The sequence below is a fragment of the Uloborus diversus genome, chromosome 8, assembly GCF_026930045.1.
Source record: "Uloborus diversus isolate 005 chromosome 8, Udiv.v.3.1, whole genome shotgun sequence".
In the NCBI taxonomy this organism is placed as follows: domain Eukaryota; kingdom Metazoa; phylum Arthropoda; class Arachnida; order Araneae; family Uloboridae; genus Uloborus; species Uloborus diversus.
The window spans coordinates 140055245-140177865 of NC_072738.1; the positions used below are offsets into that span (position 1 = coordinate 140055245).

A 122621-nucleotide genomic window follows, 5' to 3' on the forward strand; every position below is an offset into this window, starting at 1 on the left:
AATTAGGTTAAGGAAAAGTGTCCAGTCAATGTTGTTAAGTTCGTTTTTTTTTCCATCGAATTGAAAAACTGATATTTATTCAAATTCACTCAGAACAAAATAAATAAAATGTGTACTCACAGTTTATATATGGTGGTAGTTTTCTTTTCAGTTGATTGACCATTATTTCTTTTTACTTATCGAATTCTGTAATCTTGCTATCATTTTATTCCACTCATGATAAAAATTAAAAATGGTTTAACTAAAAACGCGAAATCTCGCCAAGGCTACGTTGCTCGCACAATACAAAAACTATAACCCTAAACAAATTTGGCGAAACCTTTCAGCTGAGAATAAAAGGAATAAAGTAAATTCTTTCTCGGTTAAACATTTTTCATTTTGTTCTACGATAATAAATTCAAGAAAATATTTTGCATACTGTCCATTCCAACTAAATGCTGCTGTAAAATATGATTAGTTAAATTAATTTAAGATTAAAAAAAAACTCATATTCTTACAAATTCATACAAAACAATAAAATTTTTTTACCTGGTATAACGTTATCCAATTTTGTTAATCCAGAGTTTTCTTGTTTATGCTTCCACCATTTAATACTTTTTTGAAAGAAATAAGGAAAACTAACATTATTTTGAGAAGCTCGAGAATACTACTAAGGGACGAATTAATTTCTGTAGCTGAAAGCAAACTAAGACACATCGATTGAGTAAATAAATACTCAGAACAAACTGCCTGTGTTTACGTCAACAGACACACGTGGAGCGCAACGTGGCAATGTTTTAGTTGCATTCGCAGTTTTATAAATCACCGCAAGGTAGCGTATTCGAGCGCTGGAGTTCCGAATATGCAAATAAACATATTTTTAAACCTAAATGAAGAAATCATAGAGCATAGCTAGCAATTTTGTTTAGAGAGATAACAATTAAATACTTGAAAAAAGGGAGTAAGTGTAAATTAGGAACGGGTAATTGACATTTTTTCAAGAACATTTAATGCAAAAAAATAACTTAAACTGTTTTTGGTTAGCCTGCACATTTTATTCGAACTAAATACATAACTGGCCATTAGCAAAATAAAGGAAACGAAACATTACGCAACATTAAAATTAAATTAAAATTCAAATAATTTGCTAAATGAATTGAAATAACTGCAAAATAACGTTAAAGTTTTGTTAACATGTAAAATAATCTTTTTTAAATAAATGATTCAACATCTCCATTAAAATTTAAATTACCCTACCAAACCACATTAAAACATATTCTAAGGAACATTAAAATGTAACATAAATTTCTAACAAAATTTTAAAACATTAAAAGTTGGATCTAAAATAATTTTTAAATAATTCGTAAAGTAAACGGAAAACGCCATTAAGTACAGAAAAGTGATACAGTAAAACTTAAAATAATCTATTAGATAAATTAAACCACATTAAAAGATCTATTCAGAGAACGTTATCATAACTGCAAATTTTAATTCAACCATACTGAATAAATTATTACGATAGTTAATAAATTTTTAATTAAAGATAGAAAAATATATAAATCAAAGTACTTACGGCGAGCAAAATCTAAAAAAAAAAGAATCCAAATGACGAATTTTTACGTCTACGTAGGTACCTACAACTTAAAATAGTTAAGGGTGAAAAACATTCCACGATGTAAAATTTTATAAAATGTTTCGAGGATCTAAAAATTGAAAAGATATTGTTTATGTTGCCAATTTTTAGAAAAAAATCACCTTTCAGAAAATTAATAAAATAATTCTACGGAATAAAAAGAAAAAATATATTTTTCAGTCAAATCAATTACAATTTTTTGTATCGCCGATTGGCCAAGCGAATAGCAAATCAGCTTTGTTGTAGGGTTGCCGAAATAGCTCCGTCGCCAAGTTGAGGTAGCGGGTTGCCAGAATTAAATAGTTATCGCCGCGACCCGGTTACCGTAATTCTACCAAATTATTGAATGTCGCCAGCTACGAAATTTTTTGTTCACTACAACCAGCGACAAACATTTTAAAAATTCCAAAAATAAAAAAACATGTCAAGTGATGTACAAAACGGAGAAATACCATTTATTTATATTTATTTACTTGTTTTATTTTTATTTTGTTTTATTAATTTAGTGTAATTTCTTATTTTTGCAACGTTTGCTGTCTTGAAAAGATATTGCAATTCGCAACTTCAACCAACTATAGGGGTCGCTGCAGCCACTGTATAATGGCGGATGAAAAAGGTAAAACAAATGCACGCCGTAACATATAAATTGTTTCGAAGCTTAGTAAGTGACAGAATTTTTTTTTTTCGTATAGATTTTTTTGTTCTTCATTCTTTTGAAAGGATTTTTCGAAGCTTTTTGGTTATTCTGACTCATGTAGAAAGAGATGAGAAATCAAAATGGGAAAAAATATTAAAAAAAATGAAATTTATGATTTAACTGATAAGCGAAATCTTGTCAAGACACATTATTCTTTCATACAATACTAAAACCATAGCATTAATTTGGCGCACTATTTCAGCGATAAAAATTCCAAGCTTTTATTCTTTATTGCTCAAATTCTTAACGTCCTTCCTGGATTTTTCAATCCGTTCTGCAGTAAATATTTTCAAAAATATTTATTTGCATACTGTCCATTTCATTTAGATGCTTTAGTAACAAGGTTATTTAAATCAATTGTGTGGAATTAGGTTAAGGAACAGCAGTAATTTTTCAGCATAACCTAGTTTCCAGCCGATTCGGAGCTCCAGCGCTCGAATACGCTACCTTGCGGTGATTTACAAAACTGCAAATGAAACTAAAACATTGCCACGTTGCGTTCCACGTGTGTCTGTCGACGTAAACACAGGCAGTTTGTTCTGAGTATTTATTAACGCAATCGATGTGTCTTAGTTTGCTTTCAGCTACAGAAATTAATTCGTCCCTTAGTAGTATTCTCGAGCTTCTCAAAATAATGCTAGTTTTCATTATTTCCTTAATAATTGGTGAAAGCGAAAATTCTGGATTAACAAACATGGATAACGTTATACAAGGTAAAAAATTTTACTGTTTTGTATGAATTTGTAAGAATATGGGGTTTTTTTTAATCTTAAATTAATTAAACTTACCATATTTTACAGCAGCATTTAGTTGGAATGGACAGTATGCAAAATATTTTCTTGAATATATTATCGTAGAACAAAATGAATAACCGAGAAAGAATTTACTTTATTCCTTTTATTCTCAGCTGAAAGGTTCCGCCAAATTTGTTTAGGGTTATAGTTTTAGTATAGTGCGAGCAAAGTAGCCTTGGTGAGATTTCGCGTTTTTAGTTAAACCATTTTTAATTTTTATCATGAGTGGAATAAAATGGTAGTAAGATTACAGAATTCGATAAGTGAAAAGAAATAATGGTCAATCAACTGAAAAGAAAACTACCACCATATATCCGTGAGAATTTTGTTGATGATTTGCATAACATGACACAATTAAATCGTAACTCAGAAATTAGAAAAATCGAAACAGAAAATTTTTAAATTAACCGATTCGGGAATTCGAGAGAAATAACTCAGCTACAAATGGAAAACAATAAGCGCTAGCCAAGCAAGGCAAAAAAGTATCATCTTCTTTCGATAACAATTTGTAATGTCATATTGAATTTTCTAGCATTAATTGTTATTCTTGTCAGGCCACAATTATTATTTAGTTTTATCAAGAATTGATAAATATCGAATTCAACATCGTGGAAATAGCTGCTTAGAACTACGAACTACGTAGTTTGCATCAATCTTTGACGTTTATTAATGCTTCTTGAATTCTCATTTCTTTCTACGTGGGCCAGAATATCCACAAGACTTTGAAAATTAATTTAAAAAGAATAAAGCGAAAAAATCATGCGTACGAACAAAAATCACAACACTTTTAGCATTTTCTTCGTTACCATGTGCGTTTGTTTTAGTTTTTAAGTCCGCCATTAGACAGTGACTTCAGTGCCCCCTATAGTTCGTTGGAGTTGCGAATGTTATTAAGTCCTTTTTTTTTCCATCGAAATGAAGAACTAATATTTATTCAAATTCACTCAGAAAAAGATAAATAAAATGTGTACTTACAGCTTTTTAGCAGATATTTTTGATGTTACGCTGTTGCGAGTGACGATTTCAAATGATGAATTATGCAAATAAAAAAATACACGTAACAAACTGCTTGTTTTTTCCAAAATGGAACACGTGGAACGCAATGTTTTACCTTTTTCGGCAATTTTATAAATCACGGCAAGGTAGCGTATTCGAGCTCTGGAGTTGAGAATAGGCATGAAAACAGGGAACGCATAATAAATGCCTGGTTCTCCTGTGTTGATGAATTGGTTTACGAACAAGCCATTTTTTGAACTTTTGTGATTAAATTCTTTTAGGAGGTCACCGCTTCGTGTAATCTCTAGAGCTGGAATCAAACACCGTAACGGGGAATAGTTGTTTTCCTTGCATCGAGACTGTGCGGACAGAGAAAGCGGTTTTACATAAGTTATTTATTTACTTACCAGGATTGTGGCTTAATGATGAAATAATAACTAGTATGTTGTGGCCATCACGAAACTTTCTTCTATATTTTTCCTTTTTCTGATCCCTCCCCATGCTTGACGAGGAAGCAATATTCCTAACAAAAACAAAATGACACATGCAAAAACTTGACGACCATCCCAATGTCTGAATTATTGTAAAAGCAAAGCAAAGAGCGAAAATTGAAAGTTACTTTAAAAGCCTTAAGTGAATTAATTACAAATATTTTATTTATTAAAAAACATAAGATGGCAACAGTTAAAAATTTTAAATCATTGAGATAATATTTCCGATCATTTCCATACAATTAAAATCACGAGAAATACGCAGACGACAATCTATTACGATTTATCTTTCTTATTGTTGCATTAATAAAACTATTTTTATTCGCAAAAAAAAAAAAAAAAATCAACACCTCTTGGAGCAATTGGAGTCAAAATTGAACCAAAGCCTGTTTACGTATGGATTCACATATATTCCAAATTTCAAACAGAGCGTAGCATTACTTCTTGAGATAGGGCACTCACAATGGAAAAAAAAAGAACGGGCGATTGCGCTACCCCCTTTTTAGCTGTTGACACCAGAATAAAATCAGCTCTTATACCCACTAAGGGCTACTTGTCAAAAATTTTTTGTTTGATTCCGTTCGTTATTTCTTGAGATACAGCAGTCACAATTCACGACAAAAAACGTTCTATAACTCAACCCCCGTTTAAGCTATTGACACCAAAATTGAATCAGCACCTGCTCCAGTTAGGGGCAACATATGGACCAAATTTTGTTTGATTCCGCCAGTTACTTCCTGAGGAATAGCAATCACGCATAACTCAAAAAACGTCCCATTGCTCCACCCCCCTTGGAGGAATTCGCGCCAAAAACCAATGGGCACAAGTTCACATAGGGTCACATATGTGTACCAAATTTCGTTCAATTTTATGCGATAGTTTTTGCTGTAGAGCGGCCACAAAAAACTGGTCACACACAGACGTGACACACACACATACACACATACATACACACACATATACACACACACAGACAGACAGACATTTTCCAAAAATAGTCGAAATGGACTCAGCACACCTCAAAACGTTCGAATCCGTCAAAATTCGAAATTCGAAAATTTGCACGAATCCAATACTTTCTTCTATATATTAGATATAGAAGAAAGTAAAAAGAACGGGCGATTGCGCTACCCCCTTTTTACTTTCTTCTATATCTAATATATAGAAGAAAGTATTGGATTCGTGCAAATTTTCGAATTTCGAATTTTGACGGATTCGAACGTTTTGAGGTGTGCTGAGTTCATTTCGACCATTTTTGGAAAATGTCTGTCTGTCTGTGTGTGTGTATGTATGTGTGTGTGTGTGTGTGTGTGTGTGTGTGTATGTATGTGTGTCACGTCTGTGTGTGACCAGTTTTTTGTGGCCGCTCTACAACAAAAACTACCGCATGAAATCGAACGAAATTTAGTACACATATGTGCCCCTATGTGAACTTGTGCCCATTAGTTTTTGGCGCGAATTCCTCCAAGGGGGGTGGAGCAATGGGACGTTTTTCGAGTTACGCGTGCTTGCTATTCCTCAGGAAGTAACTGGCGGAATCAAACAAAATTTGGTCCATATGTTGGTATTAACAGGAACAGGTGCTGATTCAATTTTGGTGTCAATAACTCAAACGGGGGTTGAGCTATAGAACGTTTTTTGTCGTCAATTGTGACTGCTGTATCTCAAGAAATAATGAACGGAATGAAAGAAAAATTTATCGGCAAGTAGCCCTTAGTGGGTATAAGAACTGATTTTATTTTTGTGTCAACAGCTAAAAAGGGGGTAGCGCAATCACCCGTTCTTTTTTTCCATTTTGAGTGCCCTATCTCAAGAAGTAATGCTACGTTCTGGTTGAAATTTGGAATATATGTGAATCCATTTGTAAACAGGCTTTGGTTCAATTTTGACGCCGATCGTTCCAAGAGGTGTTGATTTTTTTTTTTTTTTTTTTTTTTTTTTTTTTTTGCGAATAAAAATATTTTTATTAATGCAACAATAAGAAAGATAAATCGTAATAGATTGTCTGCGTATTTCTCGTGATTTTAATTGTATGGAAATGATAGGAAATATTATCTCAATGATTTAAAATTTTTAACTGTTGCCATCTTATGTTTGTCAACAAATAAAATATTTGTAATTAATTCAAGCAAGGCTTTTAAAATAACTTTCAATTTTCGCTCTTTGCTTTGCTTTTGCAATAATTCAGACATTAGGATGGTCGTCAAGTTTTTGCATGTGTAATTTTGTTTTTGTTGGGAATATTGCTTCCTCGTCAAGCATGGGGAGGGATCAGAAAAAAAAGAAAAATATAGAAGAAAGTTTCGTGATGGCCACAACATACTAGTAATTGTATGGAAATGATCGGAAATATTATCTCAATGATTTAAAATTTTTAACTGTTGCCATCTTATGTTTGTTAACAAATGAAATATATGTAATTAATTCAAGCAAGGCTTTTAAAATAACTTTCAATTTTTCACTCTTTGCTTTGCTTTTGCAATAATTCAGACATTGGGATGGTCGTCAAGTTTTTGCATGTGTAATTTTGTTTTTGTTGGGAATATTTCTTCCTCGTCAAGCATGGGGAGGGATCAGAAAAAAAAAAAAAGAAAATTATAGAAGAAAGTTTCGTGATGGCCACAACATACTAGTTAGCTGTTGACACCAAAATAAAATCAGCTCTTATACCCACTAAGGGCTACTTGCCGATAAATTTTTCTTTCATTCCGTTCATTATTTCTTGAGATACAGCAGTCACAATTGACGACAAAAAAACGTTCTATAGCTCAACCCCCGTTTGAGTTATTGACACCAAAATTGAATCAGCACCTGTTCCTGTTAATGGCAACATATGGACCAAATTTTGTTTGATTCCGCCAGTTACTTCCTGAGGAATAGCAAGCACGCGTAACTCAAAAAACGTCCCATTGCTCCACCCCCCTTGGAGGAATTCGCGCCAAAAACCAATGGGCACAAGTTCACATACGGGCACATATGTGTACCAAATTTCGTTCGATTTCATGCGGTAGTTTTTGCTGTAGAGCGGCCACAAAAAACTGGTCACACACAGACGTGACACACATACTTACACACACACATACATACATACACACACACATACATACACACACACACACAGACAGACAGACATTTTCCAAAAATAGTCGAAATGGACTCAGCACACCTCAAAACGTTCGAATCCGTCAAAATTCGAAATTCGAAAATTTGCACGAATCCAATACTTTCTTCTATATATTAGATATAGAAGAAAGTAAAAATAATAAACAGCAATCGAAAGTGCATAGTAAGACGTGTTTTTGGACGCATAAATTTTTTACCCTTGTGTCTCCGTTATCGAAATGGGGAGTCTTAAAGTCAGCCGAAGTTTTTGGAAAAGTCAACGAATTTAGCGAGTTTCAACTAGAAATGGAACACACCTTCCACGCGCTTTGCAGGTGAATGTCTTGCCACATGCAAGGAGGGTGAATTTATGGTATCTATAATGGGGTCGTTTCCGAAATTTTAAAAGCATTTTGCGTCAAAAAAGTCTCATTATGCTCAATCGATTCTATTTAAACTTTTTTACTATTGCACTACTCCTGTGGTTCCCTGGTTAGTATGAGATTGTATTCTAAGGTGTTGAACTGAAATTTGCTCGACGTTTGATGCCTTGGCGATGTTTCGTAACAAAACCTAAATATCATTAGGCAAAAGAAGTCAATTGAAATTCTTTTAAATTTACACAATATGCATTGTTTTGAATTATTATCTAGTAAACGTCTCCGTTCAATGAATTAAAATCAGTATTTGTTTTTCTTTCTTTCAGGTGAAATGACGAAAGTGTATACCATTGACGATGCAGTCCGAAAAGTGGGATTTGGGAAATTTCAGCATTTCGTGTTGTTTCTGGCGGGAATGGGATGGGTAAGTTCAATGCTTCCTTGACATTTTTACAACCGAATAAAATTCAAGTGTTAACGCTGAAAAAATTCGTACACAAATACACATTATTTATATTGCCACTTTGAATGCTTTATGTTCTAACTGACGTGACTATTATAAACGCTTAATGTGCATGTGAAACAGGAAGAATATTTGCATTTTTAGAACTCTTAATTGATTCTAAAGTAAAAATACTATCCTCATAATATATATAATAGCCAATGAACGAGTAACGTTCCTGACGTCACCAACAATGAAACTCGCTCCACGGTATGATCATTTGATTATATGTTTTGGTAATGTTTTACGTGTAGGGAAATGCATTATTGTGACAAGGCTGAACTCGATCCGGTAACTTAACTGTTTTACTGGGAAGACTGTGTCATTTCAGGGGAATGATGAAACGAAAAAGTGGCCAACAATGAACTCTACCTACTGGAGTTTAGGGTTAATCCACTGGAGTTAGGGTTAAAATTTCAACTATGAAAATATCATCAAACAGGCAATGGTTTTATTCAAATGTAGAAGCAATTTTCACCCATCATATCTTGACGGACGATTTTCTAGTTTTAAAGAAGTCTGATCCTTGTGGGATGACACCTTTCTTTCTTTCCTAGTAAGTATTATGGTCGATTAAATAAGTGTTCCGATGTTTCCCCCCTTGACTCTATACATGAATTTTCTTTTCAGTTTGCCGATGCATGTGAAGTCCTCATACAGTCAGTGCTTGGAATGTACTTGGCGTGCGAATGGACTATGTATCACTGGAGTTCTTCACTTCTGACAACGGTAACGATAAAAATTTTACCATATTTTAAATTAATTTCAAAATTATTTTTAAAATAATTTTTCAGGGATGCCAATTTGCCGCAACAGATGTGAATTAGCCTCTAAACTAAGCAGAGTCACATTGAAATAAGCGAAAGACGTGCAGCAAATTTTTACTTTCTTCTATATCTAATATACTGATTATCATAAACTAAGGAAAAATCACAAAAATAGCGATAACTCTCTCAAAAATAAGTCAAACTGTGTAAAATTTGAATGTGTTGCCGAATAAGAATTGCTCAATAAAAGTGCAACATGCCAATTAATGGCGCTGAAATCGGAGTACGTCATCTTTGAGGAGAATAAACAGTCCTGTGCTTATGGCGAGTAGGGACCGCACAAAAACGTCTCACTTACAAAATAACCCAAAAACTTACACAAAATAACTAGGAATTGCCTATCTTGAAAACAAATCAAAGTAAACCAAGTAAGGATAATTTTGCTGAGCATTCGGACAAAATTTTCCGAATAAGGAGTTTTTTGGGAGGTCACAGCGACTTCCCATCGGGATAACTATGTCGTCACTTTAATATACTACCTCGTACTCGTTTTAAAAATAATTTCGTCAATTGAGTCCCAATCTAATTGAAATTTTCATGTACCGCACAAAAAAAAAAAAAATTATATTAATTTTAATTTTTGGCATCTTGAATTCAAATTATGTTTTTCGCAATCACGAGCGTGAGTGTGTATGAATGCGCGTGTGCGTTTGTGTAGACGCATGTGTGTGGGTGCGTGTGTGTGTGTGTATGTATGCATGTGTGTGCGTGTTGTGTATGCAGTGCTGTGGGTGTACGCGCGTGTGTGTAGGCGTTCGTGTGTGTGTGTGTACGTAGGCAATGTGTTTGTGTCTGTGTGCAGGCATGAGTGCGTGTATGTGTGTGTGTGTGCAGGAGTGTGTTTGTGTCTGTGCGAAGGCATGAGTGTGTATATGTGTGTGTGTAGGATATGGACGCAACCTGGAGACGGTTTTCGCAGGAGGAGCAGCATCGTGAGGCCGGTCGACGCGACGGTGGTGACTGCAGAGAGAGGCGGTGGGAAAATAAAATCATAGGATTTCAAAACAGTTAAATGAGAACAATAAGCAATCGTAATTGCTCAAAAAAAAAAAAAAAAAAAAATCGCAAAAAAAAAAAAAAAAAAGACCGCACAAAAACAGGTTTGGGTGTATTTATTGGTTTGGGGTCAAAATGTCGCCACCGAAATGTCGCGAGACAAAATGTCGCGGCCAAAATGTCCCGGCCAAAATGTCGCCGGTCCAAAATGTCGCCGGCCCAAAATGTCGCCAGTCCAAAATGTCGTCGGCCCAAAATGTCGCTGGTCCAAAATGTCGTCGAGTCAAAATGTCGCCGGTCCAAAATGTCGCCGGTCCAAAATGTCGTCGAGTCAAAATGTCGCCGGTCCAAAATGTCGCCGGTTCAAAATTCGCTCATTCAGACGGTAAGAAAAATGTAACTGTACAACAATTCTGTTAAACATCAAATTTGCGAATACATGGTAACTGCCTTAAATGAATGTCTCCGTTGAAAATGGGACTGAGAGAAATGAGTTTTTCTTGATAAATTCTAAAATCTTTCTCCCGTTTTGATTCGTAACTCTTGGCTGTTTTTCAGCAAATAAATATAGAGTACAAGCAAACGCACTTTTCATTTTTTACGTTATCTTATTTCTTGTGACTCGCTATCTATCAACTGTTAAAAAGTTCTGACGACGTTCAGTTCTGACGTTCGCTACATTGTTTTGAACTTTTCTTCATCGATTTGCATGACTGACAGTTCTCAAAAAATGATGACCGGAATCAAATAAAATGTTAGGATGCAGCAGGTGGACAGATGTCGATCCAATAACACCAGGGGGTGGAGCAATCCAGAATGTTTTTCCTTTCTTTTTCATTATTTGTGACTGATATATCTGAAGAAGTAATACAAGAACTCAAACAAAATTTGGTCTGCAGGTATATCTTAAATGGAGACTTGCTTATTTATTTTTGGGCCTTCGATCATCCCACAGGGATAACGCACAGAATAATTTTCCTCGTTTTATATGACTGTTATATCTCAAGAAGAAATGCAAGGATTCATAAAAAAAAGTTGGTGTGTAAGTGACACTAAACAAAAACAGGTTCCGTTCTAAGTTGATTTTTGTCATCGTTTGCGTAAGTCAGTGTAAATAAATACACGATGAAAAATAAACTAAATTTAAATATCTCACTCAAAAGAGAAAGAGAGAGAGGGGAGGACTATTTTATATATCAGTGCTACAGGGTTGGAGGGAAAATGATTGACTCTTGACCTGAGAGTTTTGGAGCCTTCGATTCCAACTCCTTCACCCCAAAATCAGATAGATATCTTTTCTAACACTGTAAAAAAAATTCAGCGCTGCTGGAAAATAATGAGCTTCTAATGTGTCGAATATCTGCAAGTAACATATCGTGCAAATAACAGGCTTGATTTTCGCTAAAACTCAGTAACCTTTATGAAAATATTCTGGCATCTTTCTGAAGAATTCAGTCATTCCCCCAATTAAAGCCATTCGTATCTTTGGAACCTTTAGAGAAAACTTTAATAAGTTTAATATAATAGTTTGACACCTTCCTGCTTTTCCAAGACAGTGCCTAAAGCATTATTGGAAACATGACCAAAGCTAAGATAGAATTGCAGACAAGTACCACGTATCTAACCGGAAAGTAGTTCTTGCAAAGTTACTGAATCCAGATACCTATTAGCTCTTATTGGGAGCTCTTTGTCAATCTGGACGAGCCGTAATCCAGCTGAAGCCAGTAAACTTATTAAATATGCTCAGTTAACCTTTAAACTGGTAGCTTTAAGTATTTTTCACAACAGTGAGTAGTCTGCACTTGTGCAAGTTTTAACAATTTAGGAAACTTTTTGACAAAGATACTTGATTTTCTCAGGAAGTGGATAAAAACCTGTGAAATCCCGAATTATTCCACGGAAATAATCAGTAACGTTTCGGATTTTTTTTTTTTTTACAGTGAGCTGCGCTAGAGCTGGCAAACCTGCACCCTTTGAAGGAAAATGATAAACTGACTCTTGGAATTTCAAACTTTTGACTCCCGACTCCGATGCTTTTACTCCACACTCAGTTCGACTCTGACTTTGAGCGCGTAGCCTTTTTCTATAAAATTGTTCTTGTTCTACCATTGGTTTTAAATTGTTATTGTCAGAATTTAGGAAAAAAAATTACTGCTAAAACTTTGTTTAAGGTTTCAAACTAAAATGATCCTAATATCAAGTTTCTATATTTTCATTTCACGTGTATTATTATTGTTTTTTCTTTATCACGTTTGTTGTAAATGACAAAAACAAAGGGTACCCAACATTCGATTCTTCTACCCTGCAGTTGAAAATTCCTTTAAAAGCTTTGCATATATGCTGAAATCAATTAAAAATGCTTTATTTGTTAACAAATACCAGTCGAAAATGGCAAGAGATGCTAATTTGAATTCGTTGTCTTTTTTCCGACCCAGTCAACAATGAAATCGCAAGAAACGTGAAAAAGAATTAGACTTCATATTAAAATGGGCTTCAAAAAGGTTATTATTCTAGCTCTATACATGGTTTTGTAGTTTAAAAGGAAAACTATATTAATGATAATAATCCTCATATAAATAATAGCCAATGATCGAGTAACCCGTGAGTTTCAGCAATGAAACTCGCGCCACGGCATGATAATTTGATATTATGTTTCTTTAATGTTTAACATTCAGGAAAAGGCTGAACTCGGTCCGGCAACTTCAGTTTTACTGGTAAGACTGTGTTATTTCAGGGGAATGAAGAAACGAACGAATGGTCAACAATGAACGCTACCTACTGAAGTTTAGGGTTAATCTATTGGAGTTAGGTTATCCATTTCAAAATATCACTAAAGAGGCAATGGCTTCGTTCAAATTTAGAAGCAAAAGTTCACCCGTCATACTTTGACGGGCGACTTTCTAGTAATAAATAAACGAATAAATTGTACTTGGAAGGAACGATCTTTCGAGTAGCAAATTTTTGCTACATAAATTGTGAAAGAATGCTAATTCAGTTTTTAATACCCATAGTAATGAAATTCTACAGAAAAAGAGTCAAATTTTACTAATTTAGATTTTTTTTTTTTTTTTTTTTTTTGATATCTTGCTCAATCGCTCTCTTTCTCTCTTGCCTGATCTTGAGACGATCTAAGGGAAATATTTAAATTTAATGTTTACTTAAGTACACTAACTATGACTCGCGCAAATAATTAAAAAAATCATTTTAAAACAAATAGTTCCTGTTTCCATTTAGTTTTACTTCCATACCAATTCTTTTGTCTGAATCCTTGCATTACATCTTGAAATATAGCGGTCATATTAAACAAGAAAGAGCATTCCGTTGGACCATCCTCACGTATGTTTACGCATACAATAATGGCCAGGCGACATTTCAGACCGGCGACATTTCGGACCGGCAACATTTTGGACTGGCGACATTATGTCCCGACGACATTTTGGCCCGGCGACATTTTGTCCCGGCGACATTTTGGGCCAGCGACATTTTGGATCGGCGACATTTTGGGCCAGCGACATTTTTGACCAGCGACATTTTGGGCGTATACCGTATTTATTAATCCGCGTTTGTTCTAACCATCGATGGCTTCAGTAACTGAACATTTATGTATGTATACTTAAATTTCAGATAGTGTTTGCAGGAATGATGATTGGATGCCCAATATTTGGAGCAGCGGCTGATATATATGGACGCAGAGTAGTAAGCATTTCATCTTATTGTTTTTTTTTTTTTTACGCACTTTCATTTTAGAGTTTTAAAAAAAAATCAATGCTGAGCCACTTTACTCCATATATGAGCAATCTCCCTTTGTGTTATTTTCAGTCTCTGCTGGCATCCATGATCATGCTGTTCGTCTTCGGAGCGGTGAGCGCTGCATCTCCGTCCTATACGTGGATGGTCATCTTCAGGGGAATGACGGGTTTCGCCATGGGAGGGATCGGCCAAGGGTGAGAATGGGTTCTATTTTACCTTCCTGCTTCATGTTAGGACAGCGTTTCTTAATTTTTTTAATGAATGGAACCCTTTTAAATAACCAGTTTTTTCGCAGAACCGCTGTTTTTTATGTATGGTCAAAGTGAAAACTATTTCAAATAATTTTTTTTTGACGTTAAAACATAATTCTAAAAATTAACAAAAGATAAAATTTGAAAACAAAATTTTTCAGACACAAGCAAACCATTAAAGTTTAAAGTTTTAAAATTCACTGTTTTGATGGATTTTTCAAGTTTTCTAAAAAGAAAGGGAAATAAAGAATGAGGGTTTCGTTGAATCCTTGATTGATCTCAACGGAATCCCTGAGTCCCACGGAACACAATTTAAGAAACGATGTAATTTTTTTTGAGTAATCAAGATATTTTTTACACCCTCACTTTGTCCTAACCCTGACGATAATATACGTTGAGAAAAATACCCTTTGACCCCTCTCCCCCCACCCCCCGCCCTTGGAAAAATTTCAAATCACTGGCTTGCTGACGCTTTTTTCCCCTAAAATCTATTGACGGCCTTTGCGATTGGCAGATAGAGATCACGTGGTCCATTTTGGCATGGCCAGTAAGATTTATTCTTTATCATTTTATATTATCATGTTTTTTTCCTGCCTATATGAATAGAGTGCTTATTTTTATTGCCCCCCTCCCCTATTTCTGTTTATTTCTTATTGGTGCTATATGCAGTCGATATCACCGTTGCTTCTATTCTTTTTTATTGTTCCCTTTTTTTGAGCAATCACAATTGCTTATTGTTCTCACTTGACGGTTTTGATGTGCTATCATTTTATTTTCCCACCAGCACCCTCTGCAGCACCACCGTCGACCGGCCGCCTCACGATGCTGCTCCTCTAGCGAAAACAGTCTCCTGAGTCAATATCCTACACTTACACGCATACATACACGCACCTACACACACATACACACACTCGTGCCTGCACACAGACACAAACACACACTCCTACACACACACATACACACACTCATGCCTGCACACAGACACAAACACATATGCCTACATACACACACGCGCGAACGCCTACACGCACATGCGCGTACTTACATAGCACTGCATACACAACACGCACGCACATGCATACATACATACACACACACGCACCCACACACATGCGCCTACACAAACACACACTCACATTCATACACACATACGCTCGTGATTGCGAAAAACATAATTTGAATTCAAGATGCCAAAAATTCAAATTAATATTTTTTTTTCAATTTCTTTTTGATCGGATGTTTTGTACATTGTTTTATTGTTTAATTTTAAACGAAAATAGATGTGAGAGATGGGATGGATATACAGTGGACTCTCTCTATTCTGAACACACTCATAGGACCGACCAAAAGTGCTCAAAGTAGAGGGATGCTCATTATACAGGGATACTGGAAATGCATGCGAATGTATTCTATTGTATTAATGCATATGTATTCTATTGCTAGTGCAATATCTGATTAAACTCAGTAGGACATGAACTGTTACATTTCTTTCTTTTTAATCAAGCAATATCCACAAATCTTTCTTCTTCCTCGATAAAATTAAATGGTGTTTCATGTTTCACAGTTTGATTCATAGGAATCCCCTAACACCGATTGTGAACATGCTCAGAATATAGAGAGGTAATAATTGAACGGGGTTAAAAACAGCGTTCATAGTACTGGGGTGTTCATATTATAGAGTGTTCAGAGTACAGACAGGTCAGCCTACGTTAAGTCTATGGAGTTTCGCCGGGATCATCAAAATATGTTCAGAATATCGGGGTGTTCACATTAGGCAGTGTTCAGATAGAGAGAGTCCGCTGTACCTCCGAATCATTTTTATTAACATGTTTACCTTTTTTTTTTTCAACTTCTTTCGGATTGCATGCTCTACGTACATTGTTATTTCGTCATTTAACTTTAAACGCTTAGTTACGGTAATTTTGCATGATCACTCTTTAACTCATACTTGATTAAAAGATTTCTCAAACTTAAGTCATTTAAGTGAATTCATTTGCCCCCTTAAAAATAAATAGGTTCTTTACTACTTTTAATATCACATTTTTTTAACAATATGACTTCGATTTGTTTTCAGACTAACACTGAGCGCAGAATATATGCCACCTAAATCTCGGGCATTTGGTGGATACTACTTGGCCGTAAGTAATGAATTTCTAGATATTCATAAATAGACGAAATTGAAATTTACATTGCTATCTTTACTAATAATAAAGCTGAAAGTCTATCTGTCTGGATGTCTGGATATCCGGAGGATGTCTGGATCTCTGTGACGCGCATAGCGCCTAGACCTTTCGGCCGATTTGCATGAAATTTGGCACAAAGTTAGTTTGTAGCATGGGGGTGTGCACCTCGAAGCGATATTTCGAAAATTCGATGTGGTTCTTTTTCTATTCCATTTTTAAGAACAAAACTATCATAAGATGGACGAGTAAATAACGAAATTATCATAACGTGGAACCGTAACATGAGCACAAGCCAATTGGCGAGATACGAAATTATCATAACGTGGAACCGTAACATGGGTAGAAGCCAGTTGGCGAGAAAATTCACCATACACTGTAAATATACAGGTGAACCAAAAGACCTTTTAATTTTTCTATTACGGGCAAAGCCGTGCGGGTACCACTAGTAAATAATAAATCGCTCACAAATTTGCAACACTTGCCTCACGTCGTTCAGCGTGGTTCGTGATAAAAACATTATTTAAGAACATGACGATGTTTCGCCTGTCCGAGAATAATTAAAATGCAGGTCATTAGATCGCTGATATATTTTTAAGTTTCTATGATTTTCAACTGGAAATGCTTTTATTTATTTTTAAAGTTATTAATTGCTATATTTTCGCATGTGCGGTGAGAAATTACTTTTATGAAATTTTCAAAACTTTCGCTTCAAATTTTAGTATAATGACTTTCTTGTACGCTGTCAAGTTTTCTGAAACTTTGGTACGCCAGGACGGAAAACTCTGTTTGGTATGAGCCGAAAACATACAAACAAGAAACAAAATTGATATTTTTGAAAGGAATGCTCTTATCATATACAAAATGTATACAAAATGTATGAAAATATTGTACATAGTAGTTTAATTAATTGCTGAAATTTACAGCTGATTCCCAGCTATTTACGATGAAGGATGATCAAAAATCATTTTTGTTTCATCACTTTGTTTCTCGTTCCAATAAGTAATTATTGGAACGCAAGGGTGCAATGGTTTAAATGCAAGGTTTATTCGGGCTTTTGTTAGCTTTCGTGGTTTATTTGAATTACAATTTTTTTTCGCTGAATTTTATCCTTTCACCTTCAATACACTAAAATTTTGCAAAATCATAAGTTCGAAAAGATGAAAATGTTACGACAAATTAAGAATTTGGGTTTTAAAACAGTTTTTTTTTTTAAATACTTTATTTTCCTTGTTTTTATTTTTTACAATGTATTTGAGAAAAACATAGTGAAAACATTTGAGAAAAAAAAAGGATGCAGCTCACGCATCTTCAAAATAAATAAACTCTTAATTTTTACGTAAAGTACTTCTCTTTTGCCTAAAATTTGAGCTTCTAAAAGTTGCATTGTATTATGTACTTTTAACAAAACGTTCTTCCGTACACTGTAAAAAAATTCGGAAACGTTACTGGTTATTTCCGTGGAACGTCTCAGGATTTCATCTATTTCCCCGTAAAAACAAGTATCTTCACAAAAAAGTTTCCTGAAGCGCTACAAGTTGCACGCGTGCAGACTTTTCACTGTTGTGGAAATTATTTTTAGCAACCAGTTTAAAGATTGAATGAGCGTGTTTATTAACTGTATCGGCCTAAGGTTGCTTATGGCCAGTCCAGGTTGACTAAGCTCCTAATGAGAGCGAAAAAGTCAATGGATAGTTACAGCTTTGCAAGGTAGAAATTGCAGGCAAGGGATATGGATGGTTCCCTCTTGCGCAGCTTTGGCCGTGGTCGCTCTGATTTTTATGGAGTCTGATTTTTATGGAGCTTTCTTGGTAAATCAGGAAGGTTCTAATCAATAACACTGAACCTACTTAATCTTTCTAGAAGGTTCTAGAGACATGACTGGCTTTAACAGGGGAGATTTCGCATTTCTTCAGAAAGTTTCAAGACTCATTTCAGAAAGGTTACTGACTTTTAGCGGAAAACGTTCCTGATTCTTCCGAGATATGTTACTGGAAGAAATTGGGCACATCAGCTGCCTATTATTTTCCAGGAACGTTTCTGAATCGTTTTTACAGTGTAGTAAAACAGAAGTTACTTTTTATAGTTTCTATGCTTGGAAATAAATATAAGTATTTTCTTTCCAATTGATTAACATTACTAGTCATTTATACAAAATAAAAATCAGTTAAACTTCCTGTCTTTTTTTTCCTTTCTTAATTTTAGTTTTACTGGTCTGTGGGTACTGTGGCGATAGCACTTGCTAATTGGGCCGTCATGGCCACTCTGAACGACTGGAGAGTATTGCTGTTAGTGACAGCCATACCAGCTTTCATAGTTCTCCTCTCTCTCAAGGTAAGGAAAACGTGACTTCACGAAATCTCACTTCACGAAATCTCACTTCACGAAATCTCACTTCACGAAATCTCACTTCACGAAATCTCACTCACGAAATCTCACTCACGAAATCTCACTTCACGAACTTCAAGAACCGCCACCTTTTCTAAAAACTCCGCAGACTTTCTCAAGCGGTCCATTTACAATTGTGCGGATGTCCCATAAACATGAAGATTGTCGCTCGCCACGTCAATAGCAAAAAATGGCAACTGGAGAGTATTGCTGTTAGTGACAACCATACAAGCTTTTATAGTTCTCCTCTCTCTCAAGGTAAGGAAAACGTGATTTCACGAAATCTCACTCACGAAATCTCACTTCACGAATTTCAAGAACCGTCACCTTTTCTAAAAATTCCGCAGACTTTCTCAAGTGGTCCATTTACAATGGTGCGGATGTCTCATAAACATGAAGATTGTCGCTCGCCACGTCAATGGCAAAAAATGGCGACTCAAAATATTGGTATCATTTGCCACCTAGTCGCCCCTAATCTAACACATCAGTTCTAGTCCACACCTTCGAGGACATAATTACATGGAAACGATAGCAAAAAGCTTTTATATTCTACTCCTGTGGTCCTCAATCTGGGGAGGAGCTCTCCCCCCTGGGGAAAGAGAATTTAGAAGGAGGCGTAGAGAGCAGAAATCTTTACCAAATACAAAGCTGAGAGTCTGTCTGTCAGGATCTCTGGATGTCTGTAACTCGCATATCGCCTAGACCCAGGCCTGGATTTACGTACAAGCTAAGCAAGCTATAGCTTAGGGTCCCCGCTTTATAAGGGGCTCCAACGTCCGGAAATTAGCATGATTCATTCAAAAAAAAAAAAAAAAAAAGAAAAGTACTTGAAAAAATAAATTTTTTTTTCTGTGTGCTTGAAAACCTTGAAAATAGGTAAAAATGTGGCTACAAATCACAAATGGGAGGGGGTAGGGAGAAAGAATGCCAATATATGTCAAATTCAGCTCCTTGCTAACATCCTGCACCAAAAATGTAAAAACCATGATTCTCACGTTTCTGAAACATATTACAAATCTATGTGACTCTCATGTTTCATATTTTGCTATTTATATAATTCCGAATGCAGTATTTTGGAAATTCTTTTGTTATTGCTTGCTTTTATCTTACTTCTGCATATTGTCAATCTGTTTAAGAAAAATACACTACCTCTATTCCTTTTCGTTTTCTGCCTTACTTGCAACTGAAAAAAAGTTGGTGTCATGAGAAATCTACACTGTAAAAACGATTCAGAAACGTTCCTGGAAAATAATAGGCAGCTGATATGCCCAATTTCAGTCAGTAACATATCTTACAAAAACCAGGAACGTTTTCTGATAAAAGTCAGTAACCTTTCTGAAATATTAAGAAATATCCCCTATTAAAGCTAGTCGTGAACTATCTAGAAAAATTAAATAGGTTTAATTTATTTGATTAGAACCTTCCTGATTTACAAAGAAAGCTCCAGAAATATTAGAGCAACCACGGCCAAGCTACGCGAAAATTGCAAGCAAGAACCAAGCGTATTTCTTGCCTGCAATTCCTTCCTCGCCAAGCTGTAGCTATCCAGTGACTTATTTGCTCCCATTGGAAGCTTAGTCAATCCAGAAGGGCCATAAACAAGCTAAAGTCGATACACTTAATAAACACGCTCCGTCAATATTTAAACTGGTAGCAAAAAATATTTCTCACACCAGTGCAAGGTCTGCATTCGTGCATCTTTTAGGAATTCAGGAAACTTTTTTGCGAAGATACTTGATTTTTTGGGGAAATAGGTGACTTTAGCTTGATTATGGCCCTTCTGGATTGACTAAGCTTCCAATGGGAGCAAATAAGTCACTGGATAGCTGCAGCTTTGAGAGGAAGGAATTGCAGGCAAGAAATACGCTTGGTTCTTGCTTGCAATTTTCGCGTAGCTTGGCCGTGGTTGCTCTAATATTTCTGGAGCTTTCTTTGTAAATCAAGAAGGTTCTAATCAAATAAATTAAGGCTATTTAATTTTTCTAGATAGTTCACGACTAGCTTTAATAGGGGATATTTCTCAATATTTCAGAAAGGTTACTGACTTTTATCAGAAAACGTTCCTGGTTTTTGTAAGATATGTTACTGACTGAAATTGGGCACATCAGCTGCCTATTATTTTCCAGGAACGTTTCTGAATCGTTTTTACAGTGTGTATGTATCAGAGGAAAGAGATTAACATAGAAGGGGGGGGGGATAAAAATTGCCTCTTGTACCACCGAGAGAAACGTTGTTAAAACTACTATTTTTCGGAAATTCTATTTTGTTCATTTTCTATTCCAATTTTAAGAACATTTTACCGAGCGAATTATCATAACATGGACGATTAAATTATCATACATTGTAAAAACGATTCAGAAACATTCCTTGAAAATAATAGGCAGCTGATGTGCCCAATTTCTGCCAGCAACATATCTCTCAAAAACCAGGAACGTTTTCTGCTAAAACTCAGTAACCTTCCTGAAAAATCCTGAAATCTTCTCGTTTAAAGCCAGTCATGTCCCTGGAACTTCACAGTATTGTTAGGTAGGGGTAATAGCTTGGCACTTTCCTCATTTATCAAGATAGTTCCAAGAGCAGCATTGCAGACACGACCAAAGCTATGCCAGAATTGCAAGTAAGTATCAAGCATCTCACTTGATCGCAATTCTTGCAAAGCTTCGTAGTCCATACTTATTCGCTCCCTTTGGGAGTTTAATCAGCATAGACGAGCCGTAATCGAATGGAAGCAGGTACACCTTATAGATACTCTGAGTCAATCTTCAAACTGGGAGCTAAAAATATTTTTCACAACAGGAGAAGTCTGCATTCGTGTAACTTGTAGCAATTCAGGAAACGTTTTGACAATGATACTTGATATTTCCAGGAAGTGAGTAAAAAACATTGAAATCCAGAAAAGTTACACGGAAATACTCAGTAACGTTTCGGAAATTTTTTACAGTGTAACGTGTACGAGCAAATTACCATAACATGAGCGAGCAAATTAACATAGCCATATTGGCGAGAAATTCACCATCCATTATTTGTTAATATACAGGCGTACCACATGACCTTTTAATTTTTCTACTACGGGCAAAGCCGTGCGGGTACCGCGATAGTCATAAAATAAAAATAAAACAAAAACGCGTGTGATAAGAACTCGTCAGTGAGAAGTTAGAGACAGAGCTCTGGTTAGTTGAGCTCTGACCTTGACTATGTTTACCCGTGTTAGGGGACTTTAGTGAAAAACAGACGTGTTACTGGTTCAGATTTTAGTTGGAATATTTTTGAAAAAACAACTAAGAAAGTTTCTCAATTCAACTTAGTGCCAATTACATCTCCCTACCTTCCGAAACAAAGATAAACATTGTCAGAGTCGGAGCTCAACTTCTCAGAGCCTCACAATAGTTGACTCCAAGCAACCCACCTTCGTCGGTACTCACGGTGTCTTGTTTTCAACAGAATACTGACCTACTTGCGTACATACCATTGTGAGGAAATGATTGGGATGGTCGTTAAGTTTTGGCGCATGTAATTTTGTTTTTGCTGGGAATATTGCTACCTCGTCAAGCATGGGGAGGGATCATAATTATACGAAAGATACACGTAGAAGAAGGTTTCGTAATGGCCACAAGATACTAGTTTCTAAACAAAAGGGCAAAAGCCAATCGGTTAAAGTACACCACTCACACAGTATACAGGGTGTACCAAAAAGAATCATCCGATTTCAAAAAATCATAACTATTCTGTTTTTCGAGCTAAAGGCGCCAACAACGTACTGTTGGAAAGAGGAAACTCTCAAGTTTTACATGGTTCCCGCTAGGTAGCGCAGCGCGTTTGAGTGAACGCACACTTCAGTTCTAGTGAAAATGGCTTCTGGACCACAAAAAGCATTTTGTGTTCTACGTTTTTCGCAGTGTTAGTCTGTAATAACCGTTCAGCGTGACTTTCGTAATCATTACGGTGTTGATCCTCCTACATCACAGAGCATTAGACGATGGTATGAACATGCAGTGTGGGACGAGTTTCAATACCGTTTAGACATATGCCATATATCTAAAGGTGGACATATGGAAACTTTTTCAGTTTCCCTTTCATGCAAAAAAAATTTGCAATTGCATATGTTTATTACTGTTCGAAATATAGACATGCCAAACCAGATGATCCTTTTTGATACACCCTGTATAATAGGAGACTTTTGCAAAATCACAATTTCTGCACTTGTATCCTTTTTCTGCTTTTAGACATCAGACACGTTGTTTTGCTTTGCTTGTGAAAATTTACTGTATTTTCGAACACGAGTTAAAACACAGAGGCTTCCTTTGACATTAGTTTTAGGAAAGATTATTTGCGCAGTTTTGTTAAAACTATGTGCTCCTCTAACTTTTTTGAACAGTGTATGCATATATATCTACACACTTATTAAAAATCGATTCCATGCTTTGTTACAGTGGTATCCGGAGAGTGTTCGCTTCTACCTAATCAGCGACCAATATGACAAGGCAGTTGCCACCTTGGAGAAAATGGCGAAGATGAACAACAAGGAGTTACCTGAGGGAAGGCTCATCCATGTTGACACGGTCGAATCCAGGGGTCGGGTCACGGATTTATTTCGTCCACAGCTCAGAGTGACCACCAGTCTCTTCTGCGTCATGTGGTGAGTTTATCTCCCGAGTCATTCACTTGTATTCGTGCGGCTCGGATTTTAAGAAAAACACTCGCTCCGTCTCAGATCCCCCTGACACCGCACTGTAAAATAAAGTCCCCTAAACGTCGCGAAGATCCCCCCCCCCCCGTTCCCGCAAAGCAAGAGCCCCTCCTAAAAAAGAAGAAAATACCCCTCAAAACACCCCTCTAAAATTTTCAATGGCGCAGTATGTGCCATGACCCCTTTCCCACTTGGTGGGCACCCCTGGCTAAGGTGCCTAATTGTTGCCAGTAACAATTCTGACAAAAAACAGAACCAGAACTTTTTTCCACTAAAACTCAGTAACTGTCTTGAAATTGTCATAGAACCTTTTTCGAAGAATTCATAAATCTGCCAAATCAAAGCCAGTCATGTGTTTCCGAAAAAAAAAACCGAGAATCTTCCACGAAAACTTATAAATGTCCATAGTAGTAGTAGATTGGCACTTTCATGATTAACCAGGAAAGCTCTTAAGCACTGTAGCAAATATGGCTAATGTTTATGCAGAATTGCAAGCAAAACCCGAATACCCGTATGCTTCAAATTCTTACAAAGCTGCAACATCCAGAGACTGCACTTCGTCTTCATTTATCTAAGACAGAACTGCAAGCAAATACTAGCAGCTTACATTCTTGAAATTCTGTCAACTTACAAAATGCAGAGAGTGCATCTTGCTTTCGCTTGGAGCTCAGTCAATATCGAAAGCGAAAGACTAAACACATTTTATAGAAATTAAATTCATTTTCACACTGGTAGCTAAAAATGTTTTCATAACAGTGAAAATTCTAAATTCATGAAACTTGTTGAGCTTTAGGAAACCTTTTTACTAATATACTAGTTTTTCAGGGGAAACTAGTGAAAACCAGTGAAATCTCGGAACGTGTTGCCCGGTACCATTTAAAAAACCCTTACTCTGTCAGAGACCATGCAAAAGTTTTGAGACTCTTGATTGGCTAACGCGCAATGTCTAGCGACATTGATATATTTTACTGCAAAAAATCAATATGGTATATCTTTTGTTAAACGCTGTCTTTTTTCTTTAAGACGAAAACATTTTTGGAACCTAAATGTCGGATAAGTTAGCTACCCCTATATAGTGACTTTAGTTATACCCCGCGTAGTATAACAACCCCTGGAAGTTGTGCATACCGAAACAAGACGTGGCATTGAATCAATTTAGCCCTGTATATCCTCCTGTTGAAGATCATGCAACTGGGCAGCTAATTCAGCAGGATTTCAGGACGGCTGCAGTTGACTTCCAAGTGTGTCCCAAACGTGATCTACTGGGGGAGAGGTCTCATGACCTGGAATCAGTACTTCATATCCTTGAATACTGATTAAGGCACAGCCCTGTGGACCTAAGCATCATAGTTTTAGGGGCAGCAAAATAGGATAAATTTCGTTATTTTTACCCTTTTTTGAGAGTTACTTGGAAAAAATGTGGATTTTCTTGTGAAATGGGCAACGAATTTGACCGAGACCTGAACATCTCTTTGCCTTGATAGGGACTTGCCGGGTGCCCTGATGACCGATGAATATTATTTCCTTGAATGGGGGTGTTTCTATCAGTCAAAAGTACTACTTTTAGTCACTGAAATTGATAGAATAAGCAAAAAAACCCTAACATGGAGCGAGAAAAAACTTTTATTTTTCCAACGCTTAGTTTTTAATTAATTTTTTAAAATGTCCGATTTTGAAAATAAGGCGTGGTGTTTATGACGTCACAAATGATGCACTTTGACGCATCTTTCTACCGCGTTTCCACGTTATGATAATCAAGAAGTGAATTAAATATTGCGCTCTATGCTTGCTATCAACCATATCGTTGCCAATACACGTGAGTAAAGATGCAAATTAAATATTAGGACCTGTGAATGGAATCAGTGAATGGCATTTCATCATTTGTGATGTCACACGACAGAAGCGTAAACCGTAATCAATGAAAGCGCAACGATTAAAGTAATTTTTTAAAAATATTAAACTTAGCCAAATTATTTAAAAAATGGTCCGATCCTATGTTTTTAAACGTGCTCTTTCAGAAAAAAATACTTTTAAAATTTCGGAAACTACTTCATTGTAAATCGCTTCTATGGTTTGTCCAGAGGCAATGGCGCTTTGTTAGCGGTCTTCTGTGTACGTGAAGCTCGTACAGCAGAACATCAAAAATCTGAATTTTCAATTACTTTTAAATTAAAAAAAACCGCATTCAAAAAACACCTACGAACTAAAAAATAAAAAATAGCTGATCACACTTACATACTATTTCTTACCCAAACCTAGAAATAAAATTTATTTTACAATTCTAGTAAAAAATCAACTAAACTAAACACCCAATATAAAATAAACACTGATTTTAAATAATGAATTATTTTGAATATCTAACTAATTACATACGATCTCGTAATTTTTAATAATCTTTTGAAGTCGGGGCCTCCTATAAACTACTATCGAACGTAACTGACAACCCACCGAATTCTGAATTAAACACTAATTTAACTAAACGCGAAGTTAGTCTTTAAAAATAAACTTTCTCATTTACGTTAGGAAATAGTTTATAGGAGGACCTGACTTCAAAAGGTTATTAAAAATTAAGAGATCGTATATAATTAGTAAGGTATTTAAAATAATTCATCGTATATTAAGTAAAATCAGCATTTATTTTATATCGGGTGTTTAGTTGATTTTTGTACTGGATTTGTAAAACAAATTTCATTTCTTGGTTTGGATAGGAAATAGTATGTAAGTGTAATTAGTTATTTTTTACTTTTTAGTTCGTATTTAAAAACTGAAATATTGAAAAAAAATTACACTTATGTGACTAAATAAAGTTATTTATTACTAAAAAAAAATTCTAAGGTAATTGATTCAACTATTAAAGCAGCAAAATATATTTCATTTACTGCTTTGCTACGTAGTAACACCTATGATTAAAAATTAACAAGCGACGACGTCGCGAAAATAAAGCATCCATATGCTGCGAGAATTAAATGTCGTTCAAGACGAAGGCAAAACCTTAGCTTTGAAAAATACACCGGTCACGGCAAAACCACGTGACTTGTGACGTAGCACACCCGTGGCATAAGCTGGATTACGTAGCCACAACGTGTGAAATTTAAAGTATCTTGGATTTCTCCGGGACCCTTAATCAGATCCAGACCAAATTACCATGGGACCATCTGGGAAGTATACCCTTCTAAACAAAAAAAGAATTTTTCAAATTGGTCCAGCAGTCTTGGAATAATAAGAAAACATACATAAAAAGCCGCAAGACGAAATTGTAACCTCCTTTTTTGAAGTCGGTTAAAAATCTGAACACACTCCTATTAAGTTTTAGTAAATGTTCCTTGTTGTTCAGCAAAGAATGATAAGAGTTAATTTTTGTCAAATTTTATTTAATGCAGTGCCATATGAACCCTGATACGCATGAGGGGGACGCGAGGCAAAGGGAAATAGTTAGAACAACTTACTTTTTCCAAAATAAACAAATAAGAAATTTGTTTCGAAAATCACGGTTCTAAGGAATGAACATTGTATTTTAAGATAACACTTACATTGAATCAGTATTTTTACTTTTGGCAGTAAATTTGTACCTCCAAAAGAAGGTGGAAAATTTTCACTTCTTTTCTTCATGGGGCAAAGTGAAAAATAAATATTTTACTAATGGAATATTTTCTATTCGTTTATTAAAGATTTTTTAAATCAAATAAATGAGTAAACAGAAGAAAGAATGAATAAATGAAAAGGGTGTGTCCCCCCCCCCCTCAGTTTCGCCGACACGAATCTAAACTTAATTAGCATTTTTTATTACATGGTTTTTTTTTTTTTTTTTTTTTTTAATCTTTTCCAGGTTTTCGATTTGTTTCTCATATTATGGGGTGTCGTTCGTCTCGCCTTCTCTAATCAAGATAGGAAATGTATATGAGGGTAAGAACTAATAATTAACATTATATTTGTTCTTTTCGCTATATTTTATTGAGTCTCTAAATGCGATGCTACTTCCTGACATGGGGCACCTGGGTTTTAGGACAATTCAAAACGAGTGGTGGGGTTTTAAAAAACTACCGATTTAGGAATTTTGGACTTCCTACAGCTTTCTGGTGGAGTTATAATGAAAGCCCAAGTTGTGAAGTTTCTACTCGCTACCTAAAACCCCTAAAGGCCGACTTATCCGACATTTTGGTTCCAAGACGGCATTGTAACCAACCCTGTTTCCAGTATTTATAATTACGTTACAGTATTCGCTGGTTGCTATGTCGAAAAAAAAAATTGATGATAAGTTGAGTAAAATGTCCCTTAAGGTCAATTTAAAATGATAACTTAGTTCACATATTCAGCAAAAATGTATTGGGAAATGTCTACTGTAATGAACCTCCTTTTTACACCTTATTTGTTTTTAATTCTATTTAAATCTTATTCATTTACAGAATTAAAAATTCAAACATCCATCAGGCAACACATCTATAGCTTATTTACCAGTTTTCTGTTCCAAGGCTTTTGTACAAATGCTAATTTTGCCACCCGACAATTTTGGAACCAAAATGTCAGATAAGTCAGATCCCCTTATCTAGTGGCCTTATCGCTATCGATAGACGTCTCTCCGTACTATTGCGCGTATTACACTTGGTATTTATTATTCAGTTAGTCAAACCGACGCTCAAAGGAAAGTTTATTTATCACTTTAGGATGTCCTCCCCCCCCCCCCCACCTTAGGTCTCCTGACATTACACCATGTATATTTTTCCTGTAGGGAATTTAAATATACTCTTCACTCTTTTCACTCACTCCAGAGTCCCCCGCACCTGCCACTATTTGTGGCTCAGTACCCCCAAAGGTATCATTTCACTAGGAGGACTTTGTGACCATGAGCATATTTAACTTCCCCCATTAACCATTAAAGAATACGACGGATCTTCGGCCGGCTAGGATGAAACCTGGGATCCTCCGGCCACAAGTCCGATCCCTTACCGATCAGACCATCACGACCTATAAAGGATACTGTGTGAATACCTCTCTCACCTGCTAATGTATTTACGAACTGAAAAATTGACTCTCTGCAACAGTTGCTTCTGTGACTGTTTACACGATGCACAGTGTTTGGGTAAAAATCATAGATGAAGTATTAACTAGGTACACAACGAGAAACCGGTTCCATGGGGCTTCTAGTAGACGGGCAAGCGTCAGAAAAGCGCATGATTGCGAACAACTTTTGCCGCAGCCTGATAGGATGCAAATGGTCTTGCATCCTCATAGGCTGGCTTTTGCCCGTTTACTTCAAGTTTCACTCGTTCAACGGCTTCCAGTGATAAGCGCTACGGAGTTGTGCATCTGTCTATACTACATCTATGGTAAAAGTGTGATATTGTTCAGATGTCAAGAGGAAGGCACATATAGACCATCTTGAGAATGATTTAAGTACATAAAAAAAATGTACCATTTTTGCTCTTAGAAGTAAGCATCCATAAAACACCACCATCTTTTTGAATCCCCCTGTATACATACCTCCGACATCTACGGAGAATGTCGGACCTATTTGTGTAAGAGTTGGTCCTTTGTGTTGTGACCAGTGACAGTGACCGAGCCGTAGTTGGGGAGGTTAAAAGTGTTTTTGTTTTTTAATACTCGTACTTGTGTAACTCAGCAGTCCCTCCAGCAACTTGTACAAATTATTATTTTTTGACATTTTGAAGATTTCTTACTACCGAACAATAAAGTCACCGCGCACCAGTTCAAAAACTAAGTTTGTACCAGTACTGTGACAAGATATTAAATTAAGACTTTCAAACAATAACTATACACTGTAAAAACAATTCAGAAACGTTCAAAGAAAGTTATGGGTAGTTAATGTGCCCAATTTCAGCCAGTAACATTTCTTGCCAAGTACAGGAACGTTTTCCGCTAAAAGTCAGTAATTTTCCTGAAATTATCCTAGAATCTATCTGAAGAATTCCGAAACATCCCCGGTTAAAATCAGTCATGACTGTAGAACCTTCAGAGAAAACGTAGGCTGGCTTAAAATTATACAGTAGACCCTCGTATTACGCGAGTTTATTTTACGCGGTTTTCGATTATATACGCAGTTTAAGATTTGACACCTTTATTTTACTTTACGCGGATGGGTTTCGAATTTACGCGGATGCGGCACTGCAAACAGATAAAATTTTCCCCTCTTTTAAAATCCAAACTCCTAAATATTTCCGATTACACATAATAAACTGCATTTTGGCAAGCTAATAATCGAGCTTGGGCTACTGGAGAACGTAACTCCCGCGTAAAACAAGGGTCTGATGTAGTTCGAAACCTTACCAACAGAGCTTCAACAATAATATAGCAACCATGGACGCAGCTAAGACAACATGCCATTTGCCCACGCAGAGCGACGGAATCCATAGACTGATTCGCTCTCATTGGAAGCTCAGTCAGTACACATAATAAACGCTTAATTAATCGTCGCTTAGTTAAATCAATCGCTAAAGTAGTAGCTAAAAAAATTTTCACAACAGTGAACAGTCTGCATTCGTGCAACTGGTAGGAAACTTTAGACAGACACTTGATTTTCGCAGGAATTTGATGAAAACCTGCGAAATATCGAAATGTTCCACGGAAATAATTAGTAACGATTTGCAATTTTTTTCTACAGTGCATTAGAGTCAGTTGGAGTGAGGAGAAAAAGAATTTCAATGCTTCAAATTTAGATTATTCCCTTTCTTCTAAATAAATTGAACATAAAATGTTGCGCATTGTGTCCTAGACTATAATCCGAGTAACTGGGTTCAAAAAATTTGACTTATGGCTGCTTATTAATGAATGACTTCGTGGTAACTATGGTGTAAATGGAAATACTCCATTCGTTCTCCCCTGAGTTTGATGTAGGCAGATAATGGCAATATCCACGATCAGTTTTTAAACTTAGGAAGTTTCATACTGACAATTCAATATGTGACCCGTAGGCTGCATCTGACTCGCTGTATCCTCCAAATGTAATCTAAAATCATTTCAAAAGAAAAATCATGCAAAAAAAAATGCGTTAATTCATGTGGAATTCAAACAAAAAAAAAAAGATGCAGTTTACTTCAACATTAAATCTTCCAAAAAAATAGAAATGAAAAACTTTCTTATTTGTTTCCATTTAGCCCGCATGGTACGGTATTTATGGGGAAATGGAAACACCTGAATTGTTCATCAAAAAAAGATGGAAGGTGAAATTCATAAATGAATGTTTTAAGTAACTTTCCACGTGTCAAGTTGAAACTATACTTAAAATACACCACCAGCTCAGTTATTCCATCCGAGGACTGCAGTTTCGTGCTTTTTAGCACTCATCAGCCCAGAATAGGAATCACATGAGCTGGAGGCGAAAAACCTTTTATAGGAGCCAAGAGAGACGAACAAACTGGTAGCTAATGTAGAATTAGCACACCAGATGAGTGACCGCAGCAATGGTGCGGTTCAACTCAAAGATTGATGGCAAAGCTAAGGTATTTTGTAGTAAGTTACCGCCCTTAAGCCAGGGCTAAGGCAGAAATACTTAAAATACACCACCTGCTCAGTTATTCCATCCGAAGACTGCAGTTTCGTGCTTTTTAGCACTCATCAGCCCGGAATAGGAATCATATGAGCTGGAGGCGAAAAACCAAATGTGTGCTAATTCTACATTAGCTACCAGTTTGTTTGGCTCTCTTGGCTCCTATAAGAGGTTTTTCGCCTCCAGCTCATGTGATTCCTATTCCGGGCTGATGAGTGCTCAAAAGCACGAAACTGCAGTCCTTTGATGGAATAACTGAGCTGGGGGTGTATTTTAAGTATTTCTGCCTTAGCCCTGGCTTAAGGGCGGTAATTTACTACAAAATAAGTGAAACTATAGTTGAAACTCGTTACTTTGCATTTGTAGACCTGCTTGAGAGGAAAATAAAAGATCACTAAATTAAAAAAAAAAAAAAATCACAGAGTTATCTGCAAACAATGATGACGCCTACACAATTGTTTGGAGGTAAGCAGAACTTTCAAACTCTTTTATATGTTACCTAGTCTTCAGTCACCAATAATTCAGCTACAAAACTCATTACAAGTGTAGTAACAGACAGGGGCCCCACGAACTTAAAATTTTTGAGAGAGCGGGACGTCTCAATTTGCTGAATGGAACTACAAATTTCGCCGGATGATGATAATTTTACCAAATAAAACTCCAAGTTTTGCCGAATGGAATTCAAAATTTCGCTAAATAATAATAATTTTGCCGAATGAAACTCCAAATTTCTCCGAATGATGATTATTTCGCCGAATAGAACTCCAAATTTCGCCGAATGGTGATAAATTTACCGAATGGAATGATAAATTTCGCTAAATAATGATAATTTTGCCAAATAAAATTTCAAATTTCACCGAATGATGACAATTTTGCCAAATAGAACTACAAATTTTGCCGAAACGTCACACTGTAAAAAAATTCCGAAGCGTTACTGGGTGTTTCCGTGCAACGTTTCAGAATTTCTTTGGTTTTTATCCACTTCCTGGAAAAATTAAGTATCATCGTGTCAAAAAGTTTCCTGAATTACTACAAGTTGCACGAATGCAGACTTCTCACTGTAGTAAAAAATATCTTTAGCTCCCAGTTTAAAGATTAACTGAGCATATATATAAATGTATCTGCTTCCGTTCGATTGTGGCCCGTCTGGACTGATAAGGCGTCCAAAGAGCGCAAATTCGATTGTGGCCCCTTCCGGCCTGATAACGCGTCCAAAGAGCGCAAATCAGTCCATGGACTACGTAGCTCTGCAAGAATTGCAGGCAAGTAAAATTTTTGATTCTTACTTGCAAGTATTTTTTTTGGCTTCGGCCATGATTGTAATACTGCTTTCGGAGTTTTCCTCGAAACTACTACACTGTAAAAAAATTCCGAAACATTACTGGTTATTTCCGTGGAACGTCTCGGGATTTCAAACGTATTCACCTATTTCCCCGTAAAAACAAGTATCTTCACAAAAAAGTTTCCTGAATCGAATTTTCACTGTTGTGAAAAATATTTTTAGCAACTAGTTTAAAGATTAACTGAGCATATATATAAAGTATCTGCTGCTGTTCGATTGTGGCCCGTTCGGCCTGATGAGACGTCCAAAGAGCGCAAATTCGATTGTGGCCCCTTCTGGCCTGATAACGCGCCCAAAGAGCGCAAATCAGTCTATGGACTGCGTAGCTCTGCAAGAATTGCAGGCAAGGAAAGTTTTTGATACTTAATTGCAATTATTTTTTTATCTTCGGCCATGATTGTAATACTGCTTTCGGAGTTTTCCTCGAAACTATTATAGTAACCCACCTAAAGGTTATTCCAGTGATATGACTGACTTTAAGCGGGAAGGTGTTGAAATTTTTCAGGAGACTTCCAGGATAATCTCAGTAAGATTACTGAGTTTTAGCGGAAAACGTTCCTGGTTTTGTAAGATATGTTACTGGAAGAAATTGGGCACATCAGCTGCCCACTGTTTTCCTGTAACGTTTCTTAATTGTTTTTACAGTGCAGATAAAGTTTACTGAATAAAGAAATTTTTGGGAGCTCACAGGGATCTCCCATCGGGGTGCCGCTGGTTATGGAATTTGTTTACATCCGCTCCAACTGACACGACCTTTTTCCAATAGTGGTTGCAAAGCTTAATACATCACAGACTGACGTGGTGCCATGTGAGATATTGACAACAGATAAATTCGTAGATATGTTATGGACCAGTGCTTCCGAATTACCAGGTATGTATTCTTATTTGTCTAAGCATTACGTGCTGCCAAATTATAATCTAACTAGCTGTACCAACACGGCTTTGCCCGTAGTAGAAAATTAAAAGGTCATTTGGTTCGCCTAATAAGGGATGATGAATTTCTCGCCAACCCAATATGCTATGTTAATTTACTCGTCCATGTCATAGTAATTCGCTCGGTATTGCTGCAGAGGGTTTAATCCACCAATGTTGGCTTAAAGTTGAAACATAAAAAGAACAAAATTGAATTTTCAAAAAATCGCTTCGAGGTGCTCACCCCAATGCTACGAACTAATTTTGAGCTAAATTTCATGAAAACGATCAAGGAGCTATGCGTGTACCAGAGATCCAGACATACAGACTTTCAGCTTCATTATTAGTAAAGATGTTACGAAGATTGTCTAAGCGCTTCAAGCGTAACCTCCGTTTAGGCGGGTGAAGTTCAGGGTTAGTATCAGTAGTTATCAGTGGCGTTGTGCGTGGAAGTTAAGTCGGACTAAGGCCACTTAAAAGGAGAGCTGACTTATCCAGCATTTTGAAAAATCACTTTTTGGTGTCTTGTTGAAGTTTATAGAGAATAGGAGAAGGTGTTACGTTTTGGGTTGCTCCTTATTATTATTTTTTAAAGTTTATTTTGCATACTAAGGTAGGCGAACACCCTAATTTTCGAAAAAAAATCGATTTTGAGAAATTCAGAAAGCCACAGTGTTCTTCTTTCTAAGTCTGCACTTGTTTTTTAAATCGGTGAGTTTTTGAGAAAACTAAAAGAAATTTACTGAACTCAATTGCACTGCTTATAACTGAAATTTACTTTTTATTATTAACACGCTTTTATTAGCTTCACCTGTATGTATGTATGTGTGTATCTTGTAACGGAATCTTGCAGCTCAAATTTCGCCCACTTCCTGCGATCGGATTCTTTTGAAATTTTGCACGCGACCTCAGATCCGATGACAATGCAATGTTCTATAATCAAATTAATTAATCAACTCTTTTAATTGTTAGTTTCCTCCAATTTTAATCAATATTTTGGCATAAGTCCAACAATGTGAAAAAGGAAAAATTTAAAAAAATACATTAAAAAATGCTCGTAAAAATTATTTAAAAATATCTACAAAAATCTTTAATTTTTCTGCATCAGACAAAATTTGTTCCAATGTTCCAAGGTAATTAGAACATGAAATATAATTGTTTTAAACTAATTTCATGCCAAAATTTAGGTGAGCCTTCAATTGGAAATGCATTGCTGATCGGACAATTGTTGAACAAAACTTTTATTCAAATGCATCTCAAATTTTCAAAGTAATATAAATATGATTTCCGCAAACATACATCGATAACTCACAGTAGCTTCCCATCGGGGTGCCCTTGTCTTAACTTTACGATATTACCTCGCACTCGTTTTATAAATAATTTCGTCGCCTAATAATTCTCCAACATAAGACTAAAAAACAGAAAAATGAAACAATAGTTTAAAAAACTAAAAAAACACGCTTTCGTAGCAAAATTAATTAAAAAGTGAAAAATAATCTTTGGATGATAGTAGTTGACCAATCACTTAATTTTAATGTAATACAAAAAAGCGTGGGGGGCTTCTTATCAGTTGTCTTGAACTTCTTCCATTTGTTGTCCAAACAAAAATGTAAATAGACAGCACCCCACGCTTTTTTGTATTACATTAAAATTAAGTGATTGGTCAACTACTGACATCCAAAGATTATTTTTCACTTTTTAGTTCATTTTGCTATGAAAGCGTATTTTTTTAGTTTTTTTAAACTATTATTTTATTCTTTCTTGGTTTTCTCATAACCACGTTTTCAAGTTTTTATTTACGACAACAGCTCTAGCGAAAAAAGTATTAACTCTAAAGATTTGAAACTTTGCAAACATGGTAATTGAACACATTACTGTGATATAAACCTCAAAAAGTTAATGTGCATGCAATATGTGTTTTTTAAATAATGATCAATAAACTTAGACAGCCAAAAACATATTTTTCGGGGGAATTTTCAAACATTTACCCATAAAACCTGTTTTGAGTTAATTATGTCCAAAATGGAGTATCTGGTATCTCACGAAGAAATAGACACAAAAAATTTTAAAAATAATGAAAAAGTGAATGCACTGGACGTGTTAAGGTAATGGTAGTTTTTTGCTAAAAATATCGCTTTTTTATTAAAAAAAAAATATATCGATTTTTTTCAACAATTAAGTAGTCAAAATGTGTTACTTTTGTCATAATAATAACCGTTTAATAACCGTAAAAAGATTTAGAAAGGTGCATTGAATATTAAAGAAAAAAATATTTACGATGTTGGTCTACCTTAACGTCTCTTTTTTTTTTATATATATATATTTTTAATAGCAATTGTACACATTTTTCTACACTGGGAATTTATTTTTGGAAGATTGTTTTATGTGTTAGATGTTAGGATATCAGTTTTTAAAGTGCTCAAATTCATAAGTGTTCTTTTCCTATGATATTTAGCGTAATGGGGTCGTTTCCAAAATTTAAAAGTATTTTTTTTCTGAAAAAGCATGCTTAAAAACATAGGATCTGACCATTTTTAAAATCAATTGTTTAAGTTTAATATTTTTAAAAAATTACTTAAATCGTCACGCTTTCAATGCTTATGCTTCTGCCGATGACATCACAAATGATGAAATGCCATTCAGTGTTGCCATTCACGGTCCAAAATATATAATTCGCATCTTTACTCACGTGTATTGGCAAAGATATGGTTGATAGCAACCGTAGAACGCAATTTTAATCCGCTTCTTGATTATCATAACGTGGAATCGCCGTAGAAAGATGCGTCAAAGTGCATCATTTGTGATGTCATCTAGACCACGCCTTGTTTCAAAAATCGGACATTTTAAAAAATTAATTAAAAAAATAACTGTTGGAAAAATAAAAATATTTTCTGGGTCCATGTTTTTTTTTTTTTTTTTTTTTTTTTGCATATTCTATCAATTTCAGTGACAAGAAGTACTACTTTTGACTGAAGGAAACAACCCCATTACAAAATCCGACAAGATAGTGGAAAACTCACATAAAATTGTAACTTTTTCAAACACGCAGGGATCTCTTACACTATCACACAGCATTGAATTCAAAATGGAAAGAAAAGACGATTTCAAAAAAGAATTAAAAAATAATGTTTCAAAACTGCAATCTTTGACTGTGAAAACTTAAAATTTTTTTAGAAAGAAATTCAATTTTTTTACGTTTCTCTTTTTGTGTTCTAGGTCTTGTAGTCTTTACCATACTCGTGAACAAAATGCGAAATAAAACTCTTGTGATGTATGCTTGTATCATTTCTGGTTCCTTCATATTCCTGATACTCATTGATACCAATTTGTAAGTGCAAAATTATATTTTACTGCTTCCTAGAATGCGATTTAATTAATCCCCGACACACAAAGGAAGGGGGTTATAAGTTTGACGTGTCTGTGCATCTGTCTGTAGTCTGTGTACCTGTCTGTCTCTTTAGGTATTCCAGCGCCTAAACGGAAGGACGAATTTTTTTTTTTTAAAGTTTGATCGAAAGAAGAGTTGATCAAGAGTGTTCTTAGCTAGGTTGCGTCTTTGGATGACATTAATTAACAAAGATATTAATCAAAAACCTCTAAACGGTTTTTGACGATTTTTTCAGTGAAAATATATTTAAAAATTTTAAAATTTAGCACCGAAATAAAAAGTAATTTTTTCTGCGTCTGATAGAAAATGTTTGGACCTTCCATGTTGTATAGAATTCAAATTATAACGGTTTTCTAAAGCAGAATTTAAAGTACGACTAAGCCTTTATTCACACGAATGGTAACCGAATTCATTGTTGGCCGACAAGGAAAGAAAACACAATGATTTAAAATTTTTATCTGTTGCCACTTTCTATTTAGTAAAATACTCGTAGGGTTGGTTGGGGGAAGTGGGTCACTGGAGTAAGTGGGCCACCCCTTGAAAACTGAAATACGGATAAAGTTTTCAAACTTTTTTACACTGATCATGTTAAATTTCATTACAGTGATTGGTTTTGCATATCTTTGGGCTTCGTGGATTTTTTTTTTTTTTCTGCGTCATAGCATTTTGTGTAAAAATAAATAAATCAGAAAACAATTGTTTTGCGAGTTAAAGCAACATTTTTCAAAGAAGTGTTTCCAGGTTAATTTTTATTATTATTTCAAGGTAATTAATTTTTCACCTATAGTTTAACTTAAAGTTCATACAGCAACAAGAATTTTTGCATAAAATATTATTAATAAATGTTTAAGAGGAAGGATCCCACTTACGCCATAAATTTTTGCTATAAGGGGTAAGTGGGTCCCCCCCCCCCCATAATAATGAGGATTTCAAAATCAAACGCAACTCTGATTAAATATTTGAATTAGGGAAATACAAAACATTTATGATGACCTAGTAGGAATTGATAGTTCAGCTACAAAAAATGCTAAAGCTAGTGATTGTGTGACAACGTGTATATATTTACAAACAAAAGCATTTAAAAAGAGTTTAAAAACTCTGCAAACAGCTGTTTCGAGGTTATAAAATCAAATCACCTCTTCAGTGCATAAAAATAGCGATAGAACAACCGAGTCCGATAACGGACAAGTGAACGAGAGAAAAAAAAGGCATGTGTGTATACGGGTAGGACATAGGCGCCACCGCTCAGCAGTGATCCCGCTCGCGGAACGAAGGCCGGTAGACAGTGGTGTTCGCAGAGTTATGTTTCATGCTTAAGTTAAGCCTTGAATGAAAACAAACGATTTGTGACCATGGTGACGAAAATTTGTTCTCTTAATAAATATTAAATCTATGAGCTAAGACTTTTTCTTGTCTTCATGTCAATCTAAAAAATCAGAGCAACATCAACTTTGTTCAAGTGAGGATAATCAGCAATTCGTGATCGCTCAAAAAACGTTTTGTCCGAGTGGCATGAAAAAATTAGACTGTCATGATTTTAATTTTATGTATTTTCCTTGCAGACGCTGGCTCATCAATTTGTTTCAGTTTGTAGCAAGAGCAATTGTTATTTCGGTTTTCCAGCTTGTTTACATCATGACAAGTGAGGTAAGATTTCCATCGCTCTTTCTCATTTAGACTCACTACCAAACGGCAAGATCTTGAGGGTCACGGATTTGGACAAAATTCTAGATATAGGTCCATTCTAACTAGATATGAGACCAGGCATAGCGGTTTGACTGCATAGGCTGTAGTTCGGCTTCAACGGGGGATCAAACTTGATTATTTGAACCCAGAAAGGCAATGAAGTTTCCTTTAAAATTACCATTTTTATCGCTCTTTCTCCTATTGTACTGCAGAATGAGTCCTTTGCATGCTTATCTTTGAATTAATTACGTTGAATACAGATTTTTAATAAGCTGTTCTCAAATTCAAATTGGCTACTAATTTAATTTCAATAACTTGAATACCGAAATAACATCGTAATAGGATATTTATCGTTTGCAAATGAAACTAATTATTTTCGATTTACATTAATCGTTTGCTAGAAAAAGTATTTATTGTTTGCTAATAAAAACATTTACTTTAACTGGATATTTATCGTCTGCTATCAAGGATATCCAACATTGGTAAGCAAAAAATGAGAGAAGAGAAAAAGTTCTGATTTGTTGCACAATGGCACACAAAAGGACAAAAATACAAGATCGTTTCGACTTTTCAAATAACTTCGATAATGCCCATAAATAAATACGTGTTCTCCCTCATACTCAATTTACTAACAAAAGATGCCTAAGGTGTTGGGAGATCGAACATAGTGACGAATTCTGAAGTTTCAAAGGAAACGCCATTGCATTTCTGGAGCCAGACTAGCAACTTTGGACCGCCGTTGCAGAGAAACTAGGGCCTATGCAGTCAAACCGCTTTACCTGCTCTCATATCTAGTGGGAATGGACCTCTAGCTAGAATTTTGTCAAAATCCGTGACCCTCAAGGTCGTGCCGTTTGGTCGTCAGAGATTCACAACCTCGGAGACCCTGTCCCTGGAGAGGCATGGAAGAATTTCAGGGGAGGCGTGAATGAATAAAAAATGAAGTTAAAAAGTTAAATTAACTATAATCTACTCAATTTCGTGGTCTCATGTGAATCGTTTCGACATTACTGCCCTATTTTGAAGTGAAGCTTTTTATGCGAGAGCTTTGAAATTATGATCCGCAATCTTTTTGTGGGACGGAAGTGATGTAGTTGCTTTTTGCGTGACGAAAAAAATGTGCATGCGCTCTTCTCGCTTCTTTCTTTCTCCTTGTCCATGGTTGCTAGCGTTCAGAGGGTGTGGCAATCAGAATACAGCTGTGGTTATCAACAGAGCATCCGTTGAAACACGTGTGTATAACTAACACATTTTAAGTACTGTTTGGTGTTCTCGTTGTTTGTACTGTATTTTTTTTCCATTAAAATATGCAATTTTCTTGTGAATATGCTTAAGTGAGATGCAGAAAGAACAAGAGCGTGGCGTAAGTGAAAACGAGCGGGTAAAGTGACAGTTCAGAATGTAAAAAAAAAAAAAAAAAAAAAAAAAAAAAAAAAAAAAAAACACTTGTCATGGATGCAGTTTTTTTTTTTCATGGTTCCTGAAAAAATTAGAATCGAGAGTTTTCATTACTAATTTTAGTAATTATAAACCGATCATTTATCTTCTTAAGACTAAGAAGATGATGCGCAGTGATCCGGTACACAAGCGGAAAAGAACGCATATACAGGGTGTTCCAAAAATGACTGACACATTTGAAAAAATCAATAAAAACTAAACGGGCAGCGATAAAAATATACCGTTTATTGCATTATGCTTGGGACAACAGTAAACAAACTTGCAAAATTAGCTACAATGTTCCTCAACAGATGGCGCTGCAGATATTTAGTGGAGGCTGCAGGTGTGTCTGTCTGAGAATTTACTGTTTTTTCCAAGCATATTGCAAATAAACAGTGTATTTCCGTCGCTGCCCTTTTAGTTTTTATTGATTTTTCAGATATGCCGGTCATTTTGGCGATCTTCAGACTGCGTTTTCTTTTATAGTGCCATCTGTTGAAAAACATTGTAACTAATTTTGAAAGTTCATCTCTCTGAAAATTTACTCCTGTCCCAAGCATAATGCAACAGACGGTATATTTCTGCCGCTGTCCATTTAATTTTTATTGATTTTTCAAATGTATCAGTCATTTTTGGAACACCCTGTATTAGTTATTGAGATGCCAGCATCTGCATATGTGTGTTATAGTGTGTTCTAAATTAAGCAGAGTCACATTGAAATAAATGACTGAAATCATGCACATCAAATTTTTACATTTCCCCCTCATTCAAATAGACTCGTCTTAACTGGACATTTGCCAATTCTATAGGAATCGTGGGCAGACCGTACATAATTTTATGTAAATAAAGGAATGATAAACACAATTTATGCAATTCAAAAGTCATTCGTAAATGATTAAAATGTTCCTGCGTCATACAAAAGTTTTACTTCTATCATCTGTCTTTATCGACAAGCTGCAGCCCCCCTCCCCCCCCCCCGTTTTCCCTTCTATCTCTCCTTTTTTTCTTTTCTTTTTTTTTTTTTGTTTTATCGACATTCTTTGATTTTCAGCATTAGCATACATAAAGTCAAACTATCGAGCAAGCAGGACATTAGGGGTAAAAGTGACCCAAGGAAGGAGTGCTTTGTCAGAGTTACAACTTAATACAAAAGCCCGTCAGGAAAAAAGTGGCAACTTTGCCATTGATGCTGTGAAAGTGTATTAAATGCCAATCTCATCTAGAGGATCTCCAATTAATTTATATTTAGTTCTTATCCTCATATATATAATAGCCGATGATCGAGTAACCTGCGTGTTTCAACAATGAAACTCGCACCACGGCATGATAATTTGATGATGTGTTGTGAGAAGGCTGAACTCGATCTGGCAACTTAACTGTTTTACTGTAAGACTGTGTCATTTCAGGGGAATGAAGAAACAAAAAGCTGCCAACTTGGAACGATATCTACCGGAGTTTAGGGTTCATCCACTGGAGTTAGGGTTAAAATTTCAACTATCAAAATATCACCAAACAGGCAATTGCTTCGTTCAAATGCAGATAAGCAGGTTTCACCCGTCACACCTTGACGGGAGACTTTCAAGTATTTCATGTGTTTCAATAATAGTGTATCCAAAATTAAGGGTAGTGTAGCAATGGTAAGTTTTTTGCACAAAATAATCAATTATTTCCATTGACTCACTAGCCTAAACTATCCCAACGAGTCTCAGTTTTAAATTCTGATTGTATTGACTAAATGTGGTGGTGATCATAAAGAAAAGGGAGTGACGTCACACCAGTATTCAAAGAGGACACGGTCTAACGCTATGGAAAACTCAATTCAAGTGATAAAAATTATGTTTAACGTGTACCCGATTCTAGTATCGGTTCAGTTCTAGTATCGCTTGCGCTTCGCCTATCGTCGTATGGTTCCATAGGGAGTTAGAGTGCAGAGCCTCTTTTGCCTGGTATCGCTTGAGCTTCAGTAGTAGAGTAACAAGTCGAATATGTAATCTGCATTACTAGTGACTCTCTCTAGCGACTGAAAGCAACTCTAATACAAAAATGAAATCCATCGCCTCTTTCCTTTAATGATGTAGTAATTCCCTGATTTGCTTTCATTTTTGCAAGCCATCAATTTATAAAACTTTGTTTTACCTTATAGTACTTGTTTTGGTACTCTTCAATAGACGATCAGCCGCTCTAATTGTCTAGTTCCTCTCTAGATGTAGCCATTAAAATCAATTGATATTAAATGTAAGTGTATTGAGTAACTTGATTACTTGAGCAGCAGATCGACTATTGGAGAATATACTTGTCTCTCTAAAATCTCCATTTGATGACAGGCCTTTCCAACCCCCGTCCGTGCCGTTGCTATTGGCTTGGGTACAGCGTTTGCCAGGCTGGGTGGATTAACGGTTCCGTTCGTTTCTCAGGTATGCTTTGTTTTAACGTAATCCAGATAACAGTTATACAGGTAATGTAATATTCAGGTTATCTAACATTATCAGACATTTCAAATTGCTTTTCTGAACCTATAAAGAGGATTTTTTAAAGAGCTCTCCTGCGAATAAGAAAAGTATAGTTCATAGATGCAAACGAAACATATCTCAATAAACATCTCAAATAAGTTGTTGGATGAGATCCTAATAAAATAAATTAAGTGATTTATATTTATTATTATGAATGAAATCCGGAAATGAGTAATGAATGTTTCCAGATTTTTAAGTAGTCAAGAAAACTTATTCTTGTCAAAATTTTAATCGTATTTTCAAAGATTAACAATTTGCTATGCCTTTTCGCAAAAAATATAACAACAAGAAATACTTTTATTTAGAGATTTAAAATGTTTACTTCCAAGCTGTCAAAAAAAAAAAAAAAAAAACTGAGTGATTTTTTTTTTGTCTTGCTCGCACATCACGGTAATCTCCGGTTGATACGAAATGGTAACATTTAACTTTTTAATGACTTTCAAGAATACAATGCGTTAGAGCAAAAACAATAACTTTATAATAGTTCCATAAATTCTGAATCAGCTACTATCGGAATTCTATCAAATGCATATTAACAAGAAAAATACATTTGTATATTAACATGTACAAAGATATTCAACAATACTTACATGTGACCAGCGGTGCTAAATTTAAGTATCTCCATTGCATCTGGATACAAGTAATCCAATAAATAGCCTTTATTTTAAATGAATAATACGAGATCCTAAAACTATTCTCACCGCTAGAACACACAATATGACTAACGAATAGAATTGTTCGAAGTATTGAGCAAAATAATACACCGCAATAATATTCTAATACTGACTAAGAAAACCCACAACAAATCACCTGCGGGATCAAAACACATCTGCCTGTCTGAAAATGGCGCGAACATTTTTCCAAACCTACAAAGACAAAGGCGTAAAAACAATTTTGACATACGAGTATATTACTCTCCAGACATGAAATAGCAAGCTATCTATTTTGTCTACGACATCTGATCTGTTATTCTAAATAAGCTTTTAATTAACAACATGTAACAGTGCAATTTAATAAGCACTATCAAAAAGTTATGTTTATCATAACTTGAAGGCTAATCAGAATACTAACAAAGTACAGCACAACGGCAACCCTAGAAATGGAAAAATTCCGTTTTCGTTATTTCCTTTCGTGATATTTCTGTTTTTGTAAGGAAAAAATACGTTTTGAAACCATTACGGAAATATTCTGTTAAAATCAGTCAGAAAACTACCTGAACTTTCAGGTTTTTTTTAACAGTAGCTACAGATTTAATAGTGTTGTGAGATTCCGGGCTGTTGTGCCGAGGTCGGAGTGTTGTTTCCCCAAACGTTTGGACCGCATCTGCGGCGGTCATTTACAGTGTTTGCGTGGGGGAAGCTTCCAGGGAAGCGACTTCCTAGAAACTGATGCAGATTTCGAAATGTTGTCACTATGTATGTGGGAAGAGCTAGCTCTCCCTTCGTTTTGGGCCAGGATTGCCTGATGAACGTTCGTCCTTGTTTCTGGTTGGCTGAAACTTGAGCTCTCTTCATTCTGGTTGAGGATTGGCTGCTGGACGTTCGTCGCTACGTCGACCACGTAAACACTGACCGTCGCGGACGCGGTCAAAACGTTTGGGAAACAATACTCAGACAACAGCATAACAGCACGGAATCTCACAACTTTATTGACACCGGTCGTGAAAGCCTTCATTCTTACATAGCTACAGATTTGTTGTCCCCTAAATTTTGGTGCCCTGGACCAAACCAGTTGCTCCTCGAACTCAAAACTTTTGGGAGGGTGGAAATTCTCAATTTGCCGAATAATGATAATTTTGCCAAATGAACCTCCAAGTTTCACCGAATGATGATGATTTTGCCGAATCGTCAGACAAAGTTTGCCGAATAAGGACATTTTTGGGAGGTCACAGTGACTTCCCATACGGAACACCCCTGGACCCGTGCCCGATGGGCCTATGCCTTAACCTGGCCCTGGCAGTCGCTCGTGGATAATCGTGAGTTAACTGTATTTGTTTAAAAAACAAGATTGTCTAAAAGTCTGTTGTCCAAGTACAAACTTTTTAATTTAATTTTTAGAGTCATATTTTTCACATAACTTGAATTATTGGTTTGAAAAATTACAGATGCTCTTCAGTGTTTTTCCAGTTATCGCGATATGTATTTTGGCATCGGCATCCTGGGTTTGTGCTCTCGCTACCTTCTTTCTGCCCATTGGAGAGTCCGGAGATGATCTGAAAGTAAGTTCACGTTCTTGCTCTGGTTTTTTATACTCAAAATAACAATCCAGTAGAACGCGAAAAATACGAACGCACTTAAATGAAGAATAACCCACAATAAACTTACTCGACAATTGTTAAGGCACAGATACATTTCGTGAAATAGGTAAATAAGTACATACAATAATTAAAGAAATGAAACTAAGTAGGGGAATATGAGATAAGTGAAATAGTTAAGATAACTTCACCTTTTTCAAAATAAACAAATTGGAAATTTGTTTTGAAATTTACAGTGCATAAAGCAAGAACAATCTATTTTATAATACAAGCTGTATTGAAACATTTTTTTTTTTTTTGGAAGTAATGTCCAATCTTCTTGAAGCCCCTCTTGAAGCGATTATGGCTAAAATTGAATCAATGTCTTTTTCCGTGTAGGATCACTTTAATTCCAAATTTCATCGAAATCATAGCAATGCTCAGTGAGGTATAAAAATCGCAATGAGCAAGAAAAAAAAGTTCGATCGCACCCCCCCCCCCCCCCACACCTGAAGCTATTTGCATTAAAATTGAATCAGCTGTTGTACCTTCTAAGCTCTACCTTTCGACTAGTTTTTACTTGATTCCGTTCGTTACTTCTTGATATATAGCAGTCAAACGTAACGAGAAAAACGTTCGGTTGCTCTCCCCCCCCCCCTTGAGATATTGAAACGAAAAGTAAATCAGCACCTGCAACTTGTAAGATCTACTAGTAGACCAAATTTTGCCCAACTCCGTGAGTTACTTCCTGAGATGTAGTAGTCACGTATAACGAAGAAAACGCTCGATTATTTACCCCCTTGGAGGAATTAGCGCTAAAAACTAACAGCCAAAAATTCACCAACTTTAGTTCAATTTCATGCAATAGTTTTTGCTGTAGAGCGGCCATAAAAAAACTGGTCACATACATAAGACAGACATTTTCCAAAAATGATTACGTAAAATGGATTCGATGCGCCTGAAAACGTGCAAATCCATCGAAATTCGAACATTTTCATGAATCCAATTCTTTCTTCTATACAAGGTGCCGGTATAGGAAGATTGGGCGCCGAGTATATTGGGCGCTGGCAAAGTTGGGCGCCGTCGATTGGACGCAGTTTTTGGGCACCGAAAATGTTGAACAGCGCCCAATAGCCAATCGCCCAAGGCCGGCGCACGGCGCCCAATGTTCCGGGAGACCAATCTTCTTATTTCGAAAGGGTGCCCACTAAAGTCCCTTACCACCCTATTAAATTTGAAACGTCTCACAGTGGAGTATTTGATTGAAAATCCTGGCCAAAACTAATTTGAAATTTTCACTCTTCTGAAGGCGACACCCTTGTGTGCATTTGTGCGCTGTACGGCGAAACTGTCCCACTTATAGACACGAAACTTGAATAAAAGTTGTCTGAAAGGTCAGATGTTACAGTTTGAAACTCGATTTTTTGAATTTGAATTAGAAAATAAAATATTTAATATTTTATCCACGGTTTAGACTGTTGCATGTTTACGACCGTAAAAATGACCGTAGTAAACGTAGAAAGAAAAAAAAATGCATCACTAGATAGGAAAAAGAATTTTCTTCAAGAATATGATCTGTTTGAAGTTCTAACGTAATTAACCGAATTTCTAGGAATTTACAAAGGGAGGCTTTTTCGACTTTTTTCAATTATTCAATCAATACGTAAACTAAAATTCCTGCATCCAATATTCTAATAATGTTATGGCTCTGAAACTTTTTAAGGAAATAATATAAACACCTTACCTTCATTTACAGCGAAAACGGTGAAGTTATATTGTTTCACTGATTTATGATGATTTTTTTTTTCAATGAGTTGAAATAAAAATTTTCAATAATTTTCACTCAATCCGAAATGGATGCCACAGTTGACTGCTTGCCAATAATGCTTCGACAAGTAATAAGTAAACACGTTTGATGCGAATGGCTATTTTCCTTTGAAGGTATGTATTTAAGTGCACTGTTCGAGGGGAAAAAAAGCGGTTAAAAAATCCTAGTATTCTGTATAAAACACTAATTTGAAATCAAAAAAATAATCAATTTTATTCTTTTCGTTTGGTTTCAATCATTAAAACCCTGAGTTAATCATGCACAAAAATAATTGAAGACAAGGGTTTCGGGGTTACAAAGAACCTTTTTTCTATTGTAAAAAAATAATAAATGAGCTAGGATGTTATAACTGTACAAACACTCGAAAATGGATATTCAAAAGCTCTTTGTTTTTGAATTGTATATATTGTACTCGTACCTTGGGTCGATCCTTAGTTTTACATAGCGTGATGTGTCCCGCTAAAAATTGTACGAACAAACACTTGGAACTAAAATTTTATTACTTCAATTTCACAATGAGTAGGTAAAATGTCTTAAACGTGGATAGCTCGCTAGCGTTAGGAGACAATTACAATTGTCTCCTAACGCTATCGAGTGTGTGGGGGGAGGGGGTCTTTTCCCCGGTTATGATACGTATAAGGGGGAAAAGACCCTCCTCCCCCGGCACATTATTTGCAGCAATGATCTGAAAAAATATAAATATTTATTTATTTTATCTAAAATCTATCTCAATTTTAAGGAAGTGTAAATTTTCTTAGCGACATCACAAAATAATTTAATTTATTAACTCATTAACGTACATGAGAAAATTAACATAATTGAATGCAAACATATGTTTTAGGGGTGCAATGAATCTCTTTAGCGATGCTGTAAGCGTTTTCGAAATTAATTGGATGATTCTCATTCCATAGCTTAGATCTTTATACATTGATGAAGCGGTTTCTCGTAACCCTGAAACTCATGTCTGAAATTTTAATATTGTTTGTACGCTCAAATATGTCAATCTTTTCATTCAGTAGTACTTATGATAACTTTTTTACAAATTTGTTAAATCTTTGTAGGTAAATTCAGTTTAAAACCATGACTTGTCACAAAACGATCGGATTATGCACTTTAAAAAAAATCATTTAAAAAAAGAGCAGTTATAAGTGGAAGATTTTTTTGCTGAAATTATCACTAGAGACTTTGCCAAATATGTTGCAACTTTCAAATCAGCCCGACCGAGCCCGACACCCATTTAAAAAGCTTCCTCTACTTATAAATTAAGGCGAAAAGCCTTTAAAAATCTCACGTACCAAGTTTTCTTTATTTTTTTTTCACAAAAAGAAAATAAAAATATTTACATTGATTTATAATTAGCACAAAGCCCTGACATTTCTTTATCCCGTAAAATTGGTTTGGTTCAATTCCACTCATTTATAAAGCCGCGAAAAAACCTACATTAAAACGTAATAATCAAGCTGAAACGTAGCAAAAACGCGAAAATTCTTATAGAAATCCCATCTTTTACCGAGTCTATGAGCAATTGTACGTGACTCAAGTTTCCAAAACAGCTGCCGATCGATGCACCAGTTATAGAGTAAGAGCCCATAGGTGCCAGACATACGTCATAGTATAAAGCCCCAAAATTTTACTGCGTAAGCGCACTGGAGCAGGTATGAAGGGTTCGCTATTAGTTAAGCTGACTCGCGCTGGCTTTGGCGGGCAAGAGGTAGCAAAGGCGCGAAAAAATGGTGAACAAAAACATCATAGTATAACGCGTGATTTTTTAATATTTTATTAGGGGTACTATTACGAGTTAAACCTTACAAAGCCAGACACTTAGCACGCTGGCTTTGCGCAGCCAGACACTTCAAAGCAGGGAAAAAATGGTGCACAAAAACATCATAGTATAAAGCGCGATTTTTTTTTTATATATTGTAAGGGGTGCTACTAGGAGTTACGCCTTACAATGCCAGACACTTCGCACGCTGGCCTTGCGCAGCCAGACACTTCAAAGTTGGGGAAAAATCGTGTCCAAAAACATCATAGTATAAAGCGCGATTTTTTTATATATTGTAAGGGGTGCTACTAGGAGTTACGCCTTACAATGCCAGACACTTCGCACGCTGGCCTTGCGCAGCCAGACACTTCAAAGTTGGGAAAAATCGTGTCCAAAAACATCATAGTATAAAGCGTGATTTTTTTATATATTGTAAGGGGTGCTACTAGGAGTTACGCCTTACAATGCCAGACACTTCGCACGCTGGCCTTACGCAGCCAGACACTTCAAAGTTGGGAAAAATCGTGTCCAAAAACATCATAGTATAAAGCGTGATTTTTTTATATTTTGTAAGGGGTGCTACTAGGAGTAACGCCTTACAATGCCAGACACTTCGCACGCTGGCCTTGCGCAGCCAGACACTTCAAAGTTGGGAAAAATCGTGTCCAAAAACATCATAGTATAAAGCGTGATTTTTTTATATTTTGTAAGGGGTGCTACTAGGAGTTACGCCTTACAATGCCAGACACTTCGCACGCTGGCCTTACACAGCCAGACACTTCAAAGTAAATGGTGTCTAAAAGCATCATAGTATAAAGCGTGAATTTTTTATTTTTTGTAAAGAGTGCTACTATTAGTTACGCCTTACAATGCCAGACACTTAGCACGCTGGCTTTGCGCAGCCAGACACTTCAAAGCAGGGAAAAAATGGTGCACAAAAACATCATAGTATAAAGCATGATTTTTTTTATATTTTGTAAGAGGTGCTACTAGGAGTTACGCCTTACAATGTCAGACACTTCGCTCGCTGGCCTTGCGCAGCCAGACACTTCAAAGTTGGGAAAAAAGTGAGCAACTTTGTGTTTTTTTTTTTTTGAAATGTGATAATAACACCTTTTATTTCTTGGCACTAATACATTACATATTTAATCCTGTTCTAACTTGCGGGAAGAGTGCAATTACTGAGTATCTTTTTTAGTTGTATAGGTACGGCTTCTGCCGTACAGGGTCGTTCCTCAATTTGTCGCACTTTTATTTAGACCTACATAGACTCTTTATCACATTTACGAGGAGCGACTCAGACATGAAAAATCGCATTACTGGTCAACCTTTTCGTCAGTAGCGGATACAAGGGTGGGTGGGTCATGGGGGTCATGACCCCCCCCCCCAAACCCATGAGTTTTTGAATGTTTGCTTGAAAAAATAAAAAAATTAATCGAAATAAAAAATTTCGAATTCAATTTTTTTGGGCAGAACAATGAAGGGAAGTGGATACAAGGAGCGGGGGGGGGGGGGAGGGTCATGACGGTCGCGACCCTTTCCCTTAATCTGCGACAATACTTTGCAATCATTACAAGGTTCATTGAATTTGAGTAGTGAAAATGACTGCTTGAAAAAAAAACCAGATCGAAACCATAAATAAAATTTTTGAATTCCTTTTTTTGTGGCATCATATGTCATTTTTCTATTGATATATAGCTGCACTTGAGACAGTTTTTTTACGGTGCTGTTCATCAGGCGCCGAAAAATGAAAAGTAATAAAGAAGTGTCTGCCACCCGATCGCTATGATAGTTATTGTAAAACTGCAGGCAATTTATTGATAAAACATTTAAGTGTGTAAATATTTTTATGTAAAGTATCTGTAAATTATTATTCCTTTCTGTTGTGCTCTTTAGACAGTTTCGTTTTTGTTCGTGCTGAGTTATTTGTAAATGTGCTGTAAATAGTTAATTCAAAAAGTTTAAATCAGTGTTTTGGATTTTGTGTCGTGCAAGAAATGTAAAATTTTAGTTTCGTGTTTGCGCGAAACTTCCCGTAAGTTAGCCCCTTTTATAAGACGGAAACTGTGCAGAAAAAAGCCGCGTTTTGTAAGAAAAGGCCTTCCTATGACAAAACCAATGAAGCTTCGGGTGACAAAATATTGTTGTCTTTTTTTACAAAGTTAAAAAAAAAACTTCTGTATCAGAGTCTGAGACTCCGACGTCTTCGTCCACCTCCGATTTTTCTGCAACTGAAAAGAATCAATCGGTGTCAATCGAATTATTCAGAAAATGTTTAATTTTTAATTAGATTTTCGCCGCATTTTTAAGTGAAGTTGTAATAGTATATTACTGCATATAAGATGGATGTGTCATTCTCAGATATATGAATGAAATGAACCTTCTTCACAGAGAAATCAGTACATAAAATATAATAAATAGCAGTGCCCGTCATAAGAAGCTATTATCTTAATGTTTATTTTATTATATGCACCTCGAAGCCCAAATTCTAAACTTTTGATTATTTTTTTTTCTTAATTAAATGTTTTATGTTTTTTTTTTTTTTTTTGTTACAGACCCCCCAACCAATCGCGCCGGGAAAATGATTTTTAACATTAGTGCAGGGAATTTAATTTCAATTATAAGGGCCGAAAAAATTTGAAGATTTTGGTTGTTTTTACGAACTTTTGAAATAACCCTTTATTTTGCGTTTTTTCCTGTGTTTAATTTTTTCTAAACCCATCCCGCAAAAAGTATGGGAATTTCTTTCTGAAAATTTAGTATGTAGTAGTCAAAACATTTATCCCTCTTCAGAAGAAGAAAGTTTTCAAATATATGCGATAGCTTTTTTTTTTTAATTTTTTAATGAAACTTCGAAAAAAAACCTTTATTTTTCGCTTTTTTTTGCGTTTAAATCTTTCTAAACCCATCCCACAAAAGATGCGAGATTTCTTTCAGAAAATTTAATATGTAGTAGTAAAAACATTTCACCTTCTTAAGAATTTTTTTCCAAAAATATGAAATTGCTCATTTTTTAAAATTTTTTAAAACACATCGTATCTTCCAGCAATGGCCCACGGGGAATAAACTTTCTTGCTTTTACAACCTAGCTGTGACGTCATAATAGTGCGAAAAGGTTCCTTCCAATTGCTGTGACGTCCTGCCTAGATTTCGATTCGATATTGAGTAATTGAATCTAATTCGCTGCAACGTTTCTTTTTTTTTTTTTTTTTTTTTGCTTTTGCTAACGGTAGCATTCGCTTTTTTATTTACTTTTTTTAACTTAGGAATGCTTTCTTTTTTGAATCATCCCTCCCCCGCCGGACGTTTCGCTGTATCATTTTACGTTACATATTTGCGTAATTAATTTAATTAAAATATTGAGGGTTTTTTTTTTTTTTTTTGGTAAACGCTACTTCTTGCACACTACGGGAAACAAGGAGGGTTTTTTTTGCGCTTTTTAATTAAATGAATTAAGCTCCTAATAGCACCATTTACAAAATATTAAAAAAATCACGCTTTATACTATGATGTTTTTGGACACCATTTTTCCCCAACTTTGAAGTGTCTGGCTGCGCAAGGCCAGCGTGCGAAGTGTCTGGCATTGTAAGGCGTAACTCCTAATAGCACCCCTTACAAAATATAAAAAAATCACGCTTTATACTATGATGTTTTTGGACACGATTTTTTCCAACTTTGAAGTGTCTGGCTGCGCAAGGCCAGCGTGCGAAGTGTCTGGCATTGTAAGGCGTAACTTCTAGTAGCACCCCTTACAAAATATAAAAAAATCACGCTTTATACTATGATGTTTTTGGACACGATTTTTCCCAACTTCGAAGTGTCTGGCTGCGTAAGGCCAGCGTGCGAAGTGTCTGGCATTGTAAGGCGTAACTCCTAGTAGCACCCCTTACAATATATTAAAAAAATCACGCTTTATACTATGATGTTTTTGGACACGATTTTTCCCAACTTTGAAATGTCTGGCTGCGCAAGGCCAGCGTGCGAAGTGTCTGGCATTGTAAGGCATAACTCCTAGTAGCACCCCTTACAAAATATAAAAAAATCACGCTTTATACTATGATGTTTTTGGACACGATTTTTCCCCAACTTTGAAGTGTCTGGCTGCGCAAGGCCAGCGTGCGAAGTGTCTGGCATTGTAAGGCGTAACTCCTAGTAGCACCCCTTACAATATATAAAAAAAAATCGCGCTTTATACTATGATGTTTTTGTGCACCATTTTTTCCCTGCTTTGAAGTGTCTGGCTGCGCAAAGCCAGCGTGCTAAGTGTCTGGCTTTGTAAGGTTTAACTCGTAATAGTACCCCTAATAAAATATTAAAAAATCACGCGTTTATACTATGATGTTTTTGTTCACCATTTTTTCGCGCCTTTGCTACCTCTTGCCCGCCAAAGCCAGCGCGAGTCAGCTTAACTAATAGCGAACCCTTCATACCTGCTCCAGTGCGCTTAAGCAGGAAAATTATGGGCCTTTATACTATGACGTATGTCTGGCTATCATGGGCTCTTGGACTATTAGTCAACTATCATAGAATAAATTTTCATAAAAGTCGGGTAAATTTTTAATTTTGGACTTATGGCCAGGATTTTCAGTCAAATACTCCACTGTGCGGCTGCTGCTATGTTTATAAAAGAGGTGTGTTGGTATAGTTAAGTGCTTAGCAAACGCGGCTGAATAAAACCGCCCACGGCGCCTTTTGGTGGAAAATTGCGGAGTTAGAATTTCTATCTCGAAAACGGATTGATATAGAGAAAAAAAGTGATTTTAAAAAGTTGTAGAGCATCATCGATTTATTAAGAAAGACACAATTTGTGAACATCAATGCAAAGAATAAAACGCTAAAACGCGCATTCCCCCCCCCCCCCTTCCCGTTATTTCATACGCTATGACGTAAGAAAATGATTTGAGAGTGAGACAGAAGAAAAATGAACAAGCTGTAAAAATGCACCTTTATTTGACACTATTTTTTACCCGCGGCTTCGCTCACGTTAATATTGATTATTTTAATCGATCAACACAGGCAGATGTAAAATCATTATCAAAAAATGGTTTGTCCCCAGTTTCTCCGACATTTCAAATTTCCTTCCCCCTTTAATATATCAAAAAGGATGATTAAAACTGAAAAACGGGGAAGGGGATGAAGTGTCGGCGAATTCGGGCAGACATCCAAAAAATCACACAGTATAAGTCAGGAAAACATTTAAGAGTATTAAGGAATTTAATACGGGTAACTTTTAAAAACTCCAATTCGAGTGAAGTCAACAATTCTTAAATAAAGTCAAACATTTCCCTTATAATCCTGATCCCCGTCAAATGGTGTCCAACGCTACGCCGGCTATCAAATTATTGCATAGCTTCTTGCCAGAGGAAGGAACGGAGCTCTGGTGACGCATGTCCCTACTGAATAGATAAGGAGAAATACGCCTTAAATTGTAAAGTCAATACTATTCTCAAAAGGGTCAAAAGTCACAACGAATTCTGAATCTAATAACGTCCCTTTAGAGTGAGAGCATCAAACTTTTTAAAATCCCCACCAGAAGGAAATCAAGTGTTTCTAACTATCGTCAACGGTCCTGTTTAAAATATCAAAAAGCTCAGAGTAAGCACAACAGTTTTTTTTTTAAGTTCCCATTTAAAAATGTGAAGTTTTTAAATAGTACAAAAAACTTCACATTTCGGAAAGAAAAACATACCCTAAAGTCTCTATTAGAAGGGTGATATTAGCGTTTTCAAATAACATCGAGGAGATAAAAATGGATTTGGCGGATGAATTTACATTTTAAAAGTAGTTTTAATTGTTTTTGAGCGCGGTGTTTTACTAATGTCCAGTCAACACAAATAAATAAATAATAGTAATAAAAAAAAATATTTATTGCATCAAAGTTGCATCAAAATAGAAAATAATCAGCCAAATACTTTTATTATTAGCTAATTTTGTGAAAAAATGTTACTTTAAGATTTTACTTGAGAAAAGCCTTGAACAGTCAGACGAAAAGCAAAAATAGTCACCACTACAACAATTGTAGCTTTCGCCAGGGCGTTCAGACGATACACTAAATACTGTATTGAGTTGAGGAAAGTCTTCGAACATGGAACTAAAAAGCTTATAATTCGTTTTTTATTCTACTTAGAAATTCAGAAAAATCAAAGCTTTCGATGGATATATAATGTTAATATGTGCAAGTATCTTTTCACCCCTAAATTAGAGAATTTGTATGAAAATTGTGTATTATTGTCCTCCTAGAGGGGTTTTGCCCCCCATAACGGGACGAAAACTACCCTATGTGTTATTCTGATGCATAAGCTATATTATTGTAAAGTTTCATCAAAATCCATTCAGTAGTTTTTGCGTGAAAGAGCAACAAACATCCATCCATACAGACAAACAATCGCATATATAATAGTAGTAAGATTTCAGTATCATGCTTAACGCGAAAGACTATCATCTCTCTTTTTCCCTGAAATTTCGTAACGCCACAGACGTGAATCGTTTCGTGAAATCACGAAAAACCAAATGCACGTTTAAGCCGTTCTATTCTTTGCAGAATGTCAACAAAGTATCTTTTTGCACAAAACCGATGGTGTCCTACGACTTTGTAAATCACTTTTTCCCCCTGAATTCTAACTCCGAAGTTTTTCTTCTAGGTGGCGCCATAAGTAGTTTATTCAGTAGCGAATGGCTACTTTTCTCTCTTTACTACACCTAGACATCACTTTTGTGAATACCGCAGCAAAATTGTTATGATGTTAAGAGGGTGTTAAGGAGCTTTAGAGTATATTAGTTACAGAAAAGTATGAAATTACAAGTTTAAATCAAGACCGCAGAGTTTTATACCGAGGAAAAGTGTTAAAGCCCATATATATGTTTGTTAGAATTTTCACTCTTAGCCTGGCTTTTGTGGGCTAGTGCAAGTTCTTTTCCGCTGAAATTTACCCTTTCACATTAATACAATAAAAATTGAAAAATCATTACTTTTAAAAGACATATGCGATACGAGACATTAAGAACTCGGATATTAAAATTTTTTTTAAATAACTTATTATCCGAAAGCTGTTTATTAAAGCGTTCAGAAAAGTCTGTTAGCACTGTGCTCTGCTGTGTTACTGCCAAACTGCCATTAATTTACATACGGTAAAAATGAATTTCACTATAACTCGGTTATAAGTGGTGGGCATAATCGAGAACTTTTGATAATCGAGATCTCGGAAATCAAGTAGTTCTGATATTCAAGATCTTTTGAATGGAGAACTCGAACAATGTGACTCCTGAGAATGTTTCAAGTCAAGATTTCAAGATGTTTGAATTAAGAGCTCGAGCGATTAGCTACACGAGATCATTCAAGTCGAGATCTTGAGTGATCGATTACTCAAGATCTTTTTAATCGAGATCTCGAGATGTTTGAATAGAGTTCTCGAGCAGTAGATTTCCTGATTTTTTTTCAGAAACAAGTTGATTTCTACAGGGGCTAAAATAGATTATCGCTCGAGAACTCGATAAGTAATAATCGAGAACTCGAGATGTACTAATCTAGAACTTGATATGTAATAATCAAGAACTCGAGAAGTGATAAAATCGAGTTATCAAGTGGTCTTGAATAATCAAAAGGTTCGGTTATGAGAACTCGATTATGCCCATTAATAGCGGTTATGTTATTACGCAAAGGGAGGAGGGGGAGGACACGTCTACTAATCTTCGAGCCATGTTTTTCTTGAAAACTGAACTATAGAATACATTTCCCTTATTCTGCCTGTTTATAGGAAACTTGGGACTGGAGTGACGAAAAGCTTCGAATACCTGAAATCGAAAATAACAGCGTGGAAAACACCGAACGCTCCAACAATGTGGAAGAAAACAAAACTAATCCAGTAAAGTCTGTACAATCAGAAAATTCAGAACTTTCCAAGAAGTTCGAACAAAAATAAGGAAGAAGATAATGAGGGAGAAAATGTAGTGTTTTCTAATCTCATCCTTCAAACTTTTATCGCATAGTTTTCTCCGAGATAAACATTGTTTCCTGAATAAAGGATTTTCAGTTTTATATTAATACAAAGTTCCATTTCATGTGTAATCCAAACTTGGATTTAGAGTCAAGCCTTTCGAATTTTTTGATGAATCACATCTTTAGCCCAACAGAATAGCAAAAAGAAATCCATTAACTTTAACTACTGGACTATCGTTGGAAAAACTTTTCCTTAAAAAATAAACATTTAGTTTTCATAAAGCTGCTTTTCATTTAGCAACAAAAATTGTGAATATTTACTTTAAGATGCAGTTTACACTTCATCAAGAAGCATTATAACATGGTAATTAGTAAAATTACTGAATTGCATGAGCGGTTTGTTGTTACAGTACAACCTCTTTATATATTAGGGACATTCAAATGAAACCTGGTCACTAGTGTAAAGTAACGGTAACGATTTTATTACCTCAAAAATAGTCACCAAAACTGTTGGCACATTTATTCATTATGACACTAGGCGGCCGATTCCATCTTTGAAGAAGCTAGTAGGCTGCTATCGGATTAAGGCCTGGACCCAGTCACACACTTTGTGAATTGTTTCGCTCTTTAACATAATCCTTTGATAATAATTAGCGGAGATATCAATTAAAAACTATTATTCAGTGCTTCATCTCAACTTCCCATAATGAAGCTTTTATTAAAATTTCTAGCGCAAAGAAAATCATTGAAAAGAAAGATGTGTTGCCATTTTTTTCTGGAATATGAGCAAATAAAATTCTGGCTTTTGTTTTAAAGCTTTTTTGTAATAAGGTGATTTAAAATGTTTTTTTTCTGGTTATTTTACCGCAATCTGCTGCAAAATGTTACTTTTTTTTTTTTTTTGTTCAAGCCTGATTGTTGAACATGCGCCACTTGGTATAACTTTTATTTTCGAGATACACCGTGCAAAGCCGGGCGACTCAGCTAGTATAAAGCTAAAATGCATTTTTAAGATTACAAATTTTGTGACCCCAGGTGTCACCCATGCGACCACTGATTAAGTATCTACAAAACCAAAAATGTCTACCAGTCACAGGGGTCTAATTAAAGATGGAAAATTCCAGGTCTTGACTAAACTTCACGAAATAATGAAATCTAAAGAGGTACAACTCATAAAAATATTTTAATAAATACTTCATATTTTACACAACATTGTATAAGTACAACAAGCAGGACTGACATATTTATACAAAATTTTAAATGATCTCTGGGTGAATTTTATTTTAATAAGATTAAGTACTTCCTTTAGTGGAATGTTGGTTTCTCCTTAAGAAAATGTGACCTCTTTGTAACACCATATGCAAATGATATGAAATGTACAATGCGGTGAGTGATAAAGCCACATACATTTTACGAAACAACAAATCTAATAGATTATATTACAAACAACAATATTTTAATTGAAGCATTTAACAAATGAATTCAGAATTCGTTCTCAAGACTGCAATAGATATAAATATATTTCTGAAATATAACACAATTGCAATTTTTAACAATTAAGATCTTAAAAGCTCAGTATAAAATGCATGATCTTACAAGAAATGTACAAGAATTTTGATTTTTAAAACTTCAATTAGGAATCACTCTTTTAAAACACAATAATTAGCTAGTGCTTACAAATAAATTATCTATGCATAAAAATAAAAGATTTAAAATATAATTTGAATCAAAGTTTATTTACAATCTTGTCTAATATTCACTAAATTGTTTTTTAACCAATAACATAGAATACAGTGATTGACTAAAAAAAAAATAACGATTCAGCTTGGAAGAAAATATAATTTCATCTAACTAAAGTCTAGTTAGTTTTGAGTCAATATTTTTAGTTTTTGTAAGCTAATTTTTGTATGTAAAATTATTACACTAAACATATAAAAACCAGAAGGCACACAGAACTGTTTAATTCTTAAAACAAAAATGCTGTGCAAACATATGATGCACCCTACAGTCTGACCACCAATAATATGGAACGGCAAACATCTGGTTTAATTGCGAAAATGGATGTATCTATTAGTTTACAGGGGGTGGCAGTTAGTTCATTACAGATGTACACTTTTGCCTATCTTACCTATATTCAATCTATATTCTCACCCCAAAAATTGATTCATAATTTTACAACATAATTTTGATCTTACCATTTTGCTTTCACATTTCCAGACAAAATGAAAACATTTTGTTTTATTTTTGTTGTTACCATGGAAACTATTTTTGTTTGCCCTCATTTTATTTTATAGAATACATGAAATTAATAAGGCCCTTATAAAACGCATGCATCAAAATCCCATCAATATTTTCCTTTCTCCCCAGCTAGATTCATTTAGATGGAATCTCTTTAACTTGGCAGATTGCCAAATTCCATATTTTTTTCATGATCAGACTGTGATTATTCATTTGGCACAGTAGCTTTAAATGAAGAAGCCATACATGCAGTTTTTTTTACAATATTGAGCGAGTGATGAATGTATAATACAGCATTTGGAGTAAGCAATTTCTAATGTTCCTTAAAACCAAGTATATTCAAAGCACTATAACTAATTTATGCTTTTCTACGTTATCACAATATTTAACTATATTTTAATAATTCCCTAAACTTGCTCAAGTTTTCTCTTATGTATATCTTCACATTTTTTAAGTATTAGCAATTTGTTACCCATATAGCTCAGAGACGATTCTTAACAGCTTATTCTCATGTAGCTGCAGTTAAGTAATATTTTGCATTTCTAACCTTAAAATTTATGCCATGACAAAAAAGAAAAGTTTAAATAAATTTTATAATAACAATAATAATAATAACATAAAACAAATATAATGCAAAAGAATCCTGTATCATAAATGAAACAAGGTCTAAAAATGTATTACTTGATGCATTCCCTTGATCGCAAATCAAGTATGAATATTCCAACTGAAATGCCTCAATTTGTTCCTAAGATAATTAATGTAATATCTTTATTATTTTTTTTATTTGTTCAGGATTTTGAATAACAAACTACGGTCCCTATAGTCTCACTTCACTCAATTAGGACTACTTTACTCTAAGTGAATCAGCGGCGTAGTTTACTTAGTGATAAAAACTGTAATCTCAGTTTGCTTGGAAAGTGGTATGTCATTTAAATGTCAAGAAAACAAAAACGTCTTGCAAAAGCTTAATAAATTGTGTACGCCACAATCTAAAAATGGTGAACCTGATTTTTATCAATGCCAATTCTTATTGCTCAAAAGAGCCCAGTGAACCAGTTGACAGTTGTTAAATGAAAGTAAAGAGACAGTTATATTCTGCCCCACCTTCCCCTATCGTATGTTTCTGATGGCTACCTACAGAAAATTTGTATGCCATTATTTTGCCTCCAAGCTTAGATCCAAGGAACTGCTTAACTTGAGTAGGAATGAGATCAAGAAGTCTGTTGGGTTACTAACTGGACACTGCTCTCTTAATAGGCATCTTAATCTGATGGGTGTTACCAACAATCCTTCTTGTAGAGGATGTCATATGGCCAGGGCTGGCAAGTTTCTGCCGGGGCGGTTAAAACCACTGGTAGAAGCCGGTTAAAACCGGCGTGGCAAAAACCACTTTCTGCCACATTTTCGGCAGAAACTGGCAAAAACTCTCAAAACGACAAAAAAAAAAAAACTATTGACAGACATTAGAAATGCATGGAAAAAATAATTAACTGTTAACCAAAGCATAGTTTAATTTACAATATTATTACAATTTGGAATCAAATGTTACATTGTTTGGACTCTGCAAGTTGCTTCTTGGAAAAGGTTGTTCTAAAAATATAAATAGTTTCTCAATTTAATACACACGAATGAGAAACTTTAGAATATTCTTGCAACAGAAGAGCTAGCAAGCAATGCATCAAGGAACATGCAATATTCATGAAACTTTCAAATTGTATAATTTTTTAAAGTGGTCCATCATATAGTAACTCGGGTAGTGGTAAAAGTCAGACTAAAAAAACGAGTTTCGAGAAGTGGGGCCAATTTGTTTTGCAAAGCTGTGATATTAAGAACAAAATCTAGATTAATATTGGCAAGTCAAATTTGACACTTTCTTCTTGAAGCACATAATTTCAATCATAAGCAATTTAGATGAAGCTTATTTGCGAGCAAATTACAAACAGTAATGCCAGTTTAATTCTGCATGTCACTCCTCTCCTAAGAACCCATATGATTTTCGTCCTTTGTTAGATTAATCCAAATATTACGAGCATCAGCAAATGAAAATTTCCCTTTCTGAACTAAATCAAGGGCACTAGCATAACATTTTATTTTTTACAATGATGAAATGAAGTTTAATTTTTTAGTTTACCTAAACAAATATCAATTAGTAATTACTTTAGTTTTTTAAGATAATTTTAAGTTTTTGCCAGTTTCTGCCGGTTTTAACCGGTTATAACCAGTTTCTGCCACTGGCACGGCAAAAACTAGTTTCTGCCGGCAGAAAGCCAACCCTGTATATGGCTGATGAAAGCTCAATTCATGTGCTATATGAATGTGACTTCTACTCTGGGCAAAGATTTGAGCACTTGGGATACCACTATGTAGATCCCTGGGAACTGCCTAGAATATATACTGCCTGCCTGGGATAGTACAATAGACCTGAGGTCTCAGTGCTCACGCTAGTTTCAAGCGTCCCCCCCCCCTTTCACTTCATGCTTCAAAGAGGCAGTTATATTCTGCCCCAAATTCCCCTATTGTATGTTTTTAATGGCTACCTACAGAAAATTTGTATGCCGTTACTTTTCTTTGCTGGGAAACGAATTATCCTCACAATGGTATTATACTAATACTAGTATTATACCACAGGGGTGCAAAAGGGGGTTAAACTCTTCACAGCACTAGGTTTTAAGTCATATTGCCAATATGGTATTTTATCTACAAGTTATGACCCCCCCCCCCTTATTGAGTAAATTCTGGCTGAACTAGTTTTATTTCTATATGAAACAGTATATTTAATGATTTGAATGCTGTATTTGGTTTCAAAATAAGCGCAAATGTAAATGTCTAAAAAATTAATTTTTCAATCTGTCATTTTAATATATTTTCAGAACTCAAATAAGCATGTGAAACATTAGGAAGTAAATACCTTTGATCTAAAAAGTTAAAATAAAAACAACAACGTGTAAAACAACAAAAATTTTGCTGATTTTTTTAAACATGTCTGTTGTTTTAAACAGTTGACTTAATTTTTACCTGATATATTATTTATATTTGAAATAACAATCACTTTTAAATAGAAACATTTTTTTTTTTTAAATAACATAATAACTGTTAATATTTCAGAACAGAGAGCTGGAAATCAAAATTTAATTTTGCTGGCATAGGCGGCTGGAGCACCAAAAAAGTGTGTGTGTGGGGAAGGGTCAAAAGAAGTGGGGGGGGGGGGTTATAGGGCCTGGCCCCTAAAGCCCCCCTTTTTTTTTTCAAGTTGGGCTATATTACTGGCTTTTAATATTATTGATTAAACAACTGCTAAAAATGTGGAACATGGCATTAAATAGTCGGGATGGATGGCCACAGTAGGTAGAGTTTCCCCTTTTCATTTCAGAGTTTCATTCCTATGACATAAAATAAGAAAAATCCATTTGTTTGGAATTTTTACTTTAATGAAATAAATCGATCAACCCTATAAATTTTTTTTAAACGATCATTAATTTCTAACACTGAAAAGTGAGGGGGAAAGGCTCCTTTACATCTGGAAGTGAGGGGGCACCCCCCGCCCATACAAACCACCTATGATTGCTGGTATTTATTTCTGTATTATGAGAATGCAGCAAGTACTTTATGTTTGAAATACAATTCAACTAATTTCAAAAAAATACCAGAGCAATTAAATTAATAAACTAAATGAAAAATTATTCTAAAAATGCATTGTTAAAAGTATAAAAATAGTTCAATATATAAACTTAGTCACTCACAAAAAAAAAAAAAAAAAAAAATCAATTGCATAAAAACTTAGGTTAAAAAAAGTAATAAAAACTAAATAGGAATGGCAATTATTTATTTAATATATAAAAAGGAACAGGCGCTGGAAAAAGTCATCTTAGAAATGGGTATATTAAGAAACAGTTCAAGGCATTTTATGAAGGGGTTTAAAATATAATTTCTATCACTAAGCAACTTCAGAATAAATTAAACATTGATCAAATAAAACTAAACATAAAAACTTATCATATAAATTAAAAGAACAAAAAATTCAGAATAGATTAACATTTATCAAAAAAAAACCTTCACTACCTCCATTATAGTGAGAAATTTTTGTTATAGTAAAAAATGATTTTGAAAGTAAAAATGTATTTCATTATTTTATCTTTTTTGCTGATAAAATGTTCTTATCAAAGTAAATATAAGATCTTACAGTCAGAACAAATATTTTATGTGAAATAAGATTCGTTCAAAATGCATTTCTTTTCAGGTAGGAAATCAATTATTTAATGTTACAGTTACTTCAGTCAAACTGAATGAAAGAAAAATAAACCAGGATATGAAAGTTTCTTCAAATACAAAATTTCCACAGAAATTGGATAGCTACAACCTTAAAGTTGTGATGTAAGAGCTAGTTTTTGTGCTAATGCTCATGATCTTCCTAACACTTTTCAAATTATCTCACAATTACTTACTTTAAAACTAAACAGCCTTCTCTATAAAATCCGCTGTACAAATTTTTATCTTCCATAGTTTTCAACAAGAAACACTGATAAATAACCTTTTTTTTTAATTAAAAAGCAATATCCAATTTTCATAATTCGGAAATTATCTATTAAAGTTAATGAAGTACAAGTACATTAGGGTGGTTCAAAAATACATGTAAAAAAAGTTCCTCTTAGATAACAGGACATCCCTAAATATTTTTAGACATGTGGATATACTGGAAGAACTTTAGCTTCCTATTTCAACTGGAAGAGGGTGCTCAACTCCCTCCGCCAAACTTCAAAAGTATAGGGAAGAGGTTTACAATACATTGAACTGAAAAAACAATGCTACACATTATCATATACACTAGTAATATGCATATGCATTGTAATAAAATTATTATTTACAAAAAATCAGCTGGAGAAATTAAATGTTTCTAAATTTGTGGCATTTTCGATGCTACGGTTGATGTTAAATTAAGGGGTCATTGAGCACCCACTTAAAATTTGAGTAAGAAGCTAAAACTTTTACAGCGTAATACTATTAGTAAGTCCAGGGCCGGATTTGGAAGCGTGGAGGCCCCGGGGCAACAAAAGAGTGGAGACCCCCCCCCCCCTTCTGATATATCGATAATATTATTTTTGTGCAAGCATTCCTTGCAGAAATACAAAAAAAAAATGTCTGGGAGAAAAAACGTAAAATATGCTGACCCGTGAAAGTAAGGATATTTTGTAAAAAATTTATTGTGGGAGCCCCTTTGTTGTGGAGGCCCTGGGGCAGTAGCCCCGCCTGCCCTCCCTTTATACCCCTCCCTGAGTAAGTCTAAAAAAAGTACGGGGTGTCCTGGACTCGAGCTGAAAAAAAGTGTTTTTGAACCACCCCAATGTACATACAAAACTCAAGATATGAAATTTACACAGAAGAAAAAAATAATCTGTAACACAAATTGAAGCACCTAAGAAGAAAAGGGGTGTAAGTGTCAAAATTTAAAAAATGCAGATAACTAGCACAAACACTAGAAGATACTCTCATCTGTTTTGTAGTAAGAGATGGAAATATGCGCTGTTATCGGCATGAATTAGAAAAACGTTTCAATGAAAGTATATTTAGCATAGCTGTCAACATGGAAAGCTGAAAATTAGGGAAACTTATGATAAAATTCATTGTATGAATAAACAAAATGCCAAAATTTTCAGGGCAAAAGGGATTTTAAAAACATAAGTAGGGATTTTTTAAATTAGGCATAAAATCTGCACAGGACCCAAAATTTGGGGTTTCAAAATCCGTCAGTATCCAAAACTTGGAAAATGAGATTATTATTTTTGCTTTTTTGATAATAAAAATGATACAACTTTAAATTTGAAAAGTGTTTTAAAAGGAGCCTAAGTTTGTTTTCTCTTATAAGAAATAATAAAAATTCCTAGTAGCAGGTAAAGATTTAGCAAATTCAGAGCAAAATCAAGAATGACTTAACTGCAGTCTTTGGGAAATACAAATTTAAAGAGAAGGAAAATGAAATAAATTATCAAAAACGACCTTTTCATACTCGTGTAAGAAAAGGTTTTGGTTCTGTAATCAAGAACGTTTTTTCCAAAAATTACAATCACTGAAAAATCCCTTCTTCGGGGAATTAATTCTCTGCAGAAAATTCAGGGGATATTTACTCATTAGGGAATTTGGAAGAAGGCATCAAAATTTGGAAGTCTACCAAACGAAGTGGAAGAGTCGGAAGCAATGTCCTAGAGTTTAAAACTTTGTGGACGATTCACTCAAAAAAAAAAAATTACTTACAACCCTTCACTTCTCACTGCCTCGTAAACCTAGTATTTTCCTCGACATCATCGGGTGGCAGTGTTCAGTTCATCTTCGGCTGCAGCACGAAATCTCAACCACCGCTCTAAAGAAGTCTTCAATCTTGGTCAAAGATCTGTGTGATTATGGAAATCTAATTTGTCATGTATTATGATCATGACAATCACAGCAATAACAATCACAGAGACAGAAGTCAGCAGATGGACATCGTCATACCAACCACCATTCCCACCACCGACAGAATCATTCTCGAGAGCAAGGTACTGCAGATTGTTTGGAATTACCAATTAGTAATGACACATTTTAAGCCGAGAAAATTAACAAAATCAGCAAAGCAGTTATCACAGCAAGCATATGCAAGGCGACAGAAACAAGACAAAAGATGGATGAAGCAGAGCAAAGTCGAACGCAACTCTGATTGAAATTTTAAATGACAAAGTCTCAAACAGCCCATTTTTTACATGTTATTTTTAAATGGCAGAAATTTTGCTTTTCATTTCTTTGCTTTAAAAAGAAAACAAGCATCAATAGTTGACACAATGTGTACTGTACTGAGATATTGATAGTGTTTACCAAAAGACTTTTAAGTATTCATGATGTAAGTTTTGCTATGCAACTTTTTCTGAACACCAGTAAGTATAATTGAAGCCCTCCATGCAAAAAGGTGACAGCTCCATTTTCTTTGCCGGATTTGTGTTTTACATTAACAAAATTATCGTCTTTTATTGCCGACATACAAGAACTAAACATGTCCAACAAATACTCCATGAAACATTAATGGAGAAGAGCTGTAACAGGTTACACTTCAGGAGTGAGTGAAGAAAAACGCGTAAACTTATTTACTCATATTATTTAGAAACTAAAGTGCTTTTTTTTTAAAATTACAAGATTCGATGTTTTCTTATTAGAACCAAATATTATTTGTATTATTACCAAAAATCTAAAATGTTATTGAGTTCTGTTCATTTGGAGCAAGAATGGAACATCTCTAATGCATAACAATTAATTTCACAAAAGTTGATTAATTAAATTAAAACATTAATTGCATTACATTTTACTGATATGGCATTCAAACAAAGGTGTTATTTCTGATAATAACTGATGTTATTTCTGATAATGGCAAAATCTTTCAAAATGAATGTTTATAAACTGGGTTTCTTTTTTCTTTGTAATCTCCAACAAATTTGAAAAGTAGAACTGTCTGTTTTTGTCCTAAGGTCTTCGGCTATAAAATGTTGCATTTCATGTATGCATTTAAACAGCTATATAGGTGGATTTTTTTTTCTAGAGTCGTGTTACCGTACATGAATTGACTCAGTGCTTTAACTAGGGGGGAGGGGGGGGGTCCGCCCTGGGTGTTACCCGTCTTGGGGTGACACCCAAAGTGGAATTGTAAGTTTTTAAAAGGATATCAAGTTACAATGCACTCTACAAATTTGTAAATTTTTGACCCCCCGGATCTCCTTCACCCCCCCCCCCCCGCAACATCATGGAGTGAATATTGCATTCAAGATTAGGTTCATATTAGCTAAGCTTGGACCTAGCAGTAACTTTCTCTGATACCAAAAAACTGAAACCCTATATTTTACCCTGTGTTTGAGATATGTTTGGAATAATTGAGGGGCCATACAGTGGCTCCCAAAAGTGTTCATACACCTTCAAATTTTGTAGTAAAACCAAAATAACGCAAAACTGAATTCAAATATGAAGTCCAATTTTTTTTTCACACCATTTTTATTCCATTCCGAATGAAACCCAGTATTTTTTTTTTTCAAAATATTGTCAGATTTTATTTTTGAACTTTGTCAAAAAACAAAGACAGGGAAAAAATACGCCACAAAAGTCATCGTAGACTGAAATATTTTCGAATAAATTCATGATTAAAATCATCATGTGTCATTTGTTTATTATTTTTGCATTGTGATGACCCTGTAAAGTCATTTGTTTTAAATTTTTTTGTTTATTTATTCCCTAATATTCTGCTTATTATTCTAAAATGGTAGGTATGCGTAAAAAACAACAAACATGATTCGAAATTTGATCTTTTTTCCTCATAGTAGCCGTGAATCGGTCTGATATGTCTCTAAATTAGTTAATCTATACTATTCTATAGTGAAGTGCTTGATAAAATGCTTTAAAGACAAGAATTGTATCGAAAACAAGATAAGAAAAGGTCAACTGGCAAAGTTAACAAAACGTGATCGGAGATTCACAGTTAAAAATATTATGAAAAAAACACATTTGAGTGCTGAAAAGTTTCTGCAGAATTGAATGAAATATGTCACGTTTAATTTACATTAACGTAAAATTTAGTAATCGGAAACTTTGTTTTTTTATCAAGATAATGATAAGAAGCACACGTTTGCGTTTAGTGCCTCAAAAATAGTCCTTAAGCTTAGAAACATCTCCTCAATCGCCAAATTTAAACTTAATGGAACATATTTGGAGATATCTGGTGGCTAGATTACGAGAATACACCATTGAAATGAAAAGCGAACAGGAAACAGTAAGACTCGAAGTGCGGCTGAACACATACTTAGAAATTGCACAAAAAAAGAAAAAACAATGAAATCTATTCCCAGACATTTAAAAGCTGTTGTTGATACTGCATGACATTCTACTAAATAATAACGTAGTAAAAAGTTAGATTATTTACTGATTTTTTGACATTTTTTCAAAGTGTACGAAGGCTTTTGTGAGATAAAGTTTCTAGCACTTTTTGATTATTGATTTATTAAAAATCAAGTTTTATTATGTTATTACAAATTTTCATGTAGTTTTGTTGAAAATAGATCTTAGACCTTGTAATTAAATACACATTCGAAAATATTAATTTTAACAAATGAATAATGGCGTACTTCATTAAAAATCGTAAGTGTACAAAAACTTTTGGGAGCCACTGTACATGCGTCTAGGACTAGTTATATACAAATTGTTTATAGTCTTTGTCTTTTGTACACTAACCCACTTAAAATTTCATAATAACACAAATGTATGGATGTTTCTGAAAATTGTATGAACTTCTTAACAACACAAATGTCTTGATGTTTCTGAAAATTGTATGAATTTCATGTTTTCCCAAAACATTGAATTTTTTTTTGCACGCACTTGTGGGGGCAGGGGTGTGACACCACAAATTACCGCCCCGGGTGTCACCCATGTTCGGTACACCACCGATTGACTTAATATTAAAATCAAACAGAGTTGTGTTAGAACAGTGCAATTAATGCATGCAAGCCAAACATAAGAACATAACACCAATGAGTCACAAAAAAATTGACATAGGTGAAACAGATAAAAAGAACTGTGTATCAATGCATAAATGCACTTTAAGTTATACGTGAATTTTTGACTTACCAAATTTTACAAACTTGTAGATAATTTTTATCCTTTGCAATGTGGAAAAAAAAAATTAATTTCATTCTTAATGTAGTAAACAGAAAAGAGGATAACTTAAGAATTTTGAAGAAACTAGCAAGACTATGCATGATTGAAAAATGAGTCAATGCTGCAAATATGTTCAATAAAAATAATAAAATAAAATAAGGAAGTGGAGAAGATGAATTGAATTCAATCCACAAATGGATGTAAATGCTTATGACCCTTAACATAGTTTAACCTTTCAATAAAATTCATGCAAGTTTTATTTTAAAATTTAATTTGTATAATATTTTTTATTTTAAAAATATATGAATTTTCATTAACATTCTTTATAATTATTTTTCTTCATTACTTCTTAATGAAAAATATGTACAAATAAATTGTTAATACATCTATCAATTTAGAAGCTCAATTCATAGATCAAGGTGCACACTGAATATACAAAGCTGGATATAAAAGGAAAAATCTCATGCGTCATACAGTATAATATTTGAGTCTTAATTCTAATGAACAGACTTGGGAAAATAAAAATGAGAATTGTATCAAATAAAGTTTCTGCAGATCATTGCAGTTTAAGGGCTCAGAGCTTTAAAGTAGACACTTGAATACTGTTAGCATAAGTTTTATATTTAGCAAGTTCCCATTACCTAACTAGAAAAACAGATAAGGCACATATAAAAGATCTATCTAAAAAAACAATTCCTTTCTTCAATTCATTTTTCCTAAAATTTCAAATTTAATATAATTTTTGGCACTAATTACAATTTATAGTAAAATTAATACTTTTATCATTATGCAAAAACATCTTAAGTTACATTTAAAATGAAGTTTAAAAAACGACTTACAAAAAGTATATTTAAAAAATGTTTTGATTTGTGTGAAGTTCCATTCTATGTAGTAATTGGTGCTTGAATAATTCCTAAAGTTTTAATACAGTACAACATCATTTATCGGAACTAAAGCGTAATTCAGACATCGTCAGCACATCATGTTCGTCACGTTAAGCGGACAGATGTACGTTTTCCGAAAATGAGGAATTCATATATTGCAAACGCTAGTAAAGCACATGTCAGCACTCTCACCAAATAGAGAGAACGCCCTCATCTCGTGGAGACCAATGAAATGCGACTCCCAACTATACGGATGTCAGATATCTAGCTTTTCGTCACATTGACGGGTCACGTACAATACGGTTTTCTGTCATGGCAACGCCGACCGAAAACTGGTTTTAGGGAAAAAAAGGTTAGGCTGACGTGCCGTATGGCCAACATGTGAACCTTGCTTAACTAGGGTATAAGATAACGCAAATAATGCAGGTAATATGGGTAATAAGCAAAATAAATTCTTAAATAACTACGCATACATTTTATTTCAGCAAAAAATAATGCTTTGTAACAAAACTACACAGGACTTTTCCGCCCAATCTGCATTTTATCATTTATTTTCAGCTGCAGTGAGTCGGACTAAGATTTCAAGTACGCTCTGATGTTTGTTAAATTATTAAAATTTATCGCACCGCCTATGCAGGAGTTGCTCACATAATTAAAATAAAAATCAAAATATTTGAGAATTTGTAGTACAGCTATCTAAATTTTAAAGCATTATTTATGCAAATATAAAACTTTTAAAAAACTCTACAGAATTTATACGAATTAACAGAGATTCGAATAAATGGAGACCGAATAAACAAGGTTCCACTGCACTTATTAACCGAATGTTGTTATTTGCAGTTTAAAATTTTTTTTTTATTCGAAAATGATTTCATTTGAAACCGAAAGGTCAAAAAACCATTTGAAATTAGTTTTTTTATTAAACCAGGTTAATTAAAAATCATAATTTGTTATTTTATTTCAAACCACATAAAGTTTTAAAAGATGTACGAAAAGAATTGCAAAAAAAAAACATGCATATATTTCAAATCATAACTATTGACACCAACATTTCAAAGATTGAATAAACAAGGTTCTACTGTACTTATTAACATTAACAGAATATTGTTATATATAGTTTTAAAAGGTTTTAGTTTAAAAATGATTTCATTTGAAACCGAAAGGTCAAAAAAAATTAAGAAAATGTCCGAAATTAGTCTTTTCATTTAGCCAGGTTAATTAAAAATCATATTTTTGTTATGTTATTTCAAACTACATAAGTTTTAAAAGATGTATGCAAAGAATTTCAAAAAACAACCATGCATATATTTTAAAGCATAACTATTGACACCAACATTTCAAACAGTAAGAGGTAAAGCACACTTATTATTTGAGAGCATTAATCAATAAAATTATGTATTTTTATGTGGTTACGAACAGAAGCAATACAAAACTGGAAGACATTCTTGCCATTTTAAGCAAAACTATTCATGCTTCTACATATAATACATAGAACTGCATCATGCAAACAAGAATTGCAGAAAAATTAAGAATTAAGTAGCACAGTTGTCAACATCGAATGATGAAAATTAGGTAGATTTATGGATAAAATTCAGGAGACTTTGCATGATTACATTTAAGCTCAAATATTTGAGAGTAAAAAGGATTTTTAATCAAGTTTGAGTACGAATTTCTCAAATTGAGCCTGAATAAGACCAAAAATCTACAACATTTTGGCTTCAAAAAAATATTTTAAAAGAGGTATAAAAAAAATTATCTTTTAAGTGATAATGAACATTCATTGCGGCATGTAAAAATTTGAAAATTTCAGAAAAATATGTAGCATGTTTCACTGCATTCTTCAAGGGATAAAAGCTTTAAAAGGAAAAAAATGGAATTAAAATGTTTGAAAAATGACTGGATAAATACAAATTTCATATTGTGTATGAAAAGGCTTCGTTTTTGCGATAGCACTTGCTTAACTGTAGGGATATTTTCCTTATTCTAAACACTGGAAATTTCAGTTTTAAGAGTTTAGGAGAAATCATCTAATTTTGGGAGTCTCCTGAACCAATCGAGAGAGTTGGCAGCTATTAAATAGACGATAATTTGATAAAATAAGCTTCCAAAAGAACTACAAGGAACATTTATCTAACTACATCAATGCTTTACAGATAAAGTAAGGCGTAAATGAGATCATTTTAGCTTTAGTTTCTACTTTGTGTTTTAACTGATGTTATAATACATCACTTTTGTAAGCAATTTACGTTCACCTTTCCACACCAAAATCAATTTTGGATGCTAAATACATGAAAGTAAACTTTTTGCTGAGAAAATATTTTTACTTAATATTTTATAACTCAATGCACTTAATACTGACACTAACTACTGGAGCAGTTTACTCTTCCTTTCTCCAAGTAATATTTTAACTAATTTTTACATCAACATTCAAAAAGATGTATAAAATCATAATGCACATGATTATTAAGAAATTGTTAATGAACTCAGATGAGAAAAATTAGTTTGATTTTTTTTCCCTTTTTGCCTCTCAAATAAATAAGTGGACAACCTTACCCTTTACTTAATCAGCCAAACATTCTTAAATGTTTTAGATCTTAAAAGACGTAAGAAAAGGGAATCACCTGAAATGCAACAGAAACGCAAAATTAATCGAAATAAAGCTAAATTGTACTTTAAAATCTAGAAAATAATACTTAAGTTGCACAAAAAGAATGAAGAAAAATTGGAAAAAAAAATTAACAAATGGTCCTTGAATTTAAAGCATTTCAACTTCCACTACAAAATATGTTTGAATATTTAAGTTCTTGTAATTGCTCTAACACCAGAAGGTGTACCATAAATGAGTAAGGATGATTAGAAATGAACAGCTGGTGAGATATTTATAGAAGTTTTTACACTTTTTCACTGAGCTTTAGTCTAATTTGAACAGGTTCAATAAAACCCTATAACTATCAATCCATAAACTTCTTCTATGTTTCTAAATACTGTCAGATTTACAATGCTAAATTATATACTAACATGCATAAAAGTTTTGAGTGAAATTCTTTAATGAGTTTAGCACCAAAAGTGATATTGAGCTTAATTAATGCAACTATGAACCAAAAATTTCTCCTTTTAATTTGCAAAGTCCAACAATGTTGACAAAATGAATATCCACTAATCTTATATTTTATGCATGACTCCATACTTTTTTATAAAACTTACAATGCATTACCTAGCCATTACTCAAAGGTATATTAGTTGTGCAAAACTTATCATTAAATTAACTGTTAACACATTAACTGTTATCATTAAAGTGGTGCAGTATTAAAAAAATATGCCTCAAGATCCTTTCCTTAGAGCAAATTTACTCCCTCATGAGATATGTTGTTGCATCTTCCCCTTCCCTAATTATTTTTAAATAAAATTTATTGACAATTTAAATTTCAAAAAGTATAGAAAAATTACTTAATTACTTTACAAGTTCCTGTTAAAATTCAGTGCTCAGAAACGTAGCCAAGAATTATGAGATGATATGTATACAACTCATATCATCTTAAAGCTGAATTGAACAGTTGAATGTCAGATTACATACAGTACTTAATCTTTATGACACTTCTTTCAGTTAAAACTAATTTTGATCACTTTCAAACTGTTAAAACCACCTTTAAATAAAATCATCTGTCAATTAATTTTTCTAGGTCAAAATTACAAACCTGGTAACTGGACCACACACATACATGAGTATGTGCACATGTGTGTGTGTACTACATAGTCATGCACTTGCATTTTCATGATTTTTAAATACATTTAAGATTTCTAAAGCACTTAGAATGCAACCTTAATGGTATTAACAAAATCAAGTTCAAAAGCAATCACACAAGAAATCGACTCTAAAATGCAAAACTTTCGTCTATGCATTTTTTTTCTTTTATGCATGCAAATCAAGTATTATTTTTAAATGTTAGTGTGAATGCTTTAAAAAGCTTTATTTAAAATTGTTTTAAAGGCATTAATGTACCATGATGAAACAAACTTTTAAGATCATTCAAATTTTAATCGGATCTAATGCACAATGAACTTGACGAACAAGAATACACTCTGAATAAAAAAAGGATATTATAACTTTTTCCAACAGTGCAGAATATCATTCAAACTTGATTTAAACGATCATTGCCATACAGTTCCTTATTATATCAAACAAAATCAGTTCAGAATTTTCTAAAGGAAATGTTAATAAGTGAGCTTTAGCAAGGTTGTAGTGAAAAGCAGCAGCAAAGAGCGAGATGGAAGAATTAGGATAGTGTGCAGAGCTTGTAAATTTCAACTTACTTCAAACGGTTCGCTGATACCTAAAATATCATCAAATTCCGAACTAATGTAAAATAGACGATATCGTCCGGGAATGAGTAAAGTCTGATCTGCAAAAACTACACGATACCATGGTCCCTGGTGAGCTCTTGAAGGAGATGGACAAGTATCAATGCCATCGGTGTGATTTTCTTGAGCAAAGGCTTCAGATGCCAGAACAGGATTGCTACTAGAAGGGCGCACTGGTGCCCAAATGTAACACACATATTCTTCTGTAGAGGTGAAGTCTGCCTGCAAAGAACAAGCAATAACTCGTTCATTACTGCCAACATTCCAAGAAAAAAATCCAGTACAGTGAGTGACCCAAATTTTGAATTCCCGAAATTCGTAAGACTTAAAACCCAAAACTTTTTTTAAATGAAAAATGTTCAAAATTGTTAACAATGTTTACATGCTGAAAATGTAGTTTTTACAACTTACTTTTACATTCTTTGATCTCATGCGTCATGCTTATTAATCGAGTTTTGCTGTAATTGTGCTGCAGTAATCTTTTAGCATCTGCTTTAGGAGTATTTTATCATTAGCATATAAAACAAAGCATACTGTGTAAAAATACAAAGCCAATTTTATGCCAATTTTCTTCGACTCTCTTTTAGTATGTCAAAGTACCGTGCTTGTGTTTATTTTTTTCACTAACTTTCTAAGTCTAGCACCATTGGTGGCACAAAATATTAAAAATTAATGTTATTTAAAACGTCAATTCTTGTAAAGAAAGTTAACCATGTGCATGAAAATTTAACAAACAAAATGATTTTTAAAAATATTCAACAAAAGAATAAGAAGTGTACTGTTATTCTGCATGAAACATTAAATACAAATACACTTCTGCAGAAAAATGGCAAATTTAAAAATAATTCAGTCTGATTTTAAAGCAGCAGCTCTGATATAAAAAGCAATTAAACTTCACTTTTAAATACTAGTTTTATTTTTTAAATTTTACTTTTGTTGAAAAAAATCTAATTTAAATTTTAGAGCTTCCTTTTTTTCATTCAGCTTTCATTTGATCTTCATCACATAATACTAACAAAACTAGTTTTTTTGCTGATGATACAGATAATATTGCGAGAACACATTCTGACCCAAAACGAGCATTTCTAGCCCTGGAAAGTGGGGCAGGTGAGATGTAGCATACTGTCAACCAGGAAAAGGATCACATGAATTGGGCTTAGATAACAGGCTCAGCCAACCACCTGCAAATTGGTACTTATTATTTTAGAAAAATTGTTGGCTTAATGTTTCTGAGCTCTGAGATTAACATTAATGACATTATCACTTCTGAAATACAGAACTGCTACTGCCATGCTTCTGTGGATTGAACAAGTACACCCTTGTGCAAATTAATTGAAACAAAGTCGAAAAATTGTGAAAACTATGAAGAATTGTATTTTATTTAAACTTATATGAAATCAAAAGGTTTTAGTGCATAATATAATCTCCAGCATATAGCCCAATTATTCTCGATTGGTTTGATATCAGGAGAGTTCCCAGTCCATTCCATTGTCTCAATTTCGTTCTCAGACATGAATTTCTCGACCATTTTGGACGTATGGCAAGCGGCTAAATTCTGCTGGAAAGGACCCATTCCATCCATCTGGGTATCGTTTTTTCAACTCCGGTAAAGCCTTTTTTTTCCAAAAATCGTAATATTTTGCTCAGAAAACATCAACAGGCAACAAAGAACCAACCCCACTGTAACCAAAACAACCTCCAAACTTCTTTCTTGAGGGTGTTTACAAATTGGTGAATTAGGTAATCCTGAATTCTTTTCCAGGAAATCTCCGTACATGTTTAGCTCATTATCCTTGGACAATGAAATGACTTTCGTTCCTAAATAGTACTTTCCTCCTATTTTCAATAGTGCAGTTCTAATTTTAATGCTAACAAATAGTCCTTTTTCTTTAAGCATTGGGTCAGAAGCTGTATCTTCATAGCCCGATAGCCTGGTCGAACAGCTGCAATAAGGAGCCCCCAATTAGTACATGAGCTAATATTTATTCTGTGCTCTTTTAAATATATATTAAGTGCTACACTACTCTTTCGAGGATCTTTTTTACTTTGCATGAGTAGAAAAAAAGTCATCTCTCAGTGTTGTTTTCAATGTTTGGCCACATTTTTCTTTTGGAGTTATGGATCCTGTTTCTATATTTGGTTTTACAATACTGCTCACAGTTGCAATACTAAAACCAACTGCCTTCGGAATCTATAAGTCTTTGGAGTATGTTCAGAAAGAGTAGCAATTTTTGTAAGCTTTCGCAGTGCCACATCCAACGCTGACAACAGTGAAATCTCAAGTGACATGATCATAGTTGCATCTTTCATTTCTGCACATGTGCTCGCTCTCAGTACACCTCTGACTGATGGAAATTCATAATAGGTAAAGGATTTATTCATCCCATCCATATTTTTACAAATTTTAGTATGATTGGTGACGAATACTGGGAATGATTTTAAATTTGATGAAAAAATGCTTTGTTTCAATTAATTTGCACAAGGATGCATTTTAAATTGTAATTTAAATGTAAAAACTATTAATTTATAAATGTTTTTAAAGATGTATCCTCACATGCTTTTTAGGAACATAAGCAATGACAAAAAAAAAAGCTCTTGGTATCCTTGAGCCACAGATAGATACTAGGCACTATCTTTGGATGAGTAAAAGTTGATGGTGTTTGCCATGGCTGCTCAAATTTGGAACTTTACTGTTATCTCTAAGAGACCTGCCTGATGTGGCCAAATATACAAAAAGTTTAATAGACTGGCCACATTACAAGACTGAACAATGAATATTGAACACAAAATATTTTTGACCAAGCCTACTGGGTTTAGAACAAGAGGAGGACCTAACCTCAAACAAGTTAAATCAACCTCAACCATGGCTTTGTAAGGGGTTCGGCTACCCTGAAAGTGAATACATGGAAGACCATGGTCATGAAAAGAGAGACCAGTAAGAAAATTCTTGAGAAGGCCAGGGCCTACCTGGGGCTGTCATGCGTCGGGAAATAGACTGCTAGCACTATTAAATTTGATTTTATTATAATCATATACATTTGCCTTAAAATTGGTTTTACATCACATTATGAAAGTTTTTAGTGAAGTAATACTAGTAATATGACATTTTAGTAATTTAGAAAAAGTTTAGACATATTTGCATGTGTAAATTAATTACCAACCAAACTTCCTGGAGTTATTTTTAACGTATCAAAAAATACAATTTAAACTTAAAAAACCTGATTTTTTTTTTAATTTATGAAAAAAAATCTTGATTTTCTCTCCTGTGATCTAGAAAAAAAATATTACAATGCATATAAATATAATTAAGTTTAAAATGAAACTACTATTGGAGGACCTCAATGAGAGTATTTCATATTCCTTACTCTAAACAGGCCAATCCAATCCCACGTGTTAGGTTCTGCTCCTTCACTAAAAGTATACCAAGCAACACTGTCAGCATTCACTTTCCAGTCATTAATAGGGAGAAAGTTCACTCTCTTTTCTGATGGTTGAGAAAATACCTAAAAGAACAAATATGAACAGAATAAACATAAAGGGGGGGGGGCAGAAAGGAAAGAAAGAAAAATACTAAAAAAAATTAATTGAGAATAATTTTCACTTTAAACAATGATCATGTAACTTGAGTAATTATTTAAGTGATCAGATTTGAAAAGCTACAAAAAATTTCAACGTTAATGATAGAAAATAAAAATGTCAGCATAAAATAATATATGTATAACAATAACATGCTGTTATACATAAAATTCTCAGGCACTAATGACAGTAAAAAAGATGCAAGCAAGTAAGCTTACTTTTGCTAGTGACTATGATAGGATAGTTTTTCAAAACAAAATAGGAAGCTTTCTGTTTTCTATTTTGTCCCCTTAGAGCAACAGTAGGATATCTTAGTGTTATTCCTGGGATCAAATGTCTTACTGTTGCTCTGAGGCAATAATATGATTGATTTGCACTATCATTCTGATGTGGCTATCTATTTTTCGTATAAAAAAAAAGAACCTAAGATGTAGTATTCAAAGCAGAGCCATAACCAGAAAATAATTTTGGGGAGGGTTTAAAAACTCATGTGGAGCTTTGCACTATTTGTGCTAATGTTCAAGTCATCGGGTTTTCTGTAATGAAAGCGTGTTATGCAATTAATATACATATGAAAGACATTTGAGTTTTGGAAGAATATTTTTTGGAAATTTTTAAACATAAATGAACATTTAAATGTCAAACCAAACTTTTTGGAGGGGGTTTGAACCCTAAGAATCCTCCCCCTGTATGTGGCCCTGATTCAAAGCCATTCCTAATAATACAGGGAGTAGAGAGCAGGAAACTCTTTCAATTCCAGAATATCATCTCTATTCTTGTATTCTGATCATATTTTTTTAGAACCAATTAATATGAGTATTTAATTTTGAATTGATTTATTATTTTTTTAGTTACACAGAATTTACAATTTTATTTGATTGAATGAAGGTAAACATTCTTAGAATGCATGAAAAGTGTATCATTACTTATAATTTTGCAAGCATTTTTGGTTAAAAAACACTGGAGTTAAAAATAATTTTGAAATTTAACGGCATTCAAGTTTTAAACAACTAAACCAAATAAATGCAGACTAGGAAAAATTTATAAACAATATAAGTTTAAGTTATAAAGCATGTTAACATACTTTTAAAGAAAAACTTGATGAAACTGGTTTGTGGTCACTTTGAACATAAACAGGATGGCTCTCGTAATGCAGTTGCTTTAGACTAAGGGTAACATTTTCATATGCGTTTGAAGTATAACGAAATAAAATTCTGTCCGTCCAAGCAGGCTTTCTTTTCCTAAAACAAAACATTTAGCTTTTGTAAAATATTTTAAGTTAAAATGAGTAAGGAAATATTAAAATTACGCTTTCAGTGTTTATCAAAGAAAAACATTTCATAATGCATGAAAAACACGGCAAAAATTGTTTGTTAAAATAAATAATAGACATAAATTAAGTACTAAAAAGTGAGCGTAAACAGTAACCAAATATATAAAAAAGACAATAAAAAAGAAACATAATTTTTGACTTACGTTCTGTCGTATTCATCTCGGTCAATGAAAAATTTAAAAGTTGGCAAAAAAGCAGGAGGGGTCTCTGTGAATTCTGAAAAGGCTTGACCAAGCTTCATGACTTTACGCAACTACAAATAAAAATCATAATATAAATGTTTACTTACTACCTTATTTAACCCCTTATGACCCAACTTTAATTTTCAACCTGAAGATTTTTCTTCTGTTTCTTTTTTTTTTTTTTTTTAGCCTGCACACTCAAAGATACATACTCGACTATAAAAGCAGTAATTACTATTAGCTCACAGAGTCACAAAAGGTTAACCAGAAGGAGTGAAAATTTGCTTTGAGCATCAGAGATGTTAAGAAACAATTGTGAGAACATAAGTAAGATGGTTCATAAAATAATACTTTTTTGGATGTGGCCATCATGATAATGAACCTATTTTCATCAATTTCTTATAAATTTGCAAGAATAAATACAAAACAGGAATCAGCCTTAATTTTGAAACATGATAGCTTTCATCAAATGCACCATGAGTATAAAAAATACCCCTCCCCCCACCCAAAAAAAAAAAAAAAAACTAACAAGAAAAATTCAAATATGAATATTTATGCCATGGCTTTCATGAAACAGTTAGGCATTTTAAAGAAAGAGTAACTTGAATATTATTAACCTGACAAGTAAGATAAGCTTAATGTAAAATCTCCCATTACGAAATCTTCATTTTTGAAGTAAAACAATGGCAAATAAATGGCCATGTATAAGAGATCACTATACTCCAATGATTAAAATGTTCTCTGCCATCTGCAAAACTGTATTCAACTAGTGAAAAACTTTTCGACATGGGTGCAAGTTTGGTGATATGTTCAAGACGGAAAATATTTTCAGCCCCCCCCCCCCCCCCCCGCATGCGGGCTTACGGAAAAAATGTATATGAATAAATGTTGTAGATTTTAACAATGCCAGTTTTGAAATCTGTGTTTGATTTAAATTTTAAGCCTTTAAATTGTATTATTTAAGCGTATTGACATCATGATTCCAAAAAACCTAAAATCCGGCAATAAGGGGGGGGGGGGTTTGGGGGCTCTCCTCCAGAAATTTTTTCAAATTGAAGCCTAAAAAACGTTATGGCAGGCCATTTTGGTAAAGTTTAGGGAAAGGAGGGGTTCAGGGACTCTTACATCAATTATTTCAAACTGATAGTCCCAAACTCACAATATTGGGCAACCTTCAAAAATATTAGAGAAAGAGTGGGGGGAGGGCTCTCCCCGAAATTAAAGCTTTAAAAACGAAATTGTACTCCATCTTTCATAACGTTTATATGCTTTTTGAATGCACTTGAAGGGATGGAGTTCAGGAATTTTCCTTCGGCAATATTTCCGAATTTAAGTTCTAAAAACGCAATTTTAGACAATGTTGGATAATATTAGGGGTACAAGCATTCGCAGCTCCCCACCATTAGTTTTTGCCGATCGTAAATATTTTTATTGTAGCAATAAAATCGCTTAGGACATAGGATTTTCATTTTTGCAATATAAATCAGTTCCGATCGGAAAGTCTTCCCAAGGTAGCGCCAACAAACCAGAAAAGAAGGAAAGGTGGGGGAAGGGTATGGCCGAATAATGATAATGAACTCGCACCATTACCTCTCAGTCTTCATTTGAAAAAGAAATTCTTTTATAAGATAGCTGGTGGTGAAATTAGCAATAAAAAATTGCTTCAGAATGAAGTAGATATATTTTTTAAAGAAGGTACCCTTTACAATATTCATTAATTAAAAAAAGAAATACTGGAACTGAGTACTAACCCCAGGCAGGGTCCCCGAATGACATCCCTCTTAAGGCACTCAAATATAGCCTAAAGTGGCATTTTAAATATTTCAGCATCAAAAAAATTTCGGAAGAGAACTCCCGAACCGCTTCCTCTGAGTTCACACAAATGTCAATTCAATTTTTAAGTCTTCAGTTTCGAAATTTTTTTGTAGGAATAATACCCCTCTTACCTATAAACATGACTTATGACCGCCTAAAAATTTTAATACTTTAATTTTGGAAACTTTTTGAAAGAATTTTCCTACACCCTTCCCCCGTAAGTCATCCAAAGATAACCCAAAACAAAGCTCTTAAAATTTCAGAAACGGAAATATTTCGGGCTGGGGTGCGGAATACCCTCTCCCCTCTCATTGAGTTTACTAAACGCAGTGTAATTTTTTGTTTAAGATTTATTTTTCTATTGAGAGAGCAACTCCCCTCCACACATCGCCAAAGACAACCCAAAGTTTTAAGACTTCAATTTCGAAAATGTTTTGAAGACCCCTGAATTCCCTAACTCTTATCTCACTCAAAAATAGCCAAAATAATATTTCAATACTTCAGCACGGAGAAATTTTTGGGGAGAGAGACTCCCCTTCCCGAACTCCTTCCCCTAAGTTCACTAAATTTGACTTAAATTTCTGGTTTCCTCTTTTCATCACCAAAGATTTAAGAATTTAAATTTTAAAACTTATTGAGAGAAAGTCTTCCAAAGATTACCTAAAGCTGAATTCTGAATACTTCAGCTTTGAATATTTTTTGGAAAAGGGGAACCCCGAACCCCAAGACGGTCTAAAGTTGAGCTTTTAAAAATCCAGTTTCGGAATTTCGCCTAAAGAGAGCCCCGCCCTCTAGACATTGCCAAAGAGAGCCTAAAGGTTTAAGACTTCAATTACAAACATTTTTCGGGAAAGGGTTCAAAATGCCCTTTCACTTAAGTCATTTAAGTATAGCCTCAAATAGTTTTTAATACATCAGCTACAAAACATTTTCATGTTAGAACACCGAAACCATCTCTCATAAAGTCATCAAAGATTGCCTAAATTAGTGTTTTTAGACTCCAGTTTTCGATTTTTATTTAAAACCTCTCCCTTCCCATTTTTACATCATTAAAGACGGCTTAAAACTTTGACTTTTAAATTTTTAAGAGTTTGCAGAGGAGAAATATCAAACCACTCCTAACTTCAAAAATGGCTTTAAATTCAGTTTTTCGATATTTTATATTGGAGTCCTTTAGTAGCCCCCCCCCTCTTAGATTGTCCAAAATATAAACGTTTTAACCCATTAACGCCCAAAATATCATTTTTTCGTAAAATCTCTTGAAATTGATATATATGGGTACAAATGCATACATTAAGAGTATTTCAAAAGCATTTTGAAAAATTTTCATAATAACCATAAGTTTTAAGCTGTCCTCATTTGATGACGCTGGGCGTTCGTATGCAAAAATGTAATTTTCTAAAGATTTTTTTTTTAAGTCTAAAAATACTTACTTTTCAATTTGTGCACAAAATAATAAAAAAAATATGTATAAAATCAAAATTTATTATAGACATTAGTTTTTTTTACATTTTCAGGGTTGATTTTTCGTGTGGAAAAGAGAAAAACATGGTATGCACAAAGTTGTGCCGCACTTTATACAATATGTTCTTGGCTTGGATGAGTAAGTATCATATTGGCAACGCCTTTGTTTCTCTCTCTTGCCAATGGCATGCTGTATTTTATCAAATTTTATATCAGGAAGTACATTAGATCTGGATGTTGTGGGTCTTTGTATTGGTCGTCCTAAGGCTATTTTCGAGTCGGCCCCTTTTTTCAAATAAGTGACTGCAATATATCTCCTGAAATCTTTGATTGGCATCTCCTTAGATCCATGAATCATTTTATAAATAATGTAGCTGTTTACAATAGCCATATCTATCATTCTCGTGATAAGACAAAAATACCATTTCTTCCCTCGTATTGATATAGAGTGTTTTTCAAGAAGCCAATCATGAAGATCAACACCCCCCATGAAGGAGGTATATGAGGTTATAGCATGTGGCTGATTCACTTTCACCTTTTCTTTTTTTTCTACACTCCATCTTTGCACTGCAGAGAGGGGTAATATGGTGTCAAAATTAGTGGCCAAAGAAACACACTTATTGTCTTTCCATTTTACAACAAGAATTTCATTAGTTTTGTCCACTCTACTATCATAAAAACCTCTTTCTTTTTCATTCATTTCCTTATCATACATTAGTGGGCATTTTGCAGTACGATTTTCACGTATCGTTCCACTAGCTCTGAACTGCATTTCTTTCAATTTTTTCAGTAATGCATGACTGGTAAAAAAGTTATCAAAATAAACACAGTGGCTGCTTGGATCATCTACAATAGACAATAAATTTAACACCACCTTTGTACCTAAAGGAAGTTTATCAGTTTCAGAATTATTTGATTCTTTTCCACAGTAAAGCGAAAAATTGTAGCAGTAACCATTACTTCCACATAGGGCCCAGAGTTTATACCCGAATCTAATAGGTTTAGCTCTTATAAATTGTTTGAGGGGATGATGACCATAATACCTGACGATCATTTCGTCAATAGACAAATTTTCATGGAAAATTCCCCATTTTTGAAAATTTTTAGAAAGACTCTCTAATAAGGGACGTATTTTAAATGATTTATCATGTTTGTTATTCTGATGCAATTTATTGTCTTGAAAATGTAAAACACTCTTCAGCTGCAAGTAGGAATTTCTAGACATAGCATTCTTCACTATTGCTACTCCTAAGTCATCTGCTTCTGCCCAATAATCTCGTTCACTAGGCAAAGTATGGTAGCCCGAAAGTATGAGAAAGCCGATAAAGGTTTTTATTTCTTCTTTGGTCACATTGTAGTTCAATTTATTTTTCATTTCATGAGCATATCGATTAGTTTCCTCTACAATCATATCATAAACACTTTCAGTGAAAAATTCTTCGAACAACTCAATTGGGCTCATATTAGTAGTTTGCGCTGTCAATACATCCAAGTTTCTCCTAGAAGCATTTTCTAAAGCTCCAAATGCATAAACCGGGTTTTCTTTTGTCCATTTGGCAGATATTTCTATTTTACTTTTAGGGGAATTATTTTCCTGGTAATCTGAGATCATTTTACCTTTATGGGTATTATTTCCTTTTTTTTTCTTTGAGATCCTTTTACGCTTGTTGGTATTGTTTCCCTTTTTTTCATCTGAAATTCTTTTACGTTTACCAGAATCATTTTCCATGTCTGTAACCGAAATGCTACAGTTCTCATCCTTATCTGGTATTGTAATCTCTACTGAACCTACAACATCTGATACAACAGGAGTATCCAAATTCTCATCATCAAACTGCTCCTCATCAGTCAGATCATCTACATCCGGAGGCATTGCTATAATATCTGCTTCTATTTCTTCAGAAAATAGATAAGCAGTTGCTTCTTCTAAGCTTTTAAATATCTTTTGTCGACTCATATTTCAGTTTTTATTTATATTTCATCTGTAAAGTACGTAAGAAATAGTTTAGAAGCAAATCCAGTTGGCATATAAGAATTATACGCTAACGCCCAGCGTCCTCAAACGATGACGGATAAGATTTTTAGCTTACTACAGATATATTAACGACAATTAACATTGAAAAACAAGATCATTGCAGAATATCAACTATTTAAATTCTATATATGTGAAAATAAAAGAACTGACCTCATCAAATTAGTGCAACGCAGCGGTATACAGTTAACACAATGCGATGAACAAAAAAGCAGTAATCACGGCTGTGTTTTTCCCGCCGAATTGGTCTTCATTCCAAACGAATAACATAACAAATAATGTATGGTGCTTCCATCTATTGAACCATTTCACAAACATAAAAAAAATAAAAAAATAAGGATAAAAATGGCAGCTTTTTACAGTGTCCTCAAATGATGACACTGGGCGCTAATGGGTTAAGACCTCAGTATCGTGGGTTAATTTGCGGACTTATCTTTGCAAGAGCAGCATTTTTTCGCAAACTTGTGCTCCCGTTCTTTTTTTTCCCTTTCTTTTCTCTCTCTGCTCCCTCCTCCCCATATTCCATTCTTGATTCAATGATATTGGACTTTAGTGATTCCTCAAGTCTTTGTCAAAAATGCAGGAACGGTTGCCCATCGGTGTTTCCAACCAGCTTGAAATTTCCCCCCCCCCCCCCCGATTATTTCCAAAATTCTCATTTTCATTAAAATCTTCAAAATCCCTGATAGTTTCCGTTTTACCTGGTATGTGGACGCCCTTTGCTGTGGTGAAAAAAATTTCATCTTGTCAGCAATCACTCTCAACCGGTGATTCAGATTCAACTCTAAAGACATTTTAAGAGCGTACATTATTTTCATTTATGCGTGTAAAGTTTGCAAAAAAAAAAAAACCCGCAAATGAAAAAAACGAAAGGATGATCAGTTAGAGCCGATTATTTCGAAAAATCAGGGAGAATAGTGAGCAACTGCGCGGTCTGCAATGCAGTGAGTTGGAAATAACAGAGCTACATCAAAAAAAAAAGTCAATTGGCGCGAGTCTAAAAGCCACTCCTCTAAAACCACATTGCAAACAAAACAAGCCCATGGCGGAAAACCGAGAGAACGTCGATGTAAATTCGTGGTTATGGAACGGTCCAGTAAATGAAGCATATTTTTCAAACACTGAAATTTTCTTTTTTAAGTAAAAACTGAAAGGAAGTCATCGAATTTCTTTCCGTCCCGACCTCCGTCTCGGAAATTTTGTCCCAGACGGAAATCCGTCCTGGGACGGAAGGTCTTGCACCCATGCTTTTCGATGATGAAACATTTTATACCCATTTAGTTTAATTTTAAAGCAACATCTTTCACTGAGAGCTCAAATTATTTATAATTTAAAGGGGAAATTCAAAACTAAGTGCTTAAAATCAATTTTGAAAAATATATTTTCATAAGTTTCATTAACATACAAAATTTCTATCTTAAAAAAAATAATAATAATCGCACCTGATCTTTTGCCAACAATTGTGAAAGGCTTTTTTTCTGTATCAAATGTTCAATTTCATCAGAAGTAAAATCATCAATGCGAAAATTAAGATCTCCAATCCAAAATGTGTAGCTGAAAAAGAAAGCTTTTTTTTAAATTTGATATATATAAAATAACATTGTAATTGCAATACATAACATTAATATTTGATAGAAGAATTCGGAATTTCTTTTATCAGAAACAGTAACAATAAATAATCAGTTAAAATAAAAAAATAAAGTAATCAGTTTTAAGGTAACATCTGTTAAACAAATTTAGAAAATTATCAAAAATTTTACAAGGTGTATAAAAGCTTAAAATCTCAAACACTGTATGCAACTTTCGGCAAAGCAAGAGTTTCACATTGGCAAGTTTCCAATAAAAGGGTTTGCATAAAATTTTGAAAATTCAGTTAAGTGAAGTGTTATGAGTCAATGTGTTCAGTGCACTAAATTTATAGGCACCAGTTTTTCAAAAAAAAAAAAAAAGATTACTTTAATTTCATATGCATATCATTTTAAAGTTTAATTGCTTTATTTTTATGATCCCATGCATTTCAAATAGAAAATACAAATAAGAATGACTATACATTTGAGAACTTTATTTTGAAAATGAATTACTTACTCATGCGTAATAATATTTTCAGTCAAAGGATCAACAAACTTCTGATGATCAAGTACAGAATTATAGTCCTGAAATTGAAAAGGTTATTAACTTAACTAATTATAAGTAATTAACTAAACAAAATTTCTCTTCTTCTTACTAAAAAAAAAATTAAACATAGAAATTTAATTGCAAGTTTTTTATCCTTTTTATTTGCACAAAATACTTTTGTCTTCAGAAGAAAAAAAAATGTCAATAGTTAATGTGCAACAGTTAAAAGATAACTTAATAATAGCTACAACAAATACTACAATATTTTCAATTACTAATTCTGAAAACAATGATAATTTTTAAACTTGAATTTTATTGTTTTATTAAAATCACACTGAAGTTCACAAATCCCAAGCTGCTGATAATTTTGATTGCCTCCCCCCCCCCCAATGATTATTGAGATAATCAAGCAATAAAGCAAAAGTACATGTGGTTAAAAATCATTGGCTTGGTCAACTTTGTGAACGCAACTATTCAAATCAGGGTTACCAGTAGAAAATTTAAGAAAATAGCCTAACTGCTTAGTGCAATTAGCCAAAAATAGTCAACCTGTAGGGAAATCACTGATCCTCTGAGAGATATCAAAAATCTCCTGTGTTTTTATATAAAAGATTTATTGATTCTATATTTAAGTGCTTAAATATTTTTTCTAAATCTACTGCTTAAACAATTGCCTTAGCATTCTCTTTAAGTCACCTAATCAATAAATTTCACATTTCTTACTATTTATCATGTTGTGTTTAGTAGGTATTAAGCAACATGTAGATTGATGTGAAGAATGCTTTTGAATTTTTTCCAGTTCAAAAATAAGCGAAAATCTTCACATATATAATAGATGATAGCGTTACTGATTGAGTAACGCTCCTGGCATCACCAACAATAAAACTTGTGCCATAGCATGATAATTTGATTTTTTTGGTAATGTTTGAAATGCAGGGAAATGCTTTATTTTGACAAGGCTGAACTGGATCCGGTAACTTAACTGTTTTACTGGTAAGACATGTGTTCTACAATGGATACCTGCACATGTGAACATCAAAGGAAATGATGTGCAGATTCCTTGGCCAAAGAGGGCAGGGACTTAATTCAAAAGAGAACTATTACACTTGCTGATGCAAATGCTGTAGCTAGAAACAGAACTTTCACGCATTCATCAAAAAAGCCTCTCATTACAGACTTTGATCTTCCAAGAGCTCTCACATCGAAAATTGTAAGACTTAAAACAAATCATTATAAGGCTATAAAGACCCACCTTGGTTAATCAAGATCTTATGTCCAATGTAAATACTGCACTAATACTGAGCTAATACCCAACCACATCTTTGAGTGCCTAGCAATTACCACTAATCTTCTGAGAAATGGTCTGGCTCGGCTCAGCGACTTGATAGAGGAAGTCCTCTACAGCCTGGACGCATCGATACTGGTTGAAGCTGTGATCAAGACCTTTGGAAAAATTTAATGTCCATGGACACAAAAACAACAACAATTGGTAAGATGGTCATTTTAAAAGGATGAAGAAACGAAAAAAAAAGGTCAACAATGAATGCTATCAACTGGAGTTTAGGGTTCATCCACTGGAGTTAGGGTTAAAATTTCAACTATCAAAATATCATCAAACAGGCAATTGCTTTGTTCACATGTAGAAGCAACTCTCACCCGTCATACTTTGACAGGCGATTTTCTAGTAGTTAATATCATCAAAACCTGGAAACCCAGATACATTGTTTTTATTTTACTATGTTATGCACAAAGTACTGTATAAAACATCAATGACTTACTACTTACTTCAATTCTTTGTTTAATCTCAGCATCATGAGCTGCTAGATGTGAATTTACAATACAGATTGAACATCCATAGGCAGAAAATCTAATGCTGACACCACCTTTATTTCCCTGAAAAAAAATTAAAGAAAATAAAAAAACATTCAGTAAACATGTGCAGTTAGTTTGAAACGTTTTATATACAAATGAATTGTAACATTTTCTGACATGTGTTTCTTTGTCCCTTTTATGTAACAAAAAAACAATTTTAAAACAAAAAGTTTTCATTTGTTCAAACTGTGACAAGGGGGGGGGGGAGGTTTGCTTAGGAAGATTTCCAAAGAAAAGAGAAGAACACAAAGCAAAAAATGAATGCAAAAAAGGAATAAGTAAGAGAGAAACTTCCACTTTAGCTCGTGCTAAGTTTAAATTTTTCAATGAAATGTGTGCAATCTGATGATTAGAAAATAACAATTTTCGTCAATCTATTCTTGAAGTACATTTTTTTCTTTATTTATAATTAGGATTACTTTTTTGTTGTATTGTACCTGCTTCAATATATTTTTGCATTCAAAAATCAAACGAAGCAAAAAAAGGATAATAATAATAATAAAATAACATAAAATGAAGCATTAAATGAAACAAAAATCAATGTCAAAATACAGAATGAATAACAAAGCCAATGGAAATAAAAAGCTTTTTTGAACATTAACACAGAAAACATTATCTTGTAGATAATTTTTAGCTTTTTAGAAAATTTGAGTTGGAAAATCATGGTTAATTATTACAGATAAAAATTGTTGCTATTTATTTGTTGACTACCATTAACTACCAAAAGTTACACACAAAAAAAAATCTCTGAACTGTATGCAGCACGCAGCACTTTAATGCAATAGGACGAGAACACAGCTTGAGACCAGAAACTTTACAATGTTAAGAATTTTGAGGAGTCAAAGGACTAAATTTGACTCGTGAAATAATAATATTACATATCTTTTTGTTAAAAAAATTATTATCTCAAAAAAAAAATAACAATCATGCTTTTAGAAACTGTACCAGATCATTTTTTCAGTCTGCAGACATGGATTTAAACCTAGATTGTTGGGAATTTTTCTTTCAGTAAATATAGTATCACACTATAAGCAAATTCTGAATGGTGATAGAAATATTCAACTTACCCACATACCGCCTAATCCAGTCCGTGTATAACAAGTTTGTATTCCTCGTAAATGAGTGACATGTTCTCTTTTACAAAATAAGTACAAGACCATTCCTTGGAGTCGAATTTGCTTTAGCTGAAAAGGTGGAAATGAATTTCTTAATTTCATATCAATTGCAAAGATGCATTACATATAGTATATATATACATATCAACAATATATTCAAATATTTAAATCATCAAATTTTTGTAATACTGTTATGGTGCACACTGGACACAAATATTAATGAAATAAAATTCAAAGTTTATTTAAAACATTAAAAATATTAGTTTAAAGAATTCTAGGTTTTGAAAATTTCCAGGTTCCGAACGATCATTAAAAAGGGACACACAGATTTGGTTGCCACAGTCGACTTCAACTCAGATCGACATTTGATACATTTGAATCTTGAAAAAATAGATTAAATAAAAATGACTCATTTAATGTTTTTTCATTTTTTTCCCCTCCAAATTTAATAGAAAAACTTCTTTTCCGCTGCCTCAAAATGCACGGAAATTTTGCATTTCTAGTTTCAAAAAAATAGGTTTGTTTTAATCTACATAAATAAAACAAAGAATATGTATGTATTTATGTATGTATAACTGTATGTTCCTTATACAAATCCAGTTTATGATGTAGCTCCACCAAATTTGGCAGGAAGGAATTTGGGCACCCGAGAAGGAATGTAGGGAGATTTTCAAAAGCCAAAAAAGTACCAAACCGTTAGAAATTTAATTTGAGGACATGAAAATGGAATTAAATGGCTCTTTCTATCCAAAATAATTATCCGATTGTCTCTATTTTCCCACAAAAAATATCCCTGAAGTAGAGTTATTTCCTTCGGTACTTCAAAACCATCAAGACAGTAAAATCACCAGGAGAAAAGTTATAAACATTTTTGAGTAAAGGAACATCAATATTAAACCGGAAATTTATTGTCTGCCGCGAGTTCAGTTTTAATTAGCATGAATAAAATCATTAAGAAGAAAGATGATGCCATTATTTTCCCCACTGAACAAATAAAATTTTAGGTTTTGTTTTGAGATTTTTCTTGCCAATCGAGAGATTTAAAAATGTTCCTTTTTGGTTATTTTTCTGCAATCTGTTGGGAAATTTTACAGATTTTTTTCTTTTGTTAAAGCCTGATTGTTGAACACGTGTCACTTGACATAACTTTGATTTCCGAGATGGATCGTGCAGAGCTGGGCAACGCAGCTAGTTGTTAAAAATAAGCAGCACAAAAGTAAGAATTAATAGAAATCTTAATGATAATTAGTAGGGTTAGAGCAAAAATCTTGTTTCTTTGATGGTAGTTTTTACAATAATGCCAAACATTATTGCACTTAAAGGTTTCTAACTTTATTGCTCAAGAAATAATTTGAACAATTTTATAAGTTTCTTGTAGGCAATAGGATGGCAATCTCGATTAGTTTAGAAACATGTTTTTGAAGAATAGGTGGTATATTCAATGCATTTTATTAGGAAAAAAAACAAGAAACTACAATCAAAAATTCATAATCACATTATGTTTCAAAAATCCTGATCTCCCAAAATGACTAGCCTGATTTTTTAAGAATGAGAAGTCATAGTCGACACAAATTTGCAGAAAACTTATCAAGTGATCGTAAATACAGTAAAATCCCTCTAATGTGGATAGTAATGGGACAATTTATTTTGTCCGCAATAGAGAGGTGTCTGCAGGACAGGGGTTTAATAATGTTATTTGCATTGGAACTGGGGAATTAAAAATTGTCCACATAAAAGGGGTGTCCACCTTTGAGGGGTGTCCATTAGGAGGGTTTTTACTGTATATGCATAGATAAGATTTACTTCAAAATTTTGATTATTGATAATAATTCAAAAGTGAATGAATTTAAAAGGTGGAGCGCGTTTTTTGACAGGTTTTTGTTTTTACTACTAAAGTTCGATTAGAATTATTTTTGAATCAAGAAATTAGATTCCATATAAACCTCTTTAATGCAATAACATGTTTTTGGGAAAAACTGCTACATTGAAGTGAAGTTACTAGTACCTGTTTCAGAGGAACAATAGAAAACTGATAACTCGACAACTGATATTTGAAATGCTTCAAGAGATATAACAAAATAAAAATATCTAAATAGCAGGTACCTTCTGAAAACAGCATTAGATTTTTTAAGAAGCATACTTTAAGAAGCAATAAAAAATTCAATAACATACCTTTACATATTCATATTTGCTTAATATTTCCCTAAAACCAACATCCCAAGGATCTTCTATAATTATTTCTGCAATGAGATCTTGAGGTTTACAACTAACTTCTTGCAGCCTAAAACCAAAACAACATATTATTTAGGATCACAGAACCTCCAGAAAAAGATTAGTTTAAAATGACTCCTCAAATAATCAAATTATTATATAATGCTAAAATTATTTAGAAATCACTCACATCACACGAACATTTTTCAAGGGGATAACCATCCATTATTTACTTGCTAAAATAAGGCTTCTTAAGGATATGTCCTTTTTATACATGAATCATAGAACAGACATGTGCTGATGACTAAGTTATTTTCGCAACAGCATCGATTTTAAATATTTTGTGCGGTGAGACCAGCAATAATGCGTAATTATAACTACAGGCATGAAAAGACACAATCAATTTTCAAGACAAGCATATTCAACATTAATTCAAAAATTAAACTCAGCAGATTTGTAGTAAAATGAGAAAGTTAAAAAGTAATATCCTTATATATTATTTCTGTAGCCTGTTTTTGGTTTCTACGCCAGATTTTCCCCAATTCTTGATCGATTTCTTTGATTTACGCCTTATTTTAAAGCTTATGGTGCTGGCTACTGACGAAAAATAGACCCACAGTCTAAAAATTGTTTTTTTCAGCCGAAAAACCTGTTTTAAAGAACCAGAATGAGGTTTTCGGTTAAACTTATAACTTTAATTTGCGCTATGACCGACAGAGCTGAATAGCTTGATCGGCAGAGATTTCTCTTCGTAACCAGGAGAATGCGTGTTCGGGCCCACGTCCGGACAATCTGCAACTAAAAATTAGAGAAATATCGTGCATTACATGAGCACTTAATTAAGTGAATAACGACTATGAAGGAGTAAAATAAATGAGAAGGAAACGCTCCTTGCTGATATGAAAACTTGAAGTAACGTTGTGCTAATTTACTTCGGAATTGTACGTTTTTTTTTTCTTTTTAAGCTTTGGCTCTGGTAAGAAAATTAAAGCATAATGTAAGCGAAAATATAAGTAATAGGTTTAAGATTTCAGACTACAACAGAATTTTTTTTTGTTCAGAAAAAAAAAATAATAAATCGTATATTGAAATATATATTCCTCTAATGAGTTTTTGACTCTTTATACAAATAAAAAAATTACTACCTCAATTTGAAGGGTAAAATATATTTTTTTTCTTCTTTTTGCAAAAAAACAAATAGCTTATCACATTCTTACTACATTCGAAAAGCTACGCTTAAAAAAAGAGCATAGTTCAATTTATTTTGTATTTTAACAGTTCTGTTAAATGATGAACACGTGCTGCCATCTAAGTCATAACAGTTCAAGCAGCCTGCGGTAACAAATTGTAAAAATTTTCAAGAATAAAAAAATGTTTCTTCAATATCTTATCTTATATATTATTCCCTTCTCATTTTAAAACTTATCAGGCTGGCTAATGAAGAAAAATAGACTTACGGTCGAAAAATCAAGTTTTCAAAAACGCCCCTTGCTGTTTCAAAACCTTGATGCTGCCTGTAGTTCTTATGCATTTTTTAAAAGCAAAGTTCTAATGCAGTTTTCCATTTCTTACGTCGCTTTCAGCAAAAAAAAAAAAAAATAGCCTGTGTGTGTGTTCATATTTTAATAAAGCTTAAAAAGCACTGGACTTAGTTGTTCGGTTAAATTGATAAGTTTTTTTCGGTAGAGCGTTCGGCTATAAACTATTCGAACTTCGGGCAAGTTTGGGCTGTGCGAAAGAATATCAAATTTATATTAGTATTACGCATTACATGTACTCATAACATACAAACGTAATAAAATAAATGCAGTGGGATTGCTACTTGGTGTTTCGACTCCTTTTTGCAGGCTACAGTTATCATTCGGATAAGTTGACTGTTAATCGAAGAGTGTTCTTCCTTTTTTTAAGCTTTGACTACATTCAGACCACTCAGCATAATGTAAGCATAAAAAAGTATTAGATTTACCAAAAGGAAATCCTTTTTGTGCAGAAAAACATTTTCATTGTATGCTGGAATGTAGATGTTTCTAATAGCAGTGTTCGACCTTTTGTACAAATGAAAAAATACTACGACAAATTAAAACTACGAGTTTCACCCAGTAAACCTTTAATTTTTTATTCGCGCGAATACGATAGAAAGCATTAAAATTATTATCAACTTCATTAGCAAGAAATCATTTTCTACTCCTCTGCTTTCTGCTGAAAAAAAAAATACATTTTGTCTACGTTCGAAAAATTACACTTAAAAAACGGACTCAGTTCAACTGGTTTTGGTTTTGAATTTTAAGTGTTCGATTAAAAGAGAAACATGTGCGGGCATTTAAGCCGTAACTGTTAACGCAACCTTCTATGTGAAATAGTTCAATATTCAAAGATAAAAACACTTATTTTCAATCTAATTTATTACTTCTCTAGAATGTTCGTTTCAATCGCTACGTGAGATCTTCGTCATTCCTTAATCAAATTCCATGCTTTTCGAATAATTTTAAATTGTATCATGCTGGTTAATGACAAAACATAGAAGCATGATCTTATTATTATTGTTATTATTATTATTATTGGCAAAAAGCTTTTTTGCTGTTTTTTACAACGCATTCCTTCAATGAATAGCTTTCGAAAAGGAAGGCGCAATTGCTAGGTTTGTTGGGGTGTCGGGCTGTTACTCAGAATGGCGCCAATTCGAATCCGTGCCAAAAAATCTCTCTTGAATATTTCTTTTTTCCCCGTCAGATGCTCACATGGGCAGGACTCTTTTTGCCACAACCTGTTGTTTTACATGCACAATTATTGCTTTTTCACGAGTCACTACTCAGCCACACTTTTAATGATATTTATGTTTGAATTGAAAATATGTACGACCAAAAGGTGAGCGATGATCAAATTATCACAACGTTGTATTTAACGAGGTTTTGTTACTGATGTCTTTAAATTACATGCCTTCTCTTCTGCGCTTACTTTTTTTTTTTAATTCTTCTTCATAATGTTCTTCCTTTGAAATTCTTAAAGAGCGAAATACCTTATGAAACGATTCGAAGCACAGTGCGGAGTTCCGCACGGGTCGACTAGTAAAAAAATAATTTACCCAAGTTCAGAAAAAAATTACCTATTTAAAAAAGGCCATGTTCCTGAGTTTTATATCATAGTACTGAGAGCAGCATGCTTTATTGATAAAATTGATTTTACTTATACAATATACCGACAACTCGGTTATCACGACGAGAGACTGCAGTTCCGTGCTTATTATGGACCCATCAATCTAGAGTAGTGAATAATCATGCTGGAGGCAGATGTCATCTCATTGAAGCAGAGAGTGCAAACAAACTGGTAGTTAAAAAAAATTATTTCACCAGCGAGAATACCTTGCCATGGTGTGGTTCAACTTGTAAATTGAAGGCAAAGCTTAGGCACTAAGCAGTAAGTTTAAGCCAGGGCTAAATCAGAACTATATGCAATATACAGACAAGCCCATTTATCACATCGAGAGACTGCAGTTCTTCACTTAAGGACAAAACTGCAGTTTCTGTATGTGACAACCAGACTGTCGGTACATTCCGTGTTATTGTTTACTGCTAAATACTCAAGCTTTGCCTTCGATTTAAAAGTTGAACTGCACCATGACTGTGGACTCCAGCAGTTGAGCTAAATTCACTTTATCTACCAGTTTATTGACATTCCTGCTTCAATGAGATGGCATATGCCTCCAGCACTGTTTCGGACTAATCAATGTGTCCATAACAAGGACGAAACTGCAGTTGTTGGATCTGATAACCGAGCTGTCAATATATTGCACTTCGTTCTGTCTCAACCCTGGCTTAAGGGCAGTAGTAACTTACGACTTAAAAAAGTTCCCTTAGCATAAACATTTATTCAAAAACTATTGTGCAATGAAACAAGCAAATATGTATAACTTTAATTTACAGGCATGACAGAGACCATGGGCACTTATATAGGGGGGCAAGTCGGGGCTCAAGCCCCCTCCCCCCCCTTAGAAATTAGAACTTCCTTGCTTATAGTACTTTTTTCTTTGCAAAACATTTATCCTCCCCAGCCATTAATGAATAAGTTATTGAATGTGTCAAACTTCAATAACTCTAATCTATACTCGGTTTCCATGGGAAAAATATTCTGCTAAACCATGGGGGAAATATCTGAGCCCCCCCCCCCTCCCCAAATAACTTTGCATATGGGCACCCATGACGAAGACACAAGCAAATTTCAAAACTGCACCATATTTTAAATTCAGGGATTTCATAAAAGTAGTGGAGATCCTCTTACCTGAGTTAACTGCAGCAGAGTTGATTGGAAATAATTTACAATTGGAACAAATACATTTTTGGCGAAATAATTAAGTAAAAATCTAATGCTTAAAATGCTTTACCCAAGTCCATAAATATCGGGTAGATGAGAAAGATCAACTGGTTCTTCTAATCCTAAGGCAATCCTTAAATCTTCTATCGGCGGTCTTCCAACTACATTCCATGTCATCAAATGCAACCTGGAATATGCATGCTAGTTAAAAATTATATCACACAAAAACATAGCCATTACAGAGAACCTTATGTAGTAAAAGTGGTTTTTTTTTCTTTTTTTTTTTTGGAAAATTATCTTTGCAACAAAATTTTTTCCACTGCAATATCAGGGCTGAATAAATATAATTTTCAAGACATAGATGTTTAATTACAAGAAAATCCAGGCACTGCATTTTTCAGTGTAGATGAAAGTTTTGGCAATTATAGTTTACTAGGTGACCCGGCAGACCTTGTTCTTAATTTATTAATATACACATAAATTATTTCTAGGATTCAAAAACTCTGTTGGATAATTTACAGCTTCGACAGAATCGCAAACAGTATCATTTGTATGATACCAAGTCGCCAGGTTGTATCTCGAAGAATCCTGGGTCAACCTCCATTCGAGGAAGGAATGGAGGTTGACAACCATCATTGTCAACCTCCATTTTCTGCCAGCCACACATGATGCATGTATTGTGCCCGTACATCACGGTCAATGAGAACATTTTCTCGAATCAACAATGGTGCTGAAATTAGTGAGCAATTCTATGCATTCAAAATTGTCATCAACAGCAAATTTTCATTCGTCAATATCTGGCAGTGGGTCCAAGAATTTGTCAGCAAATGGATCTTGTAGCATTTGGATGAACATGTTTTAGATAGAAATTTTCAACATTACGATACAGTGACTGGCGAGAATTTCAAGTAAACTTTAATCTCATCAGCGACTTTTGAATGTAGAATGATGGAAATGTTTGAATGAAATCACTTGAAGAGAGTAACAGAGTGCCTCGTTACCATTTGATGTACACTGCGTCTGGATTATTTTGAATATTTAGCTGCAGCTTAAATGCTGAATAAGCTGTACTGCATCCATCTAGTAAAGTTACTACAATGTCAAATGATGCTACATATAATGTGATGTCATCATTAAATCATATTTCGGCAAGAATTGGCAAAATGAGAAACATTTTGTTAGTTTCCCGCATGATGCATCCCCCCCTCCCCCGAGAAAAAATGCACCTTAACCCGCCGGTATAGTTGGAATATGTCACTGTCCAGAATTTTCTTTTCATTTTTTAACCGACTTCAAAAAGGAGGCGGTTATCAGTTCATACCGTATGTATGTTTTTTTTTTTGGTTGTCCACTCATAGCGTCTCACCTAGTGAACCGATTTTGATGATTCTTTTTTTAATAGATAGGGGATGGCTCAACTTAGGTCCCATTACTTTGTTTGACCATATTTGTTCTTTAGAAAAAAAGTTATGGGCAAAAAACAGTACATTTTATGCAATTTCCCTATTAAATGATTGAAATGATATTGTAGTGAAGTTCGCACTTTTCATCCGTGGATAACGGTGGCTCAGTGGTAGAATTCTCGCCTCCCACACGAGCGACCCGGGTTCAAATCCTGACTAGGACAAAGTGAATTTTACTAAAATTTCGGGAGATGTAACGTTCATTCGTGGTTCTGAATAAAGATTTCGAGTTGAGACTAACGAGTATTCGCTTCATTTGGCTTTCACATTGTCTTCGCTATCTTCATCTACGCGACAATATGAAACTCATTGTTATAAAAGTTTTGGTGCCATATAACATTAATAGTAATTGTAATGGTAATTTTGAATAAAGGCTTTTCTAAAGCAATACAGTGATATAGAGCTGAACTTCTTACTAGGCAATTTCTTACTTTTACTGAAATATCGACATTTACACTAAAAAGAATGAAATAAAAAAATTTTGAAAAAAAAATAGAACCAACTTCAAAATTGCTCTAAAAAGTGAAAAATAATTTTATTCTTTAAACACCATCGATAATGCTTTTAAACATAATTTTTGAAGTTGGCGCAAAAACGATAGATAAAATCATTCACAGTCATAACTCAACTACAATAATAAATTTAACCAGGCCCAGTTTCTTCACTATCACATAAATTATGCATTGATGACAACATATTTGAATAACGATATAAATGTTTCGTTCGTAACTTTGGATGCTTTTCTGAAAAAAATATGAACGAAGCATGGTTACGCTGTTTTTTACGTTTTGTTTTTGCGCCAACTTCAAAAATTATGTTTAAAAGCATTATCGATGGTGTTTAAAGAATAAAATTATTTTTCACTTTTTAGAGCAATTTTGAAGTCGGTTCTTTTTTTTTTTTTTTCAAATTTTTTTTATTTCGTTCTTTTTTTCAAATTGGGAATCAAAATCGCAAATTATCAAAATACTCCTGTAAAAGAATCAAAGAGCAAAATTGAAAATCATTGCAAAAGCCTTGCTTAAATTATTCAAACATTTTATTTGTTAACAAATAGCAGTACAGCATAAATAATAAAAATTTTAAATCTTTGAGTTTTTTGATGTTTTGCCAAAGTGTCGCATCATTTTGTCACTTGGTAGGCAAAAAAATTCCAGATAGAGACCCACTAATTAGCTATCGATATGATATATACATTACGACCTATTCTGATATCTAACAAATACAAATAAAAAATATCATGAAAAACAGTCGAGCCGTTTTGGAGGTTTTCAAAGACAAACACCGTGACATGACAGTAAAGAATCAAAGAGCGAAACTAAAAACCATTACTAAAGTCTTGCTTAAATAAGTTTCAAACATTTTATTTGTTTCAAATAGAAAATGGCAATTAATAAAATTTTAAATCATTGAGAGTTTTTGAAGCACCAACTAGTGGGGCCATTTTCCGATATTTTGCTGGAGCGACGCAAAAAAAATTCTTAAAAAAAAGGACTTTCTAATTACCTAGCGATATGAAATGTACTTTATGTCCTATTCTCATACCTAACAAATACACATAAAAAAATTTCATAAAAATCAGTCCAGCCGTTTTGGAGGAGTTCAATTTCTAACACTGTGACAGGAGATTTTTATATATTAGAAGATAGTACAAAAGAAGTATCTCTTCGTCCATCCTATCAGCTTTCCTACCATGATAGGCACTTCAAAAATTTGACTTAGTAGCACACAGGTTATAAAAACTGCTCTCAAAAATAGTAGCATGCAGGTTTTCCTTTTCAACAATACCTTACTTTTTACACTGTCAAAACAAACAAATTCTTTAATTTATACTTTGAAATTTTTTTACTAAAATACGAGTTAGTTCAGGGAAATAAAATTGCAAAAATACTGCAAATGACATGAATGAAAAAGCCATTATAAAAACAAAAAGATCAAAGCAACCGCTTAGCCAGCTAGTGAAGTCGCTTATAACAAGCCCTGATTTAACGAGGAAATCTGTAGAAAGGTTTGGTTTGTACTAGAGACGTACCGAGTACTCGGTAACTACTCGGTACTCGGCATACTCGGCCAATTTGCCGAGTACTCGGTACTCGGCCAAATTTTGATCAGATACTCGGCCAATACCGAGTAGTTGCAAAAAATTGAATATTGTCCAAGACAAATATTAAAATTTATAAAAAAGCGCAAGCATAGTTAATATTCTGCAATCATTTACAAGTCAATTTGAAATTTTGAGAATAATGAAATTTTTAATGCTTTAATGGAATAAATCTTTATTTTAATGTCCCCAAAGTTAATAAAACTTATTTATTAAAAATTGTGGAAAAAAGGTAAGTATAAAAAATACGGAATTTTTACATTAAAAATAGATTTTTGCTACAAACAAAAATTAGTTATAAGAAATATAAAAATTCCTTTGCTTAAAAAAAGGGAAATAAAACAACGTTAAAAGCATAGTGCAGGAACACTGCAGACATGTGTTTTGGCGTTACAGGGAATTCCTTTTTCAATGCACAAAATGTGAGCTTGTAGATTTAAAGGCATCCGACAAAAGTCGGATTTTTTTGTCGAATGTCTTAGCATTCTTTAGCTCACATTTTATGCACTGATAAAGACGTTTCTTGTAACGCAGAAACACGTGTGTGCAGTGTTCTTGCACATTTGCTTTATTTGCTTTTAAAAATTATTTATGTTTGGCGGACTAGAACTAAAATAAATTGGTATAGTTTGTCTTAATTCCAACTTGATTAATCATATCTTTTATTTATTTATTTTTAATTTTAAAAAGAATTTTTTTGTAAAATTTTTGACATAAACAAAATTTTTTAAATAATGCGAAATTAAATTTCAGCAGGAGTTTAGTTTTAAAACTTTTGTATGGACAAAGAGGTCTATACTACTATTCCAATAAGTTCAAAATTGATTACGTGTGTGTCAGTGGTTCTTCTTAAAACATAATTGGTACTTGTTAACTCGGCCGAGTAGTGAAATGCCGAGTACTCGGTAACTCGGTACTCGGCCGAATAGTGAAAGGCCGAGTACTCGGTACTCGGCCAAAGTGCTACTCGGTACGTCTCTAGTTTGTACAATGTTAAATCTAAGGAAGCAAAATTTGAAGCAATGCTTTAAGTAAGCAATACTTTTGCAAACCAAATATTTCTATCGAGTTTTAGCTCAACTTATAGTTTCTTGGGGGAAAAAATTTAACATTAAAAATTCAATCGACTGTTAATGATGAAATTAGAATCAAGTATTTGTGACATCTCAAAATACTTAAGGGAACATAATGTAAGGTTAGTCCAATTCATGTCTGTTTCGTCAGAGAAAGTTATTGTGTACAAAATTCATCAAAATCTGAATAAAAACATGAGTTAAGTTGCTTTGTTTACATCAATTATCATTCATCTGCACTCAAAACCAGCACTGGCAAAATTTTGTACTTTTGTGTATCTTTTTTTTTTTCCAGCTGCCCCTAAAAGTCCTATGGCTTTTAGTTGCTCTCCCCCCTCCCTTTTCAGTCCCAACTGCCACCTCTGCTCAAGAGCTTTTGATATGCAAGAAAAACTTCAAAATTTTTCGTAGCCAAGGGTGTATATATTTTAGGCCATGAGAAAGTATTCCTCTAAAACAAAGAAAGGGATAATAAGATAGTTCAAAGCAAATGAACCAACTTCATTGGTACTCTACACAAATAAAAAGAAAACAAAAACAAAGCAAGTACAAATGTATTTTATGATTTTTTTTCTTATGACCCTCTTTTGTACACACACACATGTATAACAAGCAAAAATTGCTTCCCCTTCATGCTCATTGGAAGAATGTTTGACTGTACATATAAGTTTTGTTCTGGTGAAACTTATGACTTGCTAAAGCAAAGACATGACACAAGCAGTGTTTTCTACTGTTTTTAATATAGACGGATATACAATTTTATAAAAATATTTCGGAAACCGATAAGGATTTTTTTTCTCACCTAAACTTTATGAACTAATCAGTTGTGACGTAAGTTAGCTGTAAAAAAAAATTACTGGTTTTTAGAGATACTTAAATGTTAAGACAAGAATTGTACCTATCATGCATAGAGATATAAAATTTCCAGAAATTTTGAAGTGGTGGAAAAAAACGTTTTTTTTCCGAGGTTTTCTGGGGAAAATGGAAAATTCGATTTTTTATTGGATAAAAATAGGGTTTCTTAATTTTTCTTGGAACATATAAAGGGTTAAGCAGCATTAAAAGACATATGCAATCCAGGCATCTTCTTTTTCTACTTGACAGAAACAGACCGGGATTTGTCCCAGTGGGCCAGCACGGGACTGTCCTCACTTCAAAAATGGACATTTGTTAAATTTTATAATTGTTTGAAGTTTGACTTGGACATGAAGTGAATAAAATGATTTGACGTGTGCTGTAGTGTACTTTGACATTTTACACCTATGGATATAATTAATGCAAAGTATCGAAAATACTTAAATGATGAAAAAGTAAAAAACATTTATAATAATACAAAACACATTATATGCAGACTTAGATAAAATGAAAAGCTTTCTGCAAACACAAATCCTAACTGGAAAATTTTCTGCAAATAATTATTTTGCCTGACTCACCTTGAATAAAAAATTTAATTTGTATTCAAATATGAAAGAGACAAAAAAAAGTGCTTTAAATCATTTATTTTTTTTTTTACAATAACAGTTCTTATACATAAGTTAGTTCTTATTTTTTCACCAACTGAAGAAAACTGCTGAAACCATTATTTTTTTTACACATGTGCTTCAAAAGGCTTTTGGAGAAAGACTTTAACAGAAATAAACTCTGGGATTTTCTTAAAAATTCCATTAAAAAAAATTAAATCAACGTTAGCAGTTTGCAAAAAAATTTCTGCAAAGCCAAAAATTTTCTGCGAACGCAGTTCGCGCGTTCGTCTATATTATGCAAGACTGATTATATGCTATGTTGATTTTAAAAAATAAATTAATGATAGATAAACTGCTTTCAGGAAAAAAATTACCAAGTTAAAATTATCTTTTGAATTTCAGCATCAGAATATGTTAAAACAGTATGGCACTCTCACTTTAAAAATATTTGTTTTGATGTCACAAGTGGACGAAAAGCAGAACAAAAGTGAAAATTGATCAATTACAAGTTTAAAACATAACAAGTGCTTACTTGAGATCCATCAACGCTTGAGCCATATTTAAAAGTGATAGAAGTAGCAATAATACACTCATTCACAGCATCCTGAAAAAAAGTTGACAAAAATTTACTATCTAACTTACAAGAAAACATACACGCATCAAAACTTTTTACTAGCTGATATGTAGTCAATTTTCACACATGCTAGTGTCCCCGATTTTTTTCTTTTTGACAATTTTCTGTTTAAACATCGTATTTTAAATTTGAAAACACGCGAATTCTAAGTTCTTACAGAACAAAATATGTCACAAACCTCATTCAATGATTCCTATATTTTGACAGAAACGAAATATAAATTATACTGAGCGGTCAAATAACTACTTCCAAAAATAAAACGAGGAATTTCCCTTCGGGGTCCTGTCATATTGATATTCCTCAAGTTTTCCTCCAGAATTAAAGCTATGAAGCAGTGTCAGCAAAAGCAAATTCAATGTTTTTCTTTTCTGGGTGAACATAACAGTTACGGTCGAAGTCAACAAAGTCGTGGGTTTTCTTTTTTTTAGTTTTTCCAAGGAGCAAAAGTTTTTATGTTTTTCATTTTATACCTTGTTGTTACGTGTTATTCTTTAAGATGAAAGAAATGTAAGGTGACTAACATGCCCAATTTGCTCGGATTGTTTAAAGATGTCCCAATTTGTATCATATTCTTAATTTGTTTTCAGCAAGGATAAATAACATACAAGGAAGCGTAAAAATAGTTTAATTAGAAGAGAATTTCAAGATTGCAAGCGTTGTTGTGTAGATCACACATGACAAACTGAAGAGTGTGCGCACGGCACAGGTCCACCGCAGGTCGACCACCGTGTGGCAACATTCCATTCAGGACCGAACTGGCTCCTTCTAGGGTGGTCGGTTACGTACCGGGATGGGTCCCCCGGAGGGTGGATGTGTGCACTTGAGCACATTATAACACCACTTGAGTTAGCATTGAAATTAACAATGATTTCCCCCAAAAAAGTGTAAAAAACGCCCTTAGAAACACCCGAATGCAACCAAAAGTGGAGGTGCACAACTAGACCCCAGTAGGAGTCTACGTACCAAATTTCAACTTTCTAGGACATACCGTTCTTGAGTTATGTGACATACCTACGCACATCAGCACATAAACATATCCCCACATACGCACATACATACACTCGTCACGAGAAAACTCGTAGTAATTAACTCGGGAATCGTCAAAATGGATATTTCTGGCGTCTATACGTTCTTATATATGCACGTGTGGTCGGATTGGAAAAAAAACTCAACATTCATTCGGGTGTGAGCAAAATGGAAATTAAAGTCGATTTTTGAGTGAAAAAATTTTTGCGAATGCAATACTTCCTTTTTTGTAAAAGGGAGGTAAAAAGGAAACAGATCGAAAGAGTCAAAAAACTGTTAAATCATTTACCGCAAAATAAATAAATAAATAAATAAATAAATAAAAATTAATTTGAATTTTGACATCTGGAATTCAAATTATGTTTGTGAGTGAAATCACGAGTGTGTGTGTGTGTGTGTATGTAGGCGTGTGTGTTTGTGTCTGTGTGCAGGTATGAGTGTGTGGGTAGTTGTGTGTATGAGTGTTTGTGGTAAGGGGGAATGTGTATGTGTGTAGGCATATGTGTTTGTGTCTGTGTGCAGGCCTGAGTGTGTGAGTAGTTGCGTGTAGTATGTGTATGTGTGTGTGTATGTGTGTAGGCATATGTGTTTGTGTCTGTGTGCAGGCCTGAGTGTGTGAGTAGTTGCGTGTAGTATGTGTATGTGTGTGTGTATGTGTTTGTGTGTGTTTGTGTTTGTGTGTGTTTGTGTATGTGTGTGCAGGCGTGTGTATGTGTTTGTGTGTGTGTGTGTGTGCACGTGCGTGTATATATGTGTGTAAGTGTAGGATATTGACGCAAGAAGACGGCTTTCGCTGGAGGAGCAGCATCGTGAGGAGCCGGTCGACGGTGATGCTGCAGAGGGTGCTGGCGGGAAAATAAAATGATAGCACATCAAAACAATCAAATGAAAGCAATAAGCAATCGTGATTGCTCAAAAATAATCGCTTCATTTAGGGGCCCTTCCTAGCTTGTGGGCCCTTGGTGATCGACTAGCCGACTAGCTGACCTGGCCAGTCCGGGCCTGACGGTAGCCAATCGTCTCAACTTTTTAGGTCATATTCTACATTTTTTTGAAGTCATAAAATCAGTAATGTTAAAAGACTTTAATAGCCCACTTTTACAAATAATAATAAGAAGAAGAAGAATGAAAATAAAAAACCGCTGCAGGGGCTACACCCCCTAACCCCACACACTTGTTTTGACCCCCTCTTCTTAGGTGCACCATCCGCCTATGCCATGGTTAAAACAATTTTGCCATTTGTGGGCCCTAAACAGTGGGGGCCCTAGACCACGGCCTAGGCCCTGGTCCAGAGATTTATTAACCCTTTAAGTATGTTAACTTGCCAGTCAAATTCAGATATAGAAAAACGAAGCTGGTAATATTTCATGCAAGGAGCACACAAATGAAGTTCATCTTCGTCGTAAAGAATACGCAGAACGGAGAACTCTTATAGAACTAGTAATTTTATTTCTTGAAAATCCAAGCCACAGGTGGAATTTGTTTTTGCGAAGCTGGCTAAAGTTTTTTTTTTTTTTAATATCATTATTATTAATGTTTTATAGCCGGAGAATAGTAAGATTTTAGTGGCACGCAAAAATAACCACAATCGATTGCAGATGCAGCTTGAAATTTATAAAACATTTATGTTATTAAAGTGATGAACAAATGGCCGTGTGTGCATTTGATTGAAATATGCCAAAAAAAGGCTTGTTTGTAAAGAAGATGAGACTGATGATAACATCATTAAAATAAATTTTTTTAAAAAAAGGTTATTTTTGGTATGCTGTCTAAATGAAGTTCTTCCAGGATACCAATATACAACTTTTTTTGTTATTAAAAGACGCTTATCGAAAATATCAATTTTTTGGCCCACCCTATTGTTTCAGACTATGTTCAACATTTCTTATTGTAACTATGGCGAAACGATGTATGTATTTGAAAAAACAACTAATAATTTAACGTGCCATTTAATAAAAAATTAACCAAAACTAGATAGAATGAAACGTTAATAATCGAGCAGTAGACGGGTTTTCCTAATAAGTTTAATGAACTGCTAGTCATATTATTATTTCAGGGCTGTTGAACACTGGGTCATTGAAATGTTCGGGGGGGGGGCACAACTAGACCAGCAACGTTAAAATTAAAATTTTAAAAACACCCGACTGAGTCGGAACTGTAGAATCAAGCGAGAAAATTAAAAATCCTTTTTAACCCCAGACACACAATGGAAGGGGGTTATAAGGTTCTCCCCCAGAAAATGTTAGAAACTTGTAGTTTTAAAAACGCAGTTTTAATTTCTTTGTTGATTTACGTAAGAAGAAAGGATGGTGGATCAGAGCGGAAATTGAAGCTTTAAAAACGCGATAATACGCCATATACGTATATGTTTACGTTAGGTAAAGAATGGAGCTCAGAGACTGTCTCCGACTGCTTTTATGGGAAAAAAAATAGATCAATATCGGTTCCTCTTACAACCCTCCCCCCCCCCCATCCCCCCAATTTTCAAAAGAGCAGTTCTAAAAACGAAATTGTTGACAAACCATGAAAAATTTACGTAAAAGAGGTTCTGATGCTCTCTTCCCCCTTGGAAATTTTTTTCAAAATTAAGGTCTTAATAACTTAGCAATATTTTATGATATTAGAAGAAGGGGTTCAAACCTATTCCACTTAAATATTTCATAAGTGTGGTTTAAAAAACCATTTTTTTAGTGATATTAGAGGAAGGCAAGTTGGGGGGCACTTGCCCGAATATGTTCTGAAATTCAAGTCTTAAAAACGGGATTGTAAAATTATATTTGGTAACTTTAGGGCCGATCAGCCGGTAACGTTTCTTAATTGAAGCTCCAAAAACTCAAACTTGAGCGATTTTCGATGTTCGGAGGAAGGGAGGGGGGGGGGTGTACCCTGGAAATTTCGCGAAACTTAAGATATTAAAGATCAGGAAACATTTGAAATGCTGCATAATGCTTTCGGTGTATGTGTGTGTGAAGGTGAAGGGAGGGGGGGGGGGCTTCGGAGGAGTAGCATTTTGAAAAATTTCATGTTTTTAGATGAGCTGAAAAAAAGGGGTGGGGGGAAGCATTTGTCAGGGGGCGGAATATTAGCTGGCCAATAAGTTGTAACTACAAAGATGTTTTATTTCAAAGATTTCTTTTCGAAAGAAGTTAAGATTTTTCCCCAACTTTTTTTTTTTTTTACTTAATGAAATTATTTTTTTTCCCCAAGACGCGTTCTTTTCTTCTCTTTAATAATAAGCGGTTTTGAAAAACATTGAACTCAGCATTCTGGGGTGAGGGGGGGGGGGGTTCCGGAGGAGTAGCACTTATTTGAAGAGTCATATTTTCAGATGAGCTAGGAAAAAAGAGAAAAAAAAAGGGAAGAAATAAGAGGGGGAGGGGCATTAGCTGACCAATAAGCTGTAACTATTGAAATTTTTTAATTCGAAGATTTCTTTTCGATAGAATTTAAGATATTTTTCAACTTTTATTTCCCGCGTTCTTTTCTTCTCTTCAATAATAAATAATAATAAACAGTTTTGAAAAACATTCAACTTAGCATTCTGGGGGGAGGGGGCTGTGCCACTTCTCTGGTTGCGGCAATATTGGGGGGGGGGGGGGGGTACAGAATCTGAGTCGAAGTTGAAGGCTTTAAAGTTCCAGGAGTCGGAGTCAGAGTCGGTCATTTTTCTTCCGTGTCTGCATTCCTGCCAAGACTGCAGAATCAAAGACGGAGTCTCTGAACGAATAAACGTTGTCGATGTCGGAGGCGCAGTCGAAGGCTCTAAAATTCCAAGAGTCGGAATCGGTTTATTTTCCGTCCGACGTTGCTCTTAGAGAGCGCCCCCCCCCCCCCACACAAACTATTCTATATTGATGCATAAACATTTTATTTTAATCATTAGTTTTGCACAAATATTGCTGGTATTTTCCCACTATTGTATTTTAATATTTTTGCTCAAAAAATTCACTCGATTTGGATAAAGTGATTATATTTGTGTAAATTATAAAACACAGAATGTTAAATTACGTACTCGAAAGTAAATACCAGACGCTATGTAAAGAACGCTATGTATGACAAGAAGAATTTTTACACGATATTCCTATAATAGCTGAATTTCTTATTTAACAGTTTCAATTATTTTACTGGGAAATCATTCATTAATCATCAAAAATAATAATAATCTAACATAAAATGCTGACCTTATTTTCTCAGGTAAAGGCTTTTCCAGCTGGAGCACAAGAATGAACAATAAACCTTCAGGTTTCTCTCGGAAGCACTCGCTGACTGTGTCCGATAACAATTTCAATACTATCACAGCATTTATCTCGCTGAGTATTTAGATTACTTTTTCGCTCTTCTTTTGAAATTGATAGGAGGTGCTCAGTCTAAAAATAGTCTGGGCTCCATTATCTTGCTAGTATTACAAGATATTCAGCAAATGAAATTAGTAACACGCGAAAGGCATATATTTTGGAAGGGTTGTTCAAAATTATTTCTGTTCGTGGAAAGGTTAAGGACACTATGTCCATTTTTCTCAAAATCGGGGTTTAAGCAGTATCGAACTCAGTGGTGTTTCCATAGGGGAAAACTCCATATACGCCGTATATACTCTCAAACAGGGCCGTATTTAAGGGAGGGCAGGCGGGGCTACTGCCCTGAGGCCTCCACAACAAAGCCCCCCCCCCCAATAAAATTTTTACAAAATATCCTAACTTTCACGGGTCAGCAAATTTTACGTTTTTTCTCCCAGACATTTTGGTATTTCTACAAAAAAAGTATTTCTAAATATCATATGAAAATAACCTTAAAAGTACATAACTTTTTAAATGAAATATATGTTTAGATATAAATAAGAAACAGTAATTTTAAGTCTGTAAATAATAATAATAATAATGTAAAAAATAAATAGCAGTAACTTCAGGATGTATTTACTATTAAAGTGCTGATCGAAAATGTCGGAAATATATATATATATATATATCAAAATATTCGGATATATATCAAAGTATCGGATATTTTCGAAAATATGATGATATTTTCGAACCCTGATTAGGGGCCTCCACTCCTTCGGTGCCGCGAGGCCTCCACACTTCCAAATCCAGCCCTACTCTCAAAAATTTTTTAGATACATACTACACATACTATAGTACTCTCAAGCTTCAAAAATTTTCATATTATGACATATTATGCATATGATCGCATACACATACTGTGCGTAATGGATTATTGGGAGTATACCCTCGGAAAAATTGATGGGAACATCTCACTGATCGTATATACTCAACTTTTTATACTCAATTCAGAGGTTAAAAGCAGGACTGCGGAGTCGGATTGATTTTGAAGTAAAGAAGTCGGAGTCAGAGTCGGTCATTTTCCCTCAAAGAATGCCGCTCTGTCAGTGCAGGGGTGCCCATCCCCCCAAGTTCAATGGCGCAAATTCCCCCCCCCCCCAAAAAAAAAAAAAAATTCTTAACCCTCTTTTCCCCCTTTTTTTATTTTCTAGCTCTCTTTTTTTATTTTTATTTTTTTTAAATATGTTAATTAATTAATTTATTTTTTTTGCAATTTTTTATTTATTTGTTTATTTATTTATTTTTAATCATTATTATCATCGTTATTTTATTGAAAAGTTCTGTGATACGCCAATGACAAACACACACACACACATACAAACTAAATAAATAAATGAAATGAAATATAAACAAAATAAAATAAACTAAAATAAATAACTTGAATCAAAAATAAATCAATAAATGCATTTAAATAGAAAAATTTAAAAAATTAAAAAAATTCCCCCCAAAAATTTTGATGGTGCTACTTGCACCATAATTCCCCCCTCCCCCCGTGGGCACTCCTGTGCCAGTGCTTGCGAAGTCGAAGTCGAACTGCATTTGGGATAAAGAATGGAGTCGGAGTCGGAGTCGAAGGTTCTGAAGTTCCCGGAGTCGACTATTTTCGCTCTGACTACGCAGCCCCGATTTTTAATTTCACCCCGGTACCAAATTTGGGGGCACGGCAGTGCCCCCGCCAAGTCGAGCGCGAAGCAAACACTGCCGTACCATCTTTACTGGAACCATTTCGCCGCATTTTCGGGCCCCTATTTGAGAACCTTCTGGTGAGACTAGAACGCAGAAATTTTCGTCATCCAGTAAGCTATAATCACATACTTAAAATCCGAAATTTCAAGTCTGTAGGTCATTTAGTTCCGAAGTTAAGCGAAAGCAAAGTTTCGCATTTATGACACTCACTCACTCATGATCATCAAAATAGAACTAGTACTTCCCATAAACTCAGAGAGGTGAAATTTGGTACAGAGTTAGGGTTTGATGGCCACATAAAGGGAAAACTATAAAAACTAGGCTAATTGAAGGTCTCGAGTGACCCTGATTAGAAAACACAAGAGCCCAACCAAACTATTCGAGATCGACATAACGCCTTTATAAAAAATATTCAACTTGGCGGGCCGCTTCATTTGATGTCAAAAATCGAAAGCTGAAGTATCTAATGAAGAGCCCTCAGGTGTATTAGAGATATGGTAATGCCCCCTTCTACTATTGGTACATAAAAAAATCGACTGTCATTGCTAAAGTCCAGCGTAGTGGGACACATCTTCTAATTTAATCTAGCCTAACTTTAGTCTACTCGAACATTACACAAATTAAATGTTTCTACAAAAAGAAGTGAAATCCCACCAAAAACATTCTGTAAAAAACTAGCCAAGTCTCGATGGAGCTGCTTGTTTATCTCTAAAAAGTAGTGAAATCTAGACAAAGTCATGACAAGTCTAAGGTTCCTTACTGCGATTTCTTTATAATTATAGTTAATGTTGTGTGACTTGGCCGTTAAAGGGTACACAAGGGTATAAAACCAGGTGCTCCATGACACCATTGCACCAATCTTTCGCCAGAACCGCTACCCATTGACGATTTAAAATTGCCACTTGGAAAACGTGTAAACAAAATTGACTTGTGCCCACTAACGTATAAAGAATGTTTAACGGCCAAGTCACACAACATTAACTATAATTATAAAGAAATCGCAGTAAGGAACCTTAGACTTGTCATGACTTTGTCTAGATTTCACTACTTTTTAGAGATAAACAAGCAGCTCCATCGAGACTTGGCTAGTTTTTTACAGAATGTTTTTGGTGGGATTTTCAACTTTCTAGGACATACCGTTCTTGAGTTATGCGAAATACATACGCACATACGCAGACGCACATATGCAGATCCGCACATACGCAGACGCACATATGCAGATCCGCACATACGCAGACGCACATATGCAAATCCGCACATACGCAGATCCGCACATACGCAGATCCGCACATACGCACATACATACATGTCCATACAGACGTCACGAGAAAACCCGTTGTAGCTAACTCGGGAATCGTCAAAATGTATATTTCGCGTTTCTATACGTTCTTAGGCACTTACTTATCCACGTGTGGTCGAGTCGAAAAAAAAAAAAAAAGAAAAAAAAACTGAACATTCATTCGGGTTGAGCAAAATGGAAATCAAGGTCGATTTTTGAGTGAAATTTTTTTCGCGAATACAATACTTCCTTTTTTTGTAAAAGGAAGTAAAAATTGAAAAAAACTAGCACTAAGACTTATTAACGTGGCAAATATACTGTCTAACCACGGATTGAATGGAAAGGCAAACATCCGATTTACACGCGGAAATGGAAGCATTTATTAGTTTTCAGGAATGTCAGATTTTGCAGATGTATGTTAGACTGTAAATTAAGCAGAGTCTCATTCAAATAAGCGGAATCTCTACATAGTATAAAATGAAGTCCCCAAAAAGCGTCTGTGTGTTTGAACTCGCAAAACTCGAGAACTACCCGGCCAATTGTGCTGAAATTTTCACAGTTTGTTCCTTTAAGTCCTGAAAAGGTTTGCAGACCAGTTCGAATAAAATTCGATTAATAGTTCTTTTTTTATTCCAATTTACTTCTAATTTTTACATAAATTGTCAAATATGGGGATAAAACATTACTTGCACATATTAATATTACATATTGTTAGAAAGGGTAGAATTTTCCGCGTTCTACGCAGTTTGTTTCAATGCTCTAACTTTATTACGACGGGAGTTATTAGCGTTTTTTTGCTCGAATTTTTTTAGGCTTAGCTGAAATTTAGGCACTACTTTCTTCATTAAATAAATTAATAAAAAGTGAAGGAATTGTCCCACAGCTTTCTTTTTGACGCCATTGGACAAATCGACCTTTTTTACTCCAGATCTAACTCGACCTATGTTCGAAAATATAAGCTTTTATCTCAAAAGGAAAAAAAGTTACAAGCCTTTTTAAATCAAGTTTAAGAAATCGCGATTCCATTCAAATTGTAAACCATTTTCTTTCGCATTTTAATTCCTTAATCTTATTTTATTTTGTGTTTCCATGGTTACGCATTTTAGATCATCTTTCTGGATTTAATTTCTTAAAAGTATTTTAATATCTGTCGTCATTGTTTGAAAGGGAAATCATCATGGTTTTTTTTAGTTATTTTGTAAGCCTGATTGTTGAATATACGTCACTTGACACAATTTTTAATTTCAAGGTAGACCGGGCAAAGCCGGGCAAATCAGCTAGTTTCCCCTCATTCAGATGGAGTCGCCTTAACTGGATGTTTGCCAATTCCATACAATCCGTGGTCAAACAGTACAGTGCTGGCCTCTGGGAAGGTGTCCTACAGATTTTGTTGCAGAGAGGGAGGGGGTGGGGGGCAAAATTTATAGATTCAGCTCCGTACACGCATATAACACAAACGTATTGCAGTAAAGGAAACTGTGTTCCTCTCCCTTCTTATTATTACCCCTTCCCTGCACCTTGTCACAAACTGTCACAATTTCAAGATCCCTCCCCCCTCCCACCCCTCAAAACGTGACATCATCCATAAACGACCACTTAACGCTTTCCATCAGGATTCATGCATCTATGAAATTCCATTCGAGATGCTTTAAGCTAGAGCGCCCACATAAAAAAAAATAATAATTTGAATTTTTGGCATCTTGAATTCAAATTATGTTTTTCGCAATCACAAACGTGTGTGTTTCTGTAGGCGCATGTGTGTGGGTGCGTAAGTGTATGTATGCATGTGTGTGAGTGAGTGTTGTGTACGTGCGTGTGCGTGTAGGTGTTCGTGTGTCTGTGTAGGCGTTCGTGTGTGTGTCTGTGTAGGCGTTCGTGTGTGTGTCTGTGTAGGCGTTCGTGTGTGTGTGTGTAGGCGTTCGTGTATGTGTGTAGGCGTTCGTGTGTGTGTGTGTAGGCGCTCGTGTGTGTGTGTGTGTGTGTGTGTGTAGGCGTTCGTGTGTGTGGGACATGGACGCCACCGCCCCGCAAAAGTGGATTCCGGGGGAGTGCTCAGGACCAGCCGCGCCGCCGCCGGTGGACGGTGGTGCTGCAGCCCTGGTCCAAGCTGAAAAAGGCACGGACGCCAAAAACGGTCAAGTGAAAACAATAAGCAATCGTGATTGCTCAAAAAGGAAAAAAAAAAACCCTGCTCATCTACACGTAGAATTTAAAATAATATTTAAAAAAAGTAAAGACATTTCCCAAAAATGTTCAAAACGAAGTTCAGCATCCCTTAAAATGGGTAAATTCATCAAAACTGTGATGAATTTTACCGTTATTACCCACTTATGTAAGTGAGCAGAAACAAATACTGGGTTAGCACAAAAATATCCCGGTTTTAAAAATTTATATTTCATAAACTATTACACTTAGCACTACAACTGATACTTTAAAATAGAGATAAACTGTGAAAGTTTTTTTCACTCACAAATGAGCCTTTCGTAACGCGTCACACTTCTATAACATACATTTTGGAGTGTTTCACTGTCAATTTTTCGTAATGCTACACATACGCAATCTTTCAGTTCTTGCAACGTTGTAGTCAATGGTGTTGTATAAACAATGTCTTTGACGAAACCTCGTAAAACGAATCACACGGGGTTAGGTTTTGGGGATCTGGTTGGCTAACGCATAAAGGGTAAATCAACACCTACACGGCCAATCCAGCGTTGAGGAACGTCAGAGGCACAGCGAAGTGGGGGGTAGGGGGTAAAAGCCCCCCAGAGATCTTGTTTTTAGCATTGTTGCCAATCCTAATACTGTAGTTAATACAAGTGTAAGTTAATACACGTGTAAGTAGTTAATGCACGTGGTTGTTGTGACCAAAAAAAAACACCTCCAGAAGGAATTTCTGACTGCGCTAGTGCGGAACGTGCACGTTTAAGTTGTTACGTACGTTAAAAAAACTTTCAGTTTATTTTTATGTTTTATTTATAGTGGTAAGTGTAATAGTTTATGAAATATAAATTTTTAAACCCGGGATATTCTTTTGTGCTAACCCTGTATTTTCACTGTGCAAACATTTGAGTGTATCTGGAACGAAACGAGCACATGACTCCCTTTTACTCCAATTTAATGTCATTTCCCCATTTCTGGCAATTTTAATGTGATTCAATAGTTTATTTCTCTAAATATCACCAACAGTGGCCAAATTAAAAGGGATTTTTAAAAAAAATTGCCAAATTTGTCGCCAAGTTGGCGACAAAACTTGGCGACCAAATGACTAGCGATATATCGCCAAGTGCCCGCCAAATAATAACCCCACTTGAGTTTACATCGAAATTAACAATGATTTCCCAACAAAAAGGGGCAAAAGATCCCTTTGGAAACACCCGAATGCAACCAAAAAAGAAGGTGCGCAATTAAACACCGCTAGGAGTCTGCATACCAAATTTCAACTTTCTAGGACTTACCGTTCTTGAGTTATGCAACATACATACGCACATCCGCACATCCGCACATACATACATACGTATATACAGACATCACGAGAAAACTCGTTGTAATTAACTCGGGAATCGTCAAAATGGATATTTCGCGGGTCTATACGTTCTTAGGCACTTCTCCACGTGTGGTCGAGTCGGAAAAAAAAACTCACCATTCATTCGGGGGTGAGTAAAATGGAAATTAAGGTCGATTTTTTGAGTGAAAATTTTTTTTCGAATACAATACTTTCGTTTTTGTAAAAAGGAAGCAAAAAGTCAGCGGTCAAAAACTTCTTGCGATTATCTTAAATTAGTAAAAGTGAAAACACCTAAATACTTTTATAGGGACATTTGTTATTTGCACATGACAAAACAATTATGACGTACGCTACACGATAAAAAGCAGTACTTATCCTTTCACCTTTGAGTTTCCTGGCTGTTAATTACGAAATATTTTTACCTCATTTTCCCTATTAGACAGATTTTGTTGCTCTTGTCTCTCTATGACAGTAATTATTTACTTGTTAAGTGCAAGCAGTTTTCAGTGAATGTTTTCCTAAAGTTTTGATGATTTGCATTTGTTTTCAAAAACTGATCGCTGCAAAAGATATGATAACAATTTTGATTGATGATTGGGTTATTGTATGGTAATTCTTTAGTGTTTTCAACGAATTTCTTATTCAGAAATATGAGGAAGTAAATTTTACAACTGTGATTTAATCTTAAAATAAATAAATAAATAAATAAAAGATTCTTCTCTGACTCTCTGGGAAAAAAACTCCCAAGTTTTTTTTTAAAAAGTGTCGTAAAGTCACACGATTACCAGGTGAAACTTTTATCTTTGTATTTTTACATTCTGAACTGTCACTTCACCCGCGCGTTTCCTCTGATGCCACGCTCTTCTTTCTGCGCCTGACTTCCCGTATATTCCACATTTTAATAAAGAAAATCGATTATGAACAAAAAGAGAGAACAAAGCACTACTCGAATCCGCTCCAGGACGGATCCAGAAATTGTTCAAGGAGGGGGCGGTTGATTTTTTAAGACTTATACATGTTTGGAAGGAGGAGGGCTGCGACATCAATTTTATCTAACACAACTAAAAGAAAGAGATTTATCCGAGGAGGTTAACGAACCTATTCCTTTCCTTTCCCGTTGAAAGAGGTATTCCGAAATTGCGTTTTTAAACTTCAATTTCCTTGTGATTCCGGGGGAATGTTTTGAAACCCACTTCCCCCTAACATGATCGAAGGTTGTCAAAAACTGCGCAATTTCGGCTTCGAAGAATTGGAAACACTACCATAGGAAAGGTCGCTGAACTCATTCCCTCCCTTATCGCTAACCGAGATGTTTACAATCGCGTCTTTAAGTCCTAAATTTTGTAAAGTACCCGGAGAAAGGCCTCTAAAATCTTCCTTCCTAAGATCGCCTGAAATGGCCTTTTTGAAACTGGAATTTTGAAAAGTTTCCGAAAGAAGCATTCGAACCCTATTCCTTTCCTTAACGTCGTCAAAGATGGCCTACACTTGTGTTTTAGAATTTCAGTTTGGAAAAATTGCCGATGCAGGGACCCTCAAGAGAGGGGCGATCGCCCCCGTCGCCTCTCCCGTGTATCCGTCCTTGAATCCGCTATAAGTTGTTGCTATAAACAATGAAAAATACATTAGTGGACAATTGCTTAGGACGAATGGCAATAGCAACTACAAAATGGAAGGCAAGGAAACATAGAAATTAGAATTAATGCAGCATACAGTAAGCAGTGTGTTGTGCGTATACTACAAATTTTGTATTCACGACGTTGTTTGTCACATGATAGCGGTCATACGCAACATATAGGATTTGGAGCGTGAGTACCGTTGTTGTTTAAAGCCAGAGTTCAACGGAAAAGAATCAATCAATGAACTTGCAATTTTCGGCATGTCTTCCCGACACCATGTAGAACAACGTCAAAAAGCACAAATTGCAGATTACTGCGGTCACGTGTTTCGGCGTTACAAGGAACACCTTTTTAAATGCAAAAGAAATGAGCTAATGGAAGAAAAGACCTTCGACAAAAGTCGGGTCGCATGTCCTTTCATTCACAAGTTCATTTCTTTTGCATTAAAAAGGCGTTCCTTGTAACGCCGAAACACCTCTCTGCAGAAATCTGCAATTTGTGCTTTTTGACGTTAATATTTCTTATTTTACTTTTTAGGGCAGAGGTATTTATTGATCTTACTATGTAGATGATTTCGCGGATGGTCATATCATTGGAAAGATTAAAGTAGGGCGAAAAATAACAGATGTTGTTGGGGAATTCCACTCCAGCTGATGTGCATGGTGAGCAGGGTGAGTCATGACTCCTGACTTTATTGTCATTCGGTATATATATTATAGTTTAATGTATTTAGTTGAAAAAAGAGAGAAAGCCTAGCCCAATAACTGATGTCCTCAAATCTGGTTTTGTTTAAAATCCTCTATTTGACTGATAGTTCTTATTTTAAAACGTTCTTAAAGGACTCAGATCATGTTTTGGTTTTGAAGTTGCTTCTCATCAGGAACTACATTGCAAGCGTATTTAAAAGTAATAGCAGTTCTTGTAAAGGGGGGGGGGGCAGTTTTCCTTAAGTACTTACAGGAGCAGAAAATATGTAATAAAATTCAAGTATTCTCAAATCATATACGATAAGGAAAATTATGTGTGAAAAAATGAATTGAATTTTTTTACCCATTTCGAGAAGGGTTTAGATCCTATGGACTCGGACCCTTGGCTACGCCACTGATCGGGTGCGTTTGTATGATCCTATAAATCCGTTCCCTAGAAATCTTTAGAATCTCAAAACGAATTCTCCCGTCTTCAAATTAAAGAAGCCATCCGTTAAAACGGGAACGCGGCAGAAACAAAGACAGCGACGAACCACGAGGCTTTGTTCCGCTCCGATGCACTTTCTGGGCTGTGTGTCAGCGATTAACCTTCAAGAGTTCACCTTCGATCCCGGTTCAAGAGGAAGCAATTGTTCTTACGCACGCAAGCAAATTGGGTAATCACCTTAACGAGTTATTTATTACAGCATTGATGCCCAATACACTTCGGTAAAAACAAATTTCGTTGAATGAAATTGAATAGGACGGGGGTGTTTCCTTCAGACATTGAAATTGATAGGATAAGCAAAAAAAAAAAAAAAAACGCAGCAAGAAATTATGTTTATTTTTTTAACATCTAATTTTAAATTACTTTTTTTTTTCGAAATGTCAGGTTTTGAAAACAAAATGTTTCATGACGTCACAAGTGAAGATTGTCATCTTGAATCGGATACTTTGTATCGCTAACCCTAGCTAAGGCCCCTATATATACGAGCCGACGCATCAGCTTAAGATTAGCCATTTTGGATCGGAGCACGTGTTTGAGTGGTTGTCTTTTCTGGCGAGTTTATCGCGTTTGGTGATTGTTCACTGTGAGCAATTATAGCGGCACGCCGGCACGTGAATTGTTTGTTAAATAAAGTATTATTTTCGGCAAATTTGGCAAAATCTGAAACTTTGCTGTGGAAGTGCAACAATGAAAAATCCAATCCAAAATGGCTAAACTTAGCTGATGCGTTGGCCTATCTATATAGCGGCTCTATCCCTAGCGATTCTCAACTTGTGACGTCAGTAGCGAAAATTAAAACAGCGATTGATCGTCTTTAAAGATTATTTCTTAAGAGAGAAAATAAGTTAAAATTATAAGAAAAAAAGTAACTCGCCTCATGTTTTCGATCATGCAATTTTGGAAAAAATATTTTTCTAAAATGTGAAACAACCCAATTACATCACCACAGAAGGTTTTTTTTTTTTTTTTTTTTTTTTAAACTAAAAAGCGATATTTTTCGAAAAAAATCGCGGCTGATCAAAACAAAAGTGTTCAAAATTTTTAAAAATTACTTAATGTATTTATTGATTTTTATAACAAGTAGTAAAGTATGGATGTTCAACCTTTGCTTCATTCAACCATTCTGGTGTCATGTTGAACATTTCTGAAATCGACAAGCTTATATGATACCATCAAATTGGATGTTGCACAGATTCTGAGGACGATGTGCCCGATTCTAAGGACAAGAGATGATCTCAACATCTACTAATCTGAATAATGCTACAAATAGTGAAACAGCTGCTATGGTGATTTTGTTATTGTGGAATACAAAATTAAAGAGGATAATTATATACAGATGTGCTGGTGCGTGAGTTATCTGATTTGAGCACGATGAAAGCGATCAGCGTTACCTTTTTGAAGGTCGCCGATGAAAATGTTTCTTTTTAAAAATACAGTAGAACCTCCATTAAGGGACACCTCTATTTAAGGGACATTTTTTCTGGTCCCAGTCCCTTTGAATAGGGACTTCCATGTATTTACCTCTAATTAAGGGACACTCTGTTTAAGGGACAGTCACAGAAAAAAAATTAAAGAAATAATGTATAAGCACAAGTTTCACTTTTCCTCTAAAAATTAATTGAAGTAAGTTTGACATAAACATATGTGAAGGAAACAAGTAATGTATTGTAAAAAAAAAAAAAAAAAACTTGCTGAAATCAACATGCATAATTTCTCCTCTCAACAATTTATTCAAGTTGGTTCAGGGCCAACGAAGAGTGCACAGAACCTAATTAGTTTGCATATAAAACTTTAAAAATTTGAACATTAATTGTAATTCACTTACTATTACATTGTAAATTACATAACATAAAGCAAATACATGAAATGAATTACTTCAAAATTACTTCTGTATGCTACAAAACTTTTGCCATTACAAAATGTTTTATTAAATTTTAATAAATAAAATAATATAAACTTAGAAATTTGAATGATTGTGAATTTTATTTAACATAATGAGACATTTTCAGTATTTAATCTTAAGTGTTTAATAGTTAATGTTTACTGTGGTATTATACTTCTAAGTACACAGCATGCATCAATTCATCCACTTCCGAATAAGGGAATTTAAGGGACAAAATGTCTGGTCCCTTTAGTGTCCCGTATTAAGAGGTTCTACTGTACACTGTAAAAACGATTCAGAAACGTTCCTGGAAAATAATAGGCAGCTGATGTGCCCAATTTCTTCCAGTAACATATCTTGCAAAAACCAGGAACGTTTTCCGATAAAAGTCAGTAACCTTTCTGAAATATTGGAAAATCTCTCCTGTTAAAGACAGTCGTGAACCTTCTAAAAATTAAATTATTTGATTAGAACTTCCTTGATTTACTAAGGAAGCATTGGAGCAACCATGGCGAAAGCTAGACGAAAATTGCTAGCAAGAATCTTGCCTGCAAGACTGCAGCTATCCAGTGACACATTTGCCCCCATTGGGAACTTAATCAATCTGGACGGACCGTAGTCAAGTTAAAGCCTATACACTTAATAAACACGCTCAGTCAATCTTTAAACTGGTAGCAAAAAATATCTTTCACATCAGTGAGAAGTCTGCATCCGTGCATCTTTTAGCAATTCAGGAAATTTTTTTACGAAAATACTTGATTTTACGGGGAAATAGGTGAAAACCTCTGGAATCCCGAAAGGTTTCATGGAAATAACCAGTAACGTTTCGGAATTTTTTTACAGTGTAGATGAGTGACCATCTGACGCTAAATGGGAAGAAAACTTTCAGCGTCGCACCAGATATAATATTCGAGCAATTGAAATTTTTTAGAGCTTGACTGTTACACCTTAAGGGGTATAATGGTTCTTTTTGGAGTTCAAGAGATCCCGGTTTCGAATGTTGCCCGAACACTTTAGTCGTTTTTTGGGAAATTTCATGAATGGAAAAAAAATTGGGAGCGAATTATGTTAAAATAAATATTTTTTCACAAAACAAGTAAAAATAAAAAATAAATAATAAATTAATAGTTTGAAAAACTAAAAATACATGCTTTAGTAGTAAAATGAACAAAAAGTAAAAACAATTTTCGAATTTTCAAAATTAATTTGAATTCTGAAATTTTGAATTCAAATTATGTTTTTCGCAATCACGAGTTGCGACAGGGACCTACTCATTGGGGCTATTGTTTCTAGAAACAGCTCCTGTCCCCTCAAACCTACCCCTCCTCCTAGGCGGTTACGTGTGTATGTGTGTGTGTGTATATGTAGGCAAGCGTGCGTGCATGTGTAAGTTTGTGTGTGTGCGTAAACCTGTGTGTATGCACGTAGGCATGTGTGTATGTGTGTAAAGGCTTGTGTGTATGAGCACACAGCATTGTGTGTGCGTATGTGTGTGTGCGTATGTGTGTGTGTGTGCGTGTGTGTGTGTGTGAGCGCGCATGTGTGTAGGACATGGACGCCTCCGACCAGGAGAAGCGGATAGCTCAGGTCCGGAGCAACCGCGCCGCGCCGCCTGCAGAGGCCGGTGGGCGGTGGTGCTGGTGTCACTGGTCCAAGCTGAAAAAGGAACCAGACGCCAAGGACGGTCAAATGAAAGCATTAAGCAATCGTGATTGCTCAAAAATAACAATATTAAACAAAGGTTTTCTTACATGAAACATTTATAGTGTTCCTAGGGTAGTTTTTAATGCTGATTTCAAATATCTACTTAGATTTTTTCCACCTCCCACAGTTTTTGAGTAATCGTAGGTTTTAAGTTATTTATTTTCCCCATGTTTTCCTATAGCACGCAATGATAAAAACTGGTACACTGATAAACAAAGACTTTTAAATGAAACATTTATGGTTTTTCTTGGGTAATTTTTGACGCTGATTTCAAATATTTCATCAAAATTTTTCCATCACCCATATTTTTGTGTAATCATAGGTTTTAAGTGATTTATTTTCCTCGGTGTTTTCCTATATCACGCAATGATAAAAACTCATAATTAACAACTAAAAGTTTGTCATAAAAGACAAGAAATATGGAGATAGATAGTCAAGTTTGCTATTACTGCAATGGTAAAATGGTATTCAGTCTTAATGTCACCCTATTTTTGTGGTATACGCTACCTGAATTGAATCATTTTCTGTGCTTTTAAATTTGAATGCTAACATAAAGAATTCATAGATTTTACTCTTAGGAACATGATTTAGTATACTGAAATAGTATTGACTCTGTAATGGATATGTTTGTATGTTAATATCAAAGAGATGAGACTTAGTATTAACTCCTTTGAAACTATTTTAAAAGCTATACTATTGCATGATTGAAACATGTTGCCTTGGCTATCACTAGCATATTCAATGGAAATGAATGAAACATATGGAGATTTGTAAGTCATTTTTAGATAAAATTTACTACAACACATGGCATGGGACAATTATTTATTGCCTAAAATTAAATTAAACAAATTTTATTAACTGCTAAATTTTATTAATATAATGTTTTCTCCTATGCGAATGGGATAGCTGGATCTTTTATTCTACTGGCCTTTCATATTAAATCAGATCTTTTTAAAAACTTTGTTAAGACTTTGTAACACTAGTGCTGAATTTGAATACTTAAAACCAGAATTTCTGCGTATTGTGAAAGTAAAGCTAAAAAATCGCATCTTTGGAGAGGCCCATATTCTCAAAGTGAATAAATTTTTGTTGATTAAAGCTAGATACTTAAAAGGGATGTTCCTGATGCCAAATATAGAAAGAAAAGAACAATAGCTAAGTTTTGATCATTATTTTAGTGTTAGTCATGCATGTGAATTTGCTCATTTCTTACAAAAAATCTGCAGGTGAAGGGAAAAACTGTTTGCATATTTGAATTCAGCGCATCATTTTACAATAAAATCAGGTATTTTTTCTCTGTGTAACAGAAAAAAAAAGTCTTTTTTTTGTAGACTAGTGTAATCTTTGGATGTTAAGTATGATAAATGATTGACCAATTTACTTTAATGTTAAAACAGTAATCTTAAATGTCTTCCATTTGTTGCCCTTGCAAAATGCAAATAGACGGTACCTAACGGTTTTTTTAACATCAAAGTTAATTGTTTGGTCAATTTTATCAGACTCAACATCCAAAGATTATTTTTAACCTTTTAGTTCATATTGCTTCAAAAGCGTGTTTTTTTTTTATAGTTTTTCAAGCTATTCATTTATTTAGTTTCATTATTAAATTGTTATTTATTCATTTCAACCGTATACTATATTCTCAAAAAACGACCCAAGCAATATTGTTGCAAAGAAAGTTTTTTTAGCTATAGTTGGGGCAAACTTTACCTGGCAGCAGTGGCTGAGATTTTTGGGATGACCCCCCCCCCTCTTTTTATGGTTAATTTACTTTATTTCCCAATTTAGGAACCAAAATTAGAAATTAAAAAAATGCAGTAGTGTCAAACTTTTCAGAACATAATTATTTGTTTTACTTTGTATAGTTATTTATGAAACATTATTTACCACAAGCAGTAACCTTTAGTTTGTGTATTCATTGTTTAGATATTAGTAAACTAATTGCTTTACAATTGGCCATATTATAACCAATACAATACAACAAGAACAATAAGCCATAATTGTTCAATGAAATTATTACCAAGTGTTTGTGACACCTCAAAATACTTCGGGATAACTAATGTAAGTCTGATTCATGTCTAAGTGTTTAGTCGGGGAAAGTTATTGTGCACATAATTTACCAAAATCTTAAGAAGAACGTTAGTTAAGTTGTAAGATTTATATCAATTTCCACTTATCTGCTCTCAAAACGAGCTCCCACAAAATTTTGTACCTTTTTCCTTTTTTTGATTTCGCTACAAGTCCCATGGCTTTCAGTTGTCTTTCTTTTTTTGCCCCCCCCCCCCAAGCCCCAATCACAGCCAGGAAACATT

General features: G+C 34.4%; 2 protein-coding genes across 2 annotated transcripts; one reads left to right on the top strand and one right to left on the bottom strand.

The window, feature by feature from the left end:
* The first annotated feature begins 2212 nt into the window (after window positions 1-2212).
* On the top strand, window positions 2213-42354 carry LOC129228631 (synaptic vesicle 2-related protein-like). The gene is made up of 12 exons (XM_054863313.1): window positions 2213-2228; window positions 8399-8496; window positions 14217-14341; window positions 16473-16536; window positions 18784-18912; window positions 23397-23602; window positions 27480-27556; window positions 28380-28463; window positions 33263-33367; window positions 36625-36736; window positions 38359-38443; window positions 42244-42354. The coding sequence occupies exons 1-12, from the start codon at window positions 2213-2215 to the stop codon at window positions 42352-42354; spliced, it is 1212 nt and encodes a 403-aa protein (XP_054719288.1).
* Window positions 42355-73201: 30847 nt separating this feature from the next.
* LOC129228238 (inositol polyphosphate 5-phosphatase K-like) lies at window positions 73202-116665 on the bottom strand. Its single transcript, XM_054862906.1, has 12 exons — window positions 116580-116665; window positions 101979-102050; window positions 95417-95533; window positions 91000-91108; window positions 88780-88896; window positions 87626-87733; window positions 85811-85878; window positions 85168-85279; window positions 78376-78485; window positions 77984-78140; window positions 76689-76826; window positions 73202-73545 (listed from the first exon to the last, which is right to left on the bottom strand). Exons 2-12 carry the CDS (start codon window positions 102038-102040, stop codon window positions 73267-73269), a joined length of 1377 nt encoding a protein of 458 aa, XP_054718881.1. The 5' UTR covers window positions 102041-102050; window positions 116580-116665; the 3' UTR covers window positions 73202-73266.
* Window positions 116666-122621: the final 5956 nt, after the last annotated feature.

Bases quoted from the DNA above. Each gene is read 5' to 3' on its own strand.
- LOC129228238 (XM_054862906.1), bottom strand. From the start codon at position 102,040: ATGAGTGTATTATTGCTACTTCTATCACTTTTAAATATGGCTCAAGCG. The intron at 78,141-78,375 runs GTAAGTCAAAAA...GTTTTGTTTTAG, and splicing joins CGAGATGAATACGACAGAAC to GAAAAGAAAGCCTGCTTGGA. The intron at 76,827-77,983 runs GTATGTTAACAT...TTGTTCTTTTAG, and splicing joins CATCAAGTTTTTCTTTAAAA to GTATTTTCTCAACCATCAGA.
- LOC129228631 (XM_054863313.1), top strand. The intron at 14,342-16,472 runs GTGAGAATGGGT...ATTTGTTTTCAG, and splicing joins ATGGGAGGGATCGGCCAAGG to ACTAACACTGAGCGCAGAAT. The intron at 18,913-23,396 runs GTAAGGAAAACG...GCTTTGTTACAG, and splicing joins TAGTTCTCCTCTCTCTCAAG to TGGTATCCGGAGAGTGTTCG.